The sequence below is a fragment of the Suncus etruscus genome, chromosome 7 (assembly GCF_024139225.1).
Source record: "Suncus etruscus isolate mSunEtr1 chromosome 7, mSunEtr1.pri.cur, whole genome shotgun sequence".
Taxonomy (NCBI): domain Eukaryota; kingdom Metazoa; phylum Chordata; class Mammalia; order Eulipotyphla; family Soricidae; genus Suncus; species Suncus etruscus.
The window spans coordinates 130175643-130317851 of record NC_064854.1 but is presented as its reverse complement, the minus strand read 5'-3'; the positions used below and the strand labels follow the sequence as shown (position 1 = coordinate 130317851).

The 142209-nt window shown below is 48.3% G+C and overlaps 2 protein-coding genes and 2 non-coding genes across 4 annotated transcripts; all 4 read left to right on the top strand.

Annotated features, from left to right (window-relative positions):
• The first annotated feature begins 3795 nt into the window (after positions 1 to 3795).
• Positions 3796 to 5594, top strand: HESX1 (HESX homeobox 1). Its single transcript, XM_049777721.1, has 4 exons — positions 3796 to 3952; positions 4809 to 5008; positions 5284 to 5385; positions 5484 to 5594. The coding sequence occupies exons 1-4, from the start codon at positions 3796 to 3798 to the stop codon at positions 5592 to 5594; spliced, it is 570 nt and encodes a 189-aa protein (XP_049633678.1).
• Positions 5595 to 17025: 11431 nt separating this feature from the next.
• Positions 17026 to 17132, top strand: LOC126015216 (U6 spliceosomal RNA). Its single transcript, XR_007498104.1, has one exon. It is a non-coding gene; the product is annotated as a U6 spliceosomal RNA (small nuclear RNA).
• A 28053-nt stretch (positions 17133 to 45185) lies between these two features.
• On the top strand, positions 45186 to 131192 carry IL17RD (interleukin 17 receptor D). The gene is made up of 13 exons (XM_049776226.1): positions 45186 to 45311; positions 100325 to 100382; positions 107778 to 107903; positions 112982 to 113100; positions 113588 to 113708; positions 117517 to 117561; positions 117670 to 117821; positions 119369 to 119434; positions 121029 to 121083; positions 122038 to 122148; positions 123510 to 123694; positions 128047 to 128989; positions 130110 to 131192. The coding sequence occupies exons 1-13, from the start codon at positions 45186 to 45188 to the stop codon at positions 130220 to 130222; spliced, it is 2220 nt and encodes a 739-aa protein (XP_049632183.1). The 3' UTR covers positions 130223 to 131192.
• Positions 108156 to 108258, top strand: LOC126014534 (U6 spliceosomal RNA). The gene has a single exon (XR_007497579.1). It is a non-coding gene; the product is annotated as a U6 spliceosomal RNA (small nuclear RNA).
• Positions 131193 to 142209: the final 11017 nt, after the last annotated feature.

Below are 142209 nucleotides of genomic sequence, written 5' to 3'. Positions count from 1 at the left end.
TTTGGACAAATTGCTTTCCATAAAGGTTGGACTAGACAACTTTCCCACCAGCAGCGAATAAGAGTTCCTTTCTCTCCACATCCCCGCCAGCACTGCTTGTTCTTATTCTTTGTGATGTGCCCCAATCTCTGCTGACTAGTTTTCTTAATCCTTGCAGCACCCCTGCTCCAGGCTGTTCCCGGGGCTGGACTCCAGCATTAGAATTGAATTGAATTATTAAGACACATACTTGGGTATATGCAAAGAGCTAGAGAATTATATTTGGCATGGAAAAGTGATACATGTATGGTGTCATACATGTGAGAAAAGATAGCTCAGGATGTTTCTTTTTTTTTTTTTTTTTTTTTTTTGGGCCACACCTGGCGATGTTCAGGGGTCACTCCTGGCTGTCTGCTCAGAAATAGCTCCTGGCAGGCACGGGGGACCATATGGGACACCGGGATTCGAACCAACCACCTTAGGTCCTGCATCGGCTGCTTGCAAACACCACTGTGCTATCTCTCCAGGCCCAGGATGTTTCTTTTTAAAACCTTCCTTCAAAAAAAGAAAAAGAATCTTTGTTCATATCCATTTGCTCATTGATCCTAGTTTTGCAAATAAATGGAGCTCACTTTCTTCTATTTTCTTTTTTCATTCTTTTTTCTTTTTTTGGTGACACCAGGACTGCTCAGGCTTACTCCTGACTCCCGATGCTCCGGGATCATTCCTGGGCACTCAGGGGATGAATATGGGATGCTGTGCATCAAACTTGGGGATGCCGCATGGAAAGTAAACCCCCAATGGCTGTGCTATTGCTGCAACCCCTGACTATTTCCTTTTTTCTCCAAATATCCCAATGCCAGGGATAAAAATATAATATAATGGGTAGGTACTTGTCTTAAACATGGTTGACCTGGGCTCAATCCCTGGTACCCCACATGGTCCCCTAAAACCTACTAGATCCCTGAACACAGAGCCAGAAGCAATCTCTGAGTACCATCATATGTGATCCCAAAACAGAATCAGACAGGAGCCGGAGTGATAGCACAGTGGTAGGGCATTTGCCTTGCACTCAGCTGATTTGAATAGATGGTGGTTCATGCAGAAGGTCAGTGGTTTGAATCCTGGAATCCCATATGGTCCCCTGAGCCTGCCAGGAGCGATTTCTGAGCATAGAGCCAGGAGGAGCCCCTGAGCGCTGCCGGGTGGGACCCAAAAACCAAAAAAAAGGAGAAGAAAAAAGAAGTCTCTTGAAAATGGCATGCTGTAATGTTTGTTTTGATATACTGTGAGAATTTCTCATTGCTTTTGCCAAAATTCTAAAGGAACTTTTGAAGTTCAGGGATAGATAATAAATCTTATTTAGATTTATATAAAGATCATTTATAATATATTTATCATAGTTATCATTTATTATATAAATGACATAATTTTCATTTATAAATGATCTTTAATAGTCTTATGTTAAATGTGTTTATTTTAAATGTTATATTTTTGGGTTTTTTTTTTTGGGGGGGGGTCACACCCGGCAGCGCTCAGGGGTTCCTCCTGGCTGCACACTCAGAAATTGCTCCTGGCAGGCTCGGGGGACCATATGGGATGCTGAGATTTGAACCAATGACCTTCTGCATGAAAGGCAAATGCCTTACCTCCATGCTATCTCTCCAGCCCCAAATGTTATATTTTCAAAGCCTTTCAAAATATAATATTATTTTAAATGTTCTATTTTCAAAGCACTAGGTAAATAGTTAGAGACTGTTTATAAGGAAAAATTCAGGGTGGGGCTTGAGCAATAGTACAATGGATAGGACTCTTGCCTTGCATGTGGCTGACTTGGGTTCAGTCCTGGCATTCTATATGGTCCCCTAACCACATCCAGGAGTAATCCTGAGTGCAGAGCCAGGAGTAATCCCTGAACACTGTTGGTGTACCCCCCAAAAAAAGAGGTTCAGGGTCTGAAACTATATAGTACAGTGGCCAGGGTAAACATCTTGCAAACTAGGGTTCCATCTCTGGTACCTTTATGGTCCCCAAGCCCAACCAAGTGTAACCGTTGAGTGCAGAGCCAGGAGTAAATTCTAGGCAATGTCATGTGTGGTCCAAAAAATTCTCCCTGTAGTGTTGAGGCAGGCTGGCCTTAAAGCCGATTCTTAAAGCAATAAAACCAGCTAGTCTCAAAAAGGACTAGTAACCTAGGCCTGGAGCCATCCCAGACCCAGAGAAGACTGGACCCTCCTCAGGGCTAGGGAATGTCAAGAACAAGACCATCAGTTGCCCTTGACAACCACCCTAACAACAGGTCTTTTTTTTTTTTTTTTTTTTTTTTTTACCTCTTAGAAATCCCCCTCTGGGGCAGGATGGGAGAAAAACTCTGTAAACCAAAATGGAACAAAGGAGGTGCCCACATGTGCTTGTACTCTTTGGGCCCCCACACATGGTGCCTGCATGCATATGTTATCCTCAAATCACCTCTTGAGAAGTGTTCTTTCCTACCTTATGCTGGATTGTGTTCTGGGTTCACCTTGGAAGAAACCTGTATTCACTCTTGAGCTGGTTTCTCTCTCTCTCTCTCTCTCTCTCTCTCTCTCTCTCTCTCTCTCTCTCTCTCTCTCTCTCTCTCTCTCCCTCCCTCCCTCCCTCCCTCCCCCCATTCTTCTTTTCTTACCTTCCTCAGTATCTTAGAATAAAACCTGGTTTTATTTCACTGCTTTCTCTCTCCTGAAATTCTTTCCCGTGAGGGAAGGCAGTGGGCCTGAAAGACCTGGGCATGGGTTAGGACTGACTTTTACTTACTGGCCAGGGCCAGGCCCACAGTCCAAGCTCTCCCAGCTGTGGCAGAGGCGGAGAGAGAGGAAGTGCCTTCTAGGCTCTGCCATCTTTCTCCCACACTTCACCAGTGGCATTTGGGCCTCTCCACTGGCACCAAGTTGAAGAGTCGTCCCTGGAAATGGCTCTGTGTGAATCTGCATAGAAACTTCCCCTTCTCATTTAAAAAGAAAAGATGAAAGAACAGAATAGGCTCGCTGATCATTTAAAATACTTGCTGCAACTATTCTTTTTATTTATTTATTTATTTATTCATTTATTTATTTATTTATTTATTTATTTTTGCTGCATCTATTCTGTATGAGTTAATCCAGACACTTGGAAGATGATCATACTCAGTGTGAAGAACATTGCCAACCTTTTCCAGGATGCTGCACTTCAAACACTACTGTGTTTTCATCGAGAACATTCACTATTACATATGCATATGAAAACGGGCATTTTTATCAGAATTACTGTAATAGCATTAAGAGATTATTATTTTCCCATTTTCCTTGGAAGGAATTCACGTAAATGAGATTATTTATTACATGACTGCTCTGCTATCTTGCCTGTGTGTTTGGCTAACTGGAGTCCATGAAAGTATAAACTTCAGAATCAAAGGCATGATTTTCTACATTAATGGTTTCAAATAAAAGAAGGAGTGTTGGTGTGCGCCTCGCTTCCTTCGAGAAAGTTAAGTCTGCGTTCTGCCTGGGAGAGATAACACTTTTTCCCCCTGTAGCTGGCCCCCCTGGTGAAGCCATTAGTGGCTAATTACTTGCAAACAAATAAACAATTAACTCCTCGAGCTGAAGGCTGGGCGACTGCGCATTGACATGCTAAAACTTTCTAAGACAGGATTTTAATCAGTGACGTTGGAAATCCAGCCCCCTGGTCTGGGAGCCTTAAGGTGAAGGGCTGGAAGGTCTCAGCCCTGTACCTGTGGGGGCAGAACCCGCCAGAAGGTGCCAAAGGCCAGCTCGGTGGCTCTGATCAGCCCTCGCCAGGATGTCCCCCAGTCTTCGGGAAGGTGCTCAGCTTGGGGACAGCAAAGCCTCGCTCAGCTCCTTTTCAATTGAGAGCATCTTAGGTCTGGACCAGAAGAAAGACTGTGTTCCTTCCGTGAAACCTCACAGGCCCTGGGTAGACACCTGCAGCTCCTCAGGTTTGCCACAATTTAATTTTTCTTTCAACTCTTTGTGATTTGCAGTGTTTAAATTAACTAAATAAACTTTGTAAGTGCAGTTTCGGAGTTGGAGAAAGGACAGTGGGTAGGGCGATTGCCTTATATAGAGATGTCCCAGGTTCAAACACCCTCCACCCCACTCCCTACATCCCATAAGGTCTTCCAAACCCTGGTAGAGCCTGGAGCAATCCAGTACAGTCAGAACAAGAGTCTACAGTTGCGTTCAAGAGCATAACTGAACCACGTAGGACTTTTAATGGCTAAAGCTGACTTCAGTGGGGAATTTAAAAAAATGTATAGATCTTAGATCCAAGTGAGGGCCGGAGAGATAGCACAGCGGCGTTTGCCTTGCAAGCAGCCGATCCAGGACCTAAGGTGGTTGGTTTGAATCCCGGTGTCCCATATGGTCCCCTGTGCCTGCCAGGTGTGGCCTAAAAACAAACAAAAACAAAACAAAACAAAAAGATCTTAGATCCAAGTGTATATAAAGTTCACTGACAGGAAATGCTGGCAGAAGAAACTGCACTTCAGAAGTCTGTTTATTTGATGAATCAGATGTTTAAATGTTACTTCAGTGAAAAGTAAATGTATTTAAAGACTGTTGGAGACAAATAGTGCTGCAACAAGACCAGAATATTTTCTACCATGGCAGTATCTCCATTTGCTTTTTGTTTGCTTGTCTTTTGTTTTTTTTCTTTTACTAATGAAAGGTCAGTTCTCTCGTGAAACCCAGAATAATCTTGTAAAACTTAAGTATCTAAAATTACTTATAAGACTGTGGCATGCAGAACTGGGCGTCTAAGATGGGAGCATTTTTTTTTTTTTCTGTTTTTAGGAAAAGATGTTAACCTACGCCTACATGTCCCAAGTCTTTCTAAGGGAAACTCAGTCCCGTGTTCCGTGGCCCACTCAGTACCAGAAGAGAGAATTCTGAAATATGAAGATTGCTTCTTAGCCTCGGAAAGATTGTCTCTGAAAAGAGAGTTGAGCTGGTATCGAGGCCGAAGACCAAGAACTGCTTTTACACAAAACCAGGTGGGAAGCTTTTTCAACCATTAAGGACAACACAAGGCTTTAACTGACACCCCCGTGGAGCTAGATCCCAATTACTTTAGGATCTCAATTTGGAAGGCTTATTATTGAGACAATAGACTATATCCATGGTAAACAGTTTCTGGATAGTCATTTAAGAAAAACAAGCGCAGGTAAATTGCTCGAGACAATACAATGGTTTTGCTATACAAATTAAAATTGATTTTAGGACTGCAAACCAAATAGCACATTTTAAAGAGTGATTTCCCTCTTCTTAGATTGAAGTATTAGAAGATGTCTTTAGAGTAAACTGCTACCCTGGCATTGATATCAGAGAAGACTTATCTCGAAAATTGAATCTAGAGGAAGACAGGATCCAGGTAATTTTCAAATGTAGTTATTACTTGCGGTGACTGAAATGTTAAGAACAATAAATAAAATGTTCCTAAGACCTGTTTAATCTTTTCCTCGATTTTAGATCTGGTTCCAAAATCGGCGTGCCAAGCTGAAAAGGTCCCATAGAGAATCACAATTTCTAATGGCAAAAAAACATTTCGACACAAATCTCCTGGAACAGAGAGAAAACTAAACAGTGAAATTATCTTCCAGTTGCAAACCATGAAGAATCAATTCTAAATGTGCTTTTCTTTTCTTTTAATCTAAGTATTGTCATTTTTCTAAAAAATATATTATAAATAATAATCACAGTATGGTACCTACTATACATGGGTTGTTTTAATGACAAAAATCTTTTCCTATATATTGTAATAAATATTTTCAGAACTTTTCAGCTATTTTTTGTCAAATGGTTACAAATGTTAAAAATGTTATTGTCTGTAGAATTAGAATGTTAAAACTATCAATCATGAATTAAATTTTCCTTTATCAACTAAGGAAAGAATCACATCTGGCTGGAAGAGCTGTATTTATGGGTTTGGAAGTGTGAGATCCACACTAGAGATAGAAACAGTCCTTCCAGAGTATTTGTGATCCAGGAGGAAGTGAGCTAGAACAAAATGACTTTTTTTTTTTTTTTTTTTTGGTTTGGTGTGATGAGGAGACACCTGGCTGTGCTTAGGCCTTCCTTACTCCTGATTCTGCCCTAAGGGACCACTCTTGGCAGGACTTAGGGTACCTATAAATGCCAGAGATCAAACCCAGCTTGGCAAGACAGGCACCTTGCCTGAACTTTCTTTATGGCCAGTCTCTATTTATTTAGGCTTTCTTCTTAATATTGTCTAACATAAACACATTTAATATAATAAATTAGTCTGCTAAAATCAATAAACTCAAATTCCACAAACTAGATTCTGCGGGGCCGGAGAGATAGCATGGAGGTAAGGCGTTTGCCTTTCATGCAGGAGGTCATCGGTTCGAATCCCGGCGTCCCATATGGTCCCCCAGTGCCTGCCAGGAGAAATTTCTGAGCCTGGAGCCAGGAATAACCCCCGAGCACTACCGGGTGTGACCCAAAAACCACAAAAAACAAACAAACAAACAAACAAAAAAACAACTAGATTCTGCTACCAAAAAATTCAAGTAAAATAATCTAAAGTATTTATTCAAGTACAAATGGGAACATAACTATTTTATGTTATAAACTGTGATGTATCTATTTCTGAATCTCAAAACTCTGAGATTTGGTATAAAGCAGTGAAAAATTCTCACCACATATCAAAACAAATGTTACAACATGCCAGTTTAAAGAGGTCTCTTTTTAAAGCCTAATATGCCCATAAGAACCTCGGGAGTCTTATTCTACCATTAATATTATGTTGTAAGAAAATGCAAATAAATAAAAGTTTACACTATTTTTCTAGTTCATTTAATGTACTTTTATTCATTAAGGATAATGATCATCTGACATCTTTTAAGTTTATTGATTTCCAATCAACTCTATATGTCGACACAAGTAATAGTACATTGACTAACCTAGTCTTTTATATGTGCTCTCGTATAATTGCTAAATTAATTGGGACATTTGTAGGAGGCACAAGTTATTTTTTCCTTGCACTTCCCATTCTTCCTATTGTACCTGTCAATTAAATTTGAGAATAGGATTAGATGTATCACTAGAAGGAAGGAGCTTGGGTGTGTTTGTCTTACAGTGAATTTATGGAAGGCCAAAGGATGTTCTTTTGAAATATTAACTTGAGAATGCTCTCTGACTTTTTCTCCTGGAAGTGATAACTTGAGGGAAGTAATAACAGGTTTTATTTAGAAAATCTGAGGAAAGGGAGGAAGGGAGGAAATGAAGGAGAGAGAGATCTTTCATCTTTCTTTAATTTTTTCTTCTTTCATATTCTTCTGTCATTTTCTTTTCTAATAATGATCAGAATAGAATAGAAGGTACACATTGAATATATATCCACCTCATATTTCCTTTTATACGTTTGGGATTGAAAGCTCCACTCATCCTCTGGCATCTGGGTTTTCCTGCTCCACTTTCGCTGAGTTGGAGAGGGAAAGGAGAGAGGGACAGCAGAAGCAGAACACTGACCTGTGCACAGGCAATAGACGTTTTTCAAGAAAGCCTTTCCTATGAAGCTGGGTCATGGTTTCAATATTAAAAGGCACTTCTGGGGGCCGGTGAGGTGGCACTAGAGGTAAGGTGTCTGCCTTGCAAGCGCTAGCCAAGGAAGGACCTTGGTTCGATCCCCCGGCGTCCCATATGGTCCCCCCAAGCCAGGGGCGATTTCTGAGTGCTTAGCCAGGAGGAACCCCTGAGCATCAAATGGGTGAGTCCGAAAAACCAAAAAACAAAACAAAACAAAAAAGGCACTTCTGTTCATGGAACATGAAAAGCACACTATGAAATATATTAGTTGAAATTTACCTTCCAGGAACTTTTTTGTTCCACATTAGTTTTCCATGAAATTATGGGAACTTGGAGAAGTACAAATCAGAAGTGAGTGGGTTGGAAAGGAAGTGAGGCGTAATGAGCCTTTTCTGATAACCTTTTTTTTTTTTTGGTTTTTGGGTCACACCCGGCAGTGCTCAGGGGTTTCTCCTGGCTCTATGCTCAGAAACCATTCCTGGCAGGTTTAGGGGACCATATGGGATGCTGGGATTCAATCCAATGACCTGCATGAAAGGCAAATGTCTTACCTCCATGCTATCTCTCTGGCCCCCTTTGATTTTAATCCTAAGGGTTGATGTATTATAGATCATTCAAACAATATAAGAATAGGGTAAAGTCTTCCTTAAATCATATCTTTCAGAAATAATCATTGGTAAGCATTTTAATAATGCTTTAGTGTTATGCATATATGTATGGATGCATATTTATGCCTTAATTTTTTCAGTTAATTGCACAAAAATTGGATCAAATTCACTCAGTTTTCTTTTCTTTTTTTCTTTTGTTGGTTTTTGGGCCACACCCAGTGGCGTTCAGGGGTTACTCCTAGCTCTGTGCTCAGAAATTACTCCTGGCAGGCTCAGGGGATCATATAGAATGCAGGGATTCAAACCATCGTAGGTCCTAGGTCGGCTGCTTGCAAGGCAAATGCCCTACCGCTGTGCTATCTCTCCAGTCCCAAGCTTTCTTATATATTGGTATTTGTTTGTTTTTATTTTGGGGCCATATCTGGCAATGATTAGCATTACTCTTGGCTTTGTATTCAGGAATCACTGCTAGCAGCTCAGGGAAGCCAGGGATGAACCCAGATTGACTGTAGGTAAGGCAAATGCGCTACCTGCTGTACTATCACTTCAAGCCCACATTCCAATACTTTATTTTTTTTCCTAATACTTTATTATGTCAGATATATAGCTCTGTCTCCTTAATGTTGTTTAGTTTAGCGTAAGACTTCAAACCCTGAAATAGCAAACTATCTCAAATATCAATATCTAAATTAATATTTCCAAAGATGAAACATTATTTAATCTAGAATTTATCTAAATTTAAATTGGGTCGGGGCAATTGTAAAGAGAATAGGGTGTTTTTTTGCCATGCATGTAGCCATTCAGGTTTGATCTCTGATGACTCCATATGATTCCCTGAGCCAGATGAGTGATTTCTGAGCGCAGAGCCAGGAGTAACTTCTGAACACCACTGGGCATGGCCCAGAAACCAAAAAAAAAAAAATTAAATCTGTATGGAGTGGAAGGATTTTCTTTTGTATAAAATTATAGACTTCATGGGGTTGGAGAGATAGCGTAGTGGTAGGGCCTTGCAAGAGGCGCACCCAGGACCAATGGTGGTTGGAATCCTGGAATCTCATGTAGTCCCCCGTGCCTGCCAGGAGCAATTTCTGAGCAGAGAGCCAGGAGTAACCCCTGAGCACTGCCGGATGTGGCTCAAACCAAAAAAAAAAAAAAAAAAGATAGACTTCAGGAAAATAATGAATCACACTTATTAACAGCTAGTAATGACTCTAAAAGATTTTTGGTTGTCTTTTGTTCTTAGTACAAAACTAACCACACTTATGAAGAATTATGAGAAGGAAGAAACATTACTACACTCATTAGCTCAATATTTTATTGTGATGATATAAATAATTTATACCACCTTAAAATTCTATCTTACTGTAAGTAAAATAAATTGTGTTTGTAATTTGTAACTTAATAATATCTACAGTAGAAGGATAGATTTGTAAGTGAAATATGAAATTTGTAAGAAAAGACTACTAGAGTGTATAATATATATGTATATATATGTTTTTGGGTCACATATATATATATAGACTATATATATAGACATATATATATATATATATAAATTTGTTTTTGGGTCACACCCAGCAGCACTCAGGGTTACTCCTGGCTCTGAGCTCAGAAATCGCTCCTGGCAGGCACAGGGAACCATATGGGATGCCAGGATTTGAACCACTCTCAGTCCTGGATCAGCTTTGTGCAAGGCAAAAGCCCTACAGCTGTGTATCTCTCTGGCCTCTAGAGCGTATAACATTAAAGCAATAACTATTATTGTAGAACGTGCTTCCTTTTACATTTTCATGTACTATAACTATCAGTTCTATTATAATCTTAATGAAAGTGAGTTTATGAAGCAAGATAATGTACAAAGTAGCATATTTCCACAAAATCATTTTCAAAAGATAAAGAATACTGAGCCAAAAACTTTTTAAAATGACAATTACTAGTAATTTGGAGAGATTATCATGACATTCAGGGGTAAAAACTGTACTTTTGAATGGGATGAAAATGGAAATGAAAACCCAAATGGGACTGAATTATCTTCCCCTTGAAACACACAGGTTCTAATCCACGGCTTATCTCTGCTCCCGCTTAATTCCAGGTCTTTGTCCCCATTAATGCCCAGGACAAGGCGAACAGAACTAACAAATCAAACTAATGCAGTCGGGCTAATACCTGGAGCGGCTCTATTATGCGACGGCTGCCTAGAGAAGGCCTCCTCGAATGGCAGTTGTCTCTGGTGAAGCCAGCCAGACAAAACCCACTGCTAAAGAGGGCTGGTGGAACAATGGCTGTGTGTGCTGGTGGCCGGCTTCTGAGTTAATCAGTGGTAATAGCCGCTTTCACCCCCTGCATCTTATCACACATCCCTGGAATGGCATAAATCCCCCACTGCTGAGCCAACCCAACACACAGCTTCCGTCTAGGGAGAGAGTGTGCCAGTCCCTTTCCTTGCTGTGGAACCTAAAGTGAAGTATGACGAATGATGGTCTCTGTGTCCTTCTCATTGAATGCCGTGGGACTGAAACTCCTCTCCTTACCTGGGTGTCTACATTTTGACTCCTCTGCCTCCTAGGAGGGACACTAGCCCAGAGAAGCTGAGCTACTTGTACCTTGTACAAGTGACTTGGTGACTTGTACCTCTCCGCATCCCACTGGCCTCTCTTCTCTGTTCTTCTCCCCTTCCTCTTCCTGTTACCCTCCAGATCCCTCGGTAAGCTTGATGGTGTCCCATAGGCATTATGAAGTCCCACAAATACACCTCCGAACTACGAAACTGTTTGATCTAGTAGATGCTACTGACATTCAGGTCTCTTCCTGTTCTCTAGAATGATCTAGTGAACCATCATTTTTTAACATTTTAGGACAGAATGATTTCAGTGAAATAAGTGAGGCGACATTATTATGGAACGTATGTTCTATGTATCATCTGGCTCCTCAGTTCATCTCATTGAACCTCAGCTTTCTTTTTTTTTTCCCCTCCCTCCCTGGCCCCCTCGAACCTCAGCTTTCTTATCTATAAAATGGACCAGTAGAGCATTATTTACTGTACCTAACACATGGATCAAGCTAAATTTTTTTTGGGGGGGGCCACACCCGGCGGTGCTCAGGGGTTCCTCCTGGCTGTCTGCTCAGAAAATAGCTCCTGGTAGGCACGGGGGACCATATGGGACACCGGGATTTGAACCAACCACCTTAGGTCCTGGATCGGCTGCTTGCAAGGCAAACGCCGCTAAGCTAAATATTTATGGGTAGGTAACAAATGAAGGAATTATAGTGTAATATAGATTCCCAAAGGTACATGTATGTGTGAGTGTGTGCTTTGTGCCAAACTTGGCGGTTCGTAGTTTCTCCCGCCTCGGTGTCAGTAGTAACTCCTAGTAGTACTCTGGGGACCAGTGGCCAAACTCAGGGCCCCCACATGTACAGCATGCACTGATTTTGCTAAGTGCAGTGAGTCAGGAAGGGAAAGACTTGCGGTAAGGTTTCACTCATATTTGGAGTATACTTGAACAGCAAAGGACTTAAATACAGCAACTCTTTTAGACTCTGAAAAATGTAGTGGTAGGGGCAGGAGTCAGTTTGATTAGTGTGATGGCATTAGAATTTCAGTGCTGGGTTACTGGGATGTGTCTTTTGTTTGTTTGTTTGTTTGGTGTTTGGGCCACACCCGGTGATGTTCAGGGGTTACTCCTGGCTATGTGCTCAGGAATCGCTCCTGACTTGGGGGAACATATAGGACACTGGGGATTGAAACCAGGTCCATCCTGGGTCAGCCATTTGCAAGGCAAGTGCCCTTTTGCTGTGCTATTGCTCTGGCCCCAAGGAATGGGTCTATTTTTTGTTTGTTTGTTTGTTTTTGTTTTTGGGTCACATCTGGCATCGCTCAGGGGTTACTCCTGGTTCCATGCTCAGAAATCACTCCTGGCAGGCTCAGGGGACCATATGGGATGCCAAGATTTGAACCAATGACCTTCTGCATGAAAGGCAAATGCCTTACCTACATTCTATCTCTCCGGACCCTGATGTGTCTATTCTTAAAGGGGTGAAAAGCTGTACTCTGAAAATTTTATAACACTGTAAATCCATAGTAAAGTAATAAAGTTTACTTTAAAAATAAATAAATAAATATTTTAGAAATAGGGGCCGGAGAGATAGCACAGCAATAGGGCGTTTGCCTAGCACGCGGCCGACCCAGGATAGACTTGGGTTTGATTCCTAGCATCCCATATGGTCCCCCGAGCCTACCATTTCTGACCTCAGAACCAGGAGTTGAGTACCACCAGGTGTGGCCCAAAAACCAAAAAAAAAAAAAAAAAAAAAAAAAAAAGAATAAAATGAACTTAATGGGACTTTTTTCATTCAGTCATTGGAGAAATTAAATTATAGATATAAAAGTATTTTATATCTGATACTGCAGACATATTAATGTACTCAGTAAATGTTAGAATGTTTTATTGTTGTTATTGTTGTTTATGTATCTGGACCACACCCAGCAATGCTCAGGGGTAACTCCTGGCTCTGAAGGAATTCCTTCTGGTGGTGCTTGGGGAACGATATGGGATACAGGGATCAAACTGGGTCAACCATGTGCAAGCAAATGCTTTAATTATTTTACTATCTCTGTAGCCTGTATATGGTCGTCCATGGAGTCAGAGCGATAGCTATAGTGCATGCTTTGGATACGGAAAATCTGGATTTCATCCCAACTCTGTATAGCCCTCCCCTCCCCAAGCCCTCAGTACCAAAGGGAATGGCCCCTGAGTACTGAACTGGGAGTTTTCGTGAGCCATGGACTGCTAGGTGTGACACAAAAATAAAAGCAAGACAAGGGTCCAAAGAGAGAGTACAATGGGAGCGCTTGCCTTGCATAAAATCAACTCAGGTTTGGCACCCAAGATGATTCTCTGAGCCCCTTGAGCACAGAGACAGAAGTAAGCACCATTTTGTGAATGAAATAACGAAGTTATTTCTTACTATAACAATATACTATAGACCAGGGGTCTCAAACTTAGTTTACCTGGGGGCCACAGGAGGCAAAGTCGGGGTGAGGCAGGGCCGCATAAGGGATTTCGCTTACCGAATATTTGCAATAAAAAATCGCATTAAACATTTGCATACCTCGAACGGAACTGCTCGGGGTATGCGAATGTTTAATGCGATTTTTTTCTTACTAATGAGATTTTTATTGCGATTATTTGGTAAGCAAATAATTGCCAATACTGCCATATTTGAAGGCCGGCCGCCGGCCACAAAATGTTGTACGGGGGGCCGCGAGTTTGAGACCCCTGCTATAGACAATATACTAGGGGGAAAAAAGGAGTGAAGAATATTGTCTAGAACTATTTAATAAAAAATGTTTTTGTTTTGCTTTTGGGTCATACTTGGCAGTGCTCAGGGGTTATTCCTCACTCTGCACTCAGGAATAACTTCTGGAGAAATCAAGGGACCACTGGACCAGAGATCAAACTCAGGTAGGCTATGAGCAATGTAAGTGTCCTACTCATTGTATTATCACTTCCACCCCTAAAAAAAATTTTTGTTTTTGGTTTTTGGGTCACACCCGGCAGCACTCAGGGGTTACTCCTGCTCAGATATTGCTCCTTACAGGCTTGGGAGACCATTGGGATGCCAGGATTTGAAACACCGTCCTTCTGCATGCAAGGCAAATGCCCTACCTCCATGCTATCTCTCTGGCCTCCAACCCCTTTAATTTTTTTTTATTTAGGCATTGTGATTTATAATATTGTTAATAATGAAGTTTGGGGCATACAGTGTTTTAATACCACACCTAATGTCAGAGTGTCTGCATTCCCTCTACCAATGTCCCTCTTACCCCCCATCCACTACCCTAAACCTGTATTTTTCTTATTTAAAAAAAATTTTTTTTTGGTTTTTTGGGCCACACCTGTTTGATGCTCAGGGGTTACTCCTGGCTTAGCGCTCAGAAATCGCCCCTGGCTTGGGGGGACCATATGGGACGCTGGGAGATCGAACTGCGGTCCTTCCTTGGCTAGCACTTGCAAGGTAGACACCTTACCTCTAGCGCCACCTCACCGGCCCCAAATCTGTATTTTTCATGTCTGAAAATATGTGTGGTATATAGAGAAGTCTTGAATAATGTTGTCAAGTGAAAACAATCCTTGATCTCTGTGAGTTTACCATGTGATAGAAGAAAAGACAGACAGACAGACACATCCAAGGCCCACAAAGGCCTATCGATTTACTCTATATGTGTCCGTTGGGGAAAGAAGGATCGCTCCCAGGCCTTGCTCAGGGGGCCCCACTCATAGATCTTCAGCCAACTAGTTTATGGGGCCTGAAGATGCTCTAACTGCAATGCGGGGGGTATCAGAACCCTCACCCCCAGTGGGACTCCAGAGGAGGACATATCTGATTTCTTTTAGTTATTCTGAAAATATTCAGTGTCTGCCTGCTCCAGGCACTCACATGTGAAGCCACCAGATAGAGTTTTCAGTGAGCAGAACACGGATCTGCCACTAGGGGACTTTTCAGAGCCAGTGCCTGGCAAATAGTTCACCCACAATTGAAGATGAATGAATGAAGGACAAGAACAAGGAGATATGTAAGGACTCAGTAGGTCTAAATGATTAGGACTCAATTCCACTCAGAATAGTCCTGGGGGCCCCTGAGCACTGGTCCAGTGAGCCTTTGTGCCTTTGTTAGAAGCCCCCACTCCCAAGGCCTCCTGAGCACTGTTTTGGAAACCCAAAAGAAATAAAAATAGGGCCAGAGCGATAGCACAGAGGCAGGTATTTGCCTTGCAAGCAGTTTCTGAGCACTGAGTCAGGAGTAACTCCTGACCACCGCTGAGTGTGGCCCAAAAAAACAAAAAACGAAGAAAGAAAAGATATAAAAATAGCATTATTATTATTATTATTATTATTATTATTATTATTATTATTTATTTTGGTTTTTGGGTCACACCCGGCATCGCTCAGGGGTTACTCCTGGCTCTATGCTCAGAAATAGCTCCTGGCAGGCTCGGGGACCATATGGGATGCCGGGATTTGAACCACGGCAAACATCTTACCTCCATGCTATCTCTCCAGCCCCACTTATTTATTATTATTATTATTATTATTATTATTATTATTATTATTGCAGTAGTGTGTGATTTTTTTGTTTGTGTTTTTAGTTTTGTTTGCTGTTTTTATTTGTTTGTTTTTTGGGTCATACCTTGTGGTGTTCAGGTCTTATTCCTGGCTCTGTGCTCAGGGATCACTCTGGTGGGACTGTGGACCCATATCCAGTGCCAGAGAAAGAACCTGAGGCAGGGGGCCAGAGCAATAGCACAGCAGTAGGGCGGTAGGGCGTTTGTCTGGCCCTTGGCCAACCTGAGATGGGCCCACGCTCAATACCTGGCATCCCATGTGGTTCTCGAGCCTCCAGGAGCAATTTCTGAGTGTAGAGCCAGGCGGAACCCCTGAGTGCTGCCGGTGTGACCCCCTTCCCAAAAAAAGAATGGGGCATAGGGGGCTCCTAAGTGGTGCTCTGAAGTTCAGGATGGGCACTACAATTTTCATCCCACCAACTCCTACAACTTTCAGTGCGAGGGCAGGAAAGCTGCGTGGACCCTGCGGTGCTGGGATATCTGGTCACCTCAGCCAGTCCTGGGGTAGATGTTTCCCTTTTTTATAAAGTTAAACTTCTGATGGGGGATTCCAGCTTTTAGGACTCTACCTTCAGAACAGTACACAATTAGCTATCTATCCCATTTTTATTTGAAATGTGCAGAACCAGCTGCAATCTAGAAGACTGTCAAAGGGTAAATGACCAACCAAACCATGCCATGGCTGACTTAAAGGGAATAGCGTGTGGGAACAGGGCCAGGGGCAGGAGCATGGAAATGTGATGTGTGGCTGGTGCTAAGGTCTGATGGCCAAGGACAGAGGCCATGGGTGCTGGGGGTGCTGCCGAGGGTCAAACGCGGGCCTTGAACATACTAGGCTTGTGCTGGCCCATTTGAGCTCTCTCCTTGACTCCTGTGTAATTTCTTATTTCAGAACCGATTTGCTGTTCCTTGTTTCCCATCAGCTCTAAGTTTCACCAACAGCTGCAGGATCGTGGGGAACGAGGCACTTGTCCTCTGTGCCCGTGGGCATGCAAGTCTCTAGCCCCCTCATGAAGAGCCCGCTAGCTAACAACGTCTCACAAAGCCACACATGTGTTTTAACTTTCAACTCGGCCGTGCAACATCTTGGGATTTACTGTCGAGGAGCCTTTCCAGCGGCGCAAAAATCTCCTTATGCATGGGAGGGCTGTTTGTAATAAAGTCTTGGAATCCACCTCACTGCCCGGAGATGGTAGAATAACTGAGCACAGGACATGGTGGAGGCGGTGCAGAGGGAAACAGCAGCATCCTTGCCAAGAGGTGAGAGGTGAGGTCCAGGTGATGGGTCACTTAGGAAAGTGCTAGAGGGCCCAAGGGATAGCACAGTGGTAAGGAGTTGGCCTTGCACGCGGCCAACCCTGGACAGACCTGGGTTCAATCCCCAGCATCCCATAGGGTCCCCTGAGCTTGCCAGGGGGATTCTTGAGTGCAGAACCAGGAGTAACCACAGAGGGTGTGGCCCCAAAACAAAACAAAAAAATAGTGCTTGAGTATGGGGGAGAATGTGAGGAGGAAGATGGGGAATATAAGAAATTAGATGTGGGGCCGGAGAGATAGCATGGAGGTAAGGCGTTTACCTTTCATGCAGAAGGTCATCGGTTCTAATCCCGGCATCCCATATGGTCCCCTGTGCCTGCCAGGGGCGGTTTCTGAGCATAGAGCCAGGAGTTACCCCTGAGCGCTGCTGGGTGTGACCAAAAAAAAAAAAAAAAAAAAAGAAATTAGATGTGTGCTTGCTTCGGCAGCACATAGACTAAAATGGGAACGATGCAGAGAAGATGAGCATGGCCCCTGCGCAAGGATGACACGAGAATTCGTGAAGCGTTCCATATTTAAAAAAGAAATCAGGGGTACCTGCTTTTGTTTTGTTTGGGGTTAACACTCAGCAGTGCTCGGACTTTGTGCTCCTGATTGTGCTCTCGGTAGTTCTCAGGGATCGTGTGTGGTGCTAGAATCCGACCTGGTGAGACTCACATGCAAGACAAGTGCCATATTGTACTATCCCTTCAGCCCATCTGCTCTTTTGTTTTTACCTTTGGGCCACACCTGGTGTGCTTAGGGCTTATTTCTGGCTATGCACTCAGGGATCACTTTTGGTAAACATACTAGGCTTGGGAGCCTTATGGGATGCCAGGGATTGAAGTTTCATTGGCCACGTGCAAGGCAAATGCCTTACCTACTGTACTATCACTTCAGTAATTTTTTTTTTTGTTTGTTTTTTGGGCCACACCTGGAGGCGCTCAGGGGCTACTCCTGGCAGGCTTGGGAGACCATATGGATTGCTGGGGATCAAACTGGGTTTGCAAGGCAAAAGCCCTACTGCTGTGCTATCTTTCCATACCCCCACTTCAGAATTTTGTTAGTTTGTTTTTGGGCCACACCCTGTGATGCTCAGGGGTTACTCCTGGTTATGCACTCAGAAATTGCATAACCTTGGCTTGGAGAACCATATGGGACGCTGAGGATCGAACCGCCAGGTCTGTCCTGAGTCAGCCGTGTGCAAGGCAAATACCCTACTGCTGCGCTATTGCTCTGGCCCCCACGTCAGTAATTTTGAAGGAGAAGCAGAAGTAGGATAGATTGGTCTAAAGACTGAGAGTAGACGGTTAGAAGAGGCTGAAGCACAGACACAGAGAAAGGTGGGAGCTGGTTCCATATGCCTAAATTTGTTACTATGCATTTCATACATGCATAAAATAAAATTAACAAAGGTGGAAAGGGGGAAACATCCTTAAATTCCAGTCTAAGCAGGAACTTATATTCAAATGTAGTGTCATTTGAAATAAATACCAAATACAATGACGTAAGGCAGGGGTAGGTTTTGTTCACTGTGTCTTAACAATCTGCAGACTAATGGTGAAGAACTAATAATAAAAAGGAACTGAACTCCAGTCGGTAGGCGTTCTTTTTGTGGTGGCATGGATGAGCGAGTCTGAAAGAATCCCTGTGCATTAGAAGTCTGAACAAGGGGCCGGGCGGTGGCGCTGGAGGTAAGGTGCCTGCCTTGCCTGCGCTAGCCTAGGACGGACCGCGGTTCGATCCCCCGGTGCCCCATATGGTCCCCCAAGAAGCCAGGAGCAACTTCTGAGCGCATAGCCAGGAGTAACCCCTGAGCGTCACAGGGTGTGGCCCAAAAACCAAAAAAAAAAAAAAAGAAGTCTGAACAAGTGAGCGTGTTGGAGATCATGGGAGCTGAGTGTCTCGCTCTGGTGGAAGGGTGTGAGGAGTGTGGAAAGGAGGTTGGAAGGAATTCTGTCCTTGTGGTCTGTGGAAGCAAAGTGTTTAGAGGGAAGAGAATGCGACTCCCAAAATGAAACCGGTTTGAGGAGCTGTGAATAGTGGGGCTTGGACCTGCCCCCAACTTTCTCAAAGGCCCATATCCTGCGAGACTGTAACTTTGCCCATCTGTGTTCCGAGATTGGCCTAGCTATTGAATTACAAAGAAGATTTTTCTGCCAATAGCACATTTTTTATTGGGAGACTTGGCCCAATTCTGAAGGAAACAATGCAGTGTGCCTTTAGTCGGGCCTCTTTGTGTTGCAGAAGAAGAAATCCAGCTCCGGCTAATTGAAGCAATAAGGCGATTTATGAGTGCCTGTCATGGAGGGGCCAGGAGGGGCACCAGCCTGGGAGCTCTCTGCATCTGGAGTCTCGGAGAATGTCTGTCGGTAGAGTTCTTGCTGTTTGTCATGTGGGCTTTCTCAGCTTGGTGGCCGGGACACAGAGGGATGGCACTCCGTTCACTGGGGCCCATCTCAGCAAGTCCCACCCAAAAGAAGCCTGCCCTTCCTCACCCAGCCCTGCCAGGCAGGCCAGAGACTGACGGGACCAGCTCACCGGGGGCCACCCAGAACCACAGAGCGCAAGGTGGGTCCCTAACAGGAGCCAGAGCAGAGAAGCAAGAAGTAAGGATCTGGGGCCGGAGCGCTGGCGCAAGTGGTAAGGCATCTGCCTTGCCGATGCTGCCTAGGATGGACCATGCTTCGATTCCCTGGCGTCCTAAATGGTCCCCCAAGCCAGGAGCGATTTCTGAGCGCATAGCCAGGAGGAACTCCTGAGTGTTACCCAGTGTGCCCCCCCCAAAAAAAAGAAAAGAAGGGGCCAGAGAGATAGCATGGAGGGAGGGCATTTGCCTTGCATACAGAAGAACGGAGGTTCGAATCCTGGCATCCCATATAGTCTCCCAAGCCTGCCAGGGGCCGATTTCTGAGCATAGAACCAGGAGGAACCTCTGAGCTCTGCTGGGTGTGACCCCAAAAAACAAAACAAACAAACAAAAAAACTTGTCTGCTGTTTATGCCCGGCAGGAGGAATGAAGCCAATTTCTTAAAAACAGGGCCTGACTCTCAAAGTGTCCTCCCTGCCCATACCCGTCCCCAAGACAGGCACTTGTTCTTAGTTTAAGCTCAGAGAGTTTTTTTTTGGGGGGGAGGGGGATCACACCCGGCAGTGCTCAGGGGTTCCTCCTGGCTCTAGACTCAGAAATCGCTCCTGGCAGGCTCGGGGGATCAAATAGGATGCGGGGATTCGAACCACCATCCTTCTGCACATAAGGCAAACGCTTTACCACCATGCTATCTCTCCGGCCCCCTAAGCTCAGAGAGTTTTTGCTTCATGTTTGTGGTACCTTCCTAGGGGCTCCTCCACCTGGCCCAGATTTCCTACTCTTCTCCACGGCCCATCCAGGTACTTCTGGCTGCGTGGGTAGTACAGGGTAAGACACTTGCCTGGCTTGCTGCTGACTTTGGTGAGATCCTCTGGCACCACTTCACATTCTCCAACCACGGTCAGGAATGATCCATGAGGAGTAAGAGCAGTGACTGGTGGTGCCTAAGAACCAACAACAGAACCAGGAAAAGAAACATTCTCAGGCCGGGGGTGTGACTCAGAGAGGGAGGGAGGGAGGGAGGGAGGGAGGAAGGAAGGAAGGAAGGAAGGAAGGAAGGAAGGAAGGAAGGAAGGAAGGAAGGAAGGAAGGAAGGAAGGAAGGAAGGAAGGAAGGAAGGAAGGAAGGAAGGAAGGAAGGAAGGAAGGAAGGAAGGGAGGAGGGAGGGAAGGAGGGAAGGAGGGAAGGAGGGAAGGAGGGAGGAAGGGAGGGAGGGGGAGGGAGGGAGGGAGGGAGGAGAGGGAGGGGAGGGAGGGGAGAAGAGAGAGAGGAGAAGAGGGAATGGGAGGAGGGAAAGGATGTAGGGAGAGAAAGAGGGAGGGAAGAATTTGCCTTACATGTCGTCAATGTGGTCAAAAAATGCATGCGAAGGAGAGACAATACAGAAGGTAAGGTGCTTTTTACACTAAGTCAATCTGAGTTCAATCCCTGGCACCCACCACCACCTCCATATCACCAGGAGTAGTGCCTGATCACAACAAGGTGTGCCCCACCCTCAAACAAAAAAAATAAAAGGGAGAAAACAAAGGAACTCACTCTGGCTGATATGTGAAAAATGTTCTACTACAATGTAGAAAGTTAGAATATGGGGGAAATATGGGGGAAGACATAGTCCAGCATTCCACCTTTCGAGAGGGTAGCCCCGAGTTCCAGGCCTAAACCTGGCATCCCATATGCCATCCTCCCCACAGCAAGCGCTGCAACTGAAATGATGTGAGCCCCGACAGAGGGAATGTGATCACTGGAGAGCAATCTTGAGAGCCCCACAGTAATTCCCAGCGAGTAGGGGGATTTTCATGAGAATGCGCAACACCCACCACACACACACACACACACACACACACACACACACACACACACAAGCACAGGCACTGAGGAATGACAGCCTCTATGTGCCCTGTGCCCAGGATGCCAGCATCCATGGCTGATGCATGAGCCCAGGTAAGATCCATAGCTCTGAGAACGTTGAAGGAAGGAGTGAACCCTGCACCAGACTTGTGCGCCATCCCTAAACATCACAGCAATATTGGTCCCAACAGGGGGAAGAGATGAAACACAGAAGACTAAATGGAGAAACCACATAGGAAGGGTGCAGGCATGAAGGGGCAGAGTCTGGCAAGGCAGACACGGAGGTGATCTGAAGCCAAGATGGAGGATTTTGTTGGTTTTAGGATCTCACCTGGAGGTGCTCAAGGGCTGCTCCTGGTCAGTGCTCTGAGAAAACATGGTGGTACTAGGGATAGATGCCAGCTTCCTGCATGCAAAAGCATACACACTTCTCTTTTGGTTTGTTTTGGGGCCACACCAGCCGGTGCTCAGGGGTTACTCCTGGCCCTGCGCTCAGAAATCGCTCCTGGCTTGGGGGATCATATGGGACACCGGGGACCAAACCTGGGTCTATCCTGGATCAGCCACATGAAAGGCAAATGTCCTACCGCTTCGCTATAGCTCTGGCCCAAGCACACACTTCTGACCCTTGAGTTCTCTCCCTGGTCCCTAGGTTTTCTTTTTTGTTGTTGTTGTTGTTTTGTTTTGTTTTTTGTTATTCTTGTTGTTTTTAGGGAGACCTACACCGTGCAGTGCTTCATGGGCAGGTTGCACTGGTGAAGTGGGGGTGTTCTTTTGGGCCACACCCAGTGGCGCTCAGGAGTTACTTCTGGCTCTGCACTCAGAAACCGCTCCTGGCTCGGGGGACCATATGGGACACCAGGGGATTGAACCCTGGTCCATCCTAGGTCAGCCATGTGCAAGGCTAATGCCCTATTGCTTGTGCCACAGCTCTGGCCCCTAACCTAGGAATTATTATTATTATTATTTTTTTTTTTTTTTGGTTTTCGGGTCTCACCGGCAGCACTCAGGGGTCACTCAGGGATCACTACTGGCTCTATGCTCAGAAATCGCCCCCGGCAGGCACAGGGGACCCTATGGGATGCCAGGATTCGAACCACCGTCCTTCTGTGTGCAAGGCAAGCACCTTACCTTCATGCTATCTCTCTGGCCCCAAATCGCAATTTCTAATGCAAAATAAACTCAGCTAAAGTCAGTATTAAAGGACAATAGGGAGAAAGCCTGAAAGTTCTTTAGCAAAATAAGGACGGTTGACTTAGGGAAATCATGAGGCAGTTACTGACCAAGAATACGCCTATTTTGGATTTTACCCCGTACTCTGAATGTGGCCTTATTTGGAGGTAAGGTCACTGAAAATGTAGTTGGGGAGGTTGTGATGAAGTTATTCTGGAAACAAACAAACAAAAAACGTTCTTCTGGGGCCGGAGCGGTGGCGCAAGCTGTAGGGCGTCTGCCTTGCACACGCTAACCTAGGACAGACCGTGGTTCGATCCCCCAGTGTCCCATATGATCCCCCAAGCCAGAAGCAATTTCTGAGCACATAGCCAGGAGTAACCTCTGAGCATCACGGGGTGTGGCCAAAAAAACAAAACAAAACAAAACAAAACAAAAAAACCCTCAAAACATTCTTCTGTCATTTGACTTGCTTTAGTCACTTGATCCTCTAAGGGGCTACTCCTGGCTCTGTGCTCAGAGCTTGTTGCTCATAATACTTGGAGCAGGGAAGGAAAGAGTCCATGAAGGGCTGCAGAGCCAGGAGGGCCTCCTGCATGCAGAGCCGCCTTTTGCTGTTGTTTCAAAGTGACAATGTTCCTTATATGATTATTTGAAATAACATCTTATCAGTGTTTAAATTTAAAACAACATGGGCAGGGGTCAGAGAGAGAGAGAGAGAGAGAGAGAGAGAGAGAGAGAGAGAGAGAGAGAGAACGGTAGATAAGGTGCTTGCTTTGCGTGCAGGGACCCAGGTATGATCCCTGGTTCCACATATGATCCCCTGAGCCCTGCCAGGAGTAATCTCTGAGTACAGACAGAAAATAGGCTCTGAGCACCACCAGGTGGTCCCAGACCCAAACTAAAATAAAAACAACATGGGGGAATGGAGAGACAGCACAGTGGTAGGGTGCTGGCTTTGTGCACAGCCAACCCAGGATGGACCCGGGTTCCATCCCTGGCATCTCATAGGGTCCCCCGAGCCTGCCAGGAGCAATTTCTGAGCACAGAGCCAGGAGGAACCTCTAAGCGTTGCTGGGCGTGGCCCCAAAACCAAACAAACAAAATAAAGCAACATGGATGGCAAAGGAAAGAAAGAATCCCAGGTGATCCTGGCGTGGAATGCTGAGGTGGAATGAGCCCTTGCAGGCAGGAACACAGATGCATTTGCACACCAGCAGAAGCATACCACCCTTTATAATGTGTTTTCTCACTAATTTTTTTCTTTTTTGGGCCATACTTGGTGACGCTCAGGGGTTACTCCTGGCTCTGCGCTCAAAAATCATCCCTAGCTTGGGAGACCATAGGGGATACCGAGGGACTGAACCCAGGTCTGTCCTAGGTTAGTGCTTGCAAGGCAGACACCCTACCGCTTGCACCACCACTCGGGCCCCTGTTTTTCTCATTATTAAAGACATCATGATTCCAGTTCTGTACAAGATCTGGATTTGATGAGGGCACATTGCATTCCAAAGAATATCTTTGTTTGGGGCCAGAGTGATAGCACAGCTGGTAGGGCATTTGCCTTGCATAAGGCCAACCTGAGTTCAATCCCCTGCATCCGGTAATGGTCCCCCCAAAACTGCCTGGAGTAATTTCTGAGTGCAGAACCAAGAGTAAACTCTGAGTGCCACCAGGTGTGTTCCCCCCCAAAAGAATATCTTTGTTGTTTGTGCAAATTTCTTTATCTTTTTTTTTCTGGTGATTTTCAGTAGCGACTCCTGACTCTGCACGCAAGGATCACTCCTTCTGGTTCTTAGGACATACGGGATATCGGGAATCAACCCCAGGTTGGCCATATGAAAGCACCCTATCTGCTGTACTGTTGCTACAGCCCCCTGTGCAAAAGTCTTAAGCTAACAAGACTCTTTAAAAAAAAAAAAAAAAGGTATAGTTTTGAGTGTATATAATATAAAAACACAAGTAATTTTCCTAAAAGGCAGGAGAAGGGCTCAAAGCTTTAAAAATTAAAATACCAGAAGATATACTCCAAAGAGAGGACCCAAAAAAGAAACAAGTAGTAATTTCCTCTCAAAAGGGAATGTGACGCCTAGAAAATTCCCTTGTTTGTTTTGCATGGTCTTAACCCAAGCTACACAAAAAAAGCAGCACCAAGTGGCAGGAAGTGCTTTTCTGTGTCTCATGGGACCAGGCTCCCCAACAGAACCCCAAGATATTTCAGGATTAACCAAAAATCCTCAGAGCAACTTCTCAAAACTTTAACTGTATTTGTATCTCACTTTGATTAGTAGCTTAGCTTTCTTGCTCATTTTTGTTCTTTTTTAAAAAATGCTATAAAAGCTGAAATTTGGGGCCCAAGCAATAGCAGAGCAGTAGGGCATCTGCCCTGCATGCGGCCAAACTGGGACAGACCTGGGTTTGACCCCTGGCATCCCATAGGGTCCTCTGAGTCTGTCAGGAGCGAGTTCTGAGCATAGAGCCAGGAGTAATCCCTGAGCACCGCTGGGGTGTGTCCCCCCCGCCCCCCCCCCAAACAAAGCTGAGATTTTAATTTTCTTCTTTTCCTATTTTTGGGGCAGGTTTTTTTTTTTTTTTTTTTTTTTTTTTTTTTGCAGACTTAATCCAGGCTCTGTGCTCAGAAATTACTCCTGGCAGGCTCAGGGACCAAATGGGATCCTGGAGATTGAACCTGTGTTGGGCACATGCAAGGCAAGGACCCTCCAACCAACCCCATCTAGTTTTATTTATTAATCCTCCCCCTCAGAGAAAAATAATGTTTGTTTAAGGTGTTTTGCATTTTATTTATTTATTTATTGGGGGTGTGGACCAGCCCGGCAGTGCTCCGGGGCTATCTCCAGCTCAGTGCTCAGGAATATCTCAGATCTGGCTGGGAATGTCCAGGATAGGTCCTAGCTGGCCACCAGCAAGACCTTAACACCTGACATTCTCTCTCTCTCTCTCTCTCTCTCTCTCTCTCTCTCTCTCTCTCTCTCTCTCTCTCTCTCTCTCTCTCTCTCTCTTCAATTCCCAACTCTTTATTTTGGTCCTAAGGATGCCGCAGTCTCAGCCCTCACATGGTCACATGGTTGAAACAAAAAGCGAAAATCTTGGGATTTCTGGACTCATCAGAACCATTCCTTATTTTTCTTTGCCTTTTGGGGAGGGGGTTTGGGCCATGCCCAGCAGTACTAAGGGGTTACTCCTGGCTCTGCACTCAGAAATCGCTGAGCTCAGGGGACCATATGGGATACTGGGGATCCAACCTGGATCTCTCCTGGGTCTGTCCTGTGCGAGGCAAATGCCCTACCACTGTGCTATTGCTCTGGCTCCAATAAAATGATTATTAGTCAGGATCTGAGAAATGGCATAGCAGGTAGAGTGCTTGCCTCGCATCGTGGGTTTGATTCTTAGGTTTCCATCTAGTCCCAGGACCCTGCCAGGAATGATCGGTGAATACAGGGTACAGAGTAAGTCCTGAGCACTGCTAAATGTGGCCCAAATATAAAGACAGGAGCTAGAGAGATAGTCTAGTGGGTAGAGTCCTTATCTTGTGTGCAGCTGACCCAGATTCAATCCCAAACATCCCATATGAACCACATGTACTACCAGAGTAATTCCTCAGTGCAGAACCAGAAGCAAACCCTGAGCACAGCCAGGTGTGACACTGTCTCCCAAACAAAAGCAAAAATGAAACAAAAAATTATTAACTAAAATTAGAGCAGAGAAATGAGGAATTCGTTGTGGGACAAAGGGAACATTAAAGAATGTAGGCATGGGCCAGAGAGTTAGCACAGCAGGTAAGGCATTTTCTTTGCATGCAGCCGACCCCAATTTGATCTTTGGCATCCCATATGGTACCCAGAGCCTGCCCTCACACACACACACACACACACACACACACACACACACACACACACACACACACACACACACACACACACACACACACACTACATAGGCATAGCCTCTAAAGCAGGGGTCTCAAACTCAATTTACCTGGGGGCCACAGGAGGCAAAGTCGGGGTGATCCTTGAGTGCAAAGTCAGTAGTAAGCCTTGAACATTGGGGGGTGTGACCCAAACAACTAAAACAAAACAAAAGAAGATTCCTCTAGGGCAGGGCCACAAAATGTTGTACGGAGGGCCGTTTGCGGCTATAAAGGGACTGAAACAACCCAAGGAAGAGCTGCAACCACGTTGAGCCCAGTTCACTGAACGACATCTGAGGCACTTTAGGGGCCAGAGAGATAGCTCATAGTTCTGTAAAGCATGCAGACACCCCAGGTCTCATTCCTGGCATCCTGTGACTAATTCTGAGCACTGAGTTAGGAGTAACTCCTGAACAGTGCTGACTGTGACCCCCCCAAAATAAGCAAACAACAAATCATTTTGGGACCACGCTGTTAGAAATGGCCACAACCCCACCCTCTCTGGTGCCAGGAAAACTTCATGAGGTGGGGTCCCCTGGAAGCACTTCACTGTAAAACTGGCACCAAAAGCAGCTGAGGAAGGTGCTGGCATGGGCATGAAGCTTCTATTGTCGATAACTGCAGGAACCAGCTAGGAGAAACTGGGGCAGAAGCTGCACACACAGCAGGGACTAGAACAGACCTGATGAAGCCAGCAGCCTTTTGGGGAGCCAGCCAAGGATGCCACTCGCAGCCCCGCTGCTAGCTCCTGTTGTGGCTCTCCGTCGCCCTCTTCTGGAACTGTCTGACCAAGGGCCATGAAACGTTTGGCTGAACCAACTCCATGTTGAGATGGTCAATGGAAGAAGGATAAAATTTAGGTTTGAGAGGCGATGAACCAATCATATGGTTCCCTGTGCCTGCCAGGAGCGATTTCTGAGCGAGGAGCCAGGGGTAACCCCTGAGCGCTGCCGAGTGTGACCCAAAAACAAAATCAAAAAAACAAATGAACAACAAAATAAATAAAATAAACAAAATTTGGGCCCGGAGAGATAGCACAGCGGCGTTTGCCTTGCAAGCAGCCGATCCAGGATCAAAGGTGGTTGGTTCGAATCCCGGTGTCCCATAGGGTCCCCCGTGACTGCCAGGAGCTATTTCTGAGCAGACAGCCAGGAATAACCCCTGAGTAACACCAGGTGTGGCACAAAAACCAAAAAAAATAAAAAAAATAAAAAATAAACAAAATTTTAGAATATTGAGATAAACCCAAATATAGACTTAATATTCATGAGGCATACTTATGTTAGTCATAACTAAGGGTTTAGAGACTGGCAAGAGGGTTCTTGTCTTGCATCCTGCCAACCAGGGTTTGATTCCTTTACCCCTTGAGCACTGTCAGGAGTAATTCCCAGCTTCAGACGCAGAACACAGCGAGTGTGGCCCAAAAACAAACCAAACAAAAAAAGAAAGAACTTGGGCTGAAACATTAGCAGCAGTAGGCCGTTTGCCTTGCAAGCAGTCATCTAGGACTGATGGTGGTTCGAATCATGGCATTCATATGGTCCCTGAGCCTATCAGGAGTGATTTTTGAGCACAGAGCCAGGAGTAACTCCTGAGCACTGCCAGGTGTGGCCCCAAAAACAAACAAAAAAATGAAAGAACTTTAAAGTATGGGCTTTAAGTAGTACGATTGTGTCATATGTTCAAGCTACCAGTAAAAGGCGTACTAATTGTGAAGGATTGTTGAATTCTTTGAACTATCTTCTCACTTTTTTTTTTTATATATAAATTTAAAACTTGGGGGGGCAGAATGATAGCACAGGTGTAGACCATTTGCCTTGCACATGACTGACCCAGAACGGACACGGGTTCGATCCCTGGAATCCCATATGGTCCCCCGAGCCAGGAGCAATATCTGAGCACAGAGTTACAAGAGTAACCCCTGAGTGCCTCAAGGTGTGGCCCCCTCCAAAAAAAAAAAAAAAACCCAAAAATAAATAAAATAAAATAAAACTTGAGGGTGTTTGTTTAATGATAGCACAGCGAATAGGCAAGTGTGGCCGACCTGGGTTTCACCCCTGGCATCCTAAGTGGTCCCCAGAGCCTGGCAGGTGTAATTTCCTTTTTTTCCCCAGGGGTTACTCTTGGCTCTGCATTCAAAAATGCTGGGGATAGAGCCCAGGTCCACAGTATGCAAAGCAAATACCCTACCCACTGTGATATGGCTGTGACCCTAGTCTTTTTGTTTGTTTGTTTTTGAGCCACACCCAAACACCCTACAGCTGTGCTATCACTCCAGCCCTAGTCTTATTTTCATGGTTTTGTTTTGGGGCCACACCCAGTGGTGCTCAGGGCTTACTCTTGGTTCTGTGCTCTTGGTGGTACTTAGGGGAACACTGTGTGTGTGTGTGTGTGTGTGCCAGAAATCGGTCCCAGTCAAACACTTGCAAAGCATGTACCCTAACAACTGTATGAGTCTCAGCCTTTGCATTTTATTTGTTTGTTTGTTTGTTTTTTGTTTTTTGTTTTTTTTTTTTTGGTTTTTGGGCCACACCCGGTAACTCTCAGGGGTTACTCCTGGCTATGTGCTCAGAAGTCGCTCCTGGCTTGGGGGACCATATGGGACACCGGGGGATCGAACCGAGGTCCGTCCAAGGCTAGCGCAGGCAAGGCAGGCACCTTCCCTTTAGCGCCACCACCCGGCCCCTTATTTGTTTGTTTTCTTTTGTTTGTTTTTTGTTTTTGGGTCACATTCGGCAGTACTCAGGGATTACTCTTAGTTCTACACTCAGAAATTGCTCCTGGCAGACACGGGGGACCATATGGGATGCCGGGATTCGAACCACTGTCCTTCTGCATGAAAGGCAAATGCCTTACCTCCATTTATCTCTCCGGCCCCATTTGTTTGTTTTTTTGGGGCCACACTTGGCAGTGCTCAGAGTTTATTCCTAGCTCTGAGCTGCAGAATCACACCTGGTGAGCTAAGGGAACCACATGGGATCCCAGGGATCGAAACCAAAGCAAGTCAAGTGCCTTACCCATTGTACTATCACTCCAGCCCCTTTATTTATTTATTTATTTATTATTTTTTGCTCACAGCCGTCAGAGCTCAGGGGTTACTCCTGGCAGGCTCAGGGGACCATATAGGATGCCGGGATTTGAACCACTGTCCTGCATGGAAGGCAAACGTCCTATCTCCATGCTCTCTCCAGCCCCAGTAGGTTTTTATTCTTTTTCTTTTTTTGGTTCTTGGGTCACACCCGGCAGCGCTCAGGGGTTACTCCTGGCCCTACACTCAGAATCGCTCCTGGCAGGCTCGGGGGACCATATGGGATGCCGAGATTTGAACCATCGTCCTTCTGCATGCAAGGCAAACACCCTACCTCCATGCCATCTCTCCAGCCCCCAGCCCCTTTATTTGTTCTCAAATTTAAAGAAACCAGTCTGTACCTGTCACATTCCCAACATATACACAGACATACAGAGGTATGATCTATGTCAAGCAGCCAATGTGCATATGGCTCAATTTTATGGAATGAAGTTTGGAAGTCATGAACAAAGCTGGAAGCACAACCAAGGCAGTAAATGAGACCGCCTGGAGAGTTCCAGGGAGACATTGTGAGACATTACATAATGGCAGCCGGCAGTGAAGGAAGAATTTATTGTAGGTTTCCAGTATATATATATATATATTTTCTCTTTCTTTTTTTTTTTAATGTGCCTGGGGGAAGGTCAGTGGAAGTCATTGTCTCTTTTCTCCAGAAAAAGGGAGTGAACCCTTCTAACCCACAGCCACCTGTCCTGTCAGGACCTAGCAACTGTCTCCCTTAAATCCTCAGAACAGCTCCCAGTGGGAGACGTCTAAGGACCTCTCAGGACTGAGCTGACTTCTTTCGCTTGTGAACTTGGCTCCATGCCTTGGTCTGTGACTATTTTTACAATCTGTCACTGGTTTGCTCCACCTCTAATGAAAGTTAGCTCTAGATGTGTTTGCTCCAGGCTCTTAGATTGGAGCAATGGGAGCTAGGATGCTTTGCTTATTTTCTTTTTAAAAAGCAGTTTATTTATTTATGTTATTAACTGATTGATTTTTGGGCCACACCCAGCAGTGCTCAGGGGTTACTTCTGGCTCTGTGCTCAGAAATCGCTCCTGGCAAGCTCAGGGGACCATCTGGGATGCCAGGAATCCAACCAGGCCCGCCCTGGGTTGGCTGCAAGCAAGGCAAATGCCCTACCACTGTGCTATCTCTCGGCCCCAGATGCTTTGCATTTTAGGGTATCATGTTCTCATGCTCCTGCATTTTCAGAATCTACACATTATTAAAATGCAAAGATTTGCCCCCTTCTGGGATTAACTGCTGAAGTAAGGAAATGTATACTGTAAACTCCCTGAAATAGTGAAGCAGCTCTTCTCTTTGGTCTTTGGTCTCTTGTTGTGAGGAAGTCCCTATTTCTGTTTGTTTGTTTGTTTGTTTGTTTTGGGGCCACACCCAGTGGAGCTCATTGGTTCCTCCTGGCTCTGTGTTCAGAAATCACTCCTAACAGGCTCGGGGGGGGGGGGGGGGGGGACCATATGGGATGCCGGGATTCGAGCCACCGTCTGTCCTGGGTTGGAGGCGTGCAAGGCAAAGTCCCTGCCACTGTGCTATCTCTCCGGCTCCTCATGACACAGTTTTATTCCACAGAGAAAGTTGCTCACGATTGAGTTACAGTCATACATTGTACAACAACCTTCACCAGTGAGCATTTTCTGCCACCAGCGTCAACAGTTTCCCTCTCATCCTCCCTGATGCCCTTTGGCCTCCCACCCACCATTTCCCACCATTTTATCTCTCTCTCTCTGTCTCTGTCTCTGTCTCTCTCCTCTTTTGACACTATGGCTTGCACTACTGTTAGTGAAGGGGTGCCATGCATGTCACTTTATCCCCTTGCAGCCCCCAGGTCTTGCTCAGAGCTATCAGTCCCAACTCTCGCTTTCATAGCAGCCCCTTCTCTACTCCAACTGCATTTTCTGCTCTTTGTGGCCAGGATTGATTCCTGAGCACACGGCCAGGCATAGGTGCTGAGCACCGCTGGATGTAACCCGCACACAAAAATAAAACAAGTCTCCCTTTAGACACATATTTCCCCTTATATGCTAGCGAATGTTTCTCTGAAGAACAGCTTTCTCTTGCTTGCCTAACCATCTCTCTGAAATTTCTCTTTGTGTTTCCTTTTCTCCAGTTTCTGCTTTTGAGTTCACGGGAACATACAGTCTCTGAACAGCTGCGTGTCAGTGGGCAAACCAGTGAAATATAAGGAACTTAATACCTCAACAGACATTCATTTGATTTTGAAACCAAGTTGAAGGAATGTCCTAGACTCAGGAATAGAGTGACTAGCAAATGGAATGCTCCAGTGGTGGGAAAATTGAAGGATAAACTGAGGCTCCCTTTTTGTCCATCCAAGTCAGGATTTTTTTTTTTTTTTTTTTGTGGTTTTTGGGTCACACCCGGCAGTGCTCAGGGGTTATTTCTGGCTCCAGGCTCAGAAATTGCTCCTGGCAGGCACAGGGGACCATATGGGGCGCCGGGATTTGAACCGATGACCTCCTGCATGAAAGGCAAACGCCTTACCTCCATGCTATCTCTCTGGCCCCCCAAGTCAGGATTTTCAAATGGAGAATGAGCTGAGGGACAGAAGGGCAGGGTAACAGCTTAGAAATAGAGGATTTTGGGCCCGGAGAGATAGCACAGCGGTGTTTGCCTTGCAAGCAGCCCATCCAGGACCAAAGGTGGTTGGTTCGAATCCCGGTGTCCCATATGGTCCCCCGTGCCTGCCAGGAGCTATTTCTGAGCAGACAGCCAGGAGTAACCCCTGAGCACCGCCGGGTGTGGCCCCCCCCCCAAAAAAAAAAAAAAAAAAAAAGAAAAGAAATAGAGGATTTTTCGGGGCCGGAGAGATGGCATGGAGGTAAGGCGTTTGCCTTCCATGCAGAAGGTTGGTGGTTCAAATCCCGGCATCCCATAGGGTCTCCTGAGCCTGCCAGGAGTAATTTCTGACTGTAGAGCCAGGAGTAGCCCCTGAGTGCTGCCAGGTATGACCCAAAAACCAAAAACCAAAAATAAATAAATAAATAAATAAATAAAATAAGAGGATTTTATCTCTCTATCTATTTATTTAGGTTCTTGGGCCACGTCTGGCTGTGCTCAGGGGTTACTCCTGGCAGAACCAGGGGACCATATGGGATGCTGGAGATCAAATACGGGTCAGCTGAGTACAAGGCAAATGTCCTACCCATTGTGCTATGGCTCCATCCCTACAAATAGAGGACTTTGCCAAAACTCTGGACCAAGGTGGGGCACAGACTTTGCCCAGAGTTGGGTACCACATGATTCTTTCCCAAATCCTAATGACTGCAGGCCCAAGAACTGAATTATCTTCTTCCCATAGCACAGGGCTGAGGGGCTGAGCATCTCGGGGAGTGCCTGGGGTGCCAAGTACCATTGGCAAGGCCACTTTTTTTTTTTTTTTTTTAAATGAAGGAAAAGGGGCCAGAGAGATAGCACAGAGGTAAGGAGGCATTTGCCTTGCATACAGAAGGATGGAGGTTTGAATCCCGGCATCCCATATGGTCCCCCAAACCTGCCAGGGGTGATTTCTGAGCATAGAGCCAGGAGTAGCCCCTGAGCGCTGCCAGTGTGACCCCCCCCCAAAAATGAAGGAAAAAAACTAAACATTGTAGATTTATAATCTACCTAATAGAATTAAGAAATTTATAATTTACCTAACAGAAATATGTTCTTCCAGGTGTTTGCAAAGCTGACCAATTCTTGCATTAAATAAATAACGATGGGGCTGGATGGCGATGGACGGTGAAGGATTTCTCTCTGCCACCCCAAGTCACGTGGCTCTGCAACCCCATTCAGCTGGCGGGTCCCAGGCCCAGGTTAAAGGCAAAATCACTCACTCACAGGCAGGCATCAGGAACCATCAGCTTTATTCATGCCCTATCCACCACATGTGTGTGGCCTACTCATAACCTTTCAAGCACAGCAATACTTTGCTAGCCCTGCGTCTTATCTCCTGTTAGCCATCTTCCCTTTGGGCTCCATGCTGGTCAAAGACCAGAACACAGAGGCCCAAAAGCCAGACCGCCCAGCAGCGCAGAAAGGGCAAAGACCCCTAATCCCCTGGCTCCAGGGTTTATCTACCTATTTCAAGACCCCTCCCAGGAATGGGCCGGGTCTTGCAGGTAAGGTCACACCTAATATCCGGTTTCCAAGACCCCTCCCAGAAATGGGTGGGTCTTAGGTATCTACATCAAATCCAGGGTCTCAGATAGGTACACCAACACCAATGTTTTTCTTTCTTCTCTTTCTTTCTTTCTTTCTTTCTTTCTTTCTTTCTTTCTTTCTTTCTTTCTTTCTTTCTTTCTTTCTTTCTTTCTTTCTTTCTTTCTTTCTTTCTTTCTTTCTTTCTTTCTTTCTTTCTTTCTTTCTTTCTTTCTTTCTTTCTTTCTTTCTTTCTTTCTTTCTTTCTTTCTTTCTTTCTTTCTTTCTTTCTTTCTTTCTTTCTTTCTTTCTTTCTTTCTTTCTTTCTTCTTTCTTTCTTTCTTTCTTTCTTTTCTTCTTTCTTTCTTTCTTTCTTTCTTTCTTTCTTTCTTTCTTTCTTTCTTTCTTTCTTTCTTTCTTTCTTTCTTTCTTTCTTTCTTTCTTTCTTTCTTTCTTTCTTCTTTCTTTCTTTCTTTTTTCTTTCTTTCTCTCCCTTCCTTCCTTTCTTTTCTCTCTTTCTCTCTTTCTTTCCTTCATTCCTTCCTTCCTTCTTTTTTTTTTTTTTTTTTTTTTGTTTTTTGGCCACACCCGTTTGACGCTCAGGGGTTACTCCTGGCTATGTGCTCAGAAATCGCCCCTGGCTTGGGGGGACCATATGGGACGCCGGGGGATCGAACCGCGGTCCTTCCTTGGCTAGCGCTTGCAAGGCAGACACCTTACCTCCAGCGCCACCTACCCGGCCCCTCTTTTCTCTTTCTTTCTCTCTCTTTTTCTCTCTCTTCTTTCTCTCTTTTCTTTTCTTTTTTTTTTTTTCTTTTTTTTTTTTGGTTTTTGGGCCACACCCGGCATTGCTCAGGGGTTACTCCTGGCTGTCTGCTCAGAAATAGCTCCTGGCAGGCACGGGGGACCATATGGGACACCGGGATTCGAACCAACCACCTTTGGTCCTGGATCGGCTGCTTGCAAGGCAAACGCCGCTGTGCTATCTCTCCGGGCCCTCTTTCTCTCTTTTGTCTCTCCTTCCTTCCTTCCTTCCTTCCTTCCTTCCTTCCTTCCTTCCTTCCTTCCTTCCTTCCTTCCTTCCTTCCTTCCTTCCTTCCTTCCTTCCTTCCTCTCTTCCTCCTTCCCTCCCTCCCGTCCTCCCTCCCTTCCTCCCTCCCTTTCTTTCTTTCCCACACCCAGTGACGCTCAGGGGTTACTCCTGGCTATGCACTTGGAAATTGTTCCTGGCTTGGGGAACCATATGGGACTCTGGGGGATCAAACCCAGGTTCATCCTGGGTCATCCTTGTGCAAGGCAAACACCCTACTGTGTTATTTCTCTGGCCCTGACTAATGTTCTTAATGTGAACATTTAGGAGTTGCTTCAGTTCTTTAGTGGCAAACTGCAGCAAAGATGAATTGCTCACACCAATTATTTATTTCAAGCTCTTTGATTCTATTTGTTGAAATAAGAAGGGAAATAACTGAAAATCCCCAGAAGTCCAGGACATGTTTCTCCAAAGCAAAGACAGACAAAATGAAAGAAGAGGGGCCGGGAAGGTGGCGCTAGAGGTAAGGTGTCTGCCTTGCAAGCGCTAGCGTAGGACGGACCACAGTTCGATCCCCCGGTGTCCCATATGGTCCCCCCCAAGCCAGGGGCGATTTCTGAGCGCATAGCCAGGAGTAACCCCTGAGTGTCAAACGGGTGTGGCCCAAAAACCAAAAAAAAAAAAAAAAGAAGAGACTTAGTCCTGTGAAAAAAATTTCGGGGGGAGTTTTAAGTCACACCAGCATGCTCAGGGGTTACTCCTAGCTCTGCATTCAGAAATCATTCCTGGCAGGCTTGGGGGAGGGCATATGAGATGCCAGGGATAGAACCTGGGTTCTAGCATAGTGGTGGGTATTTACCTTGCATTCGGCTGATCCAGGACAAACCTCAAGTCGATCCCCAGCGTCCCTTATAGTCTCCTGAGTCAGGAGCAATTTCTGAGCACATAGCCAGGAGTAACCCCTGAGAGTTGCTGGGTGTGACCCAAAACCACCCCCCCAAAAAAAAAGAAAAAAAAGAAAAGAACCTGGGTTGGCTGTATGCAAGGCAAATGCCCTATCACTGTGCTGTTGCTCCTGCCCCCTCCTATAAAATTGTAGGACATCGGGGATAAGAGAGAAATGAAAAGCTTAGCAAGAGGGATCGGGGACACATGTTTTGTATGTTGTAGCCTCAGATTTGCTCAGCAGCAGCACAAAGTTCTTTGTTGTCATTGTTTTGAGCCATACCTGGCGGTGCTTAGGGGTTACTCCTGGCTGTGTGCTCAGAATTTACTCTTGATGGGCTTGGGAGACCATATGGGATACCAGAGGTGGGTCATGAGCAAGAGCACCCCTACCCACTGCACTATTGCTCTGTAGGGCACTGGGCCTTGTATACAGACAACCTGACTTTAAATCCCATAAACATTCCATATCACCCCTGAGCCACTAGGAGCTCAATACTTGAAGACAGAGCCAGAAGTAAATCTAGAGCACCTCTGGGCATGGCCCCCCAATAAAAACAAACCCAAAAGTGAGTGTGGGCTGAAGAGACAGTTCACAGGCTGGGCACATAGTTTGCATGTAGGAGGTCCAGGTTTAATTCCTGGCACCACATGGCTTTCAATTGAGTATGAGTGCCCCCCCAGCACCAAGTTGGGAGTAGCTTCTGGAGAGAGAGAGAGAGAGAGAGAGAGGGAGGGAGGGAGGGAGGGAGGGAGGGAAGGAGGGAGGAGAGAGAAAGAGGAGTGAGAGGAGAGAGAGTGAGTGAGCCCATGAACAGGAGTGCACAAACCCAGAGAAAGAGAAAGTTGGTGGTCCACTTGCATAACAGCAGGTGATTGGCAGGAACAGGAGGCCTGGTGTGGAAACCAGTGAGGAAAGCTAGTACTTCTCAGCATGGGGAGAGTTCTGTCATGTGGAAGAGTTATCCAGAAGAGCACATAAAACAACTTAAAAAAAAAAAAAGGAAAATACTAACCTCACACAGGTATGTTGCAAGGAAAGAAATGCTATAATCAAGCATTCTGCATTTGAGATGAATCATGCTTTGAATATCCAGGATAATACGTTCATGATATACATATGTATACATAAAATACATACATAATGTATGATATACAAAAATATACATTATATTTAAATAAACTTACTATAAGTTAGCCCAAATCCCAGCAAGCATTTAAAAGTGGTAATTTTGGGGCTGGAGAGATAGCACAGAAGTAAGGCATTTGCATTCCTTGCATGTAGAGGGTCAGTGGTTCGAATCCCGGCATTCCATATGGCAAGCCATATGGTCCCCCGAGTCTGCCAGGAGCGATTTTTGAGCATAGAGCCAGGAGTAACCCCTGAATGCTGCCAGGTGTAACACAAAAACAAAACAAAACAAGTGGTAATTTGGGGCCAGAGCAATAGCACTGTAGGTAGGACATTTGCCTTGCATGCGGCCAACCCAGGTTCGATCTCTAGCATCCCATCTGGTCCCTTGAGCTTGCCATGAGTAATTTCTGAGCACAGAGACAGAAGCAATCCCTGAGTGCAGCCTGGTGTGACCCCCCAAAAAAAGGAAAGACTGGCGCTGGAGCAATCATATAGCGAGTAGGGCACTTGCCTTGCACTGCTAGTTCCCATCCTTTGTACCACCTGTGGTTCCCAGAGCGAGCTCAGGGGACAGGAACCCATGGAGTGGGTGCTAGAGCCCCAGGTTTGAACCCAGGCACTGCACGAAGCCCTGAACACCACCAGGAGCGCTGAGCCAGGAAGAGCCCCCTGACACCACCCTCCTGAAACTGGGCAGTAAATAAAACTATTAGAGATGTTATGACCCCAGTATGAGGGGGCATTTCTCGTCTCCAACCCAGGTAAAGGGAGAAAGAGCAAAAGGGTAAGGGTGTTTGATGGCAAAGTTGGGGGGTACACCCCCAGAGCTCTACCAGAGGAGGAATTGAGCAGAGACATCTCTCCTTGTGCCGCCACACCCTCATCCTGCCTGCCTGTACCCCTCTCTGGCCCAGCTGGCAGGTGAAAGTCCAATGACTTGGTCTCTGTGCTCAAGGGGTTCTGGAAGTGCTATGGGGGGGTCAGGGTGGAGGGGTCTATATTGAATTAAGTCCTCAGGTTCAAACGCCAGAACACTGGAGAGATGCTGGTCTGGAATTGGATGGCGGTGGAAAATAATTCACACACACACACACACACACACACACACACACACACACACACACACACACACGGAGAGAGAAAAGGATTCTTGAGGAGATTCCCCCACCACCCACCCCCACCTTTATCCTTAACTCCTAGAAAGCAGCCAGCTCCAAGGAGTTCCAGAAATATAAGAGAGCTACTTCCCTTCCATCCAAGTATTTAATCTGACGGAAAATGGCCACATGTGAAGGTGGGATCTGCTGGTCTCCACACCAATCCAAGGTGCTACATTCAAAGCTGATTCCAACTTTTGAGTAAGCGAGTAAGGTGGAAACGGGTCAATCCTGTAAAGGCCACAGGGGTCCTGTAGGAACCTCAGCCGGTGGGGAGAGCAGGGTGTGCAAATGCACAACCATGGGGTCATGAGCAGGAATTAGGAGGCTAAACTGGTCAGTCAGGAACAGGGAAGGTAGCAAGTACCAAAAATCAGCCAAAAGACTGGCACAAGGATGCCACACTGGAGAGACTGCACAGGAGGGGTGACTTGGCAGTGCCCGAGGTTTACTCCTGGATCTATGATTAGGGTCCACACTTGGTGGGGCTCAGGGAACCATATGAAGTGCCAGGGCTAGAACTTGGGTCAGCTGTATGTACGGCCAGCATTCTGTCCCCTGACCTATCTCTCCAGCCACAGGGAGGGAAGGCTCTTTGCTGGCATGCTGTAGCTTCTCCTGAGCACAGCCAGGGGGCACTCCTGCGTGCACAGCCAGGATGTGGATTCCCTGACTGGATTCCCTCCAAAACCAGATAAAGTAAGAGTAACAGGGGCCGGAGAGAAAGAGTATAGGGCACAGTCTAAAGTACAGTAGAGGCTTGAGAGAAAGAGTAGTAGTTTTCAATCTCTGGCACTGCATAAAATCTCCCAGCACCATCTGAAGTGATTCCTGAGCACAGAATCAGGAGTAAACTTTGAGCTTTGCTAGATGTGACCCAAGAACAAAAGCAAAAATAAAATAAAAATATAGAAAGAGGGTACTCTGGGGATATAGGAATGACAAGAGGTCTGTTGAGGGCTGCTGATTCTCAATATACGTCTACTAGTACTAGCGTGATTTAATTTTGATATTTGGGGTGTGTGTGTGACCATGTCAGTCTGGGGATTGAACTCAGTGCTCCCAAATTCAAAGCACATGCTCCAGTGAAGTGGAAGCCTCATGCCCCCCAAGTCCGGGGCATTGGAGAGATGCGGGTCTGAAAGCAAACACTGAAGCAGGGAATAATCCGCACACGGTTAAAGGGATAAAACAAGTTCAGAAATTCCACACACAAGCCCGCTGCCTCTACAAAGCAGATAGCTCAGCGGTGGCAAGAACTGAAGTGGAAACTGAAACCACAAAGAGACTTACTTGCTCCTGAGACCCAGGGTCTTTATTAGGAGGCAGGGGGCCATACCTCGGGTGGAAAACCAGTGGTCGAAGGCACCAATCCAAAAGGTGCTTCAGCCAAAGGTGCTTCCGACCAATGACTTATAAGCATATACTGAACAGGGTGGGATACACACATACACGGACACAGATGTATGAGATCAGAGCACTTCCAAATATAAAATTGGCATGTCAGGTATAAAAGTTTTCCAGGTCCTTGGAGTAATCAGCATTGATGGAGGGAAACATTGCTGAAGAAAGGCTTCAGTATCTAGAATGAGCACAGGGGCTGGAGAGATAGCACAGGGGTAGGGCGTTTGACTTGCATGTGGGCAGCTGGGAAGGACCTGGGTTCAATCCCCGGCAACTCATGTGGTCCCCTGAGCCTGCCAGGAGCGATTTCTGAGTGCAGAGTGTGGCCAAAAAAATAAAATAAAATGAGCATAGAACATCGCCCAAACAACCATAATTTTCAAGTCTAGAATACTAAGTAGTAATATGGTAATGAACACTGTAAAAAGTCTGCATCTTGGAGTATAGTATCATATATTTTGAAGATCTAGGTTCCTTTCCTAAAAGCAAACTGAGAAAATAGGTATAGTAAAACAACAGCAACAACAAAAAAAAAAAAACAACTAACAAGAATTAAAAGTATATTGCAAAAAATATACTCAGTGAAAAGACATGGACTCCCACTATAGGAGTAGAGAAGAAGCTGCTAGAAAAAGGCTTCGTCTAGAGGCCTTGTGAGGAGGTGTGCATGGCGGTAGGGACTGTGAAATAAAGCTGGCTGACTCCTGGAACTTTATCTGACTGCTTTGGGAATCTCTCTGCCCTCACCACGCAACCTTCAGACCTGCCAGGCCGTAGGCCCGACGGCGTAGGGGCTGTGGGAACCAGGTCGAATGGAGAAAGGCCTCACCATCCCCACACCAACTCCAGGATTCTTTAATTTATATTAAAACAACAAAGAAATGTTATAATGTACTACAATCTGGGGTCTTGAGGGACAAAATAATTGTACATGGGTTCTTTTTTCTTTTTTTTTTTTTGGTTTTTTTTTTGGGGGGGGGGGTCACACCCGGCGGTGCTCAGGGGTTACTCCTGGCTGTCTGCTCAGAAATAGCTCCTGGCAGGCATGGGGGACCATATGGGACACCGGGATTCGAACCAACCACCTTTGGTCCTGGATGGGCTGCTTGCAAGGCAAACGCCTCTGTGCTATCTCTCCGGGCCCTGTTTTCTTTTTCTTTTTTTTTTTTTTTTTTTGGTTTTTGGGCCACACCCGGCGGTGCTCAGGGGTTACTCCTGGCTGTCTGCTCAGAAATAGCTCCTGGCAGGCACGGGGGACCATATGGGACACCGGGATTCGAACCAACCACCTTTGGTCCTGGATGGGCTGCTTGCAAGGCAAACGCCGCTGTGCTATCTCTCCGGGCCCTGTTTTATTTTTCTTAATGTTCTTTGTAAGTTCAAAATTAAGGTGTCAGCAGGGGGATTCCTTCTGAGAACTCTGTTTTTGGGTGATTGTCCTTCCACTGTAACTTTATCTTGTCCTCTTTCTTTGCATCATTGTTCACATAATTAAATAAAAAAAAAATAGGACCTATAAAAAAACAGTTATTTTCTTTGTCTTAGCTAAAATTGATTCAAACCCCAACACCATAATGTAGGATGTGGAGAGCCATTCCTGTGTTAAGGATTTCCTTACAATCTGGTTAGATTGGAGGTAAATTGGGGAAGTACATTTGTGTTTTATTTACAGCTTACTGTTGGTGTTGTCTTTGTTGTAGTTGTTTGTTTTATATCCTGTAGTTAGGGCTTAGTGCAGGCTCTCTGCTCAGGGATCACTCCTTTCAGAACTCAGCGGACCCTAAGTGGTGCCAGAGATTGACCTTGGGTTGTTCGATTGCCAGGCAAGCATCCTACTCGCCCCCCCCCCCACCCCATACTATCTCTCCAGCCCCTCATCTACAGCTTATGGTAAAACGATCTCATCTGTTTTATCTCAATTTTATTCCAAACAGGGGTGGATGTGATGTAGTGTGTGTGTGTGTGTGTGTGTGTGTGTGTGTGTGTGTGTGTGTCTTGTCTGCAGAGCTGGTCTGGTCACAGGAGGCAGAGAGTTGCCATGTGCTGATTTCCCCAGCTGAGGCTGGGGGGAACCAAGCCCCCTCATTTCATCTCAGATCCCAACACAGAGGTGCTCTTCCTACAGCTCAGGACATGACATTCTTTCTGAAGGGGGTATATAAAAAATGAAGGGATGAAAGGGGTCAGAAGCTTGCCCTTCCCCCTCCTTGCCCCCACTGGAAAGGGAGGGATGTGGCCAAATGTGAATTTATGACCTTTATTTCCTGACCAAATTTGACCTTTGATGTAGGTGGCCCCACTCTCTGGTCCCCACTCCCACACACATGCCTTAGACCTTTCTAGAAGATAAACAGAAGGACCACTCCAAGATGGCTCTACCCAGGCTCAGTGGTGCCAAGGGTCATTTCTCCCGGTGCCTTAGTCAAGTTGGAGGGCTCCAAAGGGCTGTTATCAGATGGATTGGGGCCTGCTGAGGGCCTGCTTGGGGCGGGAGAAAATCACTTGTGGGTGGGGAGGAGGTTAGAAAGGCTTTTCCATTGTCTCCTTTGGAGTCTCTCAAGCAGAAGGTGTGAGTAAAACCCCAGGATAAGATTCACATCGCCACACCCTCTGCTAGGCTCTTCCTCCCTCTTATCTCCCAGCATCTCCTGGAACTGAGCCCTTTTCCGGGATTCCAAGGACCAGAACAAAGAGATGCAAATGGCCACCCCACACCCCAGAACTGAGAGCCACTTCCTAGCTATTAGAAAAGCCAATTAAGGGGGCAGGAAGCAGTTGGACCCTTTTGACACACTCCTCCTGCAGCCAAGTCTTCAGGAAGTAATTGAATAAATGTACCAGATAAATGTAGGCTATTAGGAATCAAAGCTCTGACTAGATGTCCTCCAGCCAGAGAATGTGCCTCTGGACAGGGAAATCTACCGCCTTCCCTTGTGGTGGAGAACTTGGGGAACCCACCACCCACCCTTCCTTTGTCTGGCCACAGTGCCAGATTTTTCCTTGGGCCCAGTGTTGACTTTTCTTCCCATCTCTGGAGGAAAACTGTCTCTAGTGGCTGACCCCAGGGGTGGCTCCCTCAGAGTCAATCTCCAGGACTTCTGCTGGCAGTTGAAGTAAGAGTTCTCTTTCTCCTCAGGTCTAGTGTAAAGCTGGACCACCTCATAGAGTTTAGGTCCAAGGTGTGGAAGAATATGCAAGCCACGAGGGAAAGTGCAGAAACCCAGGGTGGATATGACTGAGTTAAACAGTCAGGTCATGACAGATGATGGAAAGGAAGAGATCTGGGGTCATGACACAGAGGCGGAGTACCAAGGGTTAAGGATACAGGAAGACCAAATGGGGAGGTAGTATATTTGGAGCCAGGGACTTAAGGGAGAGTGGAGAGGGCTAGAGAGATCCCAAGCTGACCCTGGTCACATTTGGTTCCTGAGCACTGTCAGGAATGATCACCCCAGAGGGTCACTGGGTCACTGGGTGTGGCCCAAATACAAAAAATAAATAAAAGAAAAGAAAACAAAAAAAAAAAGTAGAAGCTAAAGAAAACCCCCAGGGAACTGCTGTGCAGAAGGTGGCGGTGTGAATAAGACAGGGGCAAGGGTTAAGGTGAAGGGGAGTTTGGGATGCCAGACAAAGGAGGGGTGTGGTGAAATTTTCTCTGACCTTGCCTCTGAGGAAACTCCACATCCCAGAGGCTCAGCTTTCTCTTCCAAATGGAGTTACTACTCCCTTCTTGGCAAGGAAGTTGGACGTGTGTAGCAGTTTCGAGTATTATAACTGCTTTGGTCATATCTGTATTTGAATTTCGCTTGGTGGAAACCAGCTGCTTGAACTTTTTTTTGGTTTTGTTTTTGGGCCACATCTTGAGGCACTCAGGTATTACTCCTGGCTCTGTGCTCAGAAATTACACCTGGCAGGCTGAGGGGATCATATGAGATGCCGGGATAAAACCTGGATCGACTGCGTGCCAGGCAAATGCCCTACCCATTGTGCAATTGCTTCGTTCCCTCTGCCAGAATGATGCATTTTGTTGGACATAAAGGAACTTATATTTTTTAATAATTGAATTATCTGCTGGAGAGATAGCACAGCAGTAGGGCATTTCCCATCTAGGATGGACCTGGTTAGATCCCTGGCATCCCATATGGCCCCCCGAGCCTGCCAGGGACGAGTTCTGAGTGCAGAGCCAGGAGGAATCCCTGAGCAGTACCGGGTGTGACCCCAAAACAAAAAAAAAATCGTATTACAATGAATTACCAAGTTATTCATGACTGAGTTGCAGACTTAAACTGTTCCACGCAAATTGTTTGCTTGCAAGGCAAATGCCCTACCTGCCTACTGAGCCGTTGCTTTGTTCTGAGGTCGAACTTGCTGTTGGTTTGTTTCGTGGGCCACACCTGGCAGTACTCAGTCAGGGCTTACTCCTGGTTCTGTACTTAGTGGTGACTTATCACTTCTGGCAGTTCTCTGGGGCAATATGGGGTGCTCCTGGCCTGTGCTCAGGGACACTTCTAGTGTACAGGGAACCAGGTTGGGTGCTAAGGATAAAATCCATGCCCTCCCTATCTCTGCACTATTTTTCTGGGCCCACCAGATGTGCAAACTTAAGCCAGTTTCTCAATGATCGATTCTCTCTCTCTCCTTGTGTCTCTTCTCTCTGTCTCTCCTCTGTCTATCTCTTTCTGTCTCTATCTGTTGGTCTGTCTGTGTCTCTCCTCTGTCTCTGTCCACCTGTCTCAGTGTCTCTTCTCTCTCTGTTGGTCTGTCTTTCTTGGTGTCTCTTCTCTCTCTCTCTCTCTCTCTCTCTCTCTCTCTTTTGTGTGTGTGTGTGCGTGTGTGTGTGTGTGTGTGTATGTGTGTGTGTGTGTGTGTGTGTGTGAGACTTTTTGGTCTCAGGGGTTACTCCTGGTTCTGTGCTCAAAAATCGCTCCTGGCAGGCTTGGGGGATCCTATGGGAGGCCAGGATTGGAACCACCATCTTTCCTGGGTTGGCTGTGTCCAAGGCAAAGACCCTACCACTATGCTATCTCTCTGTCCCCTTCTCTCTGTCTCTCTGTTGCTCTGTCTGAGTGTCTCTCCTCTCTCCTCTTGCCTCTTGTTATGCTCAACCAACAGACTTCTTTCCCCAAGCAAAAATACTGTTTTGGTGACCGGCCAAGTGAAACAGTAATGGGCAGCTTTCAGTGCTTGCCCCTCAGGCAGGCACCCCGACACCCCACATCGTCCCTGAGGAGAGCCAGGAGGGAAATCCTGGGCACTCCTGCCAGAGCCCCAAATAAGCAGCGGCTGAGCCTTGGCAACGTTTGCCCGGCACAGGACCAGCCTGGGTTCGAACCTTGACACCCCCCGGGGTCCCCCCAACCCTCGAAGTGCCAGGAGTAACCCCGGAGCACTGCGAGGTGGTCTGAAACCAACCAAGCCAAGAAACAAGCGGAGGGCCCCTCTGCTGCCCTGACAGCTGGCATGACAGCCACATGGGCGTCTCCGGAGCCTGGCAAGCGGATGCTGGATCGATGAGCATCAAAATTGCCATCATCAGATCATCATCAACATCAGCTGACCAAAGTGATCAATTAACCTAAATAACCTAAAGGATGAACTGTCACCTCCCCAGAGACCTTCAGCTCCAGGGGGTGTGGCACAGGGGCGGAGCCAAACAGGGGCGGGGTCACAGCCAGACCTCGATGTGGAAGGGGCGGGGCCATGCCCAGAAAGACGCAGCCACGAAAGGGGCGTGACCACATAAAAAGGGCGTGGCCAAGGGAGGGGCGTGGTCATGTTGAGACGGGGCGGAGCTCTAGCCAGAAAGAAACAAAGCCAAATAAGGGGCGTGGTCAGAGATGGATGGGCGGAGCCACAAAAGGGGCGGGTCATACCCGAGAGGACGGCTCCGTGGAGGGGGCGTGGTCACGACGACAGGGGCGGAGCTTAAGCCAGAGCGAAGCCCCCCGGAGGGGCGTGGCCGCGCGAGAAGGGGGGCGTGGCCTCGCGGGGCGCATGCTCAGTCCGTGCCGGGCGGCTGGCTGCCGGGCTGGTGGCTCCGCCGCTCCTGCCTTCCCGTCGCGTCGCGTCGCGTCGCGTCGCTTCGCTCCGCTTCGCCTTCGCCGCCGCCTCGCGGGTCGGTCGCCGCCGGGCGGGTCCGAGGCGGGGCGCCATGGCGCCGTGGCTGCAGCTGTGCTCCGTCTTCTTCACGGTCAACGCCTGCCTCAACGGCTCGCGCCTCGCGCTGGCGGCGGGCGGCCCGGGCCGGGCGCGGGGCGCGGACACCTGCGGATGGCGGGTAAGGGTCCCGGGAGGGGCCACGCTTCTGGCCTCGCGCGCGGACGCTCCCCGGCACGGCCAGGACGCCGGGCTCTGGGCGGCCCCAAGGGGGACGCCGGGCTTCACGCCTGACCCCCTGCCCACCGCCTCGGACCCTGCCCGGACCCTGGCCCCTTGGGAGCCCCCAGACGAGGGACTCTGGGCTTCACGCCTGACCCCCTGCCCACCGCCTCGGACCCTGCCCGGACCCTGGCCCCTTGGGAGCCCCCAGACGAGGGACTCTGGGCTTCACGCCTGACCCCCTGCCCACCGCCTCGGACCCTGCCCGGACCCTGGCCCCTTGGGAGCCCCAAGACGGGGGACTCTGGGCTTCACGCCTGTCCCCCTGGCCACCCTCTCGCACCCCTGCAGGGCCAGGACCAGAGGGGCCTGGGCTTTTGCACCTGACCCCCCGGGCACCGCCTCGGACCCTGCTGGACCAGCACTCTGGTCCGCTTGCAAGCGCCAAGAGAGGCTCTGGGTTTCGCCTGAGCCCTGGGCACCGCCTCGAGCCCCTGCAGGGCCAGGACCCCGGGCCTTTGGGCAGCCCCAAGTGGGCTCTGGGTCTCACGCATACTCGCCTGGGCACCGCCTCGAACCCCTGCCTGGCCCCTGGCCCGCTTGGGAGCCCCAAGGCGAGGGACTCTGGGCTTCACGCCTGTCCCCCTGGCCACCCTCTCGCACCCCTGCAGGGCCAGGACCCTTTACAAGCCCCCAGAGGGGCTCTGGGCTTTGGCCCCCCACCAGGAGCCCTTCCCGACTAGCTTGGGACTGGCTCTCTGCCTCTTTAGTTATTTCTTCCCCGGCAACCGGGACCTGCTTTGGTGCTGTCCACGCCTCGGGGCCTGGACACCCAGCCAAGGGGTGGCAAGGGGCCGGCCTGGGCACGACTTGGTGGGTGCTTGGTGCTTGTCGTGTCCCCAGGACCCAGGATCTGCTGCTGTTCCTCAGCCCCTTGGCCCCTTGCCTGTCCCACCCGCCCAAGCCAGCCAGGACAGTGGCTGTTCGAGAGCACTCTGTGGCCTGCTGTGGGTTGGGGAGGACTCAGGGCAGCTTTGTGCACCGGCCGGCCAGGAGGTGAACTTGACCCGGGTACGAGCAGCGCAGACCCTCGCTTGGCCTTCTTGAGTGGGAAACGGGGCGGGTAGGGAGGTGCTGAGTCAACGTCCCAGCTCCTGGCACTGCTGACCTCGGGGAGTGGGCATGGAGGATGTTGGCTTCCCCCCCACGTTGCGCTCACTTGCCCGGGGGGATGGAAACAGAGGTGAGCAGTGGAGGTCTGGACGTTGAGGTGCTGAACCCTCTGGGTTTTTGGGCAAGAGGGTCTTCAGCTTTCTGTATGAACTTTCTGTCTGAGCTTTTTGTATGTATGGAAATCTCTGAGTGGCAGTGGGGATGGGACGTCTTCCATTCCAGCCACCCATCCCCTCAGCCTTCACAGAGGATGCGACCTCCTTTATTTGCATGACACATCACACTTTCTTGCTCTGTCCCTTTTGTTTTTCGGTTTTGGGCCACAACCTCAGTGACACTCAGGGGTTACTCCTGGTCCTGCGCTCAGAAATCGCTCCCTGGCAGGCTCCGGGGACTATCTGGGATGCCAGGAATCGAACTTGGGTCTGTCCAGGTCGGCCACCTACGAGGCAAATGCAGTACTGCTGTGCTGTCACGCTCTCGTCCAGTCCCATATTATTAGCACTTGTGCTTTCTTGTTTTAACTATAGAGATAGCCACTTTTTTTTTCTTTTTTTGGTTTTTGGGCCACACCCGGCATTGCTCAGGGGTCACTCCTGGCTGTCTGCTCAGAAATAGCTCCTGGCAGGCACGGGGGACCATATGGGACACCGGGATTCGAACCAACCACCTTTGGTCCTGGATCGGCTGCTTGCAAGGCAAACGCCGCTGTGCTATCTCTCCGTGTAGAAATAGCCACTTTTTCCGAGATCTTTTTGTTCCAAGTTTCTCTCAGGTGGGCTTACTGATCTTCCTACATCTCGGTGATCTCCATGGCTGCCTTAGCCTTGGGCTGAGCATAAAAGCTTGTTGGGAGTTTTATTACCCAGTTTTTACATGATGTCCTAAGAAGATACAGGTTTTCACTTTCTGTCCTTACACACAGTAGGTTTGGGGTGCTCACTAGGCTTGTGATGTTTCAGTGCTGTGCCCGTGGAATATCAGTGGATCTGTTCTTGGGCTTGTGTTCTCTCCCCCTCATCTAAAAATTGAGGCCCCTTGCCCAGTCATCTTGACTTTTCTTCCTGCCACAGTTCCTGCCGTGATGCTGTCTGTCTTTTACTAGGGCTCTCTTGATTCCCTTCACCAATGGTTACATGGTCTGGGTGTCAGCCCGCAGGGAGGCCAGCTTCTTCCTTGGACTTGCCTTGTGCTTCTTTTAGTTTTGTTCTTTTTTGGTTTTTCGGGCCACATCCATTTGATGCTCAGGGGTTACTCCTGGCTAAGCCCTCAGAAATCGCCCCTGGCTTGGGGGGGACCATATGGGACGCGGTGGGCGGGAGGAGGATTGAACCTCGGTCCTTCCTTCCTTGGCTAGCGCTTGCAAGGCGCAAGACACCTTCCTTACCTCTAGCGCCACCTTGCCAGCCCCTTGCCTTGTGCTTCTGATGGAGCCCCACTCTTCCTGACCCCACATTTGCAAGCTGCCCCCCTCCCCCCGTCCCGCTCCTGAGACCCCTTCCTTTCCCTGACTTTTCTCCCCCACCCCCAAACCTGCTCCGAGGTCTAAGATACAGGTGCTGTCTCCTGCGGGAATCAACCGCTGCTGTTCCCCCTTTGTTTCACCTTCTCCTGCAAGTCCTTGAGCTCTTGGCCTTCCTCTATTGTTCCCACCCTTTTGTTAGTCAGGTTCTAAACCTCATCTTGGCGGCCTTGAGGTCGAAACTCTGAAATTCAGCTTAATCCAATTAGACTTAGCAGTTTCCTGCTAAATCTTGTGGGGTGTTTTTTGTTTGCTTGTGTGTGTTTGTTCTGCCATGGTGGTTATCAGCCCTCGGTCTGCAGACTCCAGGGATGTCAGGAGGGTGTCAGAAACTGCTGTTAAATGAGAGACTTTAAAAAGTGGGAGGAGTGAGTAGGACAGCGGTAGAGCGTTTGCCTTGCACGCTGCCAACCCAGGACAGACCTGGGTTTGATCCCCGGTATCCCATATGTACCCCGGAGCCTGCCAGGAGTGACTTCTGAGCTCAGAGCCAGGAGTCATCCCTGAGTGCCGCCAGGTGTAGTCCAAAAACCAAAAGAAAAAAGAAAAAAAAAGTGTGTGGGGGGGAGAGATCATAGCACCAAACACTTATTCTTCTCCTTGTGATCCTCTCCCCCACCCCCGCTTCCCTTCAGCGCCACCATTGCCTGCTGGAAATGCTCTGTCTTTCCAGAAGCTACTGTCAGAGGCCAGGATCACCAGTGTCTAGTGACTTTGGTATTTGACCCACATGTCTGGGTTCTGAACCCCCTTTGGGGGAAATCCAGCAGGCATCAAGATACTGAGGTTGCTTCTAGTTTGTTTGGGACCTAACAAACAGGATTAAGGGCTTGGTTACCTGTGACCCAGACAGGGGAGGGCTCTGGAGGGCATACAGAGATCATGCAGAGGAGCTGGGCTGGGGCCAGGGGCTGCTTCCGAAGGAGGGGCCAGATCTGGGACCCGGACCTCCAGCCCTTGCAGGAATGTCTGTCTGTCCTGGGGTCTGCAAGGTGACCGGCCAGCTCCCACGCACCGCACCCTCCACCCTCGGTCGGTTGGTTGGTCCGTTGCAGCCAGCCTGGTTTCAGCGGTCAGGTTTCACAATCTTCCCTTTATTAGCCGCAATTAAGCGGCTGATACCATCTTGAACACTGCTCAGTGTTTTAGAAACCAGTTGTGGGTACACTTCCTCGAGTACTTAAAAACTAATCTGAATTGTCCCTCCCTGCCTGGTAAAGTCACTCTTTGAGTAATAAATACCGTTTTTCCAAAGTTGTGACGGTTTTGCAAAATGTCTTAAGACCAAATGTCTATGGCCATCCTCATTCCTTTTTTGCCTTAACACTTTTTTCTTTTTTTGTGTGTGTGGCTTTTGGGTCACACCCAGTGGTGCTCAGGAGTTACCCTGGCTTTTCGATCAGAACTTGTTTCTGCCAGGCTTGGGGGCCGGGATTTGAACCACCATCCGATCGGCTGTGTGCAAGGCAAACGCCATACCACTGTGTTATCTCTCTGGCCCCACTTTTTTCTTTCTTTTTCTTTTGTGGGGGGACCTAGAGGTACTCTAGTTACTCCTAGTTAATTCCTACACTCAGGAATGACTCCTGGTGGTGCTCAGGGCATCAAGTAGGGTTTACAGAGGGGTCTCAAACTCACGGCCCTCTGTACAATTTGTGGCCCTGCCCTAGAGGAATCTTTTTTTGTTTCGTTTTGTTTTAGTTGTTTGGGTCACACCCCCCAATGTTCAAGGCTTACTACTGACTTTGCACTCAAGGATCACCCCGACTTTGCCGCCTGCGGCCCCCAGGTAAATTGAGTTTGAGACCCCTGGTTTACAGGGATTGAACCCTGGGCCTGCCACAATCAAGGCAAATGCCCTCCCAACCCATTGTACCGTGACTCTGGCTCCTTTATTTATTTGTTTAACAAAATAGAGCCAGGGCTTACTCTGGCTCTGCTCTCAGGGAGCACTTCTGGCAGTTTGGGGGGACTGCATGTGGTATTGGGGATCGAACCGAAGCCAGCCATGTGTAAGCAAGTGTCCTCTCTCGTGTGTTGATGTGCCTGCTCCAGGTCTATTTGAAAGTGTAATGGTGGGGCCGGAGAGATAGCATGGAGGTAGGATGTTAGCCTTGCATGCAGAAGGATGGTGGTTCGAATCCCAGCATTCCATATGGTCCCCCGAGCCTGCCAGGAACGATTTGGGAGGATAGAGACAGGAGTAAAACCTGAGTGCTGCTGGGTTGAGCCCCCTCAAATGTGTAATGATTTGGGGGCCAGAGCGATAGCATAGCAGCAGGGTGTTTTCCTTAGACACAGAAGACCCTGGATGTGTTTGAGTTTGATCGTTGGCATTCCATATGGTCTCCTGAACCAGCCAGGAGCAATTTCTGAGTGCAGAGCCAGGAGTGGCTCAAAAAAAAAAAAAAATTCAGAATAAAGATGTGTAATGGTTTGGTTTGTGATGGAAAACTTTATATAAGTCTTTGGAGGGGTTGTTGTGCCCCCCTCTTTGTTGGTGCTTTGAGAAGCCAATTTAAGGAACAAGAAATTAAAAATATGATCTCCTAGATCTTCCTTTAGTGATTTCCCTGCAGTGAAAGAGGAGGGAGAGGGAGGATTGCTTGCCTTTCTATCTAACTGGGAATTGCTTCTCCAGTTGGTCATCCCTGGAACACAGTTCCACCACCAAAGTCATTTCCTGCCGTGATTCGGGAAGCAGAACACTGGCATCCACTTTTCAGTGAAGTGCAAGTTTCCCATTTAAGGCAAATACTTCATCTGCAAAGGTAGGAAGACGGAGGGTGGTGCTTGAAGGAAAGACGCCCCAGCTGGTTAGCATTTAGGTTCCTGATGAAAATCCACCCCAAGAACTCTCCTTGGCTCTGGGCCCGGGCATGTTGGCTTGAGCCCCAGTTGGATGGGTTTTCATTCACTTGCAGCTCGGGGCTGCCCAGCGCTGTATCTGCTCTGCCCGCCCTCTGCCCCTTCCAGGGTTCCGGATTAAATGACCTTGGCCTTCTTGACATGCCACGGGGTTTTAGGGTGCACTCTTTATTTATTCCAAGTAGTTCTGTGCGCTCTTTCAATCAGTGTTGTCTTATTCATTAAAGATTGTGTCCCAGGTCTAGTTCTTGGAAATAGCTCGCCCCGGGCTCCCCACTTTTACCTAGCCGGCCTATTGGAGGCATCTGTTGTGCCCGGGACGTTGTGCGTGCTAGGCTATACCTCGGGATTTGGATGAATGTGTGAGGCCAGAAGCTAAGCACAGGCTGTGGCACCATTTCCGTCCAGACATGAGTCCCAAAGTGGAGCCTGTAGACTTGTAGAACTTACAAGGACTGCCAGGACTGCCTTAGGAGCTTGTAAAAGTGCAGCTTCGAGGTGGATGCCCTCAATGCCTCCCCACAATTGCTTCAAGGGCCAGAGCACGTGCTTTGCACGGGAGAGTCCCATAGTCTGTCTGTGGCACTACCTGGTCCTCTGGGCACTGGGAGAGACATACTCCTGAGCACTGAGTCTGGAGTAGCAGATAGGTACCACTTGGCATGGCCTCAGGAACATAACAAAAAGGCGATGGGATTAGAAGGGGTAAGTCTGTCTGTGGCACTACCTGGTCCTTTGGGCACTGGGAGAGACATACTCCTGAGCACTGAGTCTGGAGTAGCAGATAGGTACCACTTGGCATGGCCTCAGGAACATAACAAAAAGGCGATGGGATTAGAAGGCCCCATCTTTAACCCATTTTAATTAATTAATTTATATATATATACATATATATATATTTTGTGTGTGTGTGTGTGTGTGTGTGTGTGTGTTTTTTGGGTCACACCCGGCAGCACTCAGGGGTTACTCCTGGCTCCCAGCTTAGAAATTGCTCCTGGCAGGCATGGGGGAACCATATGGGACGCCGGGATTCGAACCGATAACATTCTGCATCAAAGGCAAACGCCTTACTTCCATGCTATCTCTCCAGCCCCTATTTATTTATATTTTTCTACATTTATTTTTTGGGCCACACCTGGCGCCATTCAGGGGTTACTTCTGACTCTGCTCAGAAATCACTCCTGGCAGGCACAGGGGACCATATGGGATGCTGGGAATTGAACTCGAGTCCTTCCTGGTTGGCAAACGCTGCTCCGACCCCATAGCCCCCTCTTTAAAGATGGGCTTTGGAGCAAGTCCTCCTGATGTATCTCAGCGCTGAGAGCTTTTGCTTCAGGAGCCATCTTTGGTGATCTGATCTCAAGGAAAATCAAAACTCCAAATATTTTATTAAAAAATAAAAATATGGGGCCGGAGAGATAGCACAGCGGCGTTTACCTTGCAAGCAGCCGATCCAGGACCAAAGATGGTTGGTTCGAATCCCGGTGTCCCATATGGTCCCCCGTGCCTGCCAGGAGCTATTTCTGAGCAGACAGCCAGGAGTAACCCCTGAGCATCAAACGGGTGTGGCCCGAAAAAACAAAAAAACCCAAAAACCCACAAAACTCCAAATCAGAATTTGATACTGACGTTACTTCACTGGACTTAAGAAAAAGTGGAGCCTTTCTCAGAGCCCTCCTTAATAAAAGGGGCCTGGTGGGAATGAGGGGGAACTGGAGGCCAACTCAGTGAGGCACCCCAGTCTTGGATAGGTTTCTCTGGCCCAAACTGAAGAGGCAGCCGCCTGTCTACTGGGTTCCTCCCCGGCACAGCTGGACTGGAAAAGCGTCTCAGGAAAGAGTAGGGTTTGATCCAAGTCATAGTCTCAGCCTCTCGGAACGTGCAGTTAAACGTACAAAGGAACAAATCTGGGAATAGTTTTGTAAAATCTTGATTTTCGGGGCTGGGCGGTGGCGCTGGAGGTAAGGAGCCTGCCTTGCCTGCGCTAGCCTAGGACGGACCGCGGTTCGATCCCCCGGCGTCCCATATGGTCCCCCAAGAAGCCAGGAGCAACTTCTGAGCGCATAGCCAGGAGTAACCCCTGAGCGTCACAGGGTGTGGCCCAAAAACCAAAAAAAAAAAAAAAAAAAAAAAAAAATCTTGATTTTCAGTCGAATTTTGGTGGTGGCGGTGGCAAAGCCCCACCTGCTCAGCTCTCACTTGCTCCTGGCTTGGCACACAGGGCTCGAACCTGGCTTGGCTGTGTGCAAATCCAGCTTGCCTTGCCTGCTGTCCTGTTGCTCAGTCGTTTGGGTCCGTATGCGTGTGTACATGTGTGCCTGTGCCTTCAAACCCGCCTCCCCCCCCTGGGTCCCACATGCCATGCCACAGATGTCTATTGCCACAGGGCAACTGCAATTAATTGTCCTTTCATTCTTCCCTGCTTCCTGCTCCTGCCTCTGATGGATGAGTTTTCTGGCTTCTGAATGCCTGGGCCCCCCACCCTCAATTTGTAAGAGTGGAGCGTGAGGCGGGGTCCCCTCAGTTGACAGGATAGCTGCAGTGGGGGTGGCCGGCACCCTTGGAGCTTGAAGCTGACCTCTACCCGGCAATCCTGCCCTGGCAGCGGAGGCTTCTTCTGTCTTCCATCCCCCCTCCTCCTGCCAGTCCGCAGGGTCTCCCCATCCCTCAGCAAGCCTGTAGCCCCCGCTTTCCAGACAGACCGACTTGCTGAGCCTGCGGGAGACTGTCCTCCTGCGCTGTGTTTGTCTTGGCTGCCGGGAGGTTTTGAATGGGCCTGACACACGGTGAGGAGACTGATGGCCCCAAATCACATTGTTTCCCCCTTGTCCCCCGGGCCTGTGCCTGCCTTTGAAGCTCTTCCCTGTGGGAAGTCGAGACTATTTGCCCCATTAAAATGCCTCGGATTTCCTGTTTAACCACAGGCACTGCCTCTCTGCCACTCTGAACCCTGGCAGGGCAGGGCAGGGCCACCAGCTGATGGAAGAGACACAGGCCAGAGAAGGGTCACCTCCCATCCCTCACGGCTGATCGAGATGGACCCGACTGGACTGCCTGCCTCTCTCGGGAAGAAGAGACCACATGTAATTTTTTAAAATTTACAATGTAAATTGTTTTTATTTTATTATGGTATGTTTTATTATTTTTTATTTATTTTTTGGTTTTTGAGTCATACCGGCAGCGCTCAGGGGCTCCTCCTGGCTCTATGCTCAGAAATTGTTTCTTTCAGGCTTCGGAGACCACAAGGGATGCCGGAATTCGAACCACCTTCCTTCTGCATGGAAGGCAAATGCTTTACCTCCATGCTATCTCTCTGATCCCTTAAAATTTTTTTCTTTTTTGGGTTTTGGGTCACACCGTGCAGTGCTCTGAGGTTACTCCTGGCTCTGTGCTCACAAGTTGCTCCTGGCAGGCTCGGGTGACCATATGGGATGCCGGGATTCGAAGCACCGTAGGTTCAAATCAGGGCAAATGCCCTAAGCCAGGGGTCTTCAAACTACGGCCCGAGGGCTACATGCGGTCCGCAGAGGAGTCTGATCCGGCCCACCAGCAGTGAGCGCTGTTTGGTTGCCAAGATACCTGCCAGCATATACACTCAGTGTATATTCAAATATCAGGAACCATGCACTCAAAATGGTAACCATCTTTGGTAGCACTTATGCCTGTGAACAGACTTTTTCAAGAATGAAACATCTGAAATCTCCAACCAGATCAAGATTAACTGATGCCCACTTGCATCACTTATTACGGCTGGCAGTGACAAATATGGAACCGGACATTGACCATCTCTTTAGCCAAAAGCAGGCCCACAGTTCCCATTGAAATACTGGTGCGTGATCTGTTTATTTATAAATGGTTTTCATTTTATTTATATAAGATATGTGCAGTGTGAGTAGGAATTAGTAGCTCATATAGTCCAGCCCTCCGGCTCTCTAAGGGACTGTAATCCGGCCCCCACTTTAAAAAGTTTGAAGACCCCCACTTTAAAAAGTTTGAAGACCCCTGCCCTAAGCCCTGTGCTATCTCTCCAGCCCATATAGTATAGGTTTTAAAAAATGAGTAAATTACACATTTCTAGTTTAATATATATATATATAAATATATATATATATATATTTTAATTGAGGCCACGGTGAATTCCAAGTCTTTTACGGTTGTATTTCAGGCACATAGTGACAATGAATTAGGTCCATTCCCACCACCAGTGTTGACCTTCCTTCGCCACCCTTCCCAGCATGCCTCCTATACCTCTGCCCTTAGCCCCCTGGACTGCCAGTGTCACGGGTCCCTTTTGTATCTAGCTTGTTATGGTTTGGGCCTCTTGATTCTACTGTCGTTGACTTTAGTTTGGGTATTTAGGTCTGACCATTTTTTATTTCCACTCAATGCTCCTGAGACCGCTTGGCCCCTGGGTCCCACCCAGGGGTTTTTGAGATGGCTCCTTGTCCTGCTCAAAATTGATGCCATTGATAGGATTTCCACTAAGTCCTGAATTGCTATATGTCCCCTCCACCACCTTTCAAAAGATGGCACCTTCATTGTGGTGAGGTCAGTGCGTCTTTATGCAGCTGGTTGAAAGAATCTCATCAGCAGAGTTTCTTGTGTGTGCTGGAAACTTCACTGTCAGGGAAGCGTCTGATGCTTGCTTGTTCACAAGATGACACCGTGACTTAGTTTACTTCTTTCTACTTCTTTGATGCGTTCAGAAGCCCAAGTAAAAACTTTCTCGTTTAAATAAAACCCAGGGAGAGAGAGTGTCCCTGATCCTTCCAAGCGGTCTCTTAAAAGAAGGCTTAATTAATAATGCCAAAGTAAAAATTAAACGATTCAAAAATGGTCCAAGTACTGGAGACTGAAACTTGAAACACTCTGTACCCTGGTTTTGTTAAAAGAAAAAAAAAAGTCCCAAAGAGGAATAAGTGGTTGATCTCTAATGGAGTCTGTCCCTGTAACATTTGCAATCCCATTGTTCAAAGCATCCTTGATAAACAGCTTCCCCTGGCCCGGTTCCTTGGGAGAAGCTGGATGTAGCTCATTAAGGCTACAGCGTTTAAAGGTGGGCCTTAATAGGTACCAGCTGTCCTCAACAAATCACAGGCTGCATGACAAAATCAAGATGTAATGTGAACGCACATGTTAATTCTCTCCTAGAACGGAAGTTGGCCCCTCACTTGTCTGGCTTAATAGCAGAAATGCAAACGACTTCTGCTGTGCCTTTTCAAGGGCTTTCTGTAGTAAAGCTCATGGTAAATAACTTCTTTCCCACTCACTGATTAAATAACTTATTTGCACCCTTTGAATAAACGGGCTTGTCATTATTGTGGAAAGTTTGATAAATAGTTGCTGTACATGTCCTTGTTCCCAGCCTGATCAAATAGAGGTTAATCGCTGGCTTTTCATTAAAATAACGACATTCTCGGGAAACTTGCTCAAACTTAATCAGAAATACCATACTGGGGCTGGAGAGATAGCATGGAGGTAGGGCGTTGCCTTGCATGCAGAAGGACAGTGGTTCGAATCCAGGCATCCCATGTGGTCTCCCGAGCCTGCCAGGAGCCATATCTGAGCGGAGAGCCAGGAGGAACCCCTGAACGCTGCTGGGTGTGACTCAAAATCAAAAACAAAAATTAAAAAAATCCAACAAATAAAGGAATACCATATGAAGTCAGAGGGGAATAGGAATTGATAGCATTAATTAAAATGTTCAGCTGGCTATCTAATTCGGTGCATTAACTTCCTACTTCAAATGAATATTTTGGAACTCACGAGGGATTAAGCTTTAAATCTAACTTTTTTAGATTTAAGAGAAAAAAGTACTTTCTTCCTTTAAAAGCTCGGAGCTTCTCCAAGTGTTCTGTTTTGTCGGTTTTGCAGCTATTTTCCTCTCCTGACGGCCTGGTAACCCGTTAAAACGTGCTGGCAGGTGCCCCAGACGTCTGTGCCGAGATGGACTGTTGATGGGAATAGATGGAGGGTTTCCTGGATATGATGAGGCACCTTTCCTGAGGCAGGCCAGATGGATTTTGAAAGCCTTTCCTATGATTTTATTTTATCCAGGTGATTTCTGGTTTCTCCTCTTCCAGAATCTAGTGTCCCTTCTCCCATCACACGGACAACTGACGTACACAGACCGTGTGAAAAGCAATCCCTGACTAAATGCAGGTAAGGTCATTCTGAGCCTGCACACTGTTGTGTGACAGTGCACTGGCCTTTTATTTTTTTGGGTTTTTGGATTTTTGGGCCACACCCGGCGGTGCTCAGGGTTGATTCCTGTTCTGTGCTTAGAAATCACTCCTGGCTGCCAATAAACTTCTGGGGTGAGGCCTTTTTGTAATCAAGCCAAGGATTTTTTTCCCATTTTCTCCATTTTTCTGGACCTATGCAAACAACGGCGATTGCCACTATCACACCTTTACTATATTTTTTTACTCTTATCCTTCAAGGAAAAAAGGACTTAAAAACAACTGTAGTAGAATGCCTGTCTCGAATACAGGCAGGGGATGGGAAGGGGGAGGGGGTAATGTTACACTGGTGAAGGGGGGTGTTCTGGTTATGACTGTAACCCAACTATGATCATGTTACTTAAATAAAAAAATATATTAAAAAAAAAAAAAAGAAATCACTCCTGGCAGGCTCAGGAGACCATATGGGGTGTTGGGGATCGAATCCAGGTTCGTCCCAGTTTGGCAGCGTGCAAGGCAAACACCCTACCATTGTGCTATCTCTCCGGCCCCATGTCTACCGTCCTCCACAGAGGACATAGTGACACATTTACTCTGGGTGTATTTACTCTGGCTCGTGTTTCTTTTTTTTGGGGGGGGTGGGGTGGGTGGGCACATTTTGGCAGTGCTCAGAGGCCACTGCCAGCACAGTGTTGGGGGGTTTCATGCAATGCTGGGGCTCAACTCCATTTTCTACTTGGAAAGCATTTCTCTAGCCCTTTGAGCCGTCTCCCTGGCCCTCACATGGTCATGCTTTGTTTAACAATCTCTGAAGTTCAAAAACACAAAAAAAACCAGACTCATCTGGAACAAGGAGGCAAGAGGATATTCTGAGCAGCTGCTCCGTCACATCAGGGTGACTGGGTTGCTGTGGAGGGTTATGGGACACATCAGAGGGGGCCCAGGCTGCAGCGTGGCAGGAAGGAATCCCGGGTCGCAGGGAGCTCTCTGTCCTCTCCCTGCACCTCCAGTTTCTGAACATTGCAAACCCTTGTTCCTGCTGCCTCATCCCTTACCACCTTCTTTTTAGGAGAAAAAAAAAACCACTCAGTACTCCCTAAAAAATCTCTCTCGAGCAGATAGTGTCCTGGACCAGGGCCATAGATGATGTAGCAGCTAGGGCACTTGCCTTGCACAGGACTGACCCAGGTTCGGTCCCAGGCATTTCGTGTGGCTCTAAAGTTCGCAAGGGTGTGACCCAAATAGGAAAACAAAACAAACAAAAGAAACAAACATGAAGTGCCCCTCAATTGCACCTGCAGTTACTACCATCCCCATTTATTCTGGTGTTCCTGAGGGGAACCCACTGTTTTCTTTTGTGGTGATCATTTTGAGAGACAGATGTGAGGTGCAGTTTGGCACCCACCTTTGTTATCTGTACTTTTTTTTTTGGTTTTTGGGTCACACCTGGCAGCGCTGAGGGGTTCCTCCTGGCTCTCCGCTCAGAAATCACTCCTGGCAGGCTCAGGGGATCATATGGGATGCTGGGATTCGAACCACCGTCATTCTTCATGAAAGGCAAACGCCTTACCTCCATGCTATCTCTCCAGCCCCAATTATCTGTACTTTTTTTTTTTTTTTTTTTTTTTTTTTGGTTTTTGGGTCACACCCGGCGGTGCTCAGGGGTTACTCCTGGCTGTCTGCTCAGAAAATAGCTCCTGGCAGGCACGGGGGACCATATGGGACACCGGGATTCGAACCAACCACCTTTGGTCCTGGATCGGCTGCTTGCAAGGCAAAAACCGTTGTGCTATCTCTCCGGGCCCAATTATCTGTACTTTTATTTAAAGAAAAATAATTTTGGATTTTGGGCCACACTGGAGGTGCTTGGGACTGGAGTTGCTTGGGGTTTACTTTTGGCTCTGATTACGGACCACTTCTGGGGGGCTTGGGGAGCCATATGGAGTGCTGGGGATGATACCTGGGAGGGCCATGAGCAGGTGCCCTACCTGCTGTCCTATTTCTCTGGCCTTTTAAAAAATATTTATTATTGTTTCTACCACACCCAGCAGTGATAAGGACTTCATCCTGATGGACTTGGAACCATATGTGGGAGTACTTTTCCTGCCAAACTATAGTTCTGGCTCCTGGAATCGAGACTTTTTTTTGGGTGTGTGTGTGAGTATCTTTTTTAATTGAGACCAATGTACAAGTCTTTCAGAGTTATATATAAGGTACCTAGTGACAATGAATCAGGACATTCCCACCACCAGTGTTGACCTCCCTCCGCCCTAGTTCCCAGCATTCATCCCAGACCTCCACCCTTAGCCCCCTGGACTGCTGGTGGGACAGGTGCCTTTTGTGCATCGCTTGTTGTAGTTTGGGTCACTTTTGGAATCGAGACTTTTAAAAACTCATTGCCTAGTAACTGCTATCCCTGCCTCAGTTTCCCACCTCTCTGTGTGAGATTTCTCCCCATTCTTCTTTCCTCCTCCATCTCCCCTGAGAATTTCCCTTGTGCCAGAACACCACTGAGAGAGAAACTCCATTTGTTTCCGAAAGAACGCATTTAAGGTGGGTGCTTCAGAGGAGACTCAGGGTGGCGTTGGGTTGACTGAAGAAGACCCAAGAAGGCCGCCTTACCAAGGAGACTTGGCCAGTAGAACCCTGGGGGCCGGGTAGAAAGGAAGGTCTGGGCAAAGCGGGAAGGATGGTGATTAGGGGCGAAACAGGGAGGCTGAGTGCCTTGAATGGGATCTGGAGATTCCTCCAACAGATGACAGCTGGGACCTTTGCGGTAGCACCTGTGCATTTGTTTAGTGAATCTGGTCCTTGCTTTCTGCTGGACCCAATTTCTGAAGCGTAGCCAGGAGGGGGGGATCAGTTGGGTAACAAGAACCCCAGAGGATCCTATTTAAAGTACTGACCTGCTGCACTTCTATCTCTGTTCTGATTTTCCCGCACAGAATGAGCTTTCACTCTGTTGCTACAGTACCCCAAAGCAGTGCCCAGCATGTCCTTGGTTGCTTCTCCCTTTGTGTTTCTTTTTGTTTTTGTTTTTGGGCCACACCCAGCAGCGCTCAGGGTTTATTCCTGGTTCTGCCCTCAGAAATCACTCCTGGCAGGCTCGGGGGACCATATGGGATGCTGGGTTTCAAACTTGTGTCCGTCCTGTGTTGGCTGCGTGCAAGGCAAATGCCCTGCCGCAGTGCTATTGCTCCAGCCTCTCCCTTTGTGTTTCTTACATGACTCTTGATGGATTGTTGTCTCATTATAAATGAAAGAGTCCTAGTGTTGGTGTGGGGATGGTGAGGCCTTTCTGGGCTCGACCCAGCTCCCACAGCCCCTATGGTCTGGCGGGTCTGAAGGTTGCAGGGTGAGGGTGGAGATTCCCAAAGCAGTCAGATGAAGTTCCAGGAGTCAGCCAGCTTTTTTTCACAGTCCTACCGCCATTATACCTCCTCACATGGCCTCCATACTAAGCCTTTTCCTCACAGCTACTTCTCTATTCCTACTGCGCTCTCTCCGCCTGTCTCCCTTGCAGCTGCTTTTTCCAGGCTTCCTAACTGGCTTCCAGGCTGACCAACTCCCTTTGGTGATACTGAATTGCTGATGCTGAATCCGATGCTGTATCTCTGATGATGATGGCTCTCTCTCTAAATCCCCCCCCCCCTTTTTTTTTTCTGTTTTTTGGGTCAACACCCGGCAGCGCTCAGGGGTTACTCCTGGCTCTATGCTCAGAAATTGCTCCTGGCAGGCTCAGGGGACCATATGGGATGCCGGGATTCGAACCACCGACCTTATGCATGCAAGGTAAACCTTGCCTTACCTCCATGCTATATCTCCGGCCCCCTCTAACTCTCCATCTTAGCTCCTCTCTCTGCCCCCTGCAGACTCCTCTACTCGCCCATTCCATGTGTGGGCAGTTCTGATCATTCAGGTGAGATAAATAAGTTGGGGGAGGGGATACCCACATTCGATGGCAGTTGGGCTTGGGCACACCCCTTGGGTAACCCTATTATAAGATCAGTTGAACCTGGATATGCCCTTTGGGCACACACGCTTGTCACGTTGGGTATAAAAGGAAAAACCTGGACATTTTGGGGGCCAGGATAGTAACCACAGCAGCACCTGCTGGTCCGTGGGGGGCCAGGATAAAGCATCTGAGAGATGCTGCCTGCTTTGTGTCTTTCTCCTGCTTTGTGTCCTTTCTCTTTCTTCTTTGAACCCAGCCCCTCCACCACCTCTGGCAGGTGAATCCACCCCCTCTGGACTGCCCCGGGCAGCAGTGGCAGGGTCAGACTCCAGGAAGAATAAAAAAATATACTTGGTTTCTCTCCCCCTCTCTCCCAGTCCCGGGCCAGTAGTTCCTACATATTGGTGTCCTTGGGTGGCAAAAGGTCCCACCCAGCACCTGGCACCACAGGCCCCTTCAAGCCTCGCAGCACTGGGTCCTGGCAGCCTTGGGCCTCTGCAGCCTTGCAGCTTACTGGCCCCTTCAAGCCTCGCAGCACTGGGTCCTGGCAGCCTTGGGCCTCTGCAGCCTTGCAGCTTACTGCTGGATAACAGCAAATTCCTTTTCTTTCCTGGTTTTGGGGCCACACTCGGTGACTCGGGTTTACTCCTGGCTCTGCTCAGAAATCGCTCCTGGCTTGGGGAACCAACCCATATGGGACGCCCAGGATCAAACCCAGGTCCATCCTGGATCAGTCGCGTGCAAGGCAAACGCCCTACCGCTGCACGATGGGTCCAGCCCAGGAGCAGATTCTACACATGACAGCCTGGTGTACTCCTGACCTCACAGAGGAGTCGGGAGCAAATGCTGAGCAGTAGGTGGTCTGGGGTGACACCTCTAGGGAGGTGACATGGAAGCCAGCAATTGCAATGACAGTTTTTTCCTCCCAACTCCTGCAGTTGCTTATCTTTTCTTCACGTTGGCTCCTCAGGGGCCACTGGGGAAGATTTTTGCCTGAAGACATTCCCTTTAGGCCTGGGGATGTGATGACTCAAGTGGACAATCACATACTTCTCATGCGTCGAGACTCCAGCATGGCATGTTGGCCTTTCCCAGCCCGCCACTCTATGACCTGAGTGGATGCCAGCACCACCTTGTGTATGCCGCTCCTGGGACGTCCCACGCCCCTTGCACCTCAGATCATTAGCAGCACATTCCAGAGTCATGAACTGCTGCCTGCCTGATGGTTTGGGAGGGAGCAGGAGAGGAGGCAGGGGTGGTTGGAGCTAGGAATGGAGGGAAGTTTCACTGGGCAAAAAGCCTGTAGCTTAAAGAGGGAGAGAAGGTGGTTGGTTGGTTGGTTGGTTGGTTGTGCTCAGGCTTTACCCGGCTCTGCGGCTCAGGTGACCGACCATACGTGGTGCCGGGGATTGAACCTTGGTGAGCTAGCCACCTTATCTAATGACTCATCGAAAAGTGGATGTTTAAACTAAGTTGGGCTGGAGCAACAGCACAGCAGTAGCGCATTTGCCTTGCACATGGCTGATCTGAGACAGACACGGGTTTGATCCCGGAATCCCATATGGCTCCCTGAGCCTGCCAGGAGCGAGTTCTGAGTGCAGAGCCAGGAGTAACCCCTAAGTACCACCCCAGAACCAAAACCAAACAAATAAAACTATTCAAATTGTTCTGCAGAATGGACAAATGATGTGGATGCAAAAATTGTCCCCAGTGGCCCCTGAGGAGCCAATGTGAAGGGAAAATAAGTAACTGCAGGATTGGGGGGGGGGGGTGAAAAACTTCTGGTCAGGGGCCCTCACTCTGGGCCTGGGACCTGTCACCTACACTGAGCTAAGCTGCAGACCCCACTGCTGGATTCCTCTCCGGCCTGTAAGCTTATGTCCTGTTCTGAGTTCCCTGGCCCGTGGTCCCCTTCCTTCCAGGAGGCTCTTTTGCCTGGTTTCCGGGGCTGTGGTTTTGCCAGCCCGCTGTGGTAATGAGTTTTTGCCGGGCTTTTGATTTCCATGGCCGGCCTCCCTGTGGGAGGAACGAGATATTTCTGATCTTACCTCTGCTCATATTCAGGTCCAACCAAGCAATCAGTGACTTCCCGGGCTGTTTTGTGGGGGACTGTGGGAAAGTCCTGGTTGGCTGGCTCTGAATTCATGAAACCCTTAGAAGTCTTCACTAAAGATAGCCCCTGTGGGTTAAGAAAAAAAGTCGCCTGGCCTTTTTCATTCGAGCAGGAGGTCACGGAGTCTTACTGAAACGAAACAGAGAAAAATGTCACATCTGGCAGGGCTTCTGGTGGGGCGGTGTGATCGCGGAGTTCCTAGCGTGCCCGTGCCAGTCTGCACCCTGGCCTTTAGAAAAAGGTGCCCCGAGCTATACCATGGGCCACCCTGAGTTTGGAATGCCCTGTCTCCTCAGGAAATACAAATTCAGCCCCTGCAGCATTTCCCTTGAGCATATTTCTAATCTTTGTTTTCTTTCTGCTTAGGGGGTGTCTTACACTTTAAAATTTTTGGGGGGGCCACACCACCCGGTGACATTCAGGGGTTACTCCTGGCTTTGAGCTCAGAAATCCCTCCTGGCTTGGGGGACCATATGGGATGCCAGGGGATCGAACCTAGGTTAGCGTGTGCAAGGCAAATAAATGCCTTACCACTTGCGCTACCACTCCGGCCCCACTTTTTTTTTTTTTTTTTTTTTTTTTTTTTTTTTTTTTTTTTTTGGTTTTTGGGCCACACCCAGCGTTGCTCAGGGGTTACTCCTGGCTGTCTGCTCAGAAATAGCTCCTGGCAGGCACGGGGGACCATATGGGACACCGGGATTTGAACCAACCACCTTTGGTCCTGGATCGGCTGCTTGCAAGGCAAACGCCACTGTGCTATCTCTCCGGGCCCCGGCCCCACTTTTTAATTTTATTTTATCGAAACAGTTGTGATCTACAGAGTCCTTCATAGTTGAATTTCTGATCTACAGTGAGTCAGGGCCCTTCCTGCCACCAGTGTCACCCTCCCTCCACTAAGGCCCAGAGTGCATCCTATCCCACCGTCCTTTGCCTCCTGGCCTGCCAGTGCAACAGGCCCCTTTGAGTTCAGATGGTTAAAGTTTAGGTCCCTTCATTCTATTATTGTTGACTTTGGCTTGAATGTTTAGTTCTGTCCTTATTTCCCTGCCAATGCATCCGAGATGAGACCACTTGGCCCCTGGCCCCCAGCCTTTCAGCCTTTCTTTCTTCCTTTTTTCTTAGTTTTATGGAAAAAATAGGTGAAAAAGGTGGAGCCCTGATTTGCACTTTTTTTTTGGAAGGTGGATAGTTTTCTAGTTGATCAGGATGAGTGATCATTCATTGCTTTTATCTCCTTGATCAAAAAAGGGTTAGCGAAAACGACATGGCAGAGTGGGGAGGATGAGTTTGGAAGGCAGGGAAGTCCTAAAGCCTTCCTTACAAGTTTTAAAATGTGTAGGGGGCCAGAGGCACTGGGTTCAAACCCTAGAACTGTGTGGTCCCTGAGCACTGTTGGAAGTTAACTTTGAGCACTAAGTTAGGAGTAACCACCAAACACCTCCAACTTGCCTCCCCAAAGTCACCTCCCCACCAGAGCTAAAAATTTGTTTGTTTTTTTTTTAGATCACATCCAGAGTTATTCCTCCTCCTCCGCTAGGAATTACTTGTGGTGGTGCTTGGGGGAACCATATGAAATGCCAGGGATCAAACCTGGGTTAGCCATGTTCAAGGCAAGCAAAGCACCCTGCCTACTGTACTATCACTTCAGCCCCCCAGATTAATTTTATGTTGGACATTTTATTTATTTTGGGGTTGTGTGTGTGGGTGTGTGTGGGGGGAGGTTGGACCATACTTGGCCATGCTTGGGGGTAAGACCTGGCTTTGCACTTAGGAACTCTTAGTGGTACTCAATGGACTATATGGGATGCCAAGGATTGAGCCAGGGCCAGCCATGTGCAAGGCAAGTACCAAGCACCTCCTGTCCTATTGCTTCAGCCCTGTTCCCTCCTAGTTTTTGATTTCTTCACAACATAGGCATTCTGAAGAGTTAAGGTTCCTTGTACACACACCTGCAATGGTTGATCTGGGTTAGAGGAAGTCATTTGACAATCAAAAGGTACCTTTGGGGCCACCTGTGTTTTAGACGCTGAGGTACGTAGGCAGTTTTAGCAGGGAGGAAAAGTTTCCTTTTCTGTTTGAAGGCACTGTGCCTTTCTTATGATTTACTACAGTTTCCTCTTGTGTTATTTGTCCTGTTGAAAGCTCTAGTGCTTTATTTACACGTAAGGCATTTTGCTTTTTTCACCTGTACAGAAAATGCCATGTTTCGTTTGTGCTGTCCGTGATGAAAAGCTCTTTCCTTTAAGATAGTATATCTGAGGTCAGCCAGGTGCTCCCTGAAGGAGGAGCACGGAGTCCCCCTGAGTGGCCCAGGCTCCTGCCATCCACACGCGCCACTTGGCACAAAGTGGAAGCTGTTGCCCTCAGCGACTGGGAAAATGCCGCTTAAAGTTCTCAGGAACACCGCCTTTTGCCCTGGTGGGCTCACGCCTGGCTGCTTCCTTCCTCACGCTCAGATGCTAAGAAAACACTGAACTTTATTTCCAGGGCCGCTTTCTTCACGAAACATGTTCTAAGTCAAGCTGCCAGCCTTTTCCTTCTGTGGGAGCACCTGGGTTCTCAGGGTGCCACTTCCCTCCGGAAAGTTTCAGGAGGTGACTATGGATATCATCTTTTACCTAATTACCTGGCTTTTCTTTGTGGGTTCCTATCCCAGGTTCAAGGACCAAAATGTGTAATATTATTATTATTGATTATTTTTCCAAGTTAAGAAGCGACAAGTTGTTGTACTCAAGGGGTACCAGGGAAAAGATCAGGAGACAAAGCCTGATCTTTTATTCATAAGTCTGGGGAGGCGGGCAGGGTGCAGGCGGGGCCCATTTGTTCGGCTTGCAGGGCAGGGCCTCCCCCCTGCTGGCTAGGCGATGTCATGCGGAGCCTGGAATAGTGGGACATTGAGCAGCCAGAGAATGGAGATTCAACTTTGCTTTTCATTTTCCTTTTTGGCACCAAGTCCACAGTCCCTTGAAGGGGCCAGTGAAAGGCCAGAAAGCAAGCCCTCTGGACGCTGGCAGAGGTTGGGGTGCAGCACCGCCCACCCCCACGGCAGGCGCAGGCTCTGTGCTGGAATGCACAATGTGCTGGGACACAAAGGGCCCGGGAGGAGTGGCCTGTTGTTGCCTTTGCTTTGGGCCCAAGGCAAGTTCTTGTTTCTGAAGCTCTGCTGTCCTTTCTGATGATTTCAGAAATCACCAGGGCATCCCTGGTTCTGCATCAAACTGCCCAACCAAGGGGCCAAGGCTAAGTGTCTGTACTCTTCAAGATTTGAAGCGTTAGATGAAAGAAATCAGGGAATTTTTGTGAAGTAGGCCTAGCATTTGATGCAGAACAATAAAAAGCTCTTGATTGGGGGTGGTTGATGGTTAGGAGGTATTGTAGGTCTTTACAATGGGAAGGGATGCTACTGGCATTCTAGGGTGGGCAGCTCCCACTGGGCATAAACAAGTGAGTCTGCCCCTCAATAAAGTGTTGTCTGGCCCCAAATGTCAGTAGTGGGGAAGCTGCAAGCCCCCTGATTGGGGTGGGGTGTCACATTGTCATATCTGAATTTCTCAACGAACATGGCTTCGTCAGACTTTTCCTCTTCCTTTCTGTGTAGCCTAAGCTGCTACTTCTGTACATCTGCACTCAGGATACATTTCCATTAAACTGCTAAGACACGATTAAACTATTGTGGTGCTCCTTGAAGATAGTTCCTTACATGCAACAACTATTTAAATACAAAAGATGATTTGGGGTGGGGGCATAATTTGATCAAAGTAGCACAACCTGTGCCTCTGTTTTTGTTCCTGATGGTCTGTGGATAACATTACATTTTTTCAGCATGAAACCCGACACTTCAAATCCCTAAAGCAGTCTCAAATTTATGGTTAATAAAAGCATTTATTGTACTGGATGTCATCTGTTATATCACTCTGGGGCTCGAAACTGGCAAGCAGTGGACAGGAAATATTTTCATTTCAAATCGCTTCAATCTTATGGTCTAGGGGCAAAAGTGTCTGATTTCAGGAAAGCCGCAGTGAATAGCATAGTAATGAATGCATTTTTAGTTGATTAGACAGGCATTCTCTCTCTCTCCAACAATCTTCCCTCTCTGGCTCAGTGGGGCTAAATAAACATGTGATGTTAAATGATAGCGTTTCTGTGTTGGCCATACTTTGCCTTTGATCATCTTAAAACTTTTCAAAGTGTTTTCCAGGAATCCTCTACAGAGCAGGAACAAGCCAAGGCTCCCTTGAAGTGTTTACTTTTTGGAGTAGAGGCAGTTTTTTTGGGGGAGGATGCTGATTCTTCTGAGTTTCTCCTCGACCCCCCCTCCCCCAAATGGATCTTGGTAACTTGCCCTGGGGATCACCAAGTTAGGAAGATTTAAGAAAAAAAAAAAAGATTGCAGTTGTATTGTAATTTGAGTCCTGATCTCCATCCATCCATCAAGTCAACAGGGAGGGTGAGGAGAGTTGCTTGCAGAGAGGAAAGCCCTGTCCTGTTGTGGTGACGATGTCTGCAGGACAGGGTCCTCCACTTTCTGGCTGCCCAGTGCCTTTGAGCATCTTATTGAAATCATCACTTCCTAGTGCGCCTCAGAGGCAGGCGATTACTTCTGATGTGGTTCCTTTTGTTCCAGATGAAGATTGGCACCGAGAGCCGGGAAGGGATTAAGGTGGGCGGCCATGTGACTCCTGGGCCGCCTCTCTGCCAGCAACCCAGAGCCATGGTTCATAGCTGGCTGGTGCCCCCAGCAGCGGGGGCTCGTCCTGTCTTCCTAGTCAGCGTGGACACCTGCCATGGGCAACAGAGCAGTGAATGGGGGTGAAGGGTAGGGGGTGCAAGGGGAACAAGACCAGACACCAGAGAGCACTTTGCAAATGCATTTCAGCTGGGAATCGGCATTTCCCTCCAGAGGTTCTTGCTCCACACTGGCCAAATACCAGAATCACCTGAGGAAGTGACATTCTTGAGGAGTGGAGGAGGTAGAGGGGTGGGTGGAAGATTCCGGGCCTCACCCCAGACCTGCTTAAGTGGGATTTCCAAGGGGAAGGGCCAGGAATCTTGAGTTCTGAAAAAGCTGCCAGAGTCAGTGGTTGGTTGCCAAGGTTTGCCAAGCGGGGGGTGGCGGGAGGGTTTGACTAAGAAGGTCAGTACGGGGGGCTTTGGGGGTGGGCTTGGTGCTGACGGAGCCGTTCCCTATACTGATTGTGGCAGTGGCTGTAGAGCCACCTGTGAGCTCGTGGAATCAATTGTGTGCCACAGATGTCCAATTTACTATTGTAGAGGGAAAAAAGCTGCCCTTGAAGCAAAGTTAAATCACCTCAGCTTCCCACGAGGAAGCATGTGGTGCCTGGTGGCTGGTGACAACCTTTGTCCGGTTGTGTGAGCGCGTTCCCTGGAATTGCAGAGGGGATTTCCAGAACTTTCTCTGATGACAGGCAGGTTCTTCCTGCACTTTCACTTCACCAGGGACAGCTGGCATTTTTTAAATGCCATTTTTTTTTTTTTAAATTTTAAAGGCGCTAAAATTAAATTTCAATGACCAGGTCTGCCTGGAGGCTACCACTTAAGACTGCTGAGGGGAAAGAGGGACTGAGTGGGAGGGCGGACAGACAACCTGTTGCGAGTCTTGGCTCTCCGCCATGAACATGCTGGGCTTAATGTTTCTTTTCTTGAAAAACAGTAGTAAGTAACTCCAAGTCTAGGCAAGATGGAGGCATAGACAAGGATGTGGGATTGTGAGGGCAAAGTGAAAAGGAACTTGGGGTTCTGCTGTGGCCAAGCAGAGGACAAGTTTTGCTGTGGAGACTCTTGCTTTGTTTTTTCTTTTTTTTTGTTTGTTGTTTTGCTTTTTGGGCCACACCCAGTGAGGCTCAGGGGTTCCTCCTGGCTCTACGACTTGAGTCGATCCTGGCTTGGGAGATCGAACTGCGGTCCTTCCTAGGTCAGCCGCGTGTAAGGCAAATGCCCTACTGCTGTGCCACTGCTGCAGCCCCAAGACTCTGATTTTCTTCTTTCAAGTTCAGGAAGGAGAATTGGCCTCTATAGGCTAAGATTCTCCAATTTATAACACATATTTGAAGTTTGCATTGATTGATTTATTATTTTTGGTGCTGGGGATTGATTGGTCTTGGACCTCATGCACTCAAAATGTGTCCTCACCCCTGTCACTTGCTATTTTTGTTTTTTGGGGGCTACACTTGGTACTTGGGCTTCCTTTGGGCTTCACACTCTGGAATCACTCCTGGTGATTCTCTGGGGACCATATGGGATGCCAGGGATTGAACCTGGCTTGCCTGCCTGCAACACAAGCACTTTACCCATTACTTTGATGTGTGTATATATGTTTGGGCTACACCCAGCGGTGAGCGCTCAGGGGTTACTCCTGGCTCTGGCATTCACAGATTATTCCTGACAGGCTCAGGGATGCCAGGGAATATATCTAGGTCGGTTGCATGTAAGGCAAAGGCCCTCCTCACTGTGCTATTGCCCTGACCCCGCAGCTTATTTTGAATGGTGCAGCATTTGTTTAGATTTCAGTGGCTGGGTGGGTGCAGGAGGTCTTAATTCTGCCTCATTTCAGAAGGAAACACCCAGACATTCCAGCCCTGAAGCCCTAGCTCACCTGTGAGGATTTTGCCCCTTTTGTTGGAGGGTGTTGCTGGTGGCATTAGGCTGCCGCATGTAGCTCATGCAGAAAAAAGAAAGGGCTTGGGCAGGTTTTATGGGCAGCTGTAAAATGGGTCAGTTCCTTTTATCTCCCAGGATTGAAGACCAGAGGGAGAGACTTTCCGAAAATATTTGGCTCTGTCCTAACTGTCACTAACCGCTTCCTGGATCGTGGGCACAATTGCTATTATTCAAAATAATAGCAATCCTTCAGCTTTATAATCTCCTACTTGTTACCTAGCAGTATACTATATGTGTCTCATTTGGAATTTTTCTTTATTTTTATCTTTATATTTTGTTTTTTTTGGCCATACCTGATGGCACTCAGGGCTTACTCCTGGCTCTGCACTCAGAAATTGCTCCTGGCTTGGGAACCATATGGGAGGTCAGGGGATCCAACCGCGGTCGCTCCTTGGTCAGCGCATGCAAGGCATCCGTCCTAACCCTGTGCCACCACTCTTTCTTCCTGTGCTTGCTGGCAGGAGGTGTCCTGCCTGTCCCTTTTCTCTGTCCTCTCTTCTTATGTGTGGACTTGTCCGTCTGGCCCCCATGACCAAAATACCCCCATCCTCCAATCTCACTCCTTTTTCAAACTTTCTGCCACCACTGATGATTGATTCCAGTCCATTTAGTTTTCTGTCCCCAGGGGCTTTTAGGGCCCAATCAATCACTGAATCTATAAACAAGAGCACCTTCAGCACCCCTGCAAGCTCTGAATTAACCTCTGGGTCGGGGTGTTGACAGTCGCTCTGCCAGCAGCTGTCCCTGAGAGAGGGTCTGGACGGAGGCTGTCCTGCTAGTGTCAGGAGTATATACAGCTGCTGCAGATACAGAGGTGAGCAGTAGTTTGGGAGACAGTTGCACTGGGATAACTACAGAGCTGAGGGATTCATTTCTTTGCACACTCCCCCTTGGTAGGGAAGATTAGAACTGTGAGGCATACAGATAGCCAGCGGACTCCAGAGGTGCAGTCCCATGACATTATCTCTGGATCCCCCACCTACCTGGATGAGAGGGGCACACTCGAGTGGCCCCTGGTGAGTTTCTTGGGTGTGATAACATTTCTGGAAACATCTCATGGAAGCAGCCTTCTGTCAACAGGAGTGAGTGCAAGGCTACTACTAAAATAGAGTGAAAGGCCCTAGATTTAGGGTCCTTGGGTCGGTGGCCCTAAGGGGACTAGGCAGGGCCTTCGTGATAGTACAGTGGGTAGGGTGTGTTTGCCTTGCAGACGAGCGACCTGAGTTCAATCCTTGGCACTCCATATGGTCCCCTGAACACCACCAGGGGTGATTCTTGACCCAGGAGTAACTCCTGAGCATCTAGGTATGGCTTTGTTTTGGATGGGTGGGGTGGGGTGTCATACCTGGCAGCGCTCAGGTTACTCCTGGGTCAGAAATGGTTCCTGGCAGGCTCGGGGGACCACATGGGATGCTGGGATTTGAACCACAATCCTTCTGCATGCGAGGCAAATGCCCTGCTATCTCTCCATGCTATCTCTCTGGCCCCAAGGTATGGCATTTTTAAAAGTTAAAAGAAAAAAATAAAGGGACCAGACAGAGAGAGAAGAGATTTGGTCCCCAAGACTGCCAGGAGAAACTCTGGAGCACCACCAGTTGTGAGACTATAAAAAAAGATGGAAGTGTTCATTTTTTTAAAACTTCAGTGATTGATTGATTGATTGATTGATTTTTGGGCCACACTCAGTGATGTTTAGGGGTCACTCTTGGCTCTGCACCCAGAAATCGCCCCTGGCGCCCATATGGGGTGCTGGGACTGGAACCAGGTCCCTCTTGGGTTTGCCGCAGGAAGGCAAACACCCTAGCACTGTGCTATCTCTCTGGCCCCAAGATGGAAGTGTTAGCTTGGGCTCACATCCTCTGAGGGCAGGACAGGAGAGGAGAGGGGAGTGAGCTAATCTCTCAGGAAATTGTCACTCAGATGATCTATGCCGGAGGATGTGGAGGGGTTGAGAGGCTGGGGAAGAAACTCCACCTTCAGACACCAAAGGGCCCAGGGCCTGCTAAGAGGTCCCGGGAGGGCCGACTTGGCGAAGGGTCTTATCTCCAGGGTCATGCCCTCTGGAAGCCCTGGCTGAGAGCTGAGTGATGACAGGCAGGCCAGGCCTGTGGGCTGTGCAGCGCTAGACCTTCGGGAGCGAAGTGATAGTGTCCTGGCTCCTCACAGAAAGGATAGAAATGGTGATGGTACAGGGGGAAGGTGCTTCGCTTGCTTCAGGCCTATGTGAGGTCTGGTTCCATCTTACCACTGCATCTGGTCTCCTGAGTCCTGCCAGGAGTGATCCCTGAGCCCCACAGGGTGTGACCCAAAAGCCAAAAAATAGACCAACAAGGAAAGGACTGAGATATGTATGGATTGTGTAGCTTGACTCACAAACTTCCTTCTCCCTGATGAAGTGTGACTGAACATGTGAACCTCCCCCAAATTTATGGAGACTCTCTTTTGAGACCCTCTCTTCTGTAACCTGTGGTGACAAGATTTCTGGCCAGCCCTGTAGTTTGCCAGCAGCCTTTGAGTGCGGCACTCGCAAGGTGTCCTTGTGTTCTCTGGGAACTTCGTGATGAGGCTGGGAGGTGGGGGGTGGGAGCAGGAGGGTCACTTTGGGGCTTCTCATTGCTGGGACCATTTCCCTGTTCCGTCCGGCTTGAATCGAAGGTTCAGTGTGCTTCGACTCCTCACTTCTGAGGAAATGCACATCTGGGTGGAAACATCTGGAAACTGGGTTTCAGATCTACAGGAATTAGGAATAAAGGAAGAGGTATGTCAGGTGATCCTTCTCTTCCTCTAATCTGCTCCCTGTTCTAGAAGTTGAGCAAGATTCCAACTGGATCCCAAGATTCCAGCCAGTGGGTGCAGGTCTCACTGGGTTTGGGAACGCAGAGCTGGCCACCTCGAAAAGGTGCCGCCTCTTCCCTTCTTCTTCTTTTGGTTTTGTTTTTGGGTCACACCCAGCTGCGCTCAGGGGCCATTCCTCGCCCTGCACTCAGAATCGCTCCTGGCAGGCTCGGGGACCATACGGGATGCCGGGATTTGAATGCAAGGCAAATGCCCTGCCTCCAAGCTATCCCTCTGGACCCTCCTTCTAGTCTTGATGCAGGCAACTAAGGTGTGTCATCACCACCTGAATGTCACTTCTCTGGCACCTGGTGCCTGTCTTCCTTATGCTTAGATGCTTTTCTCAGCTTAGCCTGGACGCCACACCCTTGGGTACTCTATGAGGAAGGCCATTTATCCTGTGCATATCAAACACAGAGAACCTGCACACTGTGGGATTTTTAATTAAAGGGGGTCTGCTGGGGTGAGTGTTTTAGGGACTTTAGTGCCTCTGCAGCGGGGTGTGTATATGTGTGTGTCACCATTTCACCTTCCAGAAACTGGCGAGGGGCACTTCAGGCTTTGGAAGCATTCTTCATGACCTGGCATGCAGAAGAGGCTCTTTTAATGCGGAGACAGTTTCTTCCTTTTCTCTTTTAAATGTTGCTTCTGCAAACAAAACGCTTCCCCGAAGGCCTCAGCTCGCCCCCTCCCCATGGCGGGAAGGCATCGGAAGGAAGCAGCGGCTGACAGGGGAGCTAAACACACGGGAAGGTGGGTCACATTGCTGACATGCCTCCAGCCTCCGCCAGCCGTGCCAGCAGCTGCCCTGCACTTTGAAGGGCGGCTTAGCTGCTTGTATAAACTCCGGCTCATGATAAAGTAAACTGTGATTAGGATTATCTTTTTATTCATAATAGACGCCCCGACTCCGTCTCCCGTATTTATGCTCCGTTGGAAAGCCCTCATTTACCTTCAGCACCCGGAGCTAATGTCATCTCTTCTGAAAGGCAGGCACCCGTTATAACTTCACTCTCTTGTTTAACCTAAGTCTCTGTGGTGGAAGGGACTCTGGGAATGAAATCTCTGAGCTGAGGAAGCTTCAGATCTCAGCACACATGCGTTGTTGACAAAACACTTCAATGAAAAAAAATCAAAAAAAAAAAAAGCACGGTTTATAATGAAGAGTGGAGGTTTCAGCAGGAAAATGCTGGCTTCTCTGTGGAGAACCTTCAGGGTTCAGAGTCTAGGTAGGTGGAGCCCTTCATGGTACTTCCTAAGACTGAGGTGCCCCTGGTCCCAGCTGTCCCCAGCCTCAGGTGCTCCCGCGTGATCTGCCGGCAGAGGTGGGCGGTGTGCAAGCCAAGAAAAACCAATAACCTTTTCCATTTTTAATAAAATGTCTCTCCCACCCTTTGTTCCACACTTCCCCCCCAAAGAAAGAACAGATTGAATTTTTTAAGCACATCTGGACACTGTTTTTGTAAAGTTCTTACCCCGAATTCCCAGAAGAAACGTGCTGGCTCCCACTTTTCCAGGCAAACCCAGAAACGACTCCTTTGTTTATAAGGAGCGCGTTTGTGTATTTTTAATAAAACCGTAAAGGAAGAAATCACACTGACTTGAGAGTCCTTAACCAGGCCGGCCTGCTCTGCTGTTTGCCTCTTGAAGTCTTGGAGAGGTGCTAAAAGTTTAGGGTTGGTTATTTTTGGTGGGGGTTGGGAGGAGGAGGAGCAGAGGCTCCATCTGTCCCCTTTTAAATGACCTTTTCTGCTGGCTGTGGCTGTAAAAGCTGTAAAAGTGGAGCCCTGGTCTGCCCTGCTGTCTCTTACCAAGTACCACCTGCCCTCCTGGTTAACTTCGCAGAAGTACAATTAGATCATAGCGATCTCGATCTGAGATGGAATTATTCTTATCAAAAAATGCCTGTTTCCTTCTGAGAGTGGCGAATCATTTAGAAATTTATTGCTGCTAAGAAGATGTGGTTAACCTTTCCTTAATGTTGGTCTGCTAGGATGTTAGCATGGGGGGAAAATTCCAAAGGGAGAAATTGAGTGTGATCACATAAAGATGACACAGACATGTATGTCATTTAAAGATGATACGGTCTTTAGTAAATTGGATTGCAGAAGTTCTTCTGCCCTGGGAAGGAACAAGAGTTGTAAATTGAAATTGAAATTGAAATTATGGCTTCAGGAAGATTTAAGTGGAGTGTGGTAAAGTTATAGCCACATGATTGGACGTTATAGTTGTGTTTGTGCCTAATAGAGTTATTAGTGATAAGTACTTAACCAACATGTGAGAATATTTCTCCAGACCTACTGTGAGTGTGTCTGGAAATAAACTTATTATTTTTTTTTTTTGATACTCTAAGGGTTACTATGTCTGGTGTGGTGCTTGGGAGTCTGTGGTGCTTGGGAGTCACTCCCAGTGGTACTTGGGGCGGGGGAGTATGTGGTGCTAGGAATTGAGCCCAGGCCTGGGGGGGGGTGGACCACATGGTGCTAGGAATTTAGCCCAGGCTTCTTGCACTCAAAACATGCACTCCAGCCTTGGAGCTGTTTCCCTGGCTTCTGAAAACCATCTTAAAGAGATGTTCCAGTTACCTCTAATTATCTCAGAGATGGGCAAAATTTCAGATGGTCACAATTTGGCCTTTTGCCTCTTAAGACAAGTGTGGTTGGGACTGCTAAACTGAAATAAGAGAAATTGCTTGCTACCTACAAAAAAAAAAAAAAAAAAAAAGGCAGCGGCTGGAGCAATAGCTCAGCAGTAGGGCTTTTGCCTTGCACACGGCTGCCTAGGACAGACCTGGGTTCAATCCGTGGCATACCATATAGTGACATCCTTGCTATCTCTCTGGCCCCTGTTATTTCTTTCTTTCTTTTTTTTTTTTTTTTAAAGACATCTGTTACCAGAAACTCAATAATCTTCCAGGTTCCCAAACGAGCCATCCAGCCCCCTTTGAACATTTCCTCATCACTTTGGTACCACATTTGTCACAAGGTCCTGCCGTCTTCCCTGCCTCCCAAGACCTGTCCTTGCTCCTGTTCCTGCCTTTGCCTTATGTTAGACACCCACCACCTTCTCTGCCTGCCCTGTGGGAGTCTGGCTGTTTCTCCTCCACATCTGGCTGCAGCTCCTGTTTATTGTGCTTTTGTTTGTGTTTTGGGCCTGAGCAGTAGTGCTGGGGGACCGGAAGCCACACTGATTTATTCCTGTTATTTAGCTGCTCGTAAAAATACTTTCCGTCCCTTCTTTTGTTTGCTTTTATTTATTTTGGTCACACCTGGTAGTGTTGGGGTGGGGGCAGGAATGTCACTTCCATACCATGTGGGGACCATGCCTTGCTGAAAATCAGTCTCCAAATTCCCACATACACAGCGTGTGCTCCTGCCCTTTGAGACATTTCCCAATTCTCCCTCCTTTTTTATTTTGTAAAAAAAAAATTAACATAACAGCTACCAATATGATCACCACTGAAGCATTTTACTCACCTGTGCTGTCACCAGTGCGTTAAAGCGAATCTCTTGGGGCTAGAGTGATAGCACAGCAGTAGGGCATTTGCCTTGCATGCTGGCGTCTCATAGGGTCCCCCGAGCCTGCCAGGAGAGATTTCTGAGTGCAGAGCCAGGAGGAACCTGTTGTGTGACCCTAAAACAAAATAAAACAAAAATAATAAAGTGGGGCCCGGAGAGATAGCATAGCGGTGTTTGGTGTTTGCCTTGCAAGCAGCCGATCCAGGACCAAAGATGGTTGGTTCGAATCCCGGTGTCCCATATGGTCCCCCGTGCCTGCCAGGAGCTATTTCTGAGCAGTCAGTCAGGAGTAACCCCTGAGCACCGCAGGGTGTGGCTCAAAAACCAAAAAAAAAAAAAAAAAAAAAAAGTGAATCACTTATAAAAGTTCAGCTAAGTGGCATTTAGGACCTTCCTTTTTGTGTAACCGTGGCCACCATCCTTTCCCAGGACTTCATTCTCCTGCCAGTAACTCCTGATCCCTTTTTCCCATCTGCTGGCAACCCCTCAGTCCACATTCTTTGTCCAGGAACTGGGGTACTCTAGGAAAATTGTAGAAGAAAAGTGCCATATCTACCCATTTGGCCAGTGTCAGAGTTTGTTAGGTGATAGGGCCCCACCTCCCAGCTTGTTACACCTCCAGTTTGTGGGTCCTTGGGCCCCCCCCCCCACTAGCCCCTTTGATTCCAAATTCTGCTCCTTTTGGCTCTTCCTTTGAAGCTGCAGTTTTATTACTTCCTCCTCCTCTCCTCCCTACCTCCAGCCTCGTCTCTTGCCCCCTTGACCTGGGTCACAGACCCTTCCCCTGAGCCCTCTGTTTGCCAAACTGTAAAATGTCTGTCTGGAAAGGAACACTTTTTTTTTTCTTTTTTTGGTTTTTGGGTCACACCCGGCAGCGCTCAGGGGTTACTCCTGGCTCTATGCTCAGAAATCGCCCCTGGTAGGCACGGGAGACCATATGGGTGCTGGGATTTGAACCACCATCTTTCTGCATGGAAGGCAAACGCCCTACCTCCATGCTATCTCTCCGGCCCCGGAAAGGAACACTTTATGCTGGCCTCACCGACGACGATGACGAGTTCTCTCCTCTGTTCCTGCCCACTGGTGTCTGTCCCCACAGCTCAGTGGGGCTGTCACGAAGCAGGGAAAAGGTGCCAACTCACTCCATGAAGGCCCAGGCTGTTGTTCTGGTGCCACAGGCTTGCAAGTGAGTCTTTTTTGAGTAGGCCAGTTTCTTTTCTTAGTTTTTTTTTTTTTTTTGGGAGGGGGAGGGAATTACACCCAGCAATGATCAAGGGTTACTCCTGGCTCTGCGCTCAGAAATCGCTCCTGGCAAACTTGTGGGACCAAATGGGATGCTGGGATTCGAACCATCACCTGTCCTTGATCAACTGTGTGCAAGGCAAGTGCCCTACCGCTGTGCTGTCTCTCTGACCCCCCAATTTATACAGTTTTGTTACTCACACAGAGAGCAGTAACTGATCATAAGCCCCCTAGTTAATTTTTGGGAGGGGCCAGGAGTCAGACTACCCTGGTCTCAGCTCTACCGATGAGGCCTATTCCTATTATTATCATTACTATTTAATTTGAGGCGCCACGGTTTATAAAGCTGTTCATGTAGAGGCTCACACACAGAACATTCCAGCATCACATTCTCTACTGGTGTCCTCTTTCTCCTACTCTAGTCCTAGTGCTCCTTCATAGTTCTTTTTAAAGAATAACTTCATTTAAACACCATGATTACAAACATGTTTGGAGTTGGGGTTCAGTCATAAAAAAGAACACCCTACTTAACCAGTGCAACATTCCCATCCCAGTGCCCCCATCTCCTTCCACCCCACCCCTTGCCTGTATTGGAGACAGGCATTCTACTTCTCTCACTTATTGCCATTGTCATGATACTTGTTGGTGTTTTTGTTTTGTTTTGGTTTTGGTTTTTGGGTCACACCCGGCGGCAGCGCTCAGAGGTTAACTCCTGGCTCTACGCTCAGAAATCGCTCCTGGCAGGCTCATGGGACCCTATGGGATACTGGGATTTGAACCGCCGTCCTTCTGCATTGAGGCAAACGCTCTACCTCCATGCTCTCTCTCCGCCCCAGTGTCGCTATTTCTAACTGCACTCACTACTCTTTGTGGTGAGCTTCCTATTGAGGTCCTTCCAGCCCTCATCACTATTTGTTTCTGGATGTTATTACAATAATGTCTTTTACTCTTCTTAAATCCCACAGATGAGGGAGACTATTCTGTCTCTCCAATAGGTTTTCTACTAAAGCCCAACTCTCAGTTTCTATTGCCATTTGTTATGTCTCTACTATGTTTCTTTATATTTCACATATGAAGGAGATTGTTCTGTGTCTGTCCTCCCAACTGTACTCAGTGTGACTCTCTCTAGAACCAACCATCTAGCAGCAAATTGCATGATTTTATATATATATATATTTTTTTTTTTGGGGGGGGGGCACACTGGGCGGTACTCAGGGGTTACTCCTGGCTGTCTGCTCAGAAATAGCTCCTGGCAGGCATGGGGGACCATATGGGACACCGGAATTTGAACCAACCACCTTAGGTCCTGGATCGGCTGCTTGCAAGGCAAACGCCACTGTGCTATCTCTCCAGGCCCACATGATTTTATCTTTGCTTAAAGCCAAGTAGGATTCCATTGTGTATCTGTGCCATAGTTTTTTTTTTTATCTCATCATCCATCCTTGAACACATGGGTTGTTTTCAGATTTTGATGATTGCAGTGAACACAGGAGTGAAAAATGTCTTTTGAAGAGGTTTGAGGCCCTTTACGTAGATGTTAAGAAGTGGAATGCTGGTGTATGGAAGCTGAATTCCTAGTTTCTTGTGAAGTGTCCATCTTGTTCTCCAAAAAACCTAGCCCAACTCACATTCCCACCATCAGCGAATCGAGAGCCAGTTTCCCCATACCTTTGTGCCCGCACTGGTTGTTAGAGTCCTTTGTGCTGTGTGAGATGATGGATATTTCATTGTTTTGACTTGCTCTTCCCTGATGATAAGTGGTGCTCATAATTTTTCTTTCCTGCACCTTTTGGGTATCTCTAAGTCTTTGAGAAAGCTTCTGTTCATCTCTTCCCCCCTTTATTGATGGGTTGGTTGCTTTTTCGTTGTAAGGTTCTACCTGTGCTTTATATACTTGGGCTATTAACCCTTTGTCAGATGAGTGCTGAGTATAAATGGTCTCTGCCAGCCTGTGAGGGTGTCTTTTAATTCTGCCTATCATTTCCTTCAAGTGCAGACACTTGAGCAACTTTTTTTTTTCAACATAAAATACAAGTTCCTGTCATTTGGTCATCTCATAGAACAGGACCTCAGAATTTCATATCTGCCAGCAGCCAGTGAAATTCTGTCATGTGCGTACCAAGAACCTTCTTGGCTGAACAGGTGAAGGCACCTGTTTCTCTGCTGTCTACTGGTGATGCTTTTACTTTGTGGGGTATGATGGGTGGGCGGGGTATGCCGGACTTTGAGAATCTGGCCCATTGGTTTGAAGTCTCACCTTATTAGGATCTTTTTGTTGTTGTTGTTTTGGGGCCACACCCGGCAGCACTCAGAGATTACTCCTGGCTCTGCGCTCAGAAATCACTCCTGGGGCTGGAGAGATAGCATGGAGGTAAGGTGTTTGCCTTTCATGCAGGAGGTCATCGGTTCGAATCCCGGCGTCCCATATGGTCCCCCGTGCCTGCCAGGAGCAATTTCTGAGCCTGGAGCCAGAAATAACCCCTGAGCACTGCCGGGTGTGACCCAAAAACCACAAAAAAAAAAAAAAAAAAGAAATCACTCCTGGCGGGCGTGGGGAGACCATATGGGATGTCTGGAATCGAACCCGGGTCAATGTGTGCAAAGCAAAAGCCCTACCGCTGAACTATCTCTCCGGCCCCCTTATTAGGATCTTTTAAAAATTTCTTGGCAAGAGAAATTGCTCAAGGAGCTGAACACAAACATCCTTTGCCTGCAGGAAGCCCAGGTTTTATCTATGATCCCCTGAGCACTGCCAGGACTGACTCAGAACACAGAACTGGGGGCAGTTCTCAAGCAGAGACAAATGTGGCAATAATAGAAGCAAAACAGTGTTCATTCATTGGCCCCACATGGCTCTTCCCAAAGGAGCTGCATTTATTTCTAGCTGGTGGAGATCGATCAGGACAAATGTTCCGTAGGATCTGACTTATATCAGACCTTAGTGCATGTGCTGCATGCCAGAAAGAGTCTGGAAGAGTCTTCAGAATAATAGGGAAGGGAGGGGGTTTAGGGGAAGCAGTTACTTTCTCTTTTTGAAAATGTTTGGTGGGGGCTGGAGCAGTGGCACGAGCGGTAAGGCGTCTATCTTGCAAGCACTAGCCTAGAACGGACTGTGATTCGATCTCCTGGCATCCCATATGGCCCCCCAAGCCAGGAGCGATTTCTGAGCGCATAGCCAGGAGTAACCCCTGAGCGTCACCAGGTGTGGCCCCTCCCCCCAAAAATTGGTTTGGTGATGCCTGGCTGGATTCAGGGGATCAAAAAATGCCAAGGAGGGCCAGAGAAATAGTATGGCGGTAAGGCGTTTGCCTTGCATGCAGAAGGACGGTGGTTCGAATCCCAGCATCCCATATGGTCCCCCGAGCCTGCCAGGAGCGATTTCTGAGTGTTGAGCCAGGAGGGACCCCTGAGCACTGCCGGGTGTGACCCTCGCCCCCCCAAAAAAAGTGAAGGATCAAACTTGGATCAGCTTCATGCTCTGCCCTCTGTACTGTTGTTTCTGCCCAGGATGCGTTCCTTTTCATTGAGATATGATACACCAGGGCCAGAGAGACAGTACTACAAAGGCTAAGGTGCTTGTCTAGCATGCAAATAAACTTTGTGACCTTGGTTCGAATCCCAGTACCACATTTGGTCCCTCAGCATTGCCAGGTGTGGCTCAGCCACAAAAAGAAATGTATGCCAGACTATAACATTGGGGTTGGAGCAATAGCACAGCAGTGGGGCTGCTGACCCAGGACAAATCTGGGTTCAATTCCCAGCATCCCATATGATCTCTCCCGAGCCTGCCAGGATCGATTCTGAGTGCAGAGCCTGGAGTAACTCCTGAGCACCACTGGGTGTGGCCCCAAACCCAAACCAAAAAAACTGCAACATTGCATTGTGTAAGGTGGTAAGAGGCTTGCCTTGCATGTGACCCACCCTAATTTGATCCCCCACACTACACATAGTTCCTGGAGCACAGAGTCAGAGGCAAGTTCTGAGCACAGTCTAGAAGCAAGCACTGGCCCCAAACCAATATCTATAAAGGCCTTATCAGAAGAAAATAGAAGCTTGGACGTGAACTCTTAGAAAATCCATTTGCAGTTCATCTATGATTGTCTGCATATCCCATTCACGAGGCGTGTCGCTTCTGCAAGTTGGCAATCATTTTAGCTGTTACCATTGCAGGCCCTTGCTTCCCCCATCCCCAATCTCCCCATAGCAGATACTCTTATTTATTTAGGTTTTTTTGTTTGTTTTTTGGGCCACACCCGGCAGTGCTCAGGGGTTACTCCAGGCTGTCTGCTCAGAAATAGCTCCTGGCAGGCATGGGGGACCATATGGGACACCGGGATTCGAACCAAGCACCTTTGGTCCTGGATCGGCCGCTTGCAAGGCAAACGCCGCTGTGCTATCTCTCCGGGCTCTGCACCCAACCTCTTGATCTCTTTCTCTAAGTCCCACATAATTTAAAATTTGTTTTGCTTCTCAGGCCAATCTTAGTTTTACTCAATCCTCACTCATAACAAAATAATGGAGGTTTCTCACCTGTTTCTCCTGCCCTACTGCAAGGTTTTGTTTGTTTGTTTGTTTGTTTTTGTTTTGAGCCCCTACCTGGTGATGCTTAGAGGTTACTCCTGGCTCTGCAGGGGCCCATATCAGGTGCCAGGGAGAAAACCGGAGTTGGCTGCATGCCAGGTGAGAACCCTACCCACTGTACTCTCTGGCCCCTGTTACACTGATTGTGTAAACGTTTTCTTTATGGGAAGCCCAGTGAAGGAAAAAACAGATGGCAGGAGGACGGTCGTGCGTGCCATTTGCTTGCCTGGGCCACTGGAAGGAGGCGTAGGCATCCACCACCAGAGCCACTTCCTCTTGGGGCATGTGCCCTTTCTTGCCTGAGGGCTGCCTGCCTGCTGTGACGCCCAGGAATTTGCTTGCTGGTCTCTTGATGGATTCCGGGCCCCGCTGGACGTGCTTGGAAGCCTTTACTCCCAGGAACTTGAGCACCCCTCTTTGCCTTCAAGAGTCATTTATCCAGATCTGAAATCCGCTATGGCATTCATGTCTCCATTGTTATTTGTCCTCCTCCACAAAGGATGCTATGCCCATTCAAAGAAATGAAAGCAGAATGCGGATCCATCTTGGCAAATGCAATTATTTCCTGACCTTGGTGGCACCATGATTAAATTGGTCTGCCAGTGTGTGTGTGTGTGTGCGTGTGTGCGTGTGCGTGTGCGCGTGCGTGCGCGCACGAGCATGTGTTAACTTTAATGGGAATTCCATTTGGTGTCATTGAGAAATCAGAAGACAGTCTTCTGGATTTATGCTTAGACGTTCAGGGCAGTCCACTGGATTCCATCCAAGAAGCGGGCAGGAAGAGTTTCAGGCTCACTGGAGTTTGCATATAGCTGCCTGAGCGCTTAGATCTGTCTGTCTGTCTGTCCGTCTGTCATTTACCACACCTTAGCACATTTAATGGATAAGGACTTGGTATCATGGAAGAGACTGTGTCCTTTTAACATTTATTTTGGAAGCTTGAATGGATTTTTAGCATGTCTGGAATAGAAGTCAAAAGCCATAGATTATTCACTTCAGAAAATTGGAATTTTACGAGGTTGAAGTAATTGCACATGTGACTTGTCTTGCACACGATCTATCTGGGTTTGATCCCCCAGTACCCCATATGGTCCCCACCAGGAGTGATTCCCTAAGCGCAGAGCACATCCTGAATGAATCTGATGCAAGTATTTGAAAATGTCTTCAAAACCTAACTCAGTTTCTGAGTTGGCCAAAAACTCCATCCACTGTGAAGCCAATTAAACAGGAGTGGGAAGAGTTCAAGTCTCTCCATCTACTATTCTTCTGATCCAGTAAGGACAGCTTTATTTCTTATGCTCCCCAACTCATTGCTTTGTAGTGGTGGTGTTGTGTCACCCTGGCCTCCTGCGAGCAAAATTAAGTTTTAACTTAATCCAGTGAAATTTAACTGCTGACACAACTATTGTTACCTTCTGGCATCTGAAAAGTCATTGAGGAGTCTCAACTCTTGTATTTTAAAAAGAGCCTTTTATGTTTCTGTTTTGTAAAGTTCATGAGTCCTAATAAAAGTGGCCTCAAAGAAATTAAGAGCTGAATTTAAAATTAAAGAAAAAAGAAAGAAGTGAGCCAGGGTGGCTGGAGGAAACACACACACACACACACACACACACACACACACACACACACACACACACACAATTAAAGGGGCTGGAGTGACAGCATAGAACAGGGGAGGCGAACACGCGGCTCTTGAGCTGCATGCAGCTCCCGGCCAAAATGAATGTGGCTCTTTGCCTCTTCTCATTCTTTTTTTTTTGGCCCATACCTGTTTGACGTTTAGGAGTTACTCCTGGCTATGCGCTCAGAAATCGTCCCTGGCTTGAGAGGACCATATGGGATGCCGGGGGATTGAACCGAGGTCTGTCCTATGCTAGCGCTTGCAGGGCAGACACCTTACCTCTAGCGCCACTTTCCCGGCCCCTTCTCATTCTTTTGTATACTATGGCTCGTGGCCAAGTTTGGATTTTGTTCTGCTTCTGAGGAGGGACCTCTGAGGAGAGATCTCTGAGCGCGTAGTTGTGTCTCCCATCCCTTGGAAACAACTGCACAGGCCATTGAGCGGGCGGACCCATGTGTCACATGTTGGGTCACATCTTGCCGTGAGTTCTTAGTGTGGAGGACACAGTATGCCCTCACCATCACTGCAGGATTTTGACCCTCACTCAAAATGGCAAAATGCAATATATGTTTCATAGATTATTGTTAAAACTATATGTTTTTGTGTGAGTGTCTGTTTTGACAGGTCACTGTGTGGTGTGGCTCTCTGACTCTCACAGTTTAAAATTTTGGCTTTGTGTCGAACTTGTTCGCCACCCCTGGCATACAAAGAAGTAGGGCAATTTGCCTTACATGCAGCTGACCCAGGACGGATGGTGGTTCGAATCCCAGCATCCCATATGATCCCCCGAGCCTGCCACGAGTTATTTCTGAGCTCAGAACCAGGAGTAACTTCAGAGCGCCGCTGAGTGTGACCCACCCCCAAAAAAGTAAAAAAAAAAAAAAAAAAAAAAAAAAGTTAAGAGCCCTGTATATGAAGCCAGAGTGATAGAAAAGGGGGGAGTAGGTAGGGAATTAGCCTTGTACATGGCCGATCCCATGTGGTCCCTGGAGCCCCTGAGCAATGCCTGGTATGGCCCCAAAACCCGATGGGAAAAAGACAAACAAACCCTACATATCTCTTGGCAGAGTGTCTGTCCTTCCTACAAAACCTTCCTCAGAAACCTTTGTTTAGGGCTGGAGAGATGGCACAGGGTAGGGCATTTGCCTTACACGCAGCTGATTCAGGATGGATGGTGGTTCGAATCCCAGTATCCCATATGGTCCCCCGAGCCTCTGCCAGGAGTCACCCCTGAGTGCCACCGGTGTGACCCAAAAACCTAAAAACAAACAAACAAAAAACAGGAGCAGCTCCTGGGAACCCTGACAGTAAACACCCCCACAAAAAAACCCACAAAAATTTCAAACACAGGAGGACAGAGGAGAGAGACCTGTCTTGCACGCAGCCACCTAACACCACAGGTGTGACTTCTGAACAGAGCCAGGAGTGACACCTAAGCAAAGTTGGGTGTGGCCCAACCTGTCCCCTCAAAAAAGAACAAATGCAGGAAGGGAGGTGGTTAGAGGTATAATCTAGTTTTTATGAAATATTTTGCTTCCTATTTTCAGTTGAATACTTCAGTATTTTGCTTCTCTATAGGGATATATAAAAATTGTAGGACAACATAAGATGTCTACCATTGAGTTTTAAAATCTGTCATCATCATATGACCTTAAATTTCATTTCGTCTTTAAAATGTAAGAAGTATAATCTCATTTCCAAATAGAATTCTGGATTAAGTGTTTCCACTACTCCTTTACAGGCAGCTTGTTATATATGATTCAGTAGTCAGATACTGTCTGAGCCCAAGTTCCCAAGGCTCACCCTTTCTGCCTCTACTCTCAGAAATCGCTCGTGGGGACCCTATGGGATGCCGGGATTCGAACCACCGTCCTTCTGCATGCAAGGCAAAATGCCCTACCTCCACACTATCTCTCCAGCTCCAAGGGGCTGCTTCTGGCTCTGTGCTTGGGCATCTGTTCCTGATGGTGCTGGGAAGATCATGCGATGCTGGGAATCGAACTAGGTCTCACGGCATGGAAGTCCTGGGCTCAGTCAGCTGAGCTATTTCCCCAGCCCTATAATTCGTCCTAGATTTTGTTTTTACTCTACCACTTCCCTTGGATCACTAAACCACTCAGGGCATCCTTACAGATTTGTTGGGAGGTCAAGTTGGTTGAGGGCAGTGTGGAGTTCAGTGGTGTAGAAGTCCTCTGACAGTACGTGTGTGCTATTCTCAGCAGCACAGGGGCCACTGAATAAAAAGTATTCTCGGCAATAAAATAGCTTAAATCGAGAAGGATGGAGAACAGCTCCAAAGAGAGGGGAGGGAGGGAGAGAGGGGCTTGGTTTTACAATAGCAAATACATTGGTAGGTTGTTTGGAGTGTGAGAGTGTGTGTGTGTGTGTGTGTGTGTGTGTGTGTGTGTGTGTGTGTGTGTGTGAGAGAGAGAGAGAGAGAGAGCGAGACAGACAGACAGACAGACAGAGAGAGACAGAGACAGAGACAGAGAGACCTGCAAACTCATGCAGTCAAGGACCATACAATGAACTTACGTCGAATGTACAAAAAATGGTGGAGCAATAGGGGTTGTGTTTGTCATTGTGCTAGTGAAGCTAGCTTCAAGGGAGGCTGGAGGTCAGGAAGGGCTTTGCTGCGCCATCTCCACTGGCTGGAACTGTCCTACTGAGGCCCTTGGATTAGTGCAAAAGTGGTTTTGCTTTGGCCCCTCTGAGCCAGGCTCTGCTCCCTGGGAGAGATTGTCACCTTCCAAAGTACCGTGTTTCTCCGAAAATAAGACCGATTTTTTTTTGTTTTGTTTTTTTGTTTTTGTTTTTGTTTTTTGGGCCACACCCGGTGGTGCTCAGGGGTTACTCCTGGCTGTCTGCTCAGAAATAGCTCCTGGCAGGCACGGGGGACCATATGGGACACCGGGATTTGAACTAACCACCTTTGGTCTTGGATCGGCTGCTTGCAAGGCAAACACCGCTGTGCTATCTCTCCGGGCCCATAAGACCGATTTTCTTCCGGGTGAAATATTAGGCATCCCCTGAAAATAAGGCTCCTCTAGGCTCTGTCTCAGATTGAAAATTAATTTACCCTAAACTGGTTGCTAGGGCCACCCTGACTGGCATCTGTAGGCTTCACAGTTTGTCTGGTTTGTGTTGACAACTACCGTACTACCGTACCATATCCAGGTCATAAAACTCCTTTATTCTCATTTCACAATAAATGTGTCCCATATTCTTCTTCATGGGAAAATAAGACTTCCCTTGAAAACAAGACCTAGAGCATTCTTGGGAGCAAAAATGAATGAAGACACTGTCTTATTTTTGGAGAAACAGGGTACAAGCGTCAGGACTGTCTGCTTTAATGTTTCTCAATGACGCTGTCATGCTATTTGGGGAGGAGGAGAAAGAAAAGGGGGGAAGTTGCAAAAAGCTTTTTGACATGTGCCGAAAAATTCACTCACTAAACTTTACTGGGACATCTGCGCCTGCAAAAAAAGAAAAAAGAAACAAAACAAAACAAAACAAACCCTCCCCTCTATTGGGGAGGTAGGGCAAGGGTACATGAGGGGATTTTAGTGATACGCTCCACTCCTACTGATGACAGTGACAGCTGGGTGTGAGGACATTTCACACTCCTGACTCCCTGTGATCCTGACTCCCTGATCCTTGTCTGGAAGGCCTGGAGGTTCTTTGCATAGTGCCCTTCATTCCCAATGTCTCAGCACTGCTGGAGCACCCTAGTTGGGAGCACTGGGTGTAAGGGATCTCTGTAAAAACGGGGTGTTTTTAGGACATGCCCCACCCCAAGACTGCTCTTCGGAACCCTGCAGAGACTTTTCATAGTTGGCTCCGTCTTGTGTGGTAGGGAAGCCTCTAAGAGCCCAGAGGAATGGGGTGGGTGGGTTGGGGGCGGGAGGAGAAGCAAGCTTGTTCACATGCTTGTTAACATTTGAGGGTCTTTGACAAAGGAAGTCCAGAGCCCTGCCCCGGTCAGCCTGCGGTGGCCCTGCCTCCCCCCAGCCCCCAGGCCCCGTGGTGCAGGAAGCCAGCCACTAATGATGTTAGCCAGGGAGGGGACAAAGGCGACCCACCGTCCTGGGAAGAGCCTAATTGCTGTGTCCGGCTGCATGGCTGCTGGCCTGGAGCTGGAGGGGGCTGGGCAGGATGCGCTAAGTGTTAACACCTGGAGCCCCTCTGCCCACTTCCTGGGGTGCTTCCTAGACCCCCTGGCATGGCAGCTCACATACACACCACCCCAGGGCCACATTGGACTACAAGCACAGCCCCGTCCCCACACAACTCGCACTCAACACACATGTTCTCTCACCCTCCTCAGACCCACATCCCTTACATCCACCCACATATGCATAACACACACACACACACACACACACACACACACACTTGCAAATCCCACTGTTTTTGTGGGCTTGGCTACTTTAGTTGTTTTATTGTTTGTTTTTTTTGGGGGGGGGGCCATACCCAGAGGTGCTCAGGGCTCTCTTTGGCATTGGTGTTTTTGGTTTGTTTGTTTTTTTGGGAGGGGGGCATACCCAGAGGTGCTCAGGGCTCTCTTTGGCATTGGTGTTTTTTGTTTTCTTTTCCTTTTGTTTTTTTGTTTGTTTGTTTTGGTCATACCCGGAGTTGCTCAGGGCTTACTTCTGGTTCTGTACTCAGAAATAGCTCCTGGCAGCATGGAGGACCATAGGGGATGCCGGGGATTGAACTAGTCTGTCCCTGGTGTGTGCAAGGCAAACACCCTGCTGCTGTGCTATGGCTCTGGCCCCTTTAGGGCTTTTTTTGGAGGGGAGGCGTGTTCAAAAGAGGTGCTCAGGGTTCACTTCAGCTCTGCACACAGAAATCACTCCTGACAAGCTCGGGAACTATATGGGATGCTGGTGAACGAACCCAGGTCAACTGCGTGTGAGGCAAACACCTCCTCTGTGCTGTCATCACTCTGGCCTCTTGGGAGTTCCTTCGTGCTGTGGTGTCTCAGGCATGATAGAAATGATTAGGGGGAAGGTGGCAGGAGCTGAGACTTTCCATCAGCCAGGAGATCTTGTTGACTTACTGCTTTCCCTCTTGACAGGTTGATTCCTTTTTCTCACTCAGGAAACAGGGATTAGGCAGAGCAGGCTGGTAGGTCCCTGTGACTTCGAAGGGCCACTTTTGGGCCAGAGTGATGGCACATGAAGGCGCTGGCCTTGCATGCATCCAACACTGGCATGTCATAGTTTCCTGAGCACCTGCACAGGGATTCCTGAGTGCAGAGCCAGGAATAACCCCTTAATATCTTAATACTATCTGATGTGACTTAAAAACAAAACAAAACAACAAAAAGAAGGATCACTGGGGTACTTGCTTGTATGCGGCCTACCTCGGTTCAATTCCTGACAATCCCATATGGTTCCCCTGAGCACAGAGCCAGGAGTAACTTCTGAGCTCTGCTGGGTATGGCCCCCAAACCAAACCAAACAAAAAACACAACCAAAAAAAGAAGGGCTACTGCTGATTTACTTGGAATATTCTAGTTCAAAAATGTCTCCTTTGGGAAAGAGGTGAAGATCGGAGCACTGAAGATGGAGCCTGTTGGGATGCTGGGAAGGGAGGGAGTGAGGGAGGGAAGGCTGTTGGGCTGCCGAGCTAAGATGTGCAGGGTCCACCTGTTGGCAGCTGGGGGAGGTCACATTACTTGTATGTGTATATATATTCAAATACATGCCTCTGCAGCATGTGGAAATTGCCTCATGGAACTGGGGAGAGCACAGTCACACCCCCTCATTTCTGAGTGGGGCTTCTGGCTTCCACATGTCAACTCGTGGAACCTGGGATGCCTCCAAATTGAATCTGCTGCTTTGGGTCTAGGATGGGGGTGCGGAGCTTAGAGTGGGGGTGGGGAGGGCCCTTCACCACCAACTGAAGACCCTCGGGCTGGCAGTGTGCTGGCTGGCAGCCTTGGCTTTGGCCCGACCAAGGGAGCAAGCTGAGTGCCTGGGCCCATCTCTCCTGCAGCCTGGCAGCTCTGAGCACAGGTTGAATTCACTTGGATTTCTGCAGCCAGTGCCCAAGAGACTTTTCCAGAAAGATGCCTGAAGCCCTTCTCCTTCCTCGAGGAAGGGGGTGCGGTGTGGGGGGAGCCACAAATAACTTTGAAAAGATGCTCATGTTGACTCGTTGCTTCCCTCTGTTACTTCAAGGAGGTTTTTCTGTCCAAGACCACCATGTGGGCAGGAAATAATAGGCTGACAGGAGGAGTTGCCTCGCTTTGGCTTTTGAGTATAGCCTGTGATGTTCCGATCAGCATGAGAATGAATCCAAGAGAGAAAGAAGCCTTCGGTGATTGCAAAAATCCGGGGGGGGGGGGGTGCACCTTGAAGAGGGAACCCACAGTGTGTGTATGGGGGGACATGCTGGGAGCCCACAGGGCTGGGGAGAAGAGGCCAGATCCCCCTCAGCAACAATCACAACCCTTCTTCCTGCCGACTTTTGTGCCATAAGAACAGATTTCCACATGTACTGCAGCATTTGTCCATCCCTGAATCCCGAAAACGGTATTCAAAGCTGCCCAATACAGCCCACGCTCTGTGTGGTCCTAAGGCTCTTTATTAGTAGTTGTGTTTTGATCCTGACATTTCCTCCGGGTTGAGGCATAACAATCACGTTCCTAGCTTGAAGTTTGCCTCTCTTGCCTAATCACTGTTTTGCTCTGGAAGGAAGATCCTTTCTGGGGCTTCGAAGAAAATCTTCATAACCCCCCCGGAACAGCCAAGCGAGAACCTGCAGTAGCTGCTTTGCTGGTCGGGTGTTTGCTTGCTTGGTGGGGAACTTCCTTTTCCTTCCAGTATTTACAGAAAACCAGTTAATCTGCATCTGTGAGTTGTCTGCTCGTGCTTTTAAAACTGCAGATGGGTTGCCTGTTACCTTAAAGATGCCAGTTCGCTAGACATGTGGTTTTCATTTCAGGGGATGGGAGTGGTGTATACTGCAGAGGGAAAGAAAGAAAGAAAGAAAGGCCTGGCACTCTGTCCAGAGACATGTTTTATGGCTCGCTTTTAACTTTGTGAGAACTGGAAAAATGGAACGGTTCTATTTGTCACTATCAGTCGCAGGAGAACACACAGCCCAGAGCCTTAGGAGGCTAACTGGAAAAAGTACTCGGGATTTTGCTTGGTGAAAAAAACCCGAAGGAGGTTTCTAAAACAGAAAGTGTGTGCTGTGTGCATAACAGTGTATCACTCTATGGGCTTTAATCACTTCTGTACATTCCAGTGGCAAAGCAGTAAGAAAATCATAGCATCTGGAGTAGGGAAAGACGTTTAAGCTATTAGAAAGGGCTGGAAAAAGAGGATAGATAGTCACTTGTCTTGCAAGTGGCCAGCCCGGGTTAGATTCCCCTTCTGGTCCTCCAGGCACTGCGATTGCAAAGGTAATTCAGGTGGCAGAGCACACTCCTCACGTGTGCAAACACTGGATTCCACGGCCGTCACTGTATAACCTACTGGCACTACCAAGTGTGGCTGGTCCCTTTCAAAAGAGCACATCAGGGCCGGAGAGAGAGCATGGAGGTAGGTATTTGCCTTGCCTGCAGAAGGACTGCGGTTTGAATTCCAGCATCCCATATGGTCCCAGATTTCTGAGCGTAGAGCCAGGAGGAACCCCTGAGCGCTGCCGAGTGTGACCCCCCCCCAAAAAAAAAAGAGCACATCAAATAAAATCTATTCAGATTCCTTTCAGGTCTCACCGTTTTTGGTGCCATTGGTGGTATTACAGCGTGTAAACCACATAGCATATCCTTTTTCAAAAATTTTAATTTTATTGAAACCATTGTGATCCACAGAATCCTTCATAGTTGAATTTCAGCTCTACAATGTGTCAGGGCCCTTCCCACCACCCATGGCCCCAGAGTGCATCTCGTCCCATCACCCTTTGCTTTCTGGCCTGCCAGTGTCACAGGCCCCTCTGAGTTTAGATGGTTCAAGTTTACGTCCCTTGATTCTATTATTGTTGACTCTGGCTTGGATATTTAGTTCGGTCCTTATATATTTCCCCGCCAATGCATCCAAGACGAGACCACTTGGCCCCTGGCCCCTAACCTTTCTTTATTCCTTTTCAGTTTTGTAGAAAAATGTGGTAACACCATATTGCCTATCTTCACCTCTTGCAATGTTAACATTTTCATTGCATCCCAATTTTTTAAAACAGAAAAAAAATTTGAGAAATTACTCATAGAAATCCATCACATTCCTTGGGGGGGGGATTGTTGATTTAAAAAGAAAGCATTAGAAAAAAATTACTAGAGTTTTCTGTTTGATAAGCAGGACACATGGTAACTTGACATGGGCTGGCTGCATGTTGGAGCCCAGAAACAATTGTCCCTTCAGCTTTCCTTTGGGGAGCGTGAAATTAGGAACATGTGTATGTGCTGATTAGCAACATGTCAAGAGATGAATCATGATTACGGCTTTGGTCTGGTGCACAGGCGAGGCTTTTGGAGTAGTGACTTCCTCCCTCCTCAAGCAAATCTCTCTAATTAGCTTAAGATCTCCAGGTCTTCGGGCCGACATGGTAATTGCTGGTGGAAACCCACCGGCACTCCCCCAGAGTTTGTGTGTTCCCCTGTTGGACACCCCAGACCTCGGGCTCCCCAGCCGGACAGCTGGCTGGCACCCTCCTGTCTGTGAACTTGAGGGAGGGAGAGAGGGAGCCGGGGAGAAGGGAGAGGGGCGAGGGCACTGCTCCAGGGAGAATATCCCAACTAGCTCCAGGCCCACAGCTAAAGCTGGCGTTGTGATTGATTTTCCTTGTGTTCTGGGTTTGCCAGCATTCTCCTTGGCTGACATCACCTGGGCTCCTCCGCCTTTGCTGATGTATTTTTATTTTTTAAGGGTCTGAACGGAAGGAAGTGGGAACTGGCCTTGTTTATTCGACCCCCTGAATCTGTATGGGGGAGAATGATCCTCTCTGCTTTCTTTCTGGTCATGGGTAGGAACTTTGAGCTCCTTATGCCATCCATGTTCAGCCTCAGAGAATTCCAAACCATCTTTTATCTCACTGGCACTCTGGAAACTGAAAGGGAAGCTGCGCTATGGACACTAGAAAGTAGGGATGAGTCTTGATTTTACAAATTCGTTTTAAAAGACTACTCAGTGTACTTTAAACCATTGCTTCTTTCTTACAAATGCTCCTTTGTTTATTTTTGTTTGTTTTTGTTTTGTTTCGGGGCCACATCTGGTCTGGCTCTGTGCTCAGAGGGACCATATCGGATGCTGGGGATCGAACCCGGGTCTGTCCCAGGTTGTCAGGGTTCAAGGCAAACACCCTACCGCTGTGCTATCTCCGGCCCTCCTTTGTTTATTTTTGATGCTTAGGGGTTACTCCAGCAGTCTCAGATTTTGCTTGCTTCTGGGTATCTAACCTGGGATTCCTGCACGCAGGCCAAGTGCTCTAGCCGTTGTTGAGCCCTCTTCGTGGCCCTGGATTTGACTATTTAAAATTTCATCTGCTCTCAGTTCACTACCACAGAAGGAACTCTTGGAAAGTTCCTGAATCGATTGGAAAAGCTTTGCTTGCCCCTTCCACTGAGGGTCTAAGAGCACAGACCTTTCAAAATGCATTTCCCCTCTGTCTCAACTTCGATTCTTTGCAGTTGGATTAGAAATACTGTCTTCGGGCAGGCGAGGTGGCGCTAGAGGTAAGGTGTGTCTGCCTTGCAAGCGCTAGCCAAGGAAAGATCGAGTCTCAAGGTTCGATCCCCTGGCGTCCCATATGCTCCCCCCAAGCCAGGGGCAATTTCTGAGCGCTTAGCCAGGAGTAACCCCTGAGCATCAAATGGGTGTGGCCTGAAAAACCAAAAAAAAAAGAAAAAAGAAAAAAGAAATACTGTCTTGAGAAATTGGCCACCTGATGTTGACAGCTTCATCATCAAGGTGGTGGCTTCGGATGTCTTTCTTTGTGCCAGGGCCTTTTTCTCCCTTTGCCATATGGCTGGAGTCTGGTGTGGGCTTTGCCTTTTGAATTTTATTCCTTTAGAGCACTCCCGAAATACTCTTCCCACCCCACCCCCTTTCCTGAGTTAAAAGATGTTTTCTCCATTATGTTCCCATTTGCCGCTTCCTGCCCTGCTTGCCTTAGCAGAGCTCCAGGCACCCCAGACTGGCTTCTGAGCTCACTTTGGAACAAATTAAACACTGCCCGTTAGCGCAGCACATGGGGGTGGTTAATTAACTAAGAATGTGACACCCTGAGGCCACGGCGTTGGCATTTATGGTTTGCAAGTACCAGGCAGCAAACAAGCATTCTTAATTGTCAGTTCATTAAATATTGACATGAATGTAGGGGGAAGTCTTGCCATTGTTTCCTGTGGACGAGCTTTGTTCAGTTGCTTTATCTGTGTTCTCCTGGTTTCTGAGCCCTGTAAACAAGCCAAGTCCCTTTGGGTTCTCTGTAGTTTACCTGGCCTGATCATTCATTCACTCATTTGTGGGGGTGAGGGGAGGGGGAAGGGACCCGTGTGTTTAAGTACTGTCTGTCTTGGGCTGGAAGTGAGCAGGCATTTATTTGGTAGGTTCAGTGCTGCCAACCTGGCATTTATCACTGGTGTATACTCCTGGCTCTGCACTCAGAAATGGCTCCTGGCAGACTTGGGGAGGGGACCATATGGGATGCTGGGTATCAAACCTGGGTTCATCCCAGCTCAGCCGAGTGCAAGGCAAATGACCTGCTGCTGTGCTATCTCTCCAGCTCTCTCCCTCTCTCTTTTTTTCCTTTCTGTGGTCTCATTTTCTGTTGGTATTTTCCTATTGCCCAACTCTTAGCCCATTTACTAGTGCAGGAATTTTCCCAGCGACGATCCCACGGGGTGAGTGTAAAATAACCATGCCATGTGTTAGATGCTGTGCTATAAGTGCTTGATAATTGGAGAGAGCGAGCAGCACAGAGCCCCCCCCCCCCCAATTCTTTCCAGGAAGTTTTATTCACTTTCATTTGTGTTTTGTTTTTGGACCACAGCCTTCGATGCTCAGGGGTTGGTTACTCCTGACTGCACTCAGGAATCACTCCTGGTGGAGACTAATGGATGCTTGGATAAAATTCAGGTCAGCTAGGGGCAAGCCCTACCTGCTGCACTATCTCTCCGGCCCCCTTAAGTTTCATTCACTTTCTATCTGCATGCATATCAATCTGTTTCCTGGAAGTGAGTCTCAGAAAAGTTTAGAAATTGGCCCAAGGTGCCACCGAAGAAAAGGGGGACATTGAACCACAACACCCTGCTTGCACAGCTCTAAGTTCTCTCTGGGAACCTCGCTTCTGCCCCAACTCTGCCCCGGGCCTGCTCACAGGATGTCGAAATCTCAAGCAGAAATTCCAGCGGATCCCTGTTTGAGTGGGCCTGAGTGGAGTGGAAGGGAGGCAGGGAAATGAATAGTGTGCCTAGTCCTGGGAGGGCAGCCTGACAACACGTGCCTGCCTGTGCCACCGAGGTCTGGTCCTTTGCAGTGTGGCAGCTGTTAGCCTCCAGCGGCTGTGCCAGCAAATTGTCACTAACTTGGTAGCTTCAAAGGACACGATGCTGGTTTCTGGAAGGCAGGGTTCTTGAATGAGTGTGGGGAAGTGGGGTTCAAGTGAAAACCTCAGGACAGTCTCCTCTTGAGACGAGCGAAGAGTCCATTCCTTGCGCCTGACTCCCTTTTACCCTCACAAATCCAAAGTGTAGCATTTTTGTGTGTAGGTGTGAGTGCTTGGGGGGCATCTAGGGTTTACTCCTGAGTAAGCCCTGTCCTCAGGCGTCAGTCCTGGGGATGCTCAGGAGACCACTAGAATAAAGTTTAATACTTAACCCTTCTGCCAAAAAGACCCCCACCCCAAGGGAGATGAGCCCCACCCAAAGTCATGAGGAAGATTATGTAGGGAAGGGATTTAGGGAGGTTCCAGCTTTCTGATGATCCTTAAAATGATTGGCTCTTGTCCAGGGGTACCTTCCTACTGCTCCCTTGTGTCCTTCCCCATAGGCTACCCGGTATGGCCAGCTAGTTTGGGGCAGGGTCTATGGAAATAGGCTTGTGAAGAGGACTGGCATGTGGCCTACACCATGTGGTTCTTACAAAATGGCATCTCTTCCTGCTCAGAATCTGAGAAGGAGCCTGCCATGTGACATTTACAAGATGGCGTTCCTTGTTCAGAACTCAGGTCCCAGCAAGGATCTCTTCATGTGAGATGCATCAACACATGCAAAGTAACAGACTTGCCTGCCTTGTTTTGTTTTTGGGTCACACCCGTCAGTGTTCAGGGGTTCCTCCTGGCTCTACGATCAGAAATCACTCCTGGCAGGCTCAGGGGACCATATGGGATGCCAGGATTTGAACCACCGACCTTCTGCATGAAAGGCAAGCACCTTACTTTCATGCTATCTCTCCGGCCCCCCAAACTTGCCTTCCTATACTGTCTCTGGCTCAGTGGGACATTTTAAAATCCATATTTATTTTGATCCGCTTTCTGCTCCCGTTGCCATGTTTCTTCCTCTTAAACATGTGACCTTGGGATAGCATTGTGGAAAATCCTGAACAGTGTCTCTCTCAGCATCCTTAAATTGAAACCTCATCTTCAATTGTCCCTTTTGCTATGTAGAGTGAAATACAGGTTTGGGGGATCATAAAGTTTACATTTTGGGGAGACACATACTGTAAGTCAAATTACAAATGATGAATTGCTCTCTCTGCCCATTAAGTGAGTGTACAGACAGTGGGCTATGCCATGACTGGTTTAAGGCAGGAAGGTGGGGTTTGGGTTTGGGGTGAAGGGGACCTGGTGGTAGGAAGGGGAGAAATAGAGAAGTGTGGAGAGGTTTGGAAGGTGGGGGGGGGAGTGAGTAGCTGAGAAGCCAGTTTATGGGCTGGTTTGCTTTGTACCTTGGCGATCACCTTTGTAGACCAAAACCGTTAGGATCAGAGATCTGGGATCAGATCTCCAGGTCTGGTTGATGGTTGTCAAGTGATTAGTAAATGGTCAGTGCATGCAAGGTCACGGTCTTGGGAGTTCAGACCAGTGGGGCCCCTCTAGATGGCACCACACGCTACAGAGACCTTACTTGGGGCAATGAAGAGTTTTTGAATGCACAACGGCTCATCTCTGTCCTTCCCGTAGTGCATTGCATGTCCCCAATAAATAGCTCTTCGAAACATGCTGAGTTAGAGGGGTCAGAGATGGAGTTCAGTGGTAGGTAGAGCTTGTATGTGTGAGATTCTGAGTTCAGTCTCTAGCACTACCCAAACAAAACATGCAATAGGCATGTAACCAAACGAAACGCTGATACAGGCCCGTAAGAAGTGCTTGGTTACCGGATTGGTCATCACTAACATGGTGGGGATGGTGGTGGGACAGGGCATGTAGTGCTAGACACAGAGCCTGGTATGCCTCTGTGTCATGTATGTACTTCAGCCCTTTGAGCTATCTCCCGTAGCCTTTCTTTTTCCTCTTTGTAACTGTTAATATGTGTTGCCCCTTCCTTTGGTTCATTCTCACGAAAGGGCTACCTTTCAGCACGCTGCTTATTTAGAGCTGCCTCTCACTCTTCCACCAACTCATATATCTTGACTTGCTATCTACGTGGAGCGTTTGTGGAGTTCCTGGCTGTGAGGAGAGATTTGAGTGTTTTTTTGAGTGTTTTTTCCACCCTTAATTACAATGGATAGTCCTGAGTGCCAGGCTGCATTGTGCCTGAGGGCACAGCCAGTAGCTGTTTTGTTCACCAAATCCGTCTCTGTCCTAAGAGATGGTGAGGAGAATTCTTATCTTTGTAGTTGTAGGGGTAGATGGAATTGTGTGTGTTGTGGTGCCGTGTGGTGTCTATTTCGCCATTGCTGGGATGGACATGGGAAAAGCACGTGGTCTCCTGCTCTCATACTTACCTGTGTCCTGGCTATTTAGGAGTTGGATATTCTCTTGCTGCACAGACTGTGACCTCTTCCCCAACGAATTAGGCAGGCATCTAAATTTTCTTTTCTTTTGATTTTTTTTTTGGTAACATCCTGTGATGCTCAGGAGAATCATTTGGGGGTGCTGGGGATTGAACCTGGTCCACCACTTGCAAGGCAAGTGCCCCTACCTGTTGTAAACTGTTGTTCCTGTCCCATGCATTTATTTTGGGGGGGGGGGGGTTCACATCCAGCGACGCTCAGGGGTTCCTCCTGGTTCTGCACTCAGAATCGAACCACTGTGGGTCCTGTGTCTGCCGTGTGCAAGGCAAACGCCCTACCTCTATGCTGTCTCTCCGGCTCCCCCATGCAGTTAAATTCTAACAAGTAAAACATTCTAAAGTATTCCAGGAGTCTGACAGAGAGCACAGTGGAGATAGGTCCTTGCCTCACATGCAGCCAACATGGGTTCAATCCCCAGCACCCCATATGGTTCCCTGAGCACATCCAGAAATGATCCCTGAGTACAGAGCCAGAAGTCAGCCCTGAAGTTCAACCAGGTATGGCTCCAAAAAGAAGTATTTCATTAAGGCAAGGAGCACCAGAAATCTTGTGTCTGTTAAGGCATCTGGGAAGAGGAAAGCTGGACAGGTCAGGAGGAGGAAGAGCCACTCAACCGTAGCCTGGTATGCCATGTTGATTTAGATGCTATTAACTTCCTGTTCGGTTCATGACCATGTGTTTCTGCACCCTCTGCATAGTCGCACTTTCCTATGCCCCCCCTCCCCACTTCCCTGGGTTGGAGGACACAGCTTCAGCAGTAGGGACATAGCCTGCAGCATGTGCATGTACCCGGCCTGGGGCCCAAGGCATAGGAAACTGTCGTTATGAATTGCACTGCTCTTTGTATTTTGCATGGGGGGTAATAATTACCCATTAAATGCCAGCTTGTGCTGCTTCCAGAGTCTCCTTGATGAGTGGAAACTTGCACCGTGTGATCAGACCGTTTTCTCATCACTTACCATCTCAGGATGGGCATGTTTCAGAGAATTCCGCAATTACTATTGACTCGCACATTTACAGATTATTATTTTTTAAAACTATGGATGGATTGGTTGGTTGGGTTTTGGGCCACATCCAGTGGTGCTCAGGGATTACTCCTGGCTCTGCTCTCAGAAATCACCACTGGCAGGCTGGGGGGCCATGTGGGATACTGGGCATTTATTCGGTAGGGGCAGGGATGCCTTGGGGCTCTCCCCATTTTGTCCAACCTGGCATTAGTCACAGGTGGATTCTCCTAGCTCTGTATTCAGAAATGGGATGCTGGGAACCGAACTGGGTCTCTCCTGGGTGGGCTGCATGCAAGGCAAATGCCCTACCACTGCGCTATCTCTCCGACCCCACATTTGCAGATTATTACAGAAACAGTTCAACTCCAGGCAGCTCTTTCCCAGAATAGATAAGTGGGGGGGGGGGACTCAAGAAAGGAGGGTCAGTGGAGGATTCTGGGGCTCCCTCTTTGGATGGTGGTGGACGGGAAAGTGGGAAGTAAGAGAGCAGATGGCTCCCAGCCAGACACCTCACCAGGAGTCGGAGTGAGAGCTTTTAAAGTCTCTCTTTTTTTATGACCCACCCTAAGTATCTAGGTATGGATGCAGCGAGAAATTATTCTCATTAAAAGTAATGGCTTATTCCCACACTCCTTCTGGGGCTTGGAAGGAGAAATGCATTTCCGTAGACTCGAGGAACTGCCTATCTGTGGCTGCCCAAAGTGCTTTTGGACGACTCCGTCTGGTGGCGAGTTTTATAACCAATCAGGGCTCCGAGCAGACCCAACTGGAAGGGCTCCATCTGGCAAGCATGTGATCTCGCTCCCAATTTTACTCTTAATGAATTATTCTTTAGCCCCCAAATAGAACAACCGACTTCTTTGGTCTTAGGCGGAGTCAGTGCTCCTGGCCCCCACGGTCTGGAAGTTTGGAATCTCCAGTGGGGGCCGTAGAGATATCACTGCGGTGCGGTGTTTGCCTTGCATGTGGCTGACCTGGGAGGGACCAGGTTTGATTCCCGGCATCCCAACATATGGCCCCCCCAGCCTGCCAGGGGCGATTTCTGAGTGCTGAGCACTGCTGAGTGTGGCCCAGAAACCATTCAATCAATCAATAAAGTTTAAAAAAAAAAAGGGGCCCGGAGAGATAGCACAGTGGTGTTTGCCTTGCAAGCAGCCGATCCAGGACCAAAGGTGGTTGGTTTGAATCCCGGTGTCCTATATGGTCCCCCCCGTGCCTGCCAGGAGCTATTTCTGAGCAGACAGCCAGGAGTAACCCCTGAGCATCACCGGGTGTGGCCCCAAAACAAAACAAAACAAAAAAACAAACAAAAAAAATAAAGAATTTCCAGTGGGGAGAGAGGGGCGCAGGTATGGTTGCTGGAGGTGGAGACCAATTTGGGGAGAGCAGGGGTGGACATTGCTTAGTGACTGGCATGATCTGGGTCTCTGTGGTCATATGTGCATTTTTTTTGTTTGTTTTGGGGCCACACCCGGTGACGCTCAGGGGTTACTCCTGGCTCTGCGCTCAGAACTTGCCCCTGGCTTGGGGGACCATATGGGACGCTGGGGGATCGAACCGTGGTCCGTCCTAGGTTAGCTCGTGCAAGGCAGAGACGCCTTACCGCTTGCACCACCTCTCTGGCCCCATCATAGGTGCATTTTTGACTCCATGGGGATCTACACTGGAAGAACAAATTGGCTTCCCTCCTCATCATGCTTTCTTGTTTTCCCACAGGGCGTGGGGTCTGCCAGCAGAAACAGTGGGCTGTACAACGTCACCTTCAGATATGACAGTAAGTAACCTCTCTGACCATCAAAAGGAGGCCCTTTGTGATCGACAGCTCACACAGTCCAGTCCATGTTTAGTCAGGGGCACAGCAGGGCCAGGGACAGAGGGAATTTCTAGGCCTGCTCAGGGTCTCCATGAAACCAGTCAAGTATTTGGGTGTACAGACAGGTCAGGTCCCGTCCGGAGTGTTCAGAGAGATTGTCTGTGTATGGCGACCCCGTCCTCTGAGAGGTTTGTCAGCCTCAGGGGCAGATGCAGAGATGGGACAGATGGGCAAAGCTTCACAAGCATGGGGCAGGAGGAAATGATGGGCCCTGGCACAGTGGGCATCCCCATGGTTTTTTTTCCTTTCCCAGGATGGGAGAGGGATGAATTTGGGCCACAACCGGCTATGCTCAGGTGTGTTTATAGAGTGTCGGGAATTGAACCCTGGTTGGCTTGTGTGCAAGGCTAAAGACCTTCTCTCTGTGCTATCACTTCAGCCTCAAGCCTCGCTGTGTGTGTGTGTGTGTGTGTGTGTGTGTGTGTGTGTGTGTGTGTGTGTGTGTCTTTTGTTTTGGGGCCACACTTGGTGATGCTCAGGGCTTACTCCTGACTCTGTCTGATTTTGCTTGATATTCTCTCGCTCTGTCTCTGTCACTGTGTCTCTGTCTCTGTCTCTTCCTCCCCCCACCCTCTCTTTCTCTCATTTTTTGGGTCTCACCCAACTGCGCTCAGGGGATACTCCTGGCTCTGCTCTCAGAATTCGCTCCTGGCAGGCTCAGGGACCATATGGGATGCTCGGAATTGAACTGGGGTCTGTCCTGTGTTGGTTGCATGCAAGGCAACTGCCCTACTGCTGTGCTATTGATCTGGCCCCATGATTCTGCTTAACTCTTATTGGGGGCTTTTATAAAATGCTGGGGATCAAACCTAGGTTGGTCACGTGCAAGGCAGTCAGGTACCCTACCTGTTCTCAGGAGTAACTCCTCGCTCTACATTTAGGAATTGCTCCCCTTTGGTGCCAGGCAAACAGCCTACCCATTATATGATCTCTCCAGTCCCATAAAAATTAAAAATATTTGCCTGGAGTTTACATGGTAGACAGGTGAATCTGGGTCCCTGGCTAGTCTCTAGGAAGCTGTCTCTGCAGTGGGTTTGTGTTCCAGCTGAGTACCCATCCACTATCTGGACAAACCGTGAGTTTTGTCTCCCAGCCTCCTCCTTCCTCTAGGAAAATGGATTAATTTCTTTCTCAGCATAATTTTAAGTCTTGAATTAAGTTTTCAACTGCAGTATGATAGTGAATGTGGCATGAACATTTAGAAATTAATATCTGATTAATATCTAATATCGCCAGAGCAATAGCTCAGCGGTAGGGCATTTGTCTTGCACGCGGCTTTCCCAGGACGGACCTGGGTTCCATCCCTGGCATCCCATTTGGTCCCCCGAGCCAGGAGTGATTTCTGAGTGCAGAGCCAGGAGTAACCCGTGAGTATCACTGTGTGGCCGAAGGAAGGAAGGAAATCTAGTAATATTATACTTGATTCTTACTGGAGTTGGGAGAATAAGCACCTGTTTGCCCAGTTCTGTGAAAGAAGTAGAATTTTTCCCCTAGGGGCAGCTTCACGGTTGCTTTTTCTGATTAAGCATATAATAGAGAAAGTCCTTCGAAGAATGTGTAAGAAGGAAATTATGTAGAATTGGGAGTATTTTAGCCTTTGGAGCCATAGTATTATAAGAGAAAATATTCTTTTTTTTTTTTTTTTTTTTTTTGGTTTTTGGGCCACACCCATTTGATGCTCAGGGGTTACTCCTGGCTATGCACTCAGAAATCGCCCCTGGCTTGGGGGGACCATGTGGGATGCCGGGGGATCGAACCGAGGTCACAATATTTCCTTGACTAGCGCTTGCAAGGCAGACACCTTACCTCTACCGCCACCTTCCCGGCCCCATGAAAAAAATATTCATAAGAGTGAACTTGGGGCCGGGCGGTGGCGCTGGAGGTAAGGTGCCTGCCTTGCCTGCACTAGCCTAGGACGGACCACGGTTCGATCCCCCGGCATCCCATATGGTCCCCCAAGAAGCCAGGAGCAACTTCTGAGCGCATAGCCAGGAGTAACCCCTGAGCGTCACAGGGTGTGGCCCAAAAACCAAAAACCAAAAAAAAAAAAAAGAGTGAACTTAACTTATAACCCTGACTCTGGACATTTGATAAATTTTCCAGAAAGGGTTATGAATCTGTAAAAAAGGGTTTAGGTCTGATTGAGAATTTAGAGTGATCACTAAGAAACAGGATTCGAAGGCATGTTTCTAACCTCCCAGTCTTTTTTTTTTTTCTTTTTCTTTGTTTCTTTTTTTTTTTTTTTTTTTTTTTTTTGGTTTTTGGTTTTTGGGCCACACCCGGCAGTGCTCAGGGGTTACTCCTGGCTGTCTGCTCAGAAATAGCTCCTCGCAGGCATGGCGGACCATATGGGATGCCGGGATTTGAACCAACCACCTTAGGCCCTGGGTTGGCTGCTTGCAAGGCAAACGCCGCTGTGCTATCTCTCCGGCCCCCCTAACCTCCCAGTATCAAATTCACAGTTTTTTGGACTTGAGTATTTCAAGTTAATGGGTGAGAACTTTCATACGAAGCTCAGACATTCCACGCTCGTGGCGAGGGCATGTTTCTAGTAACTGCTGGGATGCTCATGAAAATGTGCAGACCCACGATACTTGGTTCAGCTAAGTAGAGACATGTGTCCGTGATCTTTCTTTGAGTTAGAAAGTTAATTTTTAATACACGCTCTTGGTCCTGGAAGATCTTGTGTTACATTCAAGAGTTCAGAATTTTTCCGGTCAGCTGCAAACAAGAATTTGCATCTCTAATTCAATATGGGGGCTTGTGAAAGGGGATCTTTACCTGTAAAACCTAATAAATATCTCATTCTCTTCATTTGCCCATGTGCAGAGATCTCGCCCTCGACCATTATTGTATAACTCTTCACCATTTGCTTAGAATTTGATTCACATTTCACATTGACTCCCGAGACTTAAAAAGCTCAGTTGCGTTTTGGCAAAATGTCATTTGGACCTAATACTTCTGTAATCAGAATCCAAAACTTGGGCGTTGCTAATAAACAGATCCAGGCTGTGGGAACAAAACATACTCCTTTCTTTCCATTGAAAAGTGATTTCACTTCCACATTTCTGTGAGTTTTCGTGACTGCACAGTTGACCAGTTTTGGGGTTTGAACTATTTGAGAACCAATTACCGAGTTTTAAAACTTTATACCCCACAGAAGGTTCTGAAACCACACGTGGATTATAGGGTATGATTGGAGGGTTTGCTTTCTCTTTGTTCACTACAGGAAGGTAGATTGGGTGGCAGGAGAAGCATTGGTACTGAGTGTTTTTGTTTGTTTGTTTGCTTTTTATGGTTTTTTGTTTTTGTTTTTTTGTTTGTTTGTTTTTTTTTTGGCCATATCCGAAGCCTCTCAGGGGTTACTTCTGGCTCTGCTCAGAAATTATTCCTAGCAGACTTGGGAGACTATACGGGATGCCAGGGTTTAAACCTGGGTCATCATGTGCAAGGCAAAAACGCCTTAACCACTGTGCTGTTGCTCCAGCCCTGTTTTTGTTTTCCCTGAAAAGAGGGCAGTAAACCGGATAGTGTGGGAGCTTCTGAACCTCTTATTTTGGGATGTGTGTGTTGAGGGTGCTCAGGTCTTATTCCTGGTGGGGTTAGGACACTATGTGGAGCGCTAGGGATTGAGCCTAGGTCTGCCATGTGCAAAGCAAGAGCCCAACCCATTGTTCTCTGGCCTCTGAACTTCTCTGGCTAAAAAAATAAAAATTTGGGGCCGGAGCAGTGGCACAGTGGTAAGGCATTTGCCTTGCATGTCACTGACCCAGGACGGACCTTGGTTCAATCCCTAGTGTCCCATATTTTTGCCCAAGCCAGGAGCAATTTCTGAGCACAGAGCCAGGACTAACCCCTGGCATCACTGTGTGTGGCCTAAAAAAATTCTGTCATTGAATGTGATGGTGCGAGTGAGAGAATGTCATGTGATGGAGTCAAAGCCAAATCTCACTGGTTTCCTTGCTTCTTTTCACATTACAATTCTCGTTTTTCTTCAGGCGCTGAGGGGGTAATGCCTGAGTAGATTGTAATACATTTTCTTAATTCTTAGTCTTTGTATTTGCATAATTCTATTTACAGAAACTCAAGAGTGCTAATTTTGGCATTAGGCACGAACAAAGGAAAAAGACTGTTTGCTCTTGTTCATATTTTTTTTTAAAAGCTGGTAAAGTCCAAGGCATCGTCTCTTTCATTGGAGACCTGAATCAATTAAATGTTGGAAATTCATAGGCATAATGGCATCTTATCTTCCGTCTATTAGAAATGCTGGTCTAAGTCAAAACTTGGCAGGCTGACCCCCTCTGGCCCGATAATAACCTTGGCATTGTCCTCGGGACCTGGAACAGAGCTCAGTGGAGTAAAGCACAGGCTTTTGCATGCTGGAGGCTTGGATTCCGCCCCGTCACTGCATGATGCCCCAAGTATCTCTGGGACTAGCTCCAGAACACTCCTTTGTGGCCCCTAGAACAAACAACAGTTTGTCTTTGGAGCCATCAGACACTTGTGCTGTGTCTGACCCTGGGCAGGACAGCAGCTGTGGTGTCCCGAGGCACTCACACTCCTGGCCACAGCTTCTTTTTTGTGTAACAAGAGTGTTAAACCCGATGTTTAAAGGCATACACATATGCACGCATGCAGGTTTTTTGTTTTGTTTTGGGTCACACATGGTAGCGCTCAGGGGTTACTCCTGGCTCTAGGCTCAGAAATTGCCCCTGTCAGGCACAGGGGACCACATGGGACACTGGGATTCGGACCACCATCCTTCTGCATGAAAGGCAAATGCCTTACCTCCATACTATCTCTCTGGCCCCGACATTGCAGTCTTTTTTCTATTCTGAAAATTTTCTACCTAGAACACACAGGTGTCACCTTTTTTTGTTTTTTGTTTTTCAGGCCACACCTGTTTGATGCTCAGGGGTCATTCCTGGCTAAGCGCTCAGAAATTGCCCCTGGCTTGGGACGACCATATGGGACACCGGGGGATCGAACTGTGGTCCTTCCTTGGCTAGCGCTTGCAAGGCAGACACCTTACCTCTAGCGCCACCTCGCCAGCTTCGAGGTGTTACTTTTTAAAATTAAAATAAAATTTTTTTGGGGGTGGAGAGATAGCATAGTGGTAGGGCGTTTGCCTTGCAAGCAGCTAACCCAGGACCAAGGTGGTTTGAATCCTGGCATCCCATATAGTCCCCTGAGCCTGCCAGGAGCGATTTCTGAGCACAGAGCCAGGTGTAACCCCTGAGCACTGCCAGGTGTGGCCCAAAAACCAAAAGAAAAAAAAAATTCTTTTTGGAGGTTTGGGTCAATTGCACAGCAGGTAGGGCATTTGCCTTGCTTGCAGCCTACCTGTGTTTGATTCCAGCATCCCATATGATCCTCATGAGTTTGAGAGTAATTTCTGAGAGCAGAGCTAGGAGTAACCTTAGGTGTGGCCCCAAAACAAAACTAAAAACAAAACAGAAAAATCGATAATGCTCAGAAATTACTCCTGGTGTTGCTCAGAGGTCCATTTGGCATATGGGATGCCAGGGATTGAATCCGGATTGGCCTGATGCAAGGCAAATGCCCTACCCTTTGTGCGATCTTTCTAGCCCCAGAGGTTGCTCTTGTGAAGTGTGCTGAAAGGGTTTAGACAAGATAATGGGATACAAAGAGTTGCATGTAAGGGGCATATTTTAATCTGCTTACATATGTTGCACATTACAAGCAAGACATGTGAAGAGAAAGACTATTCTGTGTGTGGAAATGTACCCCCAGATATTCCTATCAGTTATGTCTGTGTAGTGGGAGATGATGGACTTTGACTTTTGTTTTGTTTTGGTTTTTGGCTTTTGGGTCCTAGGCAGCGGCACTCTGGGGCTACCCTTGGCTCTGACTCAGACCGCTCCTGGCAGGCTCAGGGAACCATATGGGATGCTGGGAATCGAACCCGGATCTGTCCCAGGGTGGCCATGTACAAGGCAAATGCCCTACCGTTGTGTTATTGCGCTGGCCCCATTTTATTTTTGTTTGTTTGTTTGTTTGTTTTTGGGCCACACCTAGCAGTGCTCGGGGCTTTCTCCTGTCTATCACTCCTGACAGTGCTTGAGGGATCATACGGGGTTCTGTGGATCAGCTCTGGGTCAGCCATGTGCAAGGCCATTGAATGCCACTGTTGTTTTGCTCTGACCCCTCAGTGAGCCCCAAGAAAGGAAATGTGCAGAGCTGTCAACTGGGGGGCCAGTGGGCGTCTTAGGAAGTGCCCGAAAACGTCCCTACAAAGCAGAACACCTTTAATCCGAACATGGCAGATAGGGATGTTTGAGGAAAGTGAAAACCTCTTGTGGCAGACACTGATGAGGGTTTTCAAGTTTATTCATCAGGGAAAAAGAACTGGTGACAAAACCAGGGCAATGGGTAGGGTGTGTCCTGTGCAAGGATTCTGCATGGGTGTCTCCCAGGGCTAGTGGCTGCAGCTCCTCGCACAAGGCACAGCCAAGGAAGCTGCTGGAAGCGTCTGGCAGTGTGTTTAGGATCTTACAGACTTTGAAGTGGGCTTCAGCCGTGCCAGGTGGCCCAGCTGGCCACAAGTTTGTGGCTGCACTGACAGGTGGCAGTAAGTAATGTCTTGAGGCATATCAAAGGGCTGGTGGTTTACCTTTCATTTTACTTTTAGCAATGTGGGGCTCTGTGGATTTGGTGAGTGTTGTGGGTCCTAAGATGTCACATCCTTGGGAACAAAAGGTTTACCTTAGAGATGTGAGCCAGCCTTGAGGGCGCTTTGCATACCACTAAGTCATTCCCTTTTCCAAGTGCTAATGGGATTGTTGGACCATGTAGCTGGGACTCATTCCCCAGGAGGTCACACTCTCATAATCACTCCTGCTCCCCAGCTTCCTCTTCCCTCCAGGTTGCTTCTAAAAACAAGTAGTAAGCACCTTCCTGAATATTTGGCCATCTTTTTGGTTTCAGATCAGTCCCTCCTGCTGAAAACGGAATCCCTGTAAATAATTATTGTTTTAGGCAAGATGTCATCGCGGTGGGAAAAAAAAAGTCCAAGCCAGACACACACTCAAGCTCCAGACACTAAGATCCTCCCAACACTGTCCCGGAATTTCACGGGAAGGGGGTGCTGTGCTGGTGCGATAAATAGACCCCACTGCGGCGTCTCAGAGTTTTCTAAACAGTCCACCTTTGATGTCAGATGTGTTTAAACGGAATGGATTTGGTCACCTCCAGATGCACGCTGTGTAATTTGAGAAGATGAACTTGGAACAAGAAATAAACATCAAATGTTCACTGTTCTTCTCCCTACTCTAGACTGCACCACCTACTTGAATCCGGTGGGAAAGCATGTGATTGCCGATGCCCAGAATATCACCATCAGCCAGTACTCGTGCCACGACCAAGTGGCCGTCACCATTCTTTGGTCCCCAGGGGTTCTTGGTAAGTGCTCAAAAGGGGAACCCACCTATGTGGCCTGGCTGGATAGGACCAGGTCCCCAAAGTGAATGCCTCCCAGTGGCTAGGCCGGCCCAAATGTGGACGCACCTTTGGCAGCCATAGGCACAGACATGCTGATTGGCCACAGGCATTGGCTGGGCATTCACAGTCTGATGCTGCATCCCATGACTTGGCCATGTTCCCTATCTGTTCTTGAGAGAGGCAACTGGATTTGAGATATAATAGTGTATATGCAGTTGCTTCGGCAGCACTGTACTGTAATTGAAGTGATACAGAGAAGAGCAGCACGGCCCCTGCTCAAGGATGATACTCAATGCACGCAGCATTCTGTATTTTTATCAATAAAACATGGTGGAGTTGTGTTAAGAAAAAATGTGCATGAGGGCCAGAGAGATAGGACAACATGAGGGCATGTGCCCTGCACGCAGCCATCCTAGGATGGAGGGTGTTTGATTCCCGGCACTCCATATGGTCCCTGAGCACCACTGGGTGTGACCCAAAAACAAAAAATAAAATTTAAAGGGGCCAGAGAGATAGCATTGGAGGCAGGGCTTTTGCCTTGCATGCAGAAGGACGGTGGTTCAAATTCCAGCATCCCATATGATCCCCCAATCCTGCCGCGAGCGATTTCTGAGTGTAGAGCCAGGAGGAACCCCTGAGCACTGCCGGATGTGACCCCAAAATAAATAAAATTAAAAAAAAAAAGGAGAAAAGCGCAAGTGATAAGTAACATTGAGGCCTTGGCCTCTGGTCGCAGCATGGTGGAGTTCTTGCTAGGATGTCACCTCTAGCTCTTGACAGGGACAGACAAACAGTCCCACTGGACCCAGAAAGGCAAGTCAGCACAGACTGTCAGCATGCAGCACTGAGATATTTTGGGAATGTCTAGAAAAACCACAGTTTCCACGAGAAAACATAGAGGCGATGTTTTAAGTGTTGGCAGCAAATTGAACTTTGGCTTGAACCATGTGGGCTGAGGAAAACCAAACTCAAAACAAACAGGAAAACGCAAACCCACATTATCTGGCCATATGCAAGTGAAGGCTGAATCTGTCTGTCTGTCCGCTCGAGGCCGCACTAGTTGGGAGGAATGTGGAGAGGCCCCTTGGTTCACATGGGCTTGAGTTCGCACTCAGGACCCGCTTTTCACAAGAAGCATTTAGACTTTGGTCAGTTGCACTTCCTCAAGTGTAAAGTGCAGATAAGTGCCTCTTGGTGTGTCTAAGTGTACACTTGCTTGTGTGTGTGTGTGTGTGTGTGTGTGTGTGTGTGTGTGTGTGTGTGAGAGAGAGAGAGAGAGAGAGAGAGAGAGAGAGAGAGAGAGAGAGAGAGAGAGAGAGAGAGCCAGCCAGCCAGAGCCAAAGTGATAGCACAGCGGCAGGGTATTTGCCTTGCACGTTCCAGGTTCAATTTCTGCATCCCATATGGTCCCCTGAGCCTACCAAGAGTGATTTCTGAACACCTCTAGGTGTGGTTCAAAATCAAAAACAAACAACGGCAGGCCAAAGGAAATTAAAAAAAAGAAATCAAACTAGGATAAAAAGTATCAACTAAAGTCTTGATTTCTAAATCTCAACTGGATACACATTTTGGGAGATTCAGATCGCAGTGGGGACCAAGAAAACAGGATGGGCAGAGCTCTGGGCCTCACTTGCTTATCTGTGTCAGGATTGCCGCTCTCGACCCAGTGGGTCTTCCAGAAAGATCATCATCTTAACATTTAAAGATGAAAACGTTCTGTGTGGATAAAAGCAAAATGATCCCCTTATCAAAAGCTAACTGACTTGGAGATTGGCTCAGTGAATTGTTGGCTCCCTCTTTAGGAAGAAAAAGAAAGAAGATCGAAACTGGTGGTAGCAAAGATAATGTAGGACACGAGAGGCCAAAGTCAGCCTGATCCTACATATGTAGTCTGATCATGATATGTTGGCCAGCATAACTGCTCAGGTTCCTACTCAGATTTGGGGGTGGGGGGCTACAGCCTGCAGCACTCAGGCTTTACTCCTGGCTCTGCGCTCAGAAATTACTTCTGGCAGGCATGGGGGACCGTACGGGATGCCAGGATTCCAACCACTGTTTGTCCTGGATCTGCTCTATGCAAGGCAAACGCCCTACCCACTGTGCTGTTGCTCCCCCGCCCTTCAGTCAGTTTCTGTGAAAGTTCTTGGGGTCCAGAATAGCATTGGCCCCGAGAGCACCAACCAGAAGGAAGTTAATTCTGGATTTGGATCTCCACTTTTGCCCTCTCCTTCCTGTATGACACTGGACAGCTCATTTAGTCCCCTCAGCGGTAAAGTGGAAGATGCCTATTTACCTACCCACCCCCCAGTTGTCAGGGCCTGACACTCATTAATAATCATTTTTGTTGTTGTTGTTGTTGTTGTTTTTGGGTCACACCCGGCAGTGCTCAGGGGTTACTCCTGTCTCTATGCTCAGAGCAGGCATGGGGGACCATATGGGATGCCGGGATTTGAACCACTGACCTGCATGCAAGGCAAATGCCTTACCTCCATGCTATCTTTCCGGCCCCTTGTTAATAATAATTTGATGGAAGACAGACTGTCTGACAACCTGGCATTAACCCTACTGTTAAAAGATGTTGCTGTAAATTTATTTATAGATTAACATTTGTTGTTGTTTCTGCCCTAGCAGCTTCTCAGGCAGACCTTAAACAAACAAACAAACAAACAAGGACTAGATTGGCCCAATTCCCAATTCCTACCCTAGCTGTTGATTTTTGTTGTTGTTGTTGTTTGTTTGTTTTTTGGGATGGTCACATCCGGCAGCGCTCAGGGGCTACAGAAATCGCTCCCAGCAGGCCCTGGGGGACCGTATGGGATGCCAGGATTCGAACCACCATCCTTCTGCATGCAGGGCAAACACCCTACCTCCATGCTATCTCTCCAGCCCCAGCTGTTGATATTTTTATGGAATTGTGAACTCTGCAGTCTTAATACGAATTGCCTAGCTTTTTAGTAAATAGAAATTCAGGGGATTTTGTATAATTTAAATCAGTACAAATGGTAAAAAAAAAAAAAAGACTGCTCCAAAATCTATATTTGAACTTGGGGGGGGGGGTTTGGGCTACAACTGGTGGTGCTCAGGGGTTACTCCTGGCAGGCTCGGGGGACCATATGGGATGCTGGGGATTGAACCTGTGTCCATCCTGGGTCGTCTGCATACAAACGCCCTACCGTTGTGCTATCGTGGTGGCCCCTACCTGAACTTTTTGATATCAAAGGACTCACTGCTAGCCAACTACTGGAGAATCATTTTGAGATCTTTTTTTTAGTCTTGACCCCTGTTTGCATCATCTGACTCTCACCCCGAACTTCTACCAAAGGGCACCATGAAAATCAGTACCTGACCACCCCCCCCCCCCAAAAAGTGAAGCTCTAATTGTTGGCGGCTCAGCCCTGCCCACCAGAAATATGTGCTCTTCATCAAATAATTACAGGATTGGAAAACCTATTTGAAAAGAGAAAAAAAAGAGCTTTCCATGGCCTTTGCCATCAATAATTTTCCCACCTGCCTAATTGCATCCTGTGTAATTACTTTTGCCCTGGGAGGGGCCGGGTTGCAAATGTCTCTTGTCTAGTTTGAGCAAGAATGCGAAATCGATATCAGGCCAATTGAGGCCGGCTTTGGGGCTCTCCAGCTGCAGTCGGACCCCTCCAGTCTCCCTGGGAGACGGGGCCTTCGTCCTGGCTCTTGTGGCCGTCTCAGCTTAATCCCTTTGAAAGCATCTAGTCGGACGTGCATGGGGGAAGCTCAGGTGGCAGGAGGCTGGGCCGGCGCCTTTCAGCAGCACTGTGGGCGTCTCGGGGCCTCTGAGCCTTGTATGAAGAACACACACTGGGCAGCTTTGGGGTGTCTGCCTTTCAGGCGTGATTAGAGCAAGAACCGCTTTGTAACCCTCGTAGGCATTCCCTAAGCTAGTTAATCTCAGGCCCAGGAACCCTTTGGGCGCAGACACGCACTTTGTTGGGGAATTTTGTACATTGTTCGACGAAACATGCCAACAAGTGTAAGGACTGTAACTTAACGAGAAAATGTGGTACGCATGCACCCATCCAGGTTAGGTTTTTTTCATCAGTGAAATACGTGTTTTAATAACCCAGAAGTGATATAGCCCATCGCAGACTTTATAATCAATTGTGACATGAGTTAAAATACAAGAACTTGGGGCCGGGTAGGTGGCGCTGGAGGTAAGGTGTCTGCCTTGCAAGCGCTAGCCAAGGAAGGACCGCGGTTCGATCCCCCGGCGTCCCATATGGTCCCCCCAAGCCAGGGGCGATTTCTGAGCACATAGCCAGGAGTAACCCCTGAGCATCAAACGGGTGTGGCCCAAAAACCAAAAAAAAAAAAAAAAAAAAAAAAAAAAAAAAAAAATACAAGAACTTGTGCCAGAGAGAGAGCTCAACAGCTGAGTTGTGTGCTTTGCATGTGGGAAGTGCGGGTTGGATCCCGGGCCATACATGGACCCTCAGCACTGCCAGCAAAACACAGCCAGGAATAGCCCCAGAGCACCACCATGTGTGGCCCCAAGCAGGCAGATAGTTGCAGCTTAATATCTAGAATTGAAGCAGGCATTTGTAAGATGACTGGCTAGCGGAGAGATGAATTAATAATAGTGGGAGAAGGCGCATCACCCTTCCTGTAGCTGAGGAATGCTGGATATGCCTCCCTCCCTTCCTCCCTCCCTTTTTCCTCCCTAGATATTTTGGCCTGATGGGAATTCCTTGAACTCTGTTGTGTAGGTAGAGAGGACTGGAAACCAGAAGGAAAAGGTGGGGAACCTGTGTTTTAAGAGTGTTTAGGTCCACTCTTATAAGAAAGCATTCTGCTGTGCTTAGGCATCGGATTCTTTTTTTGTTTTGTTTTGTTTTTGGGCTACACCTGGTGGCGCTCAGGGGTTACTCCTGGCTTATGTGCTCAGAAATCGTTCCTGGCAAGCTCGGGGCACCATATGAGATGCTGGGATTCGAACCACTGTTGGTCCTGGATCACCTGTGTGCATGCAAGGCAAATGCCCTACCGCTGTGCTCTCTCCGGCCCAGGCATCGAATTCTTAAAAGGATTCCGGGTGATTCTGGAGGAGCTGAAGTCGGAGGGAAGACAGTGCCAGCAGCTGATTCTCAAGGACCCGAAGCAGCTCAACAGTAGCTTCAAAAGAACCGTAAGTCACGCTCGGGGAATGCCACCCCAAAGACGTGCCATTGTTCTGGGGACCTGAATGGGCCATTGAAAGCCTGTGAAACTGGAGGAGGAGGGGCTGCGGAGTCCACCCCGCCTGCCAAGGTGGGCGAGCGGGGCAGGCACCCCACTGCAAGCCTCAGTGATAAACACGCTTCTCTGGTTACTCACCCCGGATGGTGGCTTTGTGTGGGGTGGGGGGGGTGCTTTGAGGACCCGTGTGAACAAGCCCCGGCTTCCTCCCCAAGGCGCAGGAGGCACTGTGGGCCTCCTTTGTCTGCCCAGGGACTACCACCGCCCCGTACGGACACACAGACGTTCTGGGTCTAGAAGATAGGCCATTTTGCTTTGATTTTTGTGGGGACAGTTGGCCCCCACCCGGGAGTTGGGGCGGGTGGTGTCTTGGGAATACTGGCGCTCTGGAGGGGGGTGAGTCCTAAGACGTCATGAGCGTCTTGGTTCCTTTCCAGGGCATGGAGTCGCAGCCTTTCCTGAATATGAAATTCGAGACGGACTACTTTGTGAAGATAGTCCCTTTTCCTTCCCTTAAGAATGAGAGCAATTATCACCCCTTCTTCTTCAGGACCCGGGGTGAGTGTGGTCTGTTCCCCCAGGAGGACACTTTTCTGGTTTAAGGACATGAAAGACAGAGACACCAGACGCCAGTTGGAAACAAGCCCAGCGAAGAGAAAAACGTCCAGAGAAAACAATTTTCAGAATCTCAGGCTGGGCCCAAGCAGTGTGTCTTCCACTGGACTTGGCACTTGGTTTTGGGGAGAGGCTCAAACAAGACACACACACACACAAAAAAAAAAAAAAAAAAAAAAAAAAGACAAAACAAAACACAAAACAGGAATTAGACTTTGATGAAAAGTGTTGGTTGAGGATTGAGGAATGACTGCTGAGTGGCCTGGAGCACATGCTTCGCGTGAGGGAGGCCTAGACTGGATCTGGAGTGGTGCTTTGCCCCAAAGCTCTTGTCAGGAGTGGCTCTTGGGCACCAAACCATGACTGGCCCCCAAGTACTGTTGACTGAGATCCAAACACAAATAAATAAATAAATAAATAAATAAATAACGCTAGAGATGCATTTGAAAGGACAGCATGAGCAAGATGAGACTCAGAAAATCAGCATACTGTCCCTTGGGATTCGCTTTCTAGAAAGTTTATTTGACATTTATAGGCCCTGTCTTGTTCCGAGGGCTGGCCAAATATTAACTCGGTTTACCCTCAGTTCACCCTGACTGCCAAGAATTTATTCTTTCTTTTTTTTTTTTTTTTTTTTTTGGTTTTTGGTTTTTGGGTTACACCGGCAGTTCCTCCTGGCTCTACGCTCAGAAATTGCTTCTGGCAGGCTCGGGGACCATATGGGATGCCGGGATTCGAACCACCATCCTTCTGCATGCAAGGCAAACGCTTTACTCCATGCTATCTCTCCAGCCCCATGAATTTATTCTTAACCATGTCCTCCACTTATTAGATATAGGGTATATGGAGAGGGCTAAGGGTTTGCCATGATTTGGGATTTGAACCCCAAAAATGTGTTGGTGGATCCCTTATTCAAATCGCCAGCCACTAGGGTCTTCTTCCATCTGGTGATTTTTTTTTCCTGTGGTGTAGTTGTTTATCATGTGTCATTGCTGCCCTCAGATTCAACCTGAGAGTCCAGAGAGATAGCTTAGCGGTAGAGTGTTTGCCTTAGACACAGAAGGACGGTGGTTCAAATCCCAGCATCCCATATGTTCCCCCACGCCTGCCAGGAGCAATCTCTGAGCATAGAGCCAGGAGTAACCCCTGAGCGCTGCCGGGTCTGACCCAAAAACAAACAAACAACCAAAAAAAATTCAACCTGAAACATCTTGTCTTCTGGTCTTGTCCATCTCTGGCATGCAGGTTAGTTGTTAGTTCTTGTCCCTTCCTCTGTCGTCCAGTTGTCATCTTAATTTTCATGACAAGGGTTTTTTTTTTTTTTTGGGTGGTGGTGTTTTTGTGTGTAGATTTATTTTATATTTTGAGGGGAGATTAATTTTCCCTTCTTGTCAGTCCTGGGAGACATCAGGGCTACACCCCAGGGTGCTTGGGAGTTCATCATACCTGACATCACTCCAGTCTTCCTAGCCACTCAAGATGTTTTTATATGTTTTGTAGCCCAGGCCTATAGTAGTCATTTTCTTTTGTGTGATTATTGCTCAGGTTGCTTTCTCTTTGCTTTTGTTTTCCTTTAAACTATAGTTTTCTTGTGGGTGGAGAAAGGGAGGTTGTTTGGGGCCATGCTCTGAAGTGCTCAGGTCTTACTCCTGGCTGTATGTTCTAAACTGTAGCTGCTTTCTTTCTTTTTCTTTTTTTTTTTTTTTATATTTGGTTTTTGGGCCACACCTGGCATTGCTCAGGGGTTACTCCTGGCTGTCTGCTCAGAAATAGCTCCTGGCAGGCACAGGGGACCATATGGGACACCGGGATTCGAACCAACCACCTTTGGTCCTGGATTGGCTGCTTGCAAGGCAAACGCCGCTGTGCTATCTCTCCGGGCCCTGTAGCTGCTTTCTATGCAGCAGCAAAAGCTGTTTCATAACAGTAAGGGTTAGTTAGGGGGACAGGTAGTATACAGGGCTTAGGCTGTTGCCTGGCATTCTGCTGATCCTAGTTCATTGCCCAGCACTATATATATAGCCCCCCTGGGCACTGCACAGAGCCAATAAGTCATACACAACTGGGTGTGACCCCTGCTCTCCGAGAAAAATACAATATAATTTTTTTTTCTTGTTGTTTTTGGGTCACATCTGGCAGTGGTCAGGGGGTTACTCTACGCTCAGAAATCTCCCTTGGCAGGCTCGGGGGACCATCTGGGATGCCAGGATTTGAACTACTGTCCTTCTGCATACAAGGCAAATGCCCTATCTCCATGCTATCTCTGGCCCACAATACTGTAAGTTTCTTATGGGTGGCAACCAGGTGCTTTTCTTTTCCTTTTGGTTTTGAGGCCACATCTGGCTCTGTGCTCAGAAATCACTCCTGGCAGTGCTTAAGGGACCATGGACCATATGGGATGCCAGTGATGGCACTCAGGTGGATTGTGTACAAGACAAGGGCCCTACCAGCTGTACAATTGCTTCAGCCTAGAAAGCAGGTGCAGTGTTCAGGGGTTACTACTCCTGGTTCTGTGCTCAGAAATCAATCCTGTGCAAAGCAAGTGCCCTACCTGCCATGCACTCTGGCACAGCAGGTGCCTTTTTTATCTCAATACCATATACTTAACTAGCAGGTAGGGAATTCAAAGAATGCTTTCCTGGCAAGATTTCATAAGTCAAAATGATCGTAGACTAAGAGAAACTGTCAGAATCAGCTTGTCTGCTGGTTGTGAAGCAGAGGCAGAAGGAGCACGTCTTATTTCTGGGTGCTGTGCATCTTAGGTATTGTCTTTGAGGGTGTTTGTTTGTTTTATTTTGTTTTTGGACCACACCTGCTGGCACTCAGGTTCCTCCTGGCTCTGCGCTCAGAAATCCACCCTGGAAGGCTCGGGGACCATACGGGATGCTGGGGATTGAGTCACCATCCGTTCTGGGTTGGCCGTATGCAAGGCCAACGCCCAACTGTTGTGCTCTCTCTCTGGCCCCTGTCTTTGAGTTTGTTGCCTTTATGGACATTACATAGCAGGTTCTACCTGGTTTTGACATGGCCCATATGGTTTCTCCCCTACCTGTCCCTCTGCTGTCACAATTACTGGGATTCCACATTTGGTTGCATTGCTCTCTGGGGCCTGCGCAGTCTAAACTGGGGTGCTCACACAACTCACGCCTGTTTTAGGGCGCTGGAGTCGGCCTCCTCTCATGCCACAGGATGACACTCTATACTTGGGGTGATAGTGTGAATCAGGCACAAACTTCAGGACTGCAGGTTCTGTTTCCATTGCTGCTTTGCACTTTGGGGCCTGCTTTTGGGTTTTTCAGTATTGCCCCATTTCTTGGGGCACCTGGCTGTCCTTTTTGTTTAAGACTTCAGCTAAAATGTTTTAAACTATCACATCAGTGAAGATTAAAAGAACTCATGGTAGTTGACCACACGTATTGTGACATACTCTTGCATCCATACAACTCAATGAAGGGACGGGGATTGATGTTATTTCTGCCTGTAGTTAGAATGGCCTCCGTGGGACAGTAGTGTGGATGTAGTCCTTTAAAATAATGTGATGCACGGGCTGGAGATATAGCACAGCGGTAGCGCGTTTGCCTTGCAAGTTGCCAACCCAGGATGGATGTTGGTTTGAATCCCGGCATCCCATATGGTCCCCCAAGCCAGGAGCGACTTTGAGCGCAGAGCCAGGAGTAACCCCTGAGCATCACCAGGTATGGCCCAAAACAAATAAACAAACAAAACTAATATGACCTATTTCTCTTTATAGCCTGCCACCTGCTGTTACAGCCGGACAACCTGGCCTGCAAGCCCTGTAAGTAGAACTATGCTTTGTTCTTTGGGTCTCAAAGTTGCCATCTTGATGCTGCTGGGCAGCTTCTGGGTGCTCACCCCAGTGCTCTCACCTTCCTCTGTGTCTCAGTCTGGAAGCCCCGGAACCTGAACGTCACCCAGCACGGCCCTGACATGCAGGTGACCTTTGACCATGCGCCTCACAGCTTCGGCTTTCGTGTGTTCTACTTGCATTACAAGCTCAAGCACGAAGGACTCTTCCGGCGCAAGACCTGCAAGCAGGTAGGCCTTGAGGTGTCGGAGGAGGAACCACATAACTGTTTAAAGGCACCCCCAGTCCTGGAATTTGAACAGCATGGCGTTAATGTCGGGGTTGGTCTCAAAGAGCTGGTTATGATCCTAGAATGTTAGAACCAGGTATGGTTCTGGCTGTCTCTATCCCTCATGTCATAGTCAGATCCATCCCTGTCCCAGGGCCCTGCAACCTATAGGTTGTTCTTAACTGGAGCCACGGTGATGATGTAGCATGTCTGCCCTGTATGTGGCCAACCCAGTTTGATCTCCAGCTTCCATTTTGGTTCCCTGAGTATTGCCAAGGGCATTCCAAAAACAAACAAACAACAGCCACATATCAGTCAGGTGCATTAACTTTCATACTATTTCCTCATTTCCCTCCACCTTTTTATGAATAAGTTCAAGGTACTCCAACTTGCTTCCTTGTCTTCAGATCAAATATTCCAGTGAGGGAGGCCACCCAGGTCCTTCTGGATTACTTATTCAAGTGAAATTTAGATTAAGTGACAGATAGGCAGAGGTGCTCATTGTGTTTTGAGGTGTTGGGGTCCCACCCAATGGTGTCAAGGGGACCATTTGCAGTCACCTGCTGTAGTACTATTCCAGCCCCAGCCATAGGTGCTCTGAGCGAAAAGATTAATACCTTTGACAATATGATCTTTTTTTTGTTTTGTTTTGGGCCACACCCGTTTGACGCTCAGGGGTTACTCCTGGTTATGTGCTCAGAAATCGCCCCTGACTTGGGGGGACCATATGGGACACCGGGGGATCGAACTGCGGTCCTTCCTTGGCTAGCGCTTGCAAGGCAGACACCTTACCTCTAGTGCCACCTCGCCGGCCCCGACAATATGATCTAAAGTCCAATTGCCTAGTCAATTTGAAGATATGGAAATATAGTTTCTGGATAGTTTTTATCAGTTTATGTTTGATTCACATACCAGATTTTTGTTCTGTTTTGTTTTTTGGGTCACACCCGGCAGTGCTCTGGGGTTACTCCTGGCTCTGCACTCAGAAATCTCTCTTGGCAGGCTCTGGGGACCATATGAGATGCTGGGATTCGAACCACTGTCTGTTCGAATCAGCTGCCTGCAAGGCAAATGCCCTACTGCTGTGCTATTGCTCAGGCCCCTCACATATCAGTTTTCTATTTGGGATTGTGTATAAAAGGTTTAGACCCAAATAGGCCTTGGAAAAGATCCTGGAGTAGGATACAGGGGTCCAGTGACCTTCTGGAAGGAATTGATTTCTCCCTCTCTCCACCCTTCTTTTCGGTTTCCTGGGGTTGAACCCAGATCAAGGCAGGTTTCTGCTACTGATTTGCATCCCAGCCCCCAAAAGCAAGCATTTTAGTTAAAATTTAATTTTTTTGTGTCCCACCAAGTGATGCTTTTGGGGATCATTTTTGGTAATTCTCATGAAAACATGTGGTGCCATGTCTTGAGTCGAGCTCCCCTGTGCAGAAATTATTATTAACCTTTGCACTGTCTTCTTGGCCTCAAGAAGTAAGAGTTTTCAATGTCGCTTTTTCTTTTCAGGAGCAAAATTCAGAGACCACTAGCTGCCTTCTTCAAAATGTTTCTCCAGGGGATTATATAATTGAGGTATGTAAAAGATAAAACTGTATTTTTTTTGCTTTTGGGATCACACCCAGCAGTGCTCAGGGACTTCTAGAAGGGCTGTACTGGTGTTCAAAGTTCAGAGGACTCTGTGGTGCTGGGAATCTGGGAATCAGTGGCACTGGGTGCATGCTAGGCCTGTGCCTCAGTCACTGTACTGTTTTCTAGACCCAGTTTCTTCTTTCCTTTGTACCTGATTTTTGGTTTGTTCGTTCCGTTTTTGAGCCACACTCAGTGGTGCTCAAGGCTTACTCTTTTTTTGTTGTTGCTTGTTTGTCTTTGGGCCACACCTGGTGCACACTCCTGGCTCTGTGCACATAAGTCGCTCCTGACAGGCTCGGGGACTATATGGAATGCCAGGGACCGAACCTAGGTCCGTCCTGAGTTGGCTGCTTGCAAGGCAAATGCCTTACTACTGTGCCATCGAACCAGCCCCTGTACCCACTGGTATTCCGGGCTCACTCCTGCTCCGTGCTTAGGAGTCACTACTGGAGGGACTCAGGGTGGCCTATCTGTTGCCGGGGATCAAACCAGGGTCAACTGCTTGCAAGGCAAACTCTTGATCCACTGTAGTGTTGCTGAAGTTATACTTTAAAGTTTTTATTGGGGACTGGAGTGATATAGCCAGTATAGCCCACCCAACTTTAATCCTGGTTTCTCCAAGCTTCACAAGGATGTCATACCTGAATCCAGAGCCAGGAGTAAACCTTGAGCACAATTGTGTATGAACCCCCAAAAGTTTTCTTTCAGTAATAAAACACTCAGTCAAAAGTTAGGCCCATTATATCTGCCTGTATTCCTGTTTTTTGTTCTTTGGCTGTTGTACTTTATAAATAGACGTGATTATTATAAACAGTAGTTAAAAGAGCTTGAGAGTTATATTTTGTGTATGTTTTGGGGATGGTCTCCCAAAATATGTTCATGGGGTTATATGGAGGGGGAACCATTTCTGGTGACTCCTCCCAGCCATGTAGGCCACAGTTGAATGACAGGGCCTGAGCCGGCAAGACTTATGGAACCATACCTGGTGACACATGGTGGTGGCTGAGGGATGGAGGTGTGGCATGTAGTGCCAGGGATAGTCCTGGGTCTGCCCTAATCCTGGTACTGTCTTCCCAACCCATTATATATTTTCCTTACTCTTCTAGGATCAGATTGGGTCTACAAAAAATTAGAGTGGAAAGAAAAATAAAAAATGTGTCCAGAGTAGTCCCTCTTTCTCCCCCACCCCACCCCCATTCAGGGATAACCAACATGTCCTAACACTGGTAGAAACTCCTAGACTGGGTGTTGTTGTATGGCAGTTTGTGGTTTGGGACAGACACACCCTCGGAAGCATTATTGGAAGCTCTGTGAGCTCCACGGAGGGGGTGCCATTGTTAGAATGTGGGACTCCTTAATAATAAGCTGGCTCACGATCATAATATCACACAACCCAAGCTGGGATGGAGTTTTGAGTCAGTGAAATGAGTGTCTGCCTCACAGGAACTCATCTTCACTCATGAATGGGGGAAACAATGGAACGAAAACTCTTTAAATGTTATTAAAAAAAACTAATATAGCATTTAAAATTTTACAGCTGGTAGATGAAGCTAACACCACGAGAAAAGTGATGCATTATGCCTTAAAGCCAGGTAAGAATTTTTGTTGTGCTTTGAAATGCCGGTTCTGGACGTCAGTAGACCAAGCTACCGCATTTTTCGTTTCGCTCTATAAGATGCACCTGACCATAAGACACTCATAGTTTTTAGATGAGGAAAACAAGGGGGGGGGGAGTCTAAGCAGGGGCTGGAGCAATAGCACAGCGGTAGGGCATTTGCCTTGCACACAGCTAGTTCAGGGTGACATCCCTGGTATCTCATATGGTTCCCCGAGCCTGCCAGGAGTAACCCCAAAAAGCAAAAAAAAAAAAAAAAAAAAAAGAAAAATCTAAGCAGCTGGGAACAGCCAGTCTGTGAGGCTGAAGTATATTCACAATATGCCAGTCCACAGGTAGTTAAACACATTTACCTAACTTTTTTTTTAAGCATCAAAAATTAAAAAAAATTTTTTTAAATACGCAGGCTGATATTCAGCTCCAGGTGGCATTCACTCCATAAGGCACACAGACATTTCTCCCCATCTTTTTTGGGGGGGTGGGGTGCATCTTATGGTATATTGGATACCATTCAAGGCTTTCATGAACAAAACACAAGAAAGCTTCAAGCTCCTTTCTTTTCAATAACATTGCATCCGATCTGACTTTTCCTTCCCCCTAAAAGCTGATGTCTGGAAGATCAAAGCCTGTAGGAAGTGTCCCTCCGGGACTAAATTGTCCTCTGAAGGAAAGTGATGGGAGGTCGGGTTTCCTCAGGCAAAATTCCCACTGCAAGGTATTTACCATCCCCACAGGCTGTGTCTATTGTCTCCTCCAGCCTTTTCAAATGAACCCTTTTATAAATCGGGAGCCAGCACCGGAGGAGGCTGGTGACAGGGCCTAGAACCTGTCTGTTATGTGGTTATGTTCGAGAGGGAAAAGACACCCAAACCCGTTTCTCTTGGAACCTGCCGTTCTGTGCGTGTGTCAAAGCCTCCTTTTGAAATTGCAGTGCATTCCCCGTGGGCAGGACCCATCCGAGCCGGTGCCATCACGGTGCCCCTGGTGGTCGTATCCGCCTTCGCCACGCTCTTCACCGTGATGTGTCGCAAAAAGCAGCAAGGTATGTCTTTGTGTCATGGGTCGCCCCCTCCTCACCAGGGTCCCCCATGGCAGTCAGTTGAGGGAGAGGGAAATGTGGCCTGCTTGGGAAACCTCATGCGTCTCTGGCCAGTTCCCTGGAACTAATGCTAGAGTCTATTGCTAGACCTTGAACCTCAGGAACCACCCCAGTCTTTCTCGTCTCCAGCTGGCAATGCTAAATCCCAGGGTGAAGGATGTCTGTGGGGCTGAACGCTTAGAAAAATCAAGTGCCATGGGGCCGGAGCAGTGGTGCAGTGGTAGGGCGTTTGCCCTGCACGTGCTGACCTAGGGCAGACCACAGTTTGATCCTCAGCATCCCAGATGGTCCCCCAAGCCCGGGGCGATTTCTGAGTGCCACTGGGTGTGACCCAAAAACAAACAAAAAACCCTAAAAAAAACATTTATGGAGCTGTGCTCTAGGGGGGTGGGAGGGAAAGGAGGCAGGTCCTCCTGTGCAACATCCAAGGGGACTGAGAGTCACTCTGGGCAAGCTAACTGGGTGCAGAAAGTTCAGTGTCCTGGTCTGGCTTGGCCGTGCGAAGCTCCTCGGGCCCAGGATTGTTGGGGGGAGCAGGCGGGAGGTTGTGAGATTAGAAGCCACACTGGCTGGTGAGTAGCCAAGACAAGACGTAAGGTCCAGCCTTTGAGCTGTCTCTGGCCTGCATACATCTTCCTGCTAGCATGTGCCTGTGTAAGTATGAGCACAGGCAGTTGGGGGCCAAGGGATAACAGCTGTTGGGGCGTTGGCCTTGAACACACGGATGACCCAAGTTTGATCCTGAAGTCGAATCTAGTCCCCTTGGACCTCGTAGGAGTGATTCCTGAATGCAGAGCCAGGAGTAAGCTGTGAGCACAATTGAGTGTGCTCTTCTCCCTAAAAGGGGGAGAAAAAAAAAGAATGATCTCTAAAAATCCATCAACTTTGCAGATGCTCTTTGATGGGTGGGATGTGTCTGGCTGTAGGAACTAGTTCTAGGTTCCTGACAGATTAGTCTAGGCTCTCTCTCCCCTTGTTGGTGTGGCCAATGACCAGGTTTGGGTCATTTGTTGCAAGAAATTAGCTGCCACTTTCTAGGCCCTGGTGGTGATTCTTGAGGTGAAAAGGTCCTTGGGGGGCCAGAGCGGTGGCACAGCGGTAGGGCGTTTGCTTTGCATACACTAACCTAGGACGGACCTCGGTTCCATCCCCAGCATCCCATATGCTCCCCCAAGAGTAACCCAAGTGTCACTGGATGTGGCCCAAAAAGCAAAAGAAAAAAAGTCCTTGGCAGCAGGTCCTGCGTCCAGGAAGCAGATGACCGTTGCCTAGAGGAATGTCCCCTGTCTTCTCTCCCAATGTAGAAAATATATATTCACACTTAGATGAAGAGAGCTCCGAGTCCTCCACCTACACCACGGCACTGCCCCGGGAGCGGCTGCACCCTCGCCCCAAGGTTTTCCTCTGCTACTCCAGCAAAGACGGCCAGAACCACCTCAACGTCGTCCAGTGCTTCGCCGCCTTCCTGCAGGACTTCTGTGGCTGTGAGGTGCGAGGGCGGTGGTGTGTTCTGATCCTGCTAGGACAGACCCTTCTCTTCAGGGCCTCCCTTCCAAACTGGTCTTCCTCGCCTTCTTCTTTCTTTCTTTTGGGCTGCCCTGCCAGCACCCAGCATGCCCCCCACTGAGCAGATTCCTAGAGCTTTAGAAAGACCAGGCATTGGCACAGGGGAGGTGTTGGCTGTCATCATGCAGGCAGGATACGGAAGGGGCCATTCAGTGGCTGCAGAACCAGAGCCTTGCTTCCAGACAGTTCTGGAAGGGCCTGGAAGTGGGTAGGGCTTTATTAAGAAGGGACAAGGAGGCTGGGGAGGAAGCACAGCGGTAGGTTCGACTCCCAGCATCCTATATGGTCCCCCAGTCTGCCAGGGGTGCGATTTCTGAGTGCAGAGCCAGGAGCAACACCTCTAAGTACTGCTGAGTGTGGCCCCAAAACCAATCAGTTTTCTCATCTCCCCTCTTCACCCTTCCCCTCCTCTCCTCTCCCCTCTCCACTCCCGGTTCTCTGCTGAGGGGTCATTCCTGTCTCTGAGCTCAGAAATTGCTCCGGGCAGGCTCGGGGGACCATATGGATGGCGGGAATCAAACCCAGGTCCATCTTGGGTTGGCTTTGTGCAAGGCAAATTCTCTACTGCTATGCTATCTATCACTCTGGCCCCTTTCTAAATTTTCTTTGTTTGGGGGCTGGGGGTGGTTTTTGGTCACATTCACTCATGGGTTCCTCCTGACTCTGTGCTCAGAAATCGCTCCTGGCAGGCTCAGGGAACCATATGGGCTGCTGGGATTCAAACCACCATCCATTTGCGTGCAAGGCAAATGCCCTACTGCTGTGTTATCTCTCCAGCCCTAACTCTCTTAATTATTAATAATTAAGCTATTAAGACATAGTTTTTTCCCTGTAATGTCACAGCGTCAGTTATGAGCTAAAACTGGAGCTCTCTTGCGAGGCATGCTGTTTCTTGGAAATGCAGAAATCGTGCATTAACTGTATTGGGGAGTTGTGGTTTGAAGTCGCCTCCTGGCGTGGCTTGGCCTCTCCATGTAGCGAGGCTGCCCCCTAGTGTCAGTAAAATGTGTTACTCTGACATGCTCCATCCCTACGCTGGACCCCTCCTCACTGCAGTGTTGAGGGTTCTGTCTGTATGTGTGTGGTGGTGGTGGGTTAGCTTGTATGCTGAAAACCATCTGCAAATTCTAGCCTGTGGCATCTGCTGTCTTAATAGAGACAGCATTGTTCCACTTTGCGGGTAAATTACTTCGGGATGGGGAAGTGAAATCTCCCCATTGTGGGTGTTAATACTTAATGCTGTGCATTTGGAAGATAGAAAAGGTCATAAATAAATAACATTCTGTAGGCTGGAGTGGTAGCACAGAGGTAGAGTTTTTTGCCTTGCACACAGCCGAATCAGGACGGACCTGGGTTCGATCTCCGGCGACCCATATGGTCCCCCAAGCCCGGAGCAGTAACCCCGGAGCGCCACCAGATGTGTCCCAAAAAACAAACAACCAAACAAACAAAACCCCAAAACATTCTGTAATCTCAGTCTGAAGAAAGGAGAACTCACTTTTAATTTGCAACATTTTTTTGAGACTTTTTTTCCTTCAGTATAGGTAAGTTTAGACAGTTTTATGTTTTGGAATGATTTTTGTTTTCCTCTTTTTGCACTTAGTAAAGTTTTATTTGGAGAAGGGGCTCACTCCTGGTAGTGCTCAGGAAACCAGCCAGTTCCAGGATAGAGCCAGGAGCCAGAACTCCTGCCTGCAGAGTCTGCATTTCTGCCCTTGCAATGTCTCCCTGGCCCCTTCAGATTTATTTATTTATTTTCTAAATGTTTGGGCCATTTTAAGGCACAGCTGGCAATGCAATGGGTCACCCCTGGTTCTGCGTTCAGAAATTACTTCCTGGTGATGCTTGCTGTTCTGTAAGGGATGCTGGGGATTGAACCCAGGTTGGCCACATACAAGTCAAGCACCTTGCCAACTATACTATTTCTCTGGTTCCCTCTTTTTCTCTTTTTTCAGAGCTTCTTAATCACTTGCCTGTTTTTGTAGATGTTTTCAAACAACGCAGTGTGAGCCGTGATACTGATTACATAAAGATTTGGGGGGGGGGGGTGTTTGGGTCATACTCGGTGATGGCGCTGCTCGGGTTACTCCTGACTCTGTGCTCAGAAATTGCTCCTGCCAGGCTCGGGGACCATATGGGATGCCGGGATTTGAACCACAGTTCGTCCTGGGTCGGCTGCATGCAAGGCAAATGCCCTACTGCTGTGCTATCTCTGTGGCCCCTGATTACAGAAAGTTATTGAATATCTCAATAGGTCAATTTTGTCTTGTCTCTAATGATATTCAAAGATAGGTGCCTGAAAATATACTTGCTGAGTCAAAGATAGGAATTATTTGTTGTTGGTTTTTTGTTTTTGTTTTATTTATTTATTTGTTTGTTTTTACAGTTCTTTCACAGTTGTATTTTAGGCATATAGTAACAATGAATTAGGACCATTTCTGCCTTCAGTGTTGACCTCCCTCTGCCACTCTTCCCAGCATATCTCCCATACCTCCACCCATAGCCCCCTGGACTGCCAGTGTCACAGGTCCCTTTTGTGTAGAGCTTGCTGTGGTTTGGTCTCTTGATTCTATTTCATTAACATTGGTTTCGGTATTTAGGGCTGACCATTTTTTTATTTTCACTCTATGTTTCTGGAACCGGTTGGCCCTTGGTTCCCGTCCCCCCCCTTCCTTTCTTCCTTTTCCCAGTTTGTAGGGAGACATAAATGGGAGGCAGAACCAGATGGTTTGTGTGTTGTTGGTTTTCTGTGGGGAGCCACACCCAGCAGTCACAGGGGTTCAGGGGACATACAGTCTAGTCTTAGCGGTAAGTGCAGGTCTTCGCATATATGAGGCGTTCTCCACCCCCTGAATTACCCCCAACCCCTCCTCCATAACACCAGGTTTTTGATGCTTAGTGTGCAGTTACAGTTTTTAAAGGTGCATACTGGCAAGAAGAAGTGGTGTAAGATAACATAGGATTGTTTTCAGCAGGAGGAGGACCCCATCTTCCTGTTAGTCACATGTTTAGCGCTGACGAGAACAACGTCACTTTTCATTTCTGAACTACAGAAGAAAAAAGGATGACACAATTGCCAGCAGAATCTGATGACTGGCCCAAGAATCGGAAGTTCTCTGAGGGCCTGAGCACTTGGTTTCCTTTCCTTTGTCCTTGATAAAGGACCCTGCCATTCCATCCTCAGAGGTTTTTTTTTAACTTATATATATTTATTAATCGAGTGATTGCTTTTTGGGCCACACCCAGCAGTGCTCAGGGGTTTTACTCCTGGCTCTGAACTCAGAAATCACCCCTGGCAGGCTGGGGGACTACCTGGGATGGCCAGAATCGAAACAGGTCCCTCCCAGGTCCGCTGCATGCAAAGCAAACACCCTGCTGCTGTGCTGTCTCTCTGGCCCTACTATCCTCAGTTCAAAGTCTCCAGACTCTGGCCTCATGGACTACGAACAAGTTCATCAAAAAGGCTTGTCCCTGGGGCTGGAGCAATAGCACAGCAGTAGGGCATTTGCCTTGCATGCAGCCAACCCGGGACAGACTTTGGTTTGATTCCTAGCATCTCATATGGTCCCTGGAGCCTGCCAGGAGAGATTCCTGAGTGCAGAGTCAGGAGTAAACCCTGAGGGCTGGGTGTGGCCCCCCAAAACACAAAAAAACAAAACAAATAAACAAAAAAAGGCCCCTCCCTGCAGTCTTCATCTCCCTCCTCTCTAGCCAAACACCCATCAGCATGACTGACGCTGAGCCTGTGAAAGGAACCTTTTCGCCTTCACATTCTCTGGACCTTAGGAACCACCAGTGTGGGTTGCTGAGCCCTTATTTCCCAGCCTCCTTTGGGGCCTCCGACCCAGGTCCTTCCATCGTTGCCTTCTCATGTGCTCTCTGAGATTGTCCCCAAGCCTGCCAGCCTCACGCCTCAATTTGACCAAAGGTTCCCAAACTTACTCAGTTCACCACCCACTTTTCCAGAGGGAAATAATAACCTTCTGGACATGTCTTCCTTAAGTGAACAAATTGGAAAGTTGCACCAGAGGCAATTCTTGCCCCTGTGTATTGTTCAGTGGACCTGTTCTGTTTTGTATGCCCCCCAAGACTTGGGTAGACCGAGCCCAATACCTCCAGTCTCAGATCAAATCCTTCTTAGAAGGCCTCTCTGTGGTGCCAAATAAGGGTCTGCTGCAGAGGTCTCGTCCTCATAGCTGGGCTTTGCAGTGCTGGTGGCCTTGCTGTGCCCATTTTTGGCTGCCCCGGTGCCTGAGCTGCTGTTTCCTCTTCCAGGTGGCTCTAGACCTGTGGGAAGACTTCAACCTCTGCAGAGAGGGGCCCCGGGAGTGGGTCGCCCGGAAGATCCACGAGTCGCAGTTCATCATCGTGGTGTGCTCCAAGGGCCTGAAGTACTTCATGGACAAGAAGAACCACAAGCACCGGGGCGGTGGCCGAGGCCCAGGGTCCGGGGAGCTCTTCCAGGTGGCCGTGGCGGCCGTGGCCGAGAAGCTGCGCCTGGCCCAGCAGGGCCCCCCGGCCGCGCTCAGCAAGTTCATCGCCGTCTACTTCGACTACTCCTGCGAGGGGGACATTCCCGGCGCGCTGGACCGCAGCACCAAGTACAAGCTCATGGACCACCTGCCCCAGCTCTGCGCCCACCTGCACACCCGAGGCCGCCTCCTGCAGGAGCCCGGCCAGTGCCCGGGACACGCCGGCCGGAGGAACTATTTCCGCAGCAAGGCCGGCCGGGCCCTGTACGTGGCCATTTGCAACATGCACCAGTTCCTGGACGAGGAGCCCGACTGGTTCGAGAAGCAGTTCCTCCCCTGCCACCCGCCGCCGGCCCGCGCCCGGGCGCCCGGCCTGGAGAAGTTCGACTCGGGCTTGGTGCTGAACGACGTCGCCTGCAAGGCCGGGCCCGAGAGCGACTGCTGCCCCAAGGCCGAGACGCCTGTCCCCGGGGTGCAGGCCGAGGGCGGCCACCCCCAGGGTCAGCAGGTCGGCCCGGACCACGAGCCAGAGGCCCGGCCGAGCCCCGAGGCCAGCGGCTCCAGCCTGCAGCCCCTGCTGCACCCGGCCAAAGCTGCAGGGCCCGCAGACATGCCAAGGGACTCGGGCATCTACGACTCCTCTGTGCCGTCCTCCGAACTGTCCTTGCCCCTGCTGGAAGGGCTCTTCACGGACCAGACGGAGACGTCCTCCCTGACAGAGAGCGTGTCGTCCTCCTCCGGCCTGGGTAAGGCACCGGGAGCCAGGCCTGCTGGGGGTAGGGGGCATGTCAACATCTGTCCTAACTTTGGGGCAAGTCACTTGGCTACAGGACCTCATGAGAAGTAGCTTTTTTTTGGGGGGTGGAGAGCCACACCCGGTGGCATTCAGGGGTTGGTTACTTTTGGCTTTGCATTCAGAAATCACTCCTGGCACACTCCGGGAACCATGTGGAATGCTGGGAATCAAACCCAGATCCTTCCCGGGTCGTCCATGTGTAAGGCAAACACCCTACCGCCGTGGTATCTCTTTGGCTCCTGAGAAGTAATTTGTAAACTATTCATTTCTGTCTTTCTTTCTTTATTTTTTATTTTTGGGCTGTACCTGGTGATGCTCATTACTCTTGGCTTGGGGGACCGTATGGGACGCTGGGAGATCAAACCGCAGTCCGTCCTAGGTTAGCCACGTGCAAGGCAAACACCCTACCGTTTGTGCCACCACTCCTGCCCAAATTATTCATTTCTTTTGGACCCAAGTAATGGGAGTGTTTACTTCTGTAAGCTGCAGAAATATCAGTGACTGATTCTGGTAAGACCCCCCCTTATGGGGTGTCCATTCAGGCCTCTCTTTCCAAATACTTAAGACCCAGCTCCAAGGGGCTGCAGTGGTGGTGCAGCGATGAGTCACTTGCCTTGCACCCTAGGACGGACTGTGGTTTGATCCCCTGGTATCCCATATGGTCCCCCAAGCGAGGAGCGACTTCTGAGCACATAGCCAAGAGTAACCCATGAGTGTCACCGGTGTGGCCGAAAAATCAAAACCTAAACAAAAAGATCTGGCCCTGAGGGTGTTGGGTGAGGGTCTGCAAACCTGGGTCTCTGGTGGGCTGCTCCTGCCCTCTAGTCCCTCAGTGCCTTCGAAGCTTCATCTCCTGACCTTACCTCTTCAGGGGTCTGTGATCCATGCCATTTTACAGCCCCAGGGAGCAGGCACCCTGGCTGAGGTTCACTGGAGCCTGTCATCCAGGTGACGTCCCACTCAGAGCTTGACAAGTGTTTGGGGGTGTCTTCCTCACCCATGCCATCCAGCCCGAGCACCAGCCCCGGGAAATGCGCTGACTTGCGCCTCTGTCCTCTTTCTCTCTGTAGGTGAGGAAGACCCTCCTGCTCCGCCATTGAAGCTCCTTGTCTCCGGGGTTTGCCCAGCAGAACATGGCTGCCGCAGCTGCCCTGGCGAGCTCTGTGCAGTGGCCCCTTTGTAACGCCGCCGGCACGCCTAAGCATTGCCACTTTAGCCACCGCCTCTCCTCTTCCCAGGTCTTCTGTCTCGGGGTGCGTGAGCCCCTCTGGAAGCCGAGGCCTCCCCCACATGAGGCCTTTTGCAGCGAAACTCAGGCCAGGACTTGCTCCCCCGGCCCCAGCCAGATGAGCGGATCAGCAGCTGCCTCGTGCAAGTCTCTCGGTTGTCCCAAACCACACGGAACCCTGAAAGGCACGTCCAGGGGGTCTTGACAGCAACTTGCCCCTTAGGTCAGTCCTTGGAGGAGATCCAGCCTGACATGTGGGCAGAGGAAGTAGGTCATGGGGTGTGGCCAAGTAGCCATCACAGAGGGTTCCAGGTTTAATTTATCTCCATGAACTTGGCCTGTGTGGCTTTTCTGATCCGAAGAGCTTTGAGGAAGATGCGTTCCGAGTGCCAGAGAGAGAGCATCCGTCTTTGTGGAACCCTGGTCCTCTCGGGTGAGGTTCCTCAGGGTGGTTTTCAGTTGAGGACACTGTGATGATCTGAGGCTGAAGGAACAGCTCCAGGGTCAAGTCGCCTTCTGTGAAATGATCTTGACCTCTCAGTGAGCTGCTTTTCTGGCTGAGGTGCGAGCCAGGCCGACTTGTTAGATATTTCTTTGAGATGAATTGGTCATACTGCAGACGTGTGAGCCCTGCCCCTCGGGTTTCCTTGTGCGCCAGGCTGGGTTCCCATAGGGGCCAGCCCAGCTGCCTGCTATTCCAGGGGTGCCATTTGCTGCCTTACCTCGGATGCTTGTGTTCCTGGAAGCTAAATTTTTGCTTTTATTTTGGGGTCACACCCGGCGGCCCTCAGGGGTCACGTCAGGCTTTGTGCTCAGAAATTGCTCCTGGCAGGCTTGGGAGACCATATGGGATGCCGGGAATCAAACCCGGGATCGTCTCGGGTCAGCCTCGTGCAAGGCCAACGCCCTACCACCGTGCTATAATTCTTGCTCCTGAAGGCTTCTTTTTTTTTTTTTTTTTTTTTTTTGTGGTTTTTGGGTCACACCCGGCAGTGCTCAGGGATTATTCCTGGCTCCAGGCTCAGAAATTGTTCCTGGCAGGCACGGGGGACCATATGGGACGCCGGGATTCGAACCGATGACCTCCTGCATGAAAGGCAAACGCCTTACCTCCCATGCTATCTCTCCGGCCCCTTGAAGGCTTCTTTTTAAGAGACTGATGTAGACCACCTTCACTGGAAGTTGCCATGTGGGCTTCCGTTGGCCTCTGGTTTAAACCTGTGTCTGAAATGTTAGGGATCCGAATTCTCCTGAAATCTATCCCTAGGTGGAGGCGGTGGCCAGAACCCCTTTTAAAGAAGGTTAAAGAGGAGCGGACCGCCTCAAGGATGTCTGTGCTTTCTTGCATCATCGAAAGAAGAGGGTGAACCTGAAATGATGACATTCTTGAATCTTACAGTGTCGCCTCCCCAGCCACTACCCCGTCCCAACCTGTGAATTTAATCTGCTGCATTTCTGGCTCAGTTTCCCCTATAAAAGAGGAGGAAATTGTGCCCTCTTTCCAAAACCAGGTATCAGAGCTTTGGAAAAGGAAAACTTGAGCCTTGTTATTATGACGTCTCCTGACAGGATTTGTTTACCAGGGACAAACAGGTGGGCACATCCCTCTGGCACTCTGCTGGCGTTTGGTCTCCCTGGGCCCTGGAGGGACTGAGAAGCAGCTTTTTTCACCTGCTTTATGGATGCTGTGCGACTCAGGTTTCCTGTCTTGGCAGGGCTCACCTGGACCCTGGCTTTCCCTCCTCAGCAAGCAGGACCCGAGTGATGCAGGCCCTGGATGGAAACCAGGCAGGACTCTTCCTGCCACAGGCCCCTGCTGGAAGGCAGCATGAGTGGCTTTTGAAAAGGCAGCTGCCAGCTCTGGGGAGAAGAACGTGCCTGTCTGTTCGCAGGCATCAAGTTTCTTGCAGCTGTTCCAAGGGGGAGAAAAGTGAGCCGCCAGAGCAGCTCCCCCAGAAAACCAGCCATCATATTGTAAGAGAGGTTTCAGGTTTTCCCATGGAATCCAGGATGAGCAGACTTGCGTTGTTTCCCACGTGACCATCCCATCCTCCGCCCTGTCCTGTGCACACATCTTTGAGGTTTGGGCGGGCAGTCTGGATTAACCAATGAAAATTTCTTCTGGGACATTGTCTGGGACCATCTCCTTGAGACCAGAAAACGATGCACACCCAGAGGAACCATTGGGACCCACCTTTACGTGGGCTCATGAGCTTTGCATGTGAAATGAGCCGTGGCTGAGCGAGAACATAGTTCCAGAGACAGCATGTAGGCCTGGGGAAGGTGAGGCAGGAAATGGGACAGAGACTTTTAATAAATGAATTTTCTTTTAGGAAAATGGACGGGGAAACTGCTAGTCCAAACATTAGAGTTAGGGGACTAAATTTGACGTAGAAACATTTCCAAAGTCAGGGCCAAAATGTGCTGAGTATGAAAACCACAGTGGGACGCCTAATTCCGATTATGTTGAAAAGTCTCTTCCTGGTTTTGCTGTATGAGTTTCACTTGGTTTTCTGGTTTGGTTCTGTTTGGTTTCTACCCTCCACTTTTCACGCTGGGAATAGGAATAAGTTGCCTTTCAGGTCAAGGCTAAGCATCTGTTGTAAGCAGAAGTGCATTTTTCAAGTCACACAATTATCCTGGACCATGGTAATGATATGACAGAATTCAGATAAAAGGTTCTGCCAAGTCATGGGCTTTTTAGACAATTGGGGAAACTAGAACGAGATGATGGGGATGATCACAGCACTAGACCTTGAGCCTGAGAATTTGTTGCTACATTCAGAGGCATGTTCTGGAGTCATGGGGGAAATTCAGAGTTCAGAGTTAACTGAGAAGTCTGTAAGTTGTTGAGGATTGAAGGCCAGTTGTCCATCTTAATTCACCAAAGTCTTATGGGAGGAACATAGCATCTGACAACACTGCTGTGCCAGGAGAGATCAGAGGATTAAAAGCCCAGGTTAAGGTGTTTTTGAGTCTCAGAGTTTGGCTGCAAGCAATAGGATCAGTCTGGAACAGAGAGATAGTTCAAAGGCTAAGGTACTTGCCTCACATACAGCTGTGGTCACAGCCCTGGTTTGAATTCTGGCATCATACACCATTTCCTGAGCACTGCCAAGTGACTGACACAGACACAGACATGGACACACACACACACACACACACGCACAACACACACCATTTCCTGAGCACTGCCAAGTGAGAGACACACACACACACACACACACACACACACCATTTCCTGAGCACTGCCAAGTGACTGACATACACACACGTGCACGCTGATGCTTAACAGCTCCAAGTACGTTAGTATTTATTTCAATTATTATTTAAACAAGCTTTGAGTTTCAAGAAATAGGATTTCTGTCTCCAAAATAGGGTTTATGTGGTTTTCTGAGCTGCTCCTTTAGTCAGAATTGAACATTTTTACATATTAAATGAAACAAAGTAACAACCAGAGAGAAAAGTCAAGGTCCACTGTGCGTGCAGTAGCTCCAGGTTCAATCCACAGCACCACCTGGTTTTCTGAGCACCATTGGGCTTTGCCCCTAAAGCAGACCACAAAGCAGCAGAGGAACAGTTTTATGGTCCTGGAGATTAAGTGAAAAACCTAACGCAACAAATGCAGTCTCTATTCCCCTAATCTGGTTCTGGTGGGAAGAGGGCCAGCACAACCAGCAGTCTCAGGGATGTCTCCTGGTAGGACTTGGAAGAGCAGAACGTGGAATCCACTTCCCACTAGAGCAGTATTTTTCAACATATTTGTGCAAAGGCACACTTTTTTCATAGGAAAAAAATCATGAGGCACCATCATTAGAAAATGTTAAATTTAACTCTGTGCCTATATTGACTATATATAAAGTGATTCTCTTGAATGGGAATCAAATAAACACAAAGAAATCATTTTTATTTTTGTTTTTGGGCCACACCTGGGCGGACCTCAGGGGTTCCTCCTGGCTCTGTGCTCAGAAATGGCTCCTGGCAGGCACAGGGGACCATATGGGATGCTGGGATTCGAACCACAGTTGGTCCTGGGTCAACTGCTTTCAGGCAAATGCCCTACTGCTGTGCTCTCTTTCCGGCCCTACTAAGAAACTATTTTATATTTTTTTTATGAAATAATAAGGTATTTTACAATTGTTCATATTTCTGTTTACTTGCTTAGTGGGAAACCTGGGCCTGTTTGGCTGAACACAAAGCTGATATTCTGGCAGGAATCAAAGAAAGACACACATGTAGCTCTTCGTCAACAGCTGTCTTTCTCCGTCTTTAGTTTTTATAGTCTGTAACATGCGCTTCAGCTCACCAATAGAACAGTCATGCTGATGTCGCATGTTACTGATGAAATTGGAATTTTCCCCACAGCACACCAGACAATATCTCATGGCACACGAGCGTGCCACGCACAGTGGTTGGAAAACGTGGCACTAGAGCATGGTCTTGCCCGTGTCTTCTGTTCAAAATGATTGATTTTGGGAGTATGAAGAAAGGTCGAGAGAAAGGCCGTTCCTGCTGTGAGAGGACACTTAGGTGCCTTCCCTGGTATCTTAGTTCTTCCTTGCTCTCACTCCTTGCCAGGCTCAGGGTGGAAACATGCAAGAGCCAATGGCTTTGGTTCTGACTTCAGAGCCAGTTTGGGATTATCTAGCAGGTTCTCCTCCCGTGCCAGGGCTGCATCTCAGATATTTCAGGCTACGGCAGTGGACGGAATTCTGGATTTTTAGCTGTAACCTACCCAGCTGATGAGACGAGGTTGTTCTTTGCTGGTTTTCCTTGTAGAAATTCCAGCCAGCCCTTTATTTTGCGTGCAGTGGGGGACAGAGCAGCTGATCACCTTCCCTGTATTTGGAAGCCACAGTGAGGTCTCCTTGATGCTTTGATTTCAGGGGTGAATAATCCCACCTCCTTAAGCCATTCTTGTGAGTTTTTCTTTGCCAAGGGTTCACTAATTGTCAGCTCTCTTCTTTCTCAGATTCACGCTCGCTCGTTTCAGTTGCCCAGACCGAAAACGAGGCCTTATTCACATTGGTGCCTTGTGATGACCTCGCTCAGGAAAATAAGGAAATAAATTTAAGTGCCTGGTTCCTCTTACGATCTGCAGATCTAATGGTGCTTTTAAAAATGGGATAGAGGGGTCGAAGAGATTGCGCAGCAGTAGGGCATTTGCCAGGCACGCAGCCCACCCAGGTTCAGTTCCCGGAATCCCATATGATCTCTCGAGCTTGCCAGGAATGATTTCTGAGTTTTTGGATGTGACCCAAAAACCAAAAAAGGGGGGATGTCTTGGTTACTCTCCCTCTCCCCCTCTTCCCTTCCTCAGAATTTTCAAGTAAAATCGGCTTTTACTATTTTTTTTAAAAGAGATTAACAATATACATTTTGAGGATTATTGGCCACGTGTTTGGGTTTATGGTGTGGTTCTAATCTCTCGCCTTTTAATTCCCGAGTCAGAATGTTATTAAGGGCCCGGAGAGATAGCACAGCGGCGTTTGCCTTGCAAGCAGCCGATCCAGGACCAAAGGTGGTTGGTTTGAATCCCGGTGTCCCATATGGTCGTCCGTCCCCCCCCCCCCCCCCCGGTGCCTGCCAGGAGCTATTTCTGAGCAGACAGCCAGGAGTAACCCCTGAGCACCATGGGGTGTGACCCCCCCCAAAAAAAAAACCCAACAAGAATGTTATTAAGTGGTGCCACCTTCACCCTCACCGCCTGGAGAGGCAGCAGTGGCTAAGGGCTCATTGGCAAGGAGGCCCACAGGGAGGCCCTCCTGGGAATTGCTGTCACTTGTCTGCACTGCTGCCCTTTGACTCCTCCCTGAAGCGAAGTTCTGCTGGGACCTGGCACTGGGTGGAGCCTGAGGCTGGGAATTGGCCAAGCACCGTGGGCTGCACAGCCTGAGAAGAACAAAACAGTAGGGCAGCAAAGCTGATGTTCATGTCAAAAGTTCTGAGAAGTGGTTTTGTGTGATGTAGACAGTTTGCAGCTCCGTTTGCAAAATAAAACACCATTGGGTCCATGCAGTTGTGGACAACAGTTCTAAAACAAAGGGTTTTGCCCAAGACAAACCTGGCCTGTCTGAACAGGGTGAACCCCGTTGTAAAAATCCAAAGTACTCATTTAGCAAGGCCGTACTAATGATGGTGCTAGGCGTTTGGCGCTTTGTGGATTCCATTCCCTCCCTGTCACCCTGTTCCTAGGCAAGCTGAGAGACGTGGTGGCCCTTGGCTTCATGGTATTTCATCAGCAGGTTGGACCTTCATGGCATTTGGTGGCATCTCGGGCACTGAGAGACTGGGCGCAGTGTGCTGGGTTTCTATTCAGAAAGCTCTGATGCCTTATTGGATTTGTACATAACTTTGTAAATAGTGACAGTAGCTCACGCTCAACTTTGGGAAAAAAAGATGTTTTTTGTACTTTAGATTTTTTGCACCCAATAAAATGTTTTGTTCTAAAATGGTAGTGGTGACTCGTGTTTCCAGATGATTTTTTTCCCTAGCTCTTGAATAGCTGGGATTCTCAGGGGCTTGCTGGAGTGCTCTGCCTGAAGATAGGGAGGTTCTGGAATCTTCTTGCAGAAAGAAATGGACCTGCCTTCTTGGCTGCCATCTTGACCCTCCAGCAGGTAGGCGCTGGCTTTTCTGCATGGCGTCTGGAGTGTGAATACACACACCCAACACACACACACACCCAACACACACACACACCCAACACACACACACACACACACACACCACATACACACAATCAGAATTTCCAGAACATGAAGAAATTTGAAAGGTGGCTCTAAAATTTGGACCCTTACAGACAGACATTTGGGACGGGACATGCTCAGTGATAGCTCTAAGCGCTCAGAAAATGGAGAATCTAGGGTAAAGGACAAAGGGGTCAGAAATAGCATGGACCCAGACTTCTTTCTGGCTATGGCCTGAAAAGTGCTTTTAGTTTTCTTTGGGAGGAAGGGAGTGGCCACATCTGGTTGATGCTCAGGGCTCCCTCCTTCACTCTGGGACCATATGGAGTGCTGGAGATTGAACCCATGTTTGGCTCTGTCCAAGGCAAGTGCCCTCCCCGCTGTACTATCACTCCGGCCCCGGAGTTCCTATATCTTAGAAGCAGACTTGAGCACTGCTGGTTGTGTGGAGGAGGAAATTCTGTCCGGTTCTTACCTCCCGTCCTCCAAACAATATCATTCGTGTTTACCAGGAAACTGCTTGTGTTTTTCCTTTGTTGTTTGGAGTGGCTGAGTGGGGAGTGTTGGGTGACATCCAGTGGTACTGGTGACTCCTGGAGGCTCAGTGCTCTCGGATCACTCATGGTGCTTGGGAGTTAATAAATCCAGGGATCAAACCTCAGGCTCCCCCATGCAAAGCATATACCCCAAGCCTTTTACGTAGTCTTCCTGACATTTGGCCTTTTGAGTTAATTCCAGCACTTTTTTCCTTCTCATTTCTGAGAACCAATGCTCGAGTACCCAGCTACACGCAGTCATCGCATTTATTTAGCGGCTCTCAAGCTTAGTTTTAGATTTACCGATGAGGAAACTGGAACTCAGACACCATGACTCCACAGTTGGCTAGTGGAGAGCTGGAGCCTGGGCTGAGGCAGGCTTTCCTTCTAGCAGTTGTGTTCCTGCTAGGCGACTCCATCTGCTTCAGTTGGACATTCCAAAAATAGGAAATCGGCTAGCTTGGCCAAGTGCTAACACAGGCACAAGTTTTTTTTGTTAATTGGGCCACACGCGGTGATGCTCAGGGGTTACGCCTGGCTCTGCGCTCAAAAATCACTCCTGGCTTGGGGGACCTTCTAGGAGGACAGGGATTGACCTCCTTGAGGTCCTTCCTGGGTGAGCAGTGTGTAAGGTAAACGCCCTGCCACTGTGCTATCGTTTTGGCCCCAGGAACAAATATTTACTTCCTCTTTAAAGTTTTGGGGTCATACCTGGAGGTGCTTTGGGATTACTCCCGGTTGCCTTGGAAAGCCAGCTGGGGTTCCTGGGATCAGAACCTGGTCTGCGGGGCCCGGAGAGATAGCACAGCGGCAATCGCCTTGCAAGCAGCCGTCCCAGGACCAAAGGTGGTTGGTTCGAATCCCGGTGTCCCATATAGTCCCCCGTGCCTGCCAGAAGCTATTTCTGAGCAGACAGCCTGGAGTAACCCCTGAGCAATGCTGGGTATGGTCCAAAAACAGAACCTGGTCTGCCATATACAAGGCAAAGGCAAGCACCCTGCCCTATACACTATCATAGTAGGCCCTCCTCTTCCCTTTTATTAATATGCAGTTTCATCTCATCTTTTTTTAAAAATTTTATTCACTTACAGAGTCCTTTATAATTGAATTTGAGATAGTCAGAGCCCTTCCCTGATACCACTAGTGTCGACCTCCCTCCACCTATGGCCCCAGAGTGCATCCTGTCCCACCACCCCGTGCCCCCTGGCCTGCCCGTATCACAGGCCCCTTTGAGTTTCGATGGTTAAAGTTTAGGTCCCTTGATTCTATTGCCATTGACTTTGGCTTGGATATTTAGTTCTGTCCTTATTTATTTCCCTGCCAATGCACCCGAGACCACTTGGCCTCTGGCCTTTCTTTGATCCTTCTTAGTTTTACAGAAAAATGTGGGAATATGTGGTTAAAAAGTAATCTGGGGCCCGGAGAGATAGCACAGAGTAACCCCTGAGCATCACCGGGTGTGGCCCAACTACCAAAGGGGCATTTACCTTGCATGCAGAAGGATAGTGGTTCGAATCCTGACATCCCATATAGTTCCCTGAGCGCTGTTGGGCGTGACCCCAAAACAAAAAAGTAATCTGTGCCCCAAGGTTCTATGTAAAAGGTAGGAGCCCCAGTTTAAAAGATAGAGATTTTAAAAATCCAATAAAAAAAGGGCATGTGGCAGGTTTTTTTGTTTGCATAGGCACAGCACAATATGGGGGTGGGGGGGGTCATCTCATGTTTCTAATGTGGTAAAGAGAACTCTTCCGAACAGTAGGACATGCCTTCATTTTTACCTTCTTGATCGCAGAGTCTATGTTAGAAAGCTGAGAGTTGGGGCCCGGAGAGATAGCACAGCGGTGTTTGCCTTGCAAGCAGGCGATCCAGGACCCAAGGTGGTTGGTTCAAATCCCGGTGTCCCATATGGTCCCTCGTGCCTGCCAGGAGCTATTTCTGAGCAGACAACCAGGAGTAACCCCTGAGCACCGCCGGGTGTGGCCCAAAAAACAAAAAAACAAAAAAAAAAAAAAAAGAGAAAGAAAGCTGAGAGTCACCAGTGTCTCAGTTCTCACCACTGGTTTTTATTTTCCTTTTTTTTTAGAAAGTCAGGCTTTAGAGTTATAAAGACTAGCCTTCGTTGTAGAGCTTCATTTTTTAAACAATTTTGCTTTCGTCGAAGAGGAGACTATAGGCAAATAACCCTAATGGGTGGTAAGAAAAGACAAAAGGTGGATGAATACCGTATGTTTTCCAGTGTACTTTGTCCTCGCCATCCACACTCAGAAGTCCAAGTCTGTGACAGGTCTAAAGCAATGAGGGGAGGAAGAGCATGAGAATGAGCCAAACACTTGTTTTTTTATTTTTTTTATTTTTTTATTTTTTGTGGAGGGCGTTGGTTTTTGGGTCACACCTGCAGCACTCAGTGGTTACTCCTGACTCTAGGCTCAGAAATAGCCCCTGACAGGCACGGGGGACCATATGGGATGCCGGGATTCAAACCACCGTCCTGCGTGAAAGGCAAACGCCTTACCTCCATGCTATCTCTCCGGCCCCGAGCCAAGCATTTGCGAATGAGCACAGGTTCAGATGGGGTTAGGATTTAGGACAGTAATGCACCACGAGTGTGCTTGCCGCTCTGGACTTTTGCGAAGGGAAACATTGCACCTTCATGCTGCTTTGTTTTGGAGTCACATCCAGCAAGGAGCAGGCCTGACTCCTGGCTCTGTCTCCTGGTAGAGCGTGTGGGGACATACGTAGTGTTGGGGATTCACATGGGGTTGGTTGCTTCCAATCAAGACAAACACCTACCTGTCTATTGTGACCTTCTTACTCACCTTTATACTTAATTTATGTTTTATTTATAATTATACTTAATATATTTATACTTAATTTGGGGGGAGCTCGGGATCTTCCTCTGACTCCATTTAGATGTGGTGATGGGAATTAAATCAGAATTGGGGAGCTGGAGTGATCCCCCAGCGGCAGGGCATGTGTCTTGCACGTGGATGACCTGGTACAGACTGACCTAGGTAGATTCCTGGCATCCCAGATGGTCCCCCAAGCCTGCCAGGAGTGATTTCTGAACCAGAGCCAGAGCCAGGAGGAACGCCTGAGAGCGACTGCTGGGTATGGCCCCAAAATAAAAACAAACACAGAAATCAGAGTTGGCTGCTTGCAAGGCTCCTCGCCTTTCGACTTGACTCGGCCTTCAGAGCATTTGAGAGACTCGTGTGTGCTGGGGACACAGCAATAGGCACACCGCTCCCTTCTCCCTCCGACCTCATTCCCCTTCTCTGTCCAGCGCTGTGGGCTTGTCTTCCTGAGCCTCACGTAGGGAGGCTCGGACCTTCCGGGTCGGGTGCGGATCAAAACGAGATGGCTTGGTCTATACATCATAACCCTGCTCAGGAGGAACACTGCCTCGGCCTGTAGTAACTGGACTGTTCCGTGGCGGAGTCCCCAATCTCAGGGACTGGATGGGGCGGAGGGGCCTGGATGCAGTTGAGTCAGGGCCAGGTCTCTGTTCTGACAAGGGAGGGGCCACACCCCTGTTTGCTGGCCCAGCTGGAGATCGACGGAGTCTGGGGACAGGGTCACACTCAGCAGAATTAAACAAGGCAGTAACTAGGCTTCTTCATAGGGACCCTGACGCCCCCTGTGGCAGTGTGGGTCCCCTTGAGATCCACCAACACCTCACTGCCAGACTCCTTGGTGTGTGTTTGCCTCTTAGCCATGATAGACACACTTTTTTTTTTTTTTGGGTTTTTGGGCCACACCCGGTAACGCTCAGGGGTTACTCCTGGCTATGCGCTCAGAAGTCGCTCCTGGCTTGGGGGACCATATGGGGCGCCGGGGGATCGAACCGCGGTCCGTCCTAGGCTAGCGCAGGTAAGGCAGGCACCTTACCTCCAGCGCCACCGCCCGGCCCTTTTTTTTTTTTTTTTTTTTTGCAACATCTGGTGCTGCTCAAGGCTGACTCCTGGCTTTGCGTTCAGAGCTCACTCCTGACAAGGCTCAGGGGACTCTGCGGGTACCCAGGATTTGCACGCGAGGTGAACACTTAAACTGCTGTACTATTACTTCGGCTCCAGACACACTTCTGGACTCTCTGGGCCGGTCTCTGTGTGAGGGACCAGGGCTCGTTTCTCCGAATATCAGTGCGAGGTAAGGGAAAATTCCGGTTATTACAAGTCAGGGGCGGGGTGCAGAGTTCACCCTCGAGAATGAACCCAACTGCTCTTTTCCACAGTGGCTGGTGAGCAGAGTTCCAGGAGGGGGGAGTGTCAGCCGCGAGACAAAGATGCAAGACATTTCCTGCCAGACCCTGCTTGGCCAGGACACTCCAATCATGCGGCGTGTGTGTGTGTGTGTGTGTGTGTGTGTGTGTGTGTGTGTGTGTATGTGTGTGTGTGTGTGTGTGTGGTTTGGAACACATTTGGTGGTGCTCAGGGATGAGTCCCGTTGGGGCTTAGGAGACCATATGAGATGCCTGAGATTTGCATGCAAGGCAAGTGTCCTACCCACTACTACCACACTGGCCCCTTCTGCTGTTCTGCCTGAGATTCCACGGAGTGGAAGATCCTGCACACTATGTTTAACATTATAATAAAATCAGGACTCTGGTTTCAAGCATCCTGACAGATCTTATCTGCTATTTAATCTGGGGGAGGCACATCTGGTGGTTAGGGGCTACTTAAGATAATGTTTGGGGGACCATGTGGGACCAGCAATGAAA

Excerpts from the sequence above, each read along its gene's own strand:
- HESX1 (XM_049777721.1), top strand. The coding sequence starts at position 3,796 with ATGTCCCCCAGTCTTCGGGAAGGTGCTCAGCTTGGGGACAGCAAAGCC. Across the intron at positions 5,009-5,283 it reads CTGCTTTTACACAAAACCAG|ATTGAAGTATTAGAAGATGT; the intron begins GTGGGAAGCTTT and ends CCCTCTTCTTAG. Across the intron at positions 5,386-5,483 it reads TAGAGGAAGACAGGATCCAG|ATCTGGTTCCAAAATCGGCG; the intron begins GTAATTTTCAAA and ends CCTCGATTTTAG.
- IL17RD (XM_049776226.1), top strand. The coding sequence starts at position 45,186 with ATGGCGCCGTGGCTGCAGCTGTGCTCCGTCTTCTTCACGGTCAACGCC. Across the intron at positions 113,101-113,587 it reads ACAGTAGCTTCAAAAGAACC|GGCATGGAGTCGCAGCCTTT; the intron begins GTAAGTCACGCT and ends GTTCCTTTCCAG. Across the intron at positions 122,149-123,509 it reads GTGTCGCAAAAAGCAGCAAG|AAAATATATATTCACACTTA; the intron begins GTATGTCTTTGT and ends CTCCCAATGTAG.